At 45.4% G+C, this 138,460-nt stretch overlaps 3 protein-coding genes across 4 annotated transcripts; all 3 read right to left on the bottom strand.

Moving 5' to 3' along the window:
• Positions 1-31,025: 31,025 nt before the first annotated feature.
• Positions 31,026-70,192, bottom strand: OTOP1 (otopetrin 1). The gene is made up of 8 exons (XM_038744930.1): positions 69,751-70,192; positions 65,724-65,790; positions 56,434-56,515; positions 56,116-56,349; positions 53,083-53,141; positions 45,503-45,633; positions 43,554-44,506; positions 31,026-31,196 (listed from the first exon to the last, which is right to left on the bottom strand). Exons 1-8 carry the CDS (start codon positions 70,190-70,192, stop codon positions 31,026-31,028), a joined length of 2,139 nt encoding a protein of 712 aa, XP_038600858.1.
• An 8,389-nt stretch (positions 70,193-78,581) lies between these two features.
• On the bottom strand, positions 78,582-94,564 carry TMEM128 (transmembrane protein 128). Of its 2 annotated transcripts, XM_038745193.1 has the most exons (5): positions 94,449-94,557; positions 91,124-91,265; positions 87,268-87,426; positions 79,232-79,341; positions 78,582-79,079 (listed from the first exon to the last, which is right to left on the bottom strand). In XM_038745193.1, exons 1-4 carry the CDS (start codon positions 94,525-94,527, stop codon positions 79,242-79,244), a joined length of 480 nt encoding a protein of 159 aa, XP_038601121.1. In that variant the 5' UTR covers positions 94,528-94,557; the 3' UTR covers positions 78,582-79,079; positions 79,232-79,241. The 2 variants fall into 2 exon arrangements, with proteins under 2 accessions (XP_038601121.1, XP_038601122.1); XM_038745194.1 differs by lacking the exon at positions 79,232-79,341 and having other exon boundaries at positions 94,449-94,564.
• A 31,275-nt stretch (positions 94,565-125,839) lies between these two features.
• Positions 125,840-135,880, bottom strand: LYAR (Ly1 antibody reactive). Its single transcript, XM_038745143.1, has 8 exons — positions 135,706-135,880; positions 135,462-135,576; positions 133,157-133,264; positions 132,790-132,873; positions 128,717-129,134; positions 128,492-128,578; positions 126,974-127,059; positions 125,840-126,232 (listed from the first exon to the last, which is right to left on the bottom strand). Exons 1-8 carry the CDS (start codon positions 135,825-135,827, stop codon positions 126,098-126,100), a joined length of 1,155 nt encoding a protein of 384 aa, XP_038601071.1. The 5' UTR covers positions 135,828-135,880; the 3' UTR covers positions 125,840-126,097.
• Between the last annotated feature and the right edge of the window lie 2,580 nt (positions 135,881-138,460).

Raw genomic sequence — 138,460 nt, 5'->3', positions numbered from 1 at the left:
AAGGAGAGAGAGAGAGAAAAAGAGAGAGAGAGAGAAAAGGAGAGAGAGAGAACAGGAGAGAGAGAGAACAGGAGAGAGAGAGAACAGGAGAGAGAGAGAACAGGAGAGAGAGAGAACAGGAGAGAGAGAGAACAGGAGAGAGAGAGAGAGAGAGAGAAAAGAAGAGAGAGAGAGAAAGGGAGAGAGAGAGAGAAAAGGAGAGAGAGAGAGAGAAAAGGAGAGAGAGAAAGGAGAGAGAGAAAAAAAAGGAGAGAGAGAGAGAAAAGGAGAGAGAGAGAGAAAAGGAGAGAGGGAGAGAGAGAAAAGGAGAGAGGGAGAGAGAGAAAAGGAGAGAGGTAGAGAGAGAAAAGGAGAGAGGGAGAGAGAGAGAGAAAAGGAGAGAGGGAGAGAGAGAGAGAAAAGGAGAGAAGGAGAGAGAGAGAGAAAAGGAGAGAGGGAGAGAGAGAGAGAAAAGGAGAGAGGGAGAGAGAGAGAACAGGAGAGAGGGAGAGAGAGAGAACAGGAGAGAGTGAGAGAGAGAGAACAGGAGAGAGTGAGAGAGAGAGAGAAAAGGAGAGAGGGAGAGAGAGAGAGAAAAGGAGAGAGGGAGAGAGAGAGAAAAGGAGAGAGGGAGAGAGAGAAAAGGAGAGAGGGAGAGAGAGAAAAGGAGAGAGGGAGAGAGAGAGAAAGGGAGAGAGGGAGAGAGAAGGGAGAGAGAAAGGAGAGAGGGAGAGAGAAAGGAGAGAGGGGAGAAAGGAGAGAGAGAGGGGAAAAAGGAGAGAGGAAAAAAGGGGGGAGAGGGGAAGAGAGGGAGGGAGAGAGAGAGAAAGAGAAAAGGAGAGAGAGAAAGAGAAAAGGGGAGAGAGAGAGAAAAGGGGAGAGAGAGAGAAAAGGAGAGAGATGAGAGAGAGAAAAGGGGAGAGAGAGAAAAGGGGAGAGAGAGAGAAAAGGGGAGAGAGAGAGAAAAGGGGAGAGAGAGAGAAAAGGGGAGAGAGAGAGAAAAGGGGAGAGAGAGAAAAGGGGAGAGAGAGAAAAGGGGAGAGAGAGAGAAAAGGGGAGAGGGAGAGAGAGAGACAAGGAGAGAGGGAGAGAGAGACAAGGAGAGAGGGAGAGAGAGACAAGGAGAGAGGGAGAGAGAGACAAGGAGAGAGGGAGAGAGAGACAAGGAGAGAGGGAGAGAGAGAGAGAAAAGGAGAGAGAGAGAGAGAGAGAGAGAGAGAAAAGGAGAGAGAGAGAGAGAGAGAGAAAAGGAGAGAGGGAGAGAGAGAAAAGGAGAGGGAGAGACAGAGAAAAGGAGAGGGAGAGACAGAGAAAAGGAGAGAGGGAGAGAGAGAAAAGGAGAGAGGGAGAGAGAGAAAAGGAGAGAGGGAGAGAGAGAAAAGGAGAGAGGGAGAGAGAGAGAGAAAAGGAGAGAGGGAGAGAGAGAAAAGGAGAGAGGGAGAGAGAGAAAAGGAGAGAGGGAGAGAGAGAAAAGGAGAGAGGGAGAGAGAGAAAAGGAGAGAGGGAGAGAGAGAAAAGGAGAGAGGGAGAGAGAGAGAGAAAAGGAGAGAGGGAGAGAGAGAAAAGGAGAGAGGGAGAGAGAGAAAAGGAGAGAGGGAGAGAGAGAGAGAAAAGGAGAGAGGGAGAGAGAGAGAGAAAAGGAGAGAGGGAGAGAGAGAGAGAAAAGGAGAGAGGGAGAGAGAGAGAGAAAAGGGGAGAGAGAGAGAAAAGGGGAGAGAGAGAGAAAAGGGGAGAGAGAGAGAAAAGGGGAGAGAGAGAGAGAAAAGGGGAGAGAGAGAGAAAAGGGGAGAGAGAGAGAAAAGGGGAGAGAGAGAGAAAAGGGGAGAGAGAGAGAAAAGGGGAGAGAGAGAGAAAAGGGGAGAGAGAGAGAAAAGGGGAGAGAGAGAGAAAAGGGGAGAGAGAGAGAAAAGGGGAGAGAGAGAGAAAAGGGGAGAGAGAGAGAAAAGGGGAGAGAGAGAGAAAAGGGGAGAGAGAGAGAAAAGGGGAGAGGGAGAGAAAAGGGGAGAGAGAGAGAAAAGGGGAGAGGGAGAGAAAAGGGGAGAGGGAGAGAGAGAGACGGAGAGAGAGAGACAAGGAGAGAGGGAGAGAGAGACAAGGAGAGAGGGAGAGAGAGAGACAAGGAGAGAGGGAGAGAGAGACAAGGAGAGAGGGAGAGAGAGACAAGAGGAGATGGAGAGAGAGAGACAAGGAGAGAGGGAGAGAGAGAGAAAAGGAGAGAGGGAGAGAGAGAGAAAAGGAGAGAGGGAGAGAGAGAGAAAAGGAGAGAGGGAGAGAGAGAGAAAAGGAGAGAGGGAGAGAGAGAGAAAAGGAGAGAGGGAGAGAGAGAGAAAAGGAGAGAGGGAGAGAGAGAGAAAAGGAGAGAGGGAGAGAAAAGGAGAGAGGGAGAGAGAGAAAAGGAGAGAGGGAGAGAGAGAAAAGGAGAGAGGGAGAGAGAGAAAAGGAGAGAGGGAGAGAGAGAAAAGGAGAGAGGGAGAGAGAGAAAAGGAGAGAGGGAGAGACAGAAAAGGAGAGAGGGAGAGAGAAAAGGAGAGAGGGAGAGAGAGAGAGAAAAGGAGAGAGGGAGAGAGAAGGGAGAGAGAAAGGTGAGAGGGAGAGAGAGAGAAAAGGAGAGAGGGAGAGAAAAGGAGAGAGGGAGAGAGAAGGGAGAGAGAAAGGAGAGAGGGAGAGAGAAAGGAGAGAGGGAGAGAGAAAGGAGAGAGAGGGGAGAAAGGAGAGAGAGTGGGGGAAAAGGAGAGAGAAAAAAGGGGGGAGAGGGGGAGGGAGGGAGGGAGGGAGAGAGAGAGAGAGAAAAGGAGAGAGGGAGAGAGAGAAAGGAGAGAGGGAGAGAGAGAGAGAAAAGGAGAGAGGGAGAGAGAGAAAAGGAGAGAGGGAGAGAGAGAGAAAAGGAGAGAGGGAGAGAGAGAAAAGGAGAGAGGGAGAGAGAGAGAAAAGGAGAGAGGGAGAGAGAGAGAAAAGGAGAGAGGGAGAGAGAGAGAAAAGGAGAGAGGGAGAGAGAGAAAAGGAGAGAGGGAGAGAGAGAAAAGGAGAGAGGGAGAGAGAAGGGAGAGAGAAAGGTGAGAGGGAGAGAGAGAGAAAAGGAGAGAGGGAGAGAGAGAAAAGGAGAGAGGGAGAGAGAAGGGAGAGAGAAAGGAGAGAGGGAGAGAGAAAAGAGAGAGGGAGAGAGAAAGGAGAGAGAGGGGAGAAAGGAGAGAGAGTGGGGGAAAAGGAGAGAGAAAAAAGGGGGGAGAGGGGGAGAGAGGGAGGGAGGGAGAGAGAGAAAGAGAAAAGGAGAGAGAGAAAGAGAAAAGGGGAGAGTGAGAGAAAGGGGGACAGAGAGAGAAAAGGAGAGAGAGAGAGAGAGAGAAAAGGGGAGAGAGAGAGAAAAGGGGAGAGAGAGAGAAAAGGGGAGAGAGAGACAAGGAGAGAGAGAGAGACAAGGAGAGAGAGAGAGACAAGGAGAGAGGGAGAGACAAGGAGAGAGGGAGAGAGAGACAAGGAGAGAGGGAGAGAGACAAGGAGAGAGGGAGAGAGAGACAAGGAGGGGAGAGAGAGACAAGGAGAGAGGGGAGAGAGAGACAAGGAGAGAGGGAGAGAGAGAGAGAAAAGGAGAGAGGGAGAGAGAGAAAATGAGAGAGGGAGCGAGAGAGAAAAGGAGAGAGGGGGAGAGAGAGAAAAGGAGAGAGGGAGAGAGAGAGAAAAGGAGAGAGGGAGAGAGAGAGAAAAGGAGAGAGGGAGAGAGAAAGGAGAGAGGGAGAGAGAAAGGAGAGAGGGTGAGAGAAAGGAGAGAGAGGGGAGAAAGGAGAGAGAGAGAGGGGAAAGGAGAGAGAGGGGGGGGGAGAGGAGGAGAGAGGGAGGAAGGGAGAGAGAGAGGGGGAGGGAGAGAGAGACAGAGAGAGAGAGAGAGAGGAAAAAGAGATAGAAGAAAAAGAGAGAAAAGAGCAAAAGAGCGAGCGCCCTTCTTTCTCCTCAGTGTCTCCTCCGTGTGGGCTCCACCCCGGTCCTTATCTGTCCGTGCCCGCCGCCCCAGCCGGCCTCGCCCCGCCCCCGGGCGCTCACATCTCATCGTAATCATCGTAATGGTATTTGCTAAGCGCTTACTGTGTGCCAAGCACTGTTCTAAGCGTTGGCGGAGACACAGGCTAATCAGGTTGCCCTACTTGGGGCTCACACTTTTAATCCCCATTTTACAAATAAGGTAACTGAGGCCCAAGAGAAGTGAAGTGACTTGCCCAAGGTCACGCAGCAGGGCAGGTGGCGGAGCCGGGACATCTCCCAACTAAACCCTCCCTGCTGTCAGTCGCCCTCCTGGAACACCTTCGGGGCGCCCAGCACGGGCCTAAGACCCTTGGGGGAGCACTGTCCTGAGATCCTGGGGGAGCACTGTCCTGAGACCCTGGGGGAGCACGGTATGAGAGGCAGGCCCCACCCCCACTGACTGCCCGGGCAGATTCGGTTGGGGTGACTTCTCCACAGTTAGAGAGGAAACAGAGACATTGAGAAACAGAGAAGCAGCGTGGCTCCGTGGAAAGAGGAGAGAGAAAAGGAGTCCGAGGTCATGGGTTCAAATCCGAGCTCCGCCACTTGTCAGCTGTGTGACTTTGGGCAAGTCACTTCACTTCTCCGGGCCTCAGTTCCCACATCTGTAAAATGGGGGTGAAGACTGTGAGCCCCACATGGGACAACCTCATCACCTTGTAACCGCCCCAGCGCTTAGAACAGTGCTTGGCACACAGTAAGCGCTTAATAAATGCCATCATTATTATTATTACTGTGAGAGAGAGAGAGAAGCAAGAAAGCCCCTGGCTTTAGTCCAGTTCAGGGGCTTAATCATAGCAAACCATTAGGGGCATTTATTGAGCACTTGCTGTATGCAGAGCGCTGTACTAAGTGCTTAGGAAAACAAACTATGAGTTGGTAGGCCTGAGTTAGCCTACGAGGAATTAATAGCACTTAGAACAGTGCTTTATATGTATATATGTTTGTACATATTTATTACTCTATTTATTTTACTTGTACATATCTATTCTATTTATTTTATTTTGTTAATCTGTTTGGTTTTGTTCTCTGTCTCCCCCTTCTAGACTGTGAGCCCGCTGTTGGGTAGGGACTGTCTCTATATGTTGCCAACTTGTACTTCCCAAGCACTTAGTATAGTGCTCTGCACACAATAAGTGCTCAATAAATACGATTGATTGCTTTGCACATAGTAAGCGCTTAGCAAATATTATTAATAGTCTAGATAGGGGAGACATGTTAAAATTACATATAATAGTGGTATCTGTTAAGCACTTACTATGTGCCGAGCACTGTTCTAAGCACTGGGATAGAGACAAGGTAATCAGGTTGTCCCACGTGGGGCTCACAGTCTTCGTCCCCATTTTACAGATGAGATAACTGAGGCTCAGGGAAGTTAAGTGACTTACCCAAAGTCACCCAGCTGACAGGCGGCGAAGCCGGGATTAGAACCCACGACCTCTGACTGTCAAACCCAGGCTCTCTCCATTGAGCCACGCTGCTTCTCTTAAACCCTTCATATTATTACTACGAGGAGTGAACTGAAGGGGAGACAATAATAATAATAATAAATAAAGTGCTTACCATTCATTCATTCAATCGTATTTATTGAGCGCTTACTGTGTGCAGAGCACTGTACTAAGCGCTTGGGAAGTACAAGTTTGCAACATATAGAGACGGTCCCTACCCAACAGTGGGCTCACACTAGGTGCAAAGCACAATAATAATAATAATAATAATAATAATAATAATGGCATTTGTTAAGTGCTTACTATGTGCGGAGCACTGTTCTAAGCGCTGGGGAGGGATACAAGGTCATCAAGGTTTCCCACGTGGGGCTCGCAGTCTTAACCCCCATTTTGCAGATGAGGTAACAGGCTCAGAGAAGTGAAGTGACTTGCCCAAGGTCACACAGCAGACATGTGGCAGAGTCGGGATTCGAACCCATGACCTCTGACTCCGAAGCCCGGGCTCTTTCCACTGAGCCACACTGCTTCTCTAATAATAATGATGGCATTTGTTAAGCGCTTACTATGTGCATAGCACTGTTCTAAGCGCTGGGGGGATACAAGGTGATCAGGTTGTCCCACGTGGGGCTCACAGTCTTAATCCCCGTTTTACAGATGAGGGAACTGAGGCTCAGAGAAGTTAAGTGACTTGCCCAAGGTCACACAGCAGACATGAGGCGGAGTCGGGATTCGAGCTCATAACCTCTGGCTCCAAAGCCCGTGCTCTTTCCACTGGGCCTGCGGAACGGACACAGTGCTTGTCCCACATTGGTCACAGTCTAAAAGGGAGAGAGAACCAGCCCTGAATGCCCATTTTACAGATGAGGGAAACCGAGGCGTGGAGAAGCAAAGGGACTGACCCAAGGTCACACGGCGGGGAAGTGGTGGAGTAAGGATGAGAACCCAGCTCCTCTGACACCCAAGCCTGCGCTCTCTCCACCAGACCAACGCTGCTAATCAGGTGGCTTTAAGGCTACTATAGCTTTGAGGCTAACTACAGTAGCCTCAACCGCTCAGTACATGCTCTGCACAAACTAGAGCGTCTGTAAATTTTATTTTAAAGGCTGGTGGGCCAGTGGTGAGTTAATAGAAAAATGAACTGAGCCGACTTCATTCTGATTTCCCCTTGGAACTCTGTCCCTTTTTTTGTGTGTCCCCTAGCGGGATTCATTTTTTTTTTTAATCATCATCAATCATATTTATTGAGCGCCTACTATGTGCAGAGCACTGTACTAAGCGCTTGGGAAGTACAAATTGGCAACATATGGAGACAGTCCCTACTCAACAGTGGGCTCACAGTCTAAAAGGGGGAGACAGAGAACAAAACCAAACATACTAACAAAATAAAATAAATAGATATGTACAAGCAAAATAAATAGAGTAATAAATATGTACAAACATATACATATATACAGGTGCTGTGGGGAAGGGAAGGAGGTAAGATGGGGGGATGGAGAGGGGGACGAGGGGGAGAGGAAGGAAGGGGCTCAGTCTGGGAAGGCCTCCTGGAGGAGGTGAGCTCTCAGCAGGGCCTTGAAGGGAGGAAGAGAGCTAGTTTGGCGGATGGGCAGAGGGATTGGGGGCATTCCAGGCCCGGGGGTCGATGGAGGGACGGGCGAGAACGATGGCATTTATTAAGCACTTACTGTGTTTCGTTAAGTACTTAATATGTGCCGAAAAACACTCTACTGAGCCCTGGTGTAGATATTAAGATAATCAGGTTTGACACAATCCCTGTCCCACACGGAGCCCACAGTAGGAGGGAGAAGGACTGTATCCCCATTTTACAGATGAGGGAACTTTAATAATAATAATGATGGCATTTGGTAAGCACTTACTGGGTGCAAAGTGCTGTTCTAAGCGCTGGGGAGGATAGAAGGTGATCAGGTTGTCCCACGTGGGTCTCACAGTCTTCATCCCCATTTTACGGATGAGGGAACTGAGGCACAGAGAAGTTAAGTGATTTGCCCAAAGTCACACAGCTGACAATTGGCAGAGCCGGGATTTGAACCCAAGACCTCTGACTCCCAAGCCCATGCTCTTTCCACTGAGCCACGTTGCTTCTCACAACCTTACAAGCAGCAACCTGGTTTGGTGGAAAGAGTGTAGGCTTGGGAGTCAGAGGATGTGGGTTCTAATCCCAGCTCTGCCCCTTTTCTGCTGTGTGAGCTTGGGCAAACCACTTAACTTCTCTGTGCCTCGGTTACCTTTCATTCATTCAATCGTATTCATTGAGCGCCTACTGTGTGCAGAGCACTGTACTAAGCGCTTGGGAAGTACTCATCTTGACTCAGTGGAAAGAGCATGGGCTTTGGAGTCATAGGGTCGTGGGTTCAAACCCTGGCTCTGCCCCCTGTCAGCTGTGTGACTTTGGGCAAGTCACTTAACTTCTCTGGGCCTGTTAGCCTCATCTGTAAAAAGGGGATTAAGACTGTGAGCCCCTGTGGGACAATCTGATCACCTTGTATCCCCCCAGTGCTTAGAACAGTGCTTTGCACATAGTAAGCGCTTAATAAATGCCATTAATATTATTATTATCATTATTATTCTCTGGGCCTCAGTTAGCCTCATCTGTAAAATGGGGATTAAGACTGTGAGCCCCCCGTGGGACAACCTGATCACCTTGTAACCTCCCCAGTGCTTAGAACAGTGTCTCCTCCTTCTAGACTGTGAGCCCACTGTTGGGTAGGGACCGTCTCTACATGATGCCAACTTGTACTTCCCAAGCACTTAGTACAGTGCTCTGCACACAGTAAGTGCTCAATAAATACGATGGAATGAATGAATCTGGAAAACGGGGACTCAAACTGTGAACCTCATGCGAGACAACCTTGTATCTAACCCGGTGCTTAGAAGAGTGCTTGGCACACAGTAAGCACTTAAATACCATAATTGTTATTATGATATTATTATTGTTATTTGAGGCTAACAACAATAGCCTCAATAGAAAATACCATAATTATTATTAACCACCCTTCCCTGCACTGTCCTTGCAATATTAACGCATTTAGGGTAGCCATCCTGTAAAGACCACTTATCGGGCAAGGAAAAAAATTAAAAATGAACAGTCCTTGGTCTGTACTTCAGGGAGGTACATTCTGTGACTCCCGGAGGAAATCTTGCTTGAGCCGGCGGGCTGGCCCAGATCGAGCCATGGGGAAAAGCTCACGGGTGAGGCTTAGCTGCAAAAATCAATCCCTGATCCCGCTGAGCTGAGGTGGCCCTCTCCGATCAGGGGCCGGGCTTTTTAAGGACCAGTTTCAAAAGAAGATTGTTCCTTCAAGACGCCACCGAGAGAGGTGAAAACCATCACCCCGACACAGTCTGTTTTCCTACATCACTATCGCCCCAGTGCTTGGATTCAACCCTCCCTCAACATGCCCCTAATCTATTTATATTTCTGTCTGTCTCCCCTTCTAGACTGTGAGCTCCATGTGGGCAGGGAACATGTCTACTAGCTCTGTTACATTGTATGCTGTAGAAGCAGCGTGGCTCAGTGGAAAGAACCCAGGCTTTGGAGTCATAGGTCATGGGTTCAAATCCTGGCTTCGCCAATTGTCAGCTGTGTGACTTTTTGGGCAAGTCACTTAACTTCTCTGTGCCCCAGTTACCTCATCTGTAAAATGGGGATGAAGACTGTGAGCCCCCCGTGGGACAACCTGATTACTTTGTTACCTCTCCAGCGCTTAGAACAGTGCTTTGCACATAGTAAGCGCTTAATAAATGCCATCATTATTATTATTACTCTCCCAAGTGCTTCATACAGTGCTCTGCACACAGCAAGTGCTCAATAAGTTGGGCTGATTGACTATACTGCCTTAACAGCCCCCCTGTCTCATTCAAGCAGCGTGGCTTGGTGGAAAGAGCCCGGGCTTAGGAGTCAGAGGTCATGGGTTCAAATCCCAGCTCTGCCACTTGTCAGCTGTGTGACTTTGGGCAAGTCACTTCACTTCTCTGTGCCTCAGTTACCTCATCTGTAAAATGGGGATTAAGACTGTGAGCCCCACGTGGGACAACCTGATCACCTTGTATCTACCCTGGTCCTTAGAACAGTGCTTGGCACATAGTAAGCACTTAACAAGTACCATTATTATTAATTATTATTATGCATTCATTCACACAGGTGGTAAGGGAGGAAGAAAGGAAGAGTTCTTCATATTGAAGCAAGGAGAGGAGGGAAGGGCCAGAAAGAATCTGTAAACTCATTCATTCATTCAATCGTATTTATTGAGCATTTACTGTGTGCAGAGCACTGTACTAAGCACTTGGGAAGTACAAGTTGGCAACATATAGAGATGGTCCCTACGCAACAGCGGGCTCACAGTCTAGAAGGGGGACACAGACAACAAAACATATTAACAAAATAAAATACATTGAATATGTACAAATAAAATAAATAGAGTAATAGTCACTATGCGTTGCCCCCTCGGTGGGCAGGGATTGTCCATTCATTCAATCGTATTTATTGAGCGCTCACTGTGTGCAGAGCAGTGTACTAAGCGCTTGGGAAGTACAACTTGGCAACATATAGAGACGGTCCCTATCCAACAATGGGCTCACAGTCTAGAAGACAATTATGCCTACCAACTCCATTGTATTGCACTCTACCAAGCGTTCAGTCAGTCGGTCATTTATTGATCACTTTCTGTGTGCAGAGCACTGTACTAAGCACTTGGGAGAGTACAATAGAATAACAGAAACATACAAGCACCCTGGGCATAGTGGATAGAGCAGAAGGTCATGGGTCCTAATCCCTGCTCCACCACTTGTCTGCTGTGTGACCTTAGGCAAGTCACTTCTGTCCTGTCTACTTGTTTTGTTGTCTGTCTACCCCATTCTAGACTGTGAGCCTGCTGTTGGGTAGGGATTGTTTCTATGTGTTGCCAAATTGTGCTTTCCAAGCGCTTAGTACAGTGCTCTGCACACAGTAAGTGCTCATAAATACAACTGAATGAATGAACTTCCTGGGCCTCAGTTCCCTCATCTGTAAAATGGGGATTGAGACTGTGAGCCCCACGTGGGACAGGGACTGTGTCCAACCCAATTTGCTTGTATCCACCCCAGCGCTTAGTACAGTTCCTGGCACATAGTAAGCACTTAAATACCGTAATTATTACTATTCTTTGCCCGTATTGAGCTTAAAGACTAGGAGATTGAGTTTACAGGCTAGGAGGGTGAGCTTAGAGGCTAGTGTCTCTAGGCTGCAAGCTCGTTTTGGACGGGGAACGTGTCTGCTAATTCTGTTGCATCATGTCTCCCAAGTGCTCAGTACAGTGCTCTGCACATAGTAAGTGCCTCGATAAATACCATTAGTTGATTGATTGCTGTGCACATAGGAAGCGCTCAATAGATACCACTGATGGAGTGATGTCTTTGAGCTTTCACATCACATCTCAGTGGAAAGAGCGTGGGCTTGGGAGTCAGAGGTCATGGGTTCGAATTCTGACTCAGCCACTTGTCTGCTGAGTGACTTTGGGCAAGTCACTTAACTTCTCTGTGTCTCAGTTACCTCATCTGTAAAATGGGGGTGAAGACTGTGAGCCCCCCGTGGGACAACCTGATCACCTTGTATCCCCCCAGTGCTTAGAACAGTGCTTTGCACATAATAAGCGCTTAACAAATGCCATAATCATTATTATCCACCCCCCACCACCTACTTCAGATACTAGTCACAGTTATCTACTTCTCCCCAGACCCTGCCTCCAACTTCCTATCTTTACTGCTGCAAAACAGGGGGTTTAAAAATAAAGCTTAGCATGATTATAAAGCAAACAAAAATAAAGACCAAGTGACCATAGAAATATTGCTTCCAAATTACCCAGATAAGAGAAGAGAGACGGAGCCCCCTCCTTCCTCTCCCCCTCCTCCCCCGCCTTACCTCCTTCCCCTCCCCACAGCACCTGGATATATGTATATAAGTTTGTACAGATTTATTACTCTATTTTACTTGTACATATTTATGCTATTTATTTCATTTTGTTAATATGTTTTGTTGTCTGTCTTCCCCTTCTAGACTGTGAGCCCGCTGTTGGGTAGGGACTGTCTCTATGTGTTGCCAACTTGTACTTCCCAAGCGCTTAGTACAGTGCTCTGCACACAGTAAGCACTCAATAAATACGATTGAATGAAAGCGGCGCTTACCAAGTGCCGAGCACTGGATTAAGCCGTGGGGTAGTTACAAGATAATTAGGTCAGACCCAGACCTTGTCGCACGTGGGGCTCACTGTTTAAGTGCGAGGGGAAACAGGTATTCATTTTACCAGTGAGGAAATCGAGGCCCAGAGAACCGAAACGGTTTGCCCCAGGGTGTCCCGGAAGGCAGATGGAAGAGCTTGGATTATTTTGTTAATATGTTTTGTTTTGTTTTCTGTCTCCCCCTTCTAGACTGTGAGCCCACTGTTGGGTAGGGACCGTCTCTATATGTTGCCAACTTGGACTTCCCAAGCGCTTAGTACAGTGCTCTGCACAAAGTAAGTGCTCAATAAATACGATTGAATGAATGAATGAATGAATGCTGTCGCCCCACCTGCTGCTCTGTCCTGAGGCCCAACATCCTTTCAAGAAGATGGAAAAGGGTCCTATCTGAGAGCCAGTCCCTTAAATTGGGAATTAAGACTGTGAGCCCCATGTAGGACATGGACGGTGTCCACTGATTACCTTGTATCCACCCCAGCTCCTAGTGCCGTGTCTGTCTCATAATAAAGGCTTAACAAAAAAACATTTAGGAAAAAAGTGGAATGAGTCTTCACGTTCTCTCAAAATTTGATTTGCGGTTGTGCTTCAATTGGCTTAAAAAGCACCATCATCTCCCAATCTAGTCCAAAGCACATTTCTTCAATCCTTTAAAAAAAAATGGCATTTGTTAAGTGTTTACTACGTGCCAGGCACTCTAAGCACTTGGATAGATACAACTTAATCAGGTTGGACAGAGTCCCTGTCCCACAGAGGACTCATAGTCTTAATTCCCATTTTATAGATGAGGTAACTGAGGTCCAGAGAAGTGACTTGCCCAAGGTCACACAGTAGACAAGAGGTGGAGCAGGATTAGAACCCGTGTCCTTCTGAACTCCCAGGCCCGGGTTCTATGCGCTAGGCTACGCTGCATTCGTCCCGCACCGTTTTGTCCTATGACTGATGCCCGTTGGTTAAGAGTTGACTTGGCAATATCTCGACACTCAATCAATGGTATTTATTGATCACTAACTATGTGCATAGCACCGCCCTAAGCACTTGGGAAAAGACTGTATATATGTTTGTACATATTTATTACTCTATTTATTTATTTTACTTGTACATATCTATTCTATTTATTTTATTTTGTTAGTATGTTTGGTTTTGTTCTGTCTCCCCCTTTTAGGCTGTGAGCCCACTGCTGGGTAGGGACTGTCTCTATATGTTGCCAACTTGTACTTCCCAAGCGCTTAGTACAGTGCTCTGCACACCGTAAGCGCTCAATAAATACGATTGATGATGATGATGACTTTAGAACGAAGTAAGAGTTGGCAGACACATCAAGAGGCCAAGAGGAACAGCTCACATTCACAAGAGGTTCATATTCTCTTCCTCATCAGAGCTAGGCACCCTGGACCCATTTGGGCAGAATTATTCAAATCTAAAATGACAAATGGTCTTTCAGAGCACAGTTGTCCCGTGGTTGAGAAGGAAGTCACAACAAAATTAATTCCTGTCCATCAGAAAAGCGTTTCTTTGAAAGAGAACCTGTCAGCTCATTCCATGGTACCATTTATTCCTCTAGACTATAAGCTTGCTCTTTTTTTGAGGTATTTGTGAAGCACTTACTATTTGGCAGGCCCTCTATTAAGCGCAGGGGTAGACACAAGTTGAACAGGTTGGATGCAGTCCCTGTCCCACATGGGGCTCACAGTCTAAATCCACATTTCGCAGATGAGGTTAACTGAGGCACAGAGAAGTAAAGTGACTTGCCCAAGGTCACACAACAGAGAAGTGGAGGAGCCAGGATTCAAACCCAGGTCCTTCTGATTCTCAGGCCTGTGCTCTATCCACCAGCAGGGAAAGTGTCCACTCATTCTGTTGTATTGTACTCTCCTAGGCTCTCAGTATAGTGCTCTGCCCACAGTAAGCGCTCAATAAATATCACTGATTGATTTATTCTGATCGTTCAAAGCACTTGGCCTTCATCTGACTAATGGCTTAACTTCCTTTCAGAGATTGCCTCCGGTCAGAATGCCATTTGAACCCCAAAATGGAAACCAACCCCAATCAGCAAACACCCCAACACCCACACAAAGTAAAACCATCCCTGAACTGTGCTCATTTTGATTATCTCATATCCATCCTGATGCTTGAAACAGCGTGACATAGTGAATAGAGCATGGGCCTGGGAGTAAGAAGGTCACGGGTTCTAATCCTGACTCCGCCGCTTGTCTGCTGTGTGACCTCGGGCACGTCACTTCACTTCTCCGGGCCTCAGTTACTTCATCTGTAAAATGGGGCTCGAGACTGTGAGCCCCAGGTGGGACAGGGACTGTCTCCAACCCGATTTGCTTGTACCCACCCCGGTGCTTAGTGCAGTGCCTGGTATGTCTCTTCTCTCTTCAAATGCCGGCAAGTCATTTCCAATCTATAGCGACTCCATTGACATAAACCTTCTTCAGAATATCCCATCTTCTGCCAAATTCATTCTGGTCTGTGTATCCATAGGATTTTCTTGGTAAAGATCCAGAATCGGTTTACCATTGCCTTCTTCTACACAGTATGAACTTGAATCTCTGCCGCTCTCTTTGATTGACATTTTGATCAACTGATCATCTGCCTTTGACTCTTTCCCAAGCCACTGCTGCCCAGAATGCAGTAAGCACTCAAATACCATACTACTTATTATTATTGCTTAGCACGGAGTAAGCAAGCCCGCTGTTGGGTAGGGATTGTCTCTGTACGTTGCTGATTTGTATTTCCCAAGCGCCTAGTACAGTGCTCGCCACACAGTAAGCACTCAATACAATTGAAGAAATGAATGAATGAAGACCAATTGCTAGCTAATCCACTGTGTTGAGCCTCGTTCTCCCCTCTGCCATCTGGCATGCTTCCTTCCTACATTTCTCCCCTTTAGCCTTGGGCTACTCTGCAGCCACCCCCATTCCATAGTCCTATTCCACTTCTCCTACCTTGTTCTTGGGCAACTTCCAAGAAACACCTTGGGAAGCAGAGGGGAAGCCAGGTCAAACAAAGCAGCCCGAGACAACAACAGCCACAGCTAAGACCCCCTCAGATGCCAGGATGTCTGAACTACAAGGAAGCACTCAGGAATCTGGTGGGAAGATTGGGAAAGACAGCCCCAAGAACACACGAAAAGCAGTATGGCCCAGTGGATAGAGCACGGGCCTGGGAATCAAAAGGTCATTGGTTCTAATCCCAGCTCTGTCGCTTGTCTTCTGTGTGATCTTGGGCAAGTCACTTCACTTCTCTGAGCCTCAGTTCCCTCATTTGTAAAATAGGGATTGAGACTGTGAGCCCCACATGGGACAGAGATTGTGTCCAACCCAATTTGCTTGTATCCACTTAATACAGTGCCTGGCCCACAAGCACTTAAATACCATAATTATTAATTATTATTACCCCACTGACTCCTAAAATAATCACAGAAACTGTCTGAAGACTCTCTTAACTGAGAGCTTTGATTAGTATAAGAACAGTCCATTAGAAGATTGATAAATTTAATACAAAGTTACTGCATTTTGACAGAAGTTGTGCATGCTGGCTGTGGGCAGGGAATTCATTCATTCAATTTGTACTTCCCAAGCGCTTAGTACAGTGCTCTGCACACAGTAAGCGCTCAATAAATATGATTGATGAATAGTATTTATTGAGCACTTATTGTGTACCCAGCACTAAGTGCTTGGGAGAGTACAACAATAAACAGACACATTCCCTGCCCATGTGTATCTGTTATACTGTGCTCTCCCAAGCGCTTAGTACAGTGCTCTGCACACAGTAAGCCCTCAATACAATTGAATGAATTATGGGCAGGAAACATGTCCCCTACTTCTGTTGTATTTTATTCTCCCGAGAACTTAGCACAGTGTTCTGCACATAGTAAGTGCTCAATAAATACCATTGATTGATTGCTTGATTGACTTGATAGTCACCCCATTGCACATATGTTTATATCCCTTATTTCTTAGGAGGGAATTGACCACAGGACAGAGAGCTGGACTGAGGGAGGGAGACGATGAAAATGAAGTTTTCAAATTTGGTGTAAGTTTTGGTGGTCTAGAGTGAGTGTCGTCCATCATCTGTTTGTCAAGTTGGGCTCTTGGGCGTTCTCCAGTCATATTTATTGAATGCTTACTGTGTGCACAGCACTACTAGGCACTTGGAAGAGTACAATAATAGACAAACATACTCTCTGCCCACATCGAGCTTACAGTCTAGAGGGGGGACAGACACCAATATAAATAAGATACAGATATGTACCATAATTACTGTGGGGCTGGTGGGCCACCGTGGTGAGTGGGTGATGAAATAAGGGAGCAAGTCAGGATGACGCAGAAGGGAGTGGGAGAAGAGGAAAGGAAGGCTTAGTTTGGGAAGCCCTCTTGGAGAAGATGGGCCTCCAATAAGGCTTTGAAACAGGGGAGCGTAGTTGTCTGTCAGATTCATTCAATCATAGTTATTGAGCGCTTACTGTGTGCAGAGCACTATACTAAGCACTTGGGAAGTACACGTCAGCAACATATAGAGACGGCCCCTACCCAACAGCGGGCTCAGAGTCTAGAAGGGGGAGACAGACAACAAAACCAAACAGGGAGACAGGTGTCAAAGCCGTCAGGACAAATAGAATTAAAGCTAAATGCACATCATTAGCAAAATAAATAGAATAGTAAATATGTGCAAGTAAAATAGAGTAATAAATCTGTACAAATATATATATACACAAGTGCAGGGGGGAGGGAAAGGAGGTAGGGCAGATTTGAGGAGGGAGGGCATTCTAGGCCAGAGGCAGGACATGGGCGAGGGGGTGGTGGTGAGATAGAGGCAGGGAGAAGATTACAACTAGAACAGTGCTCTGCACATAGTAAGCGCTTAATAAATGCCATGATTATTATTATTATTATTATTAACTAGAGGAATGAAGTATGTAGGCTGGGCTGGGCTGTAGAAGGAGAGTAGTGAGGTGAGGAGGGGGCAAGGTGGCGGACTGTTTTAAAGCCAATGATGAGGAGTTTGTGTTTGACGCAGAGGTGAACGAGCAACCACTGGAGTTTTTTTTTTGAGAAGCGGGGTGACATGTCCTGGATGTTTTTGCAGAAAAATGATCTGGGCAGCAGAGTGAAGTACAGACTGGAGTGGGGAGAGACAGGAGGCTGGGAGGTCAGCAAGGAGGCTGATGTGGTAATCCAGGTGGGATAGGATGAGTGATTGGATTAACGTGGCAGCAGTTTCTGGAGGGCAGGGACTGTTTCCTCTCTGTCCCTATCATTTCCTCCCACACACCTACTACAGTATTCAGTATTATTATCAGCCCAGTCTGGTGGCTAGAGCACAAGCCTGGGAGTCACAAGGACCTGGGTTCTAATCCCACCACCACCACTTGTCTCCTGGGTGACCTTGGGCAAGACACTGCTCTGCCCCTCAGTTCCCTCAGCTGTGTAATGGGAATTAAGACTGTGAGCCCTATGTGGGACAGGGATTACGTCCACCTAACTGGTATCCAGCCCAGCACTTAGAACAGTGCTTGGCACATAGTAAGCCTTTAAATACCATAATTAACTACCGCTGAGCTTAGACCAATGCCTGGCACAAAGTGCTTAAATACTGCAGTTATTACTAATGATGATGATGATAATAACATAGCTCAAAAATACTGAACATACCACTTATTTTATGGTATTTGTTAAGTGCTTATTAAGTGCTAGGCACTGTACTAAGTACTGAGGTAGATACAATCAGGTTGGACACAGTTCCTGTCCCACATGAGACGCCCAGTCTCAATACCCCATTTTACAGATGAAGGAAACTGAGGCACAGAGAATAATAGTAATAATAATGATGGCATTTATTAAATGCTTACTTTGTGCAGAGCACTGTTCTAAGCGCTGGGGAGGTTACAAGGTGATCAGGTTGTCCCACGTGGGGCTCACAGTCTTAATCCCCATTTTACAGATGAGGTAACAGGCACAGAGAAATTAAGTGACTTGCCCAAAGTCACACAGCTGACAATCGGCAGAGCCAGGGTTTGAACCCATGACCTCTGACTCCAAAGCCCGCACTCTTTCCCACTGACCACGCTGCTTCTCTAATAATAATGGCATTTGTTAAGCGCTTACTATGTGCAAAGCACTGTTCTAAGTGCTGGGGGGATACAAGGTGATCAGGTTGTCCCACGTGGGGCTCACAGTCTTAATCCCCATTTTACAGATGAGGGAATTGAGGCTCAGAGAAGTGAAGTGACTTGCCCAAAGTCACACAGCTGACAATTGGCGGAGTAGGGGTTTGAACCCATGACCTCTGACTCCAAAGCCCAGGCTCTTTTCCACTGAGCCACGCTGCTTCTCTGCTTCACAGAGAAGTGAAGCGACTTGCCCAAGGTCACACAGCAGGTCCTTCTAACTCCCAGGCCTATGCTCTACCCACTAGGCCATGCTGCTTATCAAAAGTATTATACTGATAATATGTAGTTATAATATATTAATAATAATAGTGGTGGTAGATTAAAGCACCTCCCCCTTCTAGACTGTGAGCCCGCTGTTGGGTAGGGACCGTCTCTAGACGTTGCCAACTTGTACTTCCCAAGCGCTTAGTACAGTGCTCTGCACACAGTAAGCGCTCAGTAAATATGATTGAATGAATGAAAAGTACTTAAGTGCAAAGCCCTGAGGTGGATTTAAGATAGATAGGACACAGTCCCTGCCTTTCGCAGGGCTTACACACTAATGGCAAGGAAAATCAGCACGGCTTAGTGGAAAGAGCACAGGCCTGGGAGTTGGAGGCCCTGGTACATCTGCTGTGGGACCTTGGGCAAGTCACTTCACTGTGCCTCAATCACCACATCTGAAAATGGGTATTAAGACTGTGATTCCTCACATGGAAAATATGCCATGTTCCCTGATTATCTCGTCCATCCCAGCACGTAGTACAGTGCCTGGCTCATAGTAAGTGCTTAACAAAATACCATTAAGTGGGGGGCAGAGGGGGAAGCTATCTAATCCCCATTTCACAAGTGATAATAATAATGATGTTATTTGTTAAGTGCTTCCTATGTGCAAAGCACTGTTCTAAGCACTGGGATGGTACAAAGTAATCAAGTTGGCCCACGTGGGGCTCACAATCTTAATCCCCATTTTACAGATGAGGGAAGTGAGACCCAGAGAAGTTAAGTGGCTTGCCCAAGGTCACATAGTTGACAAGCGGCAGAGCCAGGATTCAAACCCACGACTTCTGACTCCCAAGCCCCTGCTCGACACAGTAAAGTCCAAGTGGCTTGTCCAAATGCCACACACAAAGCAGGTAGGAGAGCAGGGATTAGAAAGCCCAGGATTCCTGGGTTCCCAGTCCCAGGTTCTTTCCACTAGGCCCCCCATTCATTCACTCATTCAATTGTATTGATTGAACCCTCACTATGTGCAGAGTACTGTATTAAGCACTCAGGAGAGTACAATACAACAACAGACACATTCCCTGACCACAACAAGGTTTCAGTAACCACCTGTTTTCGCCACTTTGCAGCAAGGCAGCCAGCCTTCCACCTAAATGAGCTTTGTGCTGTATCCCCCCAACTCTTGTCCCATTTTCCCAATAAGATCTGCCAAGAAAACAAGCTCCTTAAATCCAATCTCTCCTCCAGAGCAGAGAGCTGCAGAAGCCAGGCCATATCCCTAAAGCTGAAATGAGGTTTCCCACCTTGCCTCAGCCCACTGGACAGAAGACATCTTGACCCAAAAAAACAACACTTTCTTACCTTCATTCCTATCAGGCAAGCCCCTTCCTCAGTGTCCCCCCATCTCCTGAGACCACCCGGATTAACAGGAGAGTAATCCAAGCCTTCCTAACTGTCCTTCCAACCAAAGGCATCCTAAGTTTTCCCTCCTACCACATGTGGCTCATTTAAGTTACTTCAGTTACCTCAGCTGTAATCCATTTACTTCCCTTACTGCCTGTCTCCCACTCAGCTGTAATTTATTTATTTCTATTAATGTCTGTCTCCCGAGGTCTAGACTGTTGAAAATGCAAATATGCTGAGCAGGTTCTGAGAACAATCTCTAAATGCTGCAACAGGTCCAGCCTTTCCAATCCGAGAAGCAGCTTGGCCTAGCAGAGAGAGCTCCAGCCTGGGAGTCAGAAGACCTGGGTTCTAATCCTGCCTCTGCCACTTGTCTGCTGGGTCACCTCTGGGCAAATCACTTCACTTTTCTGTATCTCAGTTTCCTCATCTGAGGTGCGAGGCCTAAGTATTTGTTTTCCCTCCTTCTTAGACTGTAAGGCAGACAGGAACCTGATTATGTGAGCCCCACATGGGAAAACCTGATCACTCTGTATCCCTCCCAGCGCTTAGAACAGTGCTTTGCATATAGTAAGCGCTTAACGAATGCCAACATTATTATTATTATTATATCTACTCTGGCCTGGAACGCCCTCCCTCTTCAAATCCAACAGACAATTATCCTCCCGCCTTTCAAAGCCTTATTGAAGGCACATCTCCTCCAAGAGGCCTTTCTTTACTAAGCCCTCCTTTCTTCTTCTTCCACTCCCTTCTTCCTCTCCCTGACTAGCTCTCTTTATTCATCCCCCCTTCATAGCCCCAGAGCACTTACGTACACATCTGTAATTTATTTCTATTCTTGTCTGACTCCTCCTTTAGACTATAAGCTCATTGTGGGCAGGGAATGTGTCTGTTATTGTATTGTAATTCTCCCAAGTACTTAGTACAGTGCTCTGCACACAGTAAGCGTTCAATAAATACGACTGGCTGACTGATTGATGGACTGACTGCCTCACAGTCTTCCCTGAAGGGCCAGTTGGGTGGTGACAGACTGGCCTAGGTTGGGAAGAGCTCCTGCCATCTTGTGCCATCCCATAGGGTCATTCCTGGCATAAGGCCAATTCCATGGGGGTCATGGTAAACCATGGTAAACCAAGGTATTCCATGGAGGTCATTATTTCCATGGTTACCGGCTATGCAGACTAATAATAATAATAATAATGGCATTTATTAAGTGCTTACTATGTGCAAAGCACTGTTCTAAGTGCTGGGGAGGTTACAGGGTGATCAGGTTGTCCCACGGGGTCTCACATTCTTAATCCACATTTTCCCACAGAGGGAACTGTGGCCCAGAGAAGTTAAATGACTTTCCCAAAGTCACACAGCTGACAATTGGCGGAGCTGGGATTTGAACCCATGACTTCTGACTCCAAAGCCTGGGCTCTTTCCACTAAGCCACGCTGCTTCTCCTAATAATATTGTATTACTATGTATTATTATATATTATATATCATATGTTAATATGTTATATAATGTATTATACTATTTTATTATTATACTACTAATAATAATAATACCAATCAATCATATTCACTGAGCGCTTACTGTGTGCAGAGCACTGTACTAAGCGTTTGGGAGACTACAATTTAACACAGTTGGTACGCACATTCCTGGCCCACAGTTGTCAGTCAATCAGTAAATCAATCATATTTATTGATTGCTTAGGGTGTGTAGGGTCTGTACTAAGCGCTTGGGAGAGTACAATATAGCACAGTTGGTAGGTAGACTCCCCGCCTGCAATTATGGCATTTCTTGAGAAGTGGAGTAGATAGAGAAGCTGCATTGCCTAGTGGAAAGAGTGCCAGCCCGGGAATCAGAGGATCTGGGTTCTAATTCCAGTTCTGCCACTTGTCTACTATGTGACCTTGGGCAAATCACTTCACTTCTCTGCACTTCAGTGTCCTCATCTGTGAAAAGATTTCCGTATCAACACTCAGCCTCGGCACTTATGGTCATTCAATAATAATGATAGCATTTCTTAAGTGCTTACTATGTGCAAAGCACTGTTCTAAACGCTGGGAAGGTTACAAGGTGATCAGGTTGTCCCATGGGGGACTCACAGTCTTGGCACATTGTAAGCGCTTAACAAATGCCATCATCATTATTATGATGACTTCTAGACTGTGAGCCTGCTGTTGGGTAGGGACTGTATATGTTGCCAACTTGTACTTCCCAAGCGCTTAGTACAGTGCTCTGCACACAGTAAGCGCTCAATAAATACGATTGACTAATTGATTAATCCCCATTTTACAGATGAGGTAACTGAGGTGCAGAGAAGTTAAGTGACTTGCCCAAAGTCACACAGCTGACAAGTGGGGGGGCCGGGATTAGAACCCACGACCTCTGGCTCCAAAGAGCGGGCTCTTTCCACTGAGCCACGCTGTTTCTCAATGCAACTCATGGATTTGTTGTTGTTGTTGTTGACAACCCATAGTCCCGTCCGACCCATGGCAACGCCAGACACATCTCTTCCAGAATGCCCCATTTCCATCTGCAATCCTTCTGGTAGTGGATCCAGGGAGTTTCCTTGGAAAAATCCGAAAGTGGTTTACCACTGCCTCGTTCCGTGCAAGGTCCTGCTGAGAGCTCACCTCCTCCAGGAGGCCTTCCCAGACTGAGCCCCTTCCTTCCTCTCCCCCTCGTCCCCCCTCTCCATCCCCCCCATCTTACCTCCTTCCCTTCCCCACAGCACATGTATAGATGTTTGTACATATTTATTGCTCTATTTATTTATTTATTTATTTATTTATTTTACTTGTACATATCTATCCTATTTATTTTATTTTGTTAGTATGTTTGGTTTTGTTCTCTGTCTCCCCCTTTTAGACTGTGAGCCCACTGTTGGGTAGGGACTGTCTCTATATGTTGCCAATTTGTACTTCCCAAGAGCTTAGTACAGTGCTCTGCACATAGTAAGCTCTCAATAAATACGATTGATGATGATGATAAATTTGAGTCTCCACCCTCGACTCTCTCCCCTGCAGCTGCCTAAGCTAAGAATGGAAGCGGTAGGCCTCCGCTTGACTCTCCCTCCCATAGTCGAAACTGGTAGAGGACTGGAAACTTTCCAGATGCCACCCTGAGAGGGGCCTCAATGATTTACTAAATAATAAATACAAGAAGCGTGGCCTAGATAGAGCACAGGCCTGCATGCCAGAAGGAACTGGGTTCCAATCCTGGCTCCACCACTTGTCTGTTGTATGACTTTGGACAAGTCACTTCACTTCTCTGTGCCTCAGTTCCCTCATCTGTGAAATGGGAATTAGGGCTGTGAGCCCTATGTGGGACAGGACCTGTGACCAATCCAATTATATTGTATCTACCCCAGCACTTAGAACAGTCCCTTGGCACATTATCATCATCATCATCATCAATCGTATTTATTGAGCGCTTACTGTGTGCAGAGCACTGTACTAAGAGCTTGGGAAGTACAAGTTGGCAACATATAGAGACAGTCTCTACCCAACAGTGGGCTCACAGTCTAAAAGGGGGAGACGGAGAAAAAAACCAAACATACTAACAAAATAAAATAAATAGAATAGATATGTACAAGTAAAATAAATAAATAAATAAATAGAGTAATAAATATGTACAAGCATATATACATATATACACAATAAGTGCTTAACAAATACTGCAATTACTATTATATGCCCCCCCTTATCCTCTGCTCTTCCTCCTCTTCTCATCACCCCCACTCCCTCCCTCTGCCCTTCCCCCTTCCCCTCCCCACAGCGCTTGTGTATATTTGTACATGTTTATTACGCTATTTATTTTATTAATGATGTGCATATAGCTGTAATTCTATTTATTTTGATGGTATTGACCCCTGTCTACTTGCTTTGTTTTGCTGTCTGTCTCCCCCTTCTAAACTGTGAGCCCATTGTTGGGTAAGGACAGTCTCTATATGTTGCTGAATTGTACTTCTCAAGCGCTTAATACAGTGCTCTGCACATAGCAAGCACTCAATAAATACGATTGAATGAATGAATATTACTGTTATTATAATGGGCTTTCAATACCTGTTCTCCTTCTGTGGGACAGAGACAGTGCCTGATCCAGTTGTCTCAACCCCAGCATTTAGCACAGTGCTTGGCCCAGAGTAAGCACTGAACAACCCTGATTATTATTAGGAGTTTTATTCAACTATTCCATCCCGACGTATTCATGTTGCGTTCTTGTTCTTCCTCCTGTTGCACTATCTGGAAATAATTGCTATCTGCCTTTCTCTCTCTTAGATGCTCAGGAGGAAGAGACGACTTCTCTCACTTTGGATGTACACTCCCAAGCCTGTAAGACATTCCTTGGCATCCAGAAGATGCTCAAGTAACTATGGATTGACTGATGGTCTCACCTGGTCCAGGCCTCGCTCTATCCCGTACAGGATAGCAGAGCAGGTGGACCCCTTTTACTAAGAGAAGAGGAAGAGTCCTGAAATTCAAGGTCCCAGTTCCATCAACCAATCAATGGTATTTATTGAGTGTTTACTGTGTGCAGAGCACTGTACTAAGTGCTCAGGAGAGTACACTATAAGTTCCTGGCCACAAGGAGCTTACAGCCTAGCAGGAGGAGGTAAACTCTGGCCCCTTAATCTGGCAGGGGTGGGGTATCCTGAGGCGCTGGGCTTAGTCTAGCCTAATCCCCTCCAAACATTGTGGAATCCCACAGGATGGGGGAGGTAGGAGGGAGAGAGACAGAGACATAGAGAGACAGACAGAGTCATAGAGAGACAGAGAGAAACAGAGACAGACAGAGACATAGAGATACAGAAAGACAGAGACAGCATGAGCTACATACAGAGACAGATACATACGTACATATGTATGTACATCTTGTACATATTTACTATTCTATTTATTTTGCTAATGATGCGCATCTAGCTTTATTTCTATTTATTCTGATGACTTGATAGTTGTCCACATGTTTTGTTTTGTTGTCTGTTTCCCACTTCTAGACTGCGAGCCCACTGTTGGGTAGGGACCGTCTCTATATGTTGCCGACTTGTATTCCCAAGCACTTGGTACAGTGCTCTGCACACAGTAAGCGCTCAATAAATATGATTGAATGAATGAATGAATGTATGAAAGATACAGAGAGATAGATACAGAGAGAGACAAGGACAGAGCAAGACAGAGACAGACTGACAGAGACAGAGACAGACTGAGAGACAGATACAGAGAGAGACAGAGACATCAGATACAGAGACAGACAGATACAGAGACAGAGACAGAGACAGAGACATCAGATACAGAGACAGAGACAGACAGAGATGGACAGAGCCAGAGAACGACACAGAGAGAAGTATTTCAGGCTTGTGAGGCCAGCCTCTGTTCAGAACAGGCGATTTGGAGGATCCTATCGTGGTCATTTTCAGTCCTTGTTGGGGAAAAAATGCCTATAACTGGGTCAGAAACATTATTTTTCCAATCACAAGATAACAAAATTGAGAGATATGACATTATTTCAGCACGAGGGCCCAATAAGATGCAAAAGTAAAGATGTCCTGGGAAAAGCCAGCTACAGAAAGCGGTTCCAGTTTTCATCTGATGTTTAATGTAATGAAAGGGGAGGAGGAGGAGGACCAGGCATTACTGGGATATAGTCATTTCATCCGCCCTCCCCAGTTCCGCCTTTTATTAGTCTAAAACAGCCACCTAGTGGCATTAAAACAGATTTCTCATGTGTGTAAAGTAAGAGTGTCTAATACACAAGAGTTTCACTCAAGTTCTGTAGCGATCTGGCCTTTTTTTCGCTCATTCAGTGGTTTTTATTATGTGCATACTGTGTGCAGAGCACTGTACTAAGCACTTGGGAAAGAACAATACAACAATAAACAGTGGATAGTCCCTGCCCACAAAAGCTCCCACAGATAAGTCGTTTTCAAAAATGTTTCAGGGCATGCCCATCTCTCACTCTATTGATTAGACTTCAAAGTCTTCTGCCATAGTACTAATCCCCACTCCGCCACTTGTCAGCTGTGTGACTTTGGGCAAGTCGCTTGACTTTTCTATGCCTCAGTTGCCTCATCTGTAACATGGGGATTAAGACTGTGAGCCCCACGTGGGACAACCTGATTACCTTGTATCTCCTCCAGCGCTTAGAACAGTGATGAGCACAATAGTAGCAAAGCAGTCAATCCCCTTGTCCCCTCTTAGCTCACCTCCCTACTTTCCCACTCCAGCCCAGCCGCACTCTTGTCTCCTCTAATGCCAAGCTTCTCACTGTTCCTCCATCTCGTCTATCTCGGCGCCGACCTCTCGCCCTCATCCTGCCTCTGGCCTGGAAGCCCTCCCTCCTCATATAATAATGATAATAATAATGATAGCATTTGGTAAGCGCTTACTATGTGCAAAGCACTGTGGACTCTCCCCACCTTCAAAGCCTTATTAAAGGCCCATCTCCTCCAGGAGGCCTTCCTTGACTAAGCCCTCCTTTCTTCTTCTCCCACTCCCTTCTGCATCCCTTAGAGAAGCAGTGTGGCTTAGTGGAAAGAGCACGGGCTTGAAAGTCCGAGGTCATGGGTTCTAATCCCCACTCCGCCACTTGTCAGCTGTGTGACTTTGGGCAAGTCGCTTGACTTTTCTATGCCTCAGTTGCCTCATCTGTAACATGGGGATTAAGACTGTGAGCCCCACATGGAACAACCTGATTATCTTGTATCTCCTCCAGCGCTTAGAACAGTGATGAGCACATAATAAGTGCTTAACAAATACCATAATTACTATTATTATTTTCCTGACTTGCTCCCTTTATTCACCCCCCTTCCCAGCCCCACAGCACTTACATACATATCTGTCATTTATTTATTTATATGAACATCTGTTTGAGCCACACATGGGACAACCTGATTACCTTGTATCTCCTCCAGTGCTTAGAACAGTGATGAGCACATAATAAGTGCTTAACAAATACCATAATTACTATTATTATTTGCCTGACTTGCTCCCTTTATTCACCCCCACTCCCCAGCCCCACAGCTCTTACATACATATCTGTCATTTATTTATTTACATTAACATCTGTTTCCCCCACTAGCCTATAAGCTCATTGTGGGCAGGGAATGTATCTGTTAAACTGTACTCTCCCAAGCACTTACTACAGTGCTCTGCACACAGTAAGTGCTCAATAAATACAATTAACTGACTGATTGACTGACCAGTTCTACCTCATATTCGGACTGCGGGACGGCGACTCTGACCTGATTATCTTGCATCCACCCCAGTGCTCAGTACAAGCCACTTAACTTCTCTGTGCCTCAGTTACCTCATCTGTGAAATGGGGATGAAGACTGTGAGCCCCACGTGGGACAACCTGATTACCTTGTATCTACCCCAGAACAGTGTTTAGCACATAGTAAGCACTTAAATACCATAATTATTATTACTACAGTTCTTGACACACAGTCTCAATCCTCATTTTCCAGATGAGGTAACTGAGGCCCAGAGAAGTGAAGTGACTTGCCCAAAGTCACACAGCTGACAATCGGCAGAGCCCGGATTAGAACTCATGACCTTCTGATTCCCAACCCTGTGCTCTATTCACTACATAACGCAGCTTCCCATATAGATTTGGGAATCATCTGCAAAGAAATGGTATTTGAAGCCATGGGCACAAATGAGTTCTCCAAGGGAAATTGTAAGCTCCTTCTCTAGACTATCTCCTCCTTTAATAATAATAATAATAATGGTATTTATTAAGTGTTTACTATATGCAAAGCACTGTTCTAAGCGCTGGGGAGGTTACAAGGTGATCAGGTTGTCCCACAGGGGGCTCACAGTCAATCCCCATTTTCCAGATGAGGTAACTGAGGCACAGAGAAGTGAAGTGACTTGCCCAAAGTCACACAGCTGACAATTGGCGGCGCTGGGATTTGAACCCATGACCACTGACTCCAAAGCCCGGGCTCTTTCCACTGAGCCACGCTGCTTCTCCGTTCCTCCTCTAGGCCATAAGCTCCTCCTCTAGACTGAAAAGTCCTGTGGGCAGGGAACTTATCAACTCCGCTAATACTATGCTCTCTCAATCACTTGGTACAGTGCTCTGCACCGTAAGTGTTCGCGTGGCTTAGTAGAAAGAGAATGGGCTTGGAAGTCAGAGGTCATGGATTCTAGTCCCTGCTGTGCCACTTATGAGCTGTGTGACTGGGCAAGTCACTTAACTCCTCGGGGCCTCAGTTACCACATCTGCAAAATGGGGATTAAGACTATGAGCCCTAGTTGGGGCAACCTGATTAACTTGTATCTCCCCAGTGCTTAGAACAGTGCTTGGTGCATAGTAAGTGCTTAAAAAATACCATCATTATTATTTGTAGTAGTAGTAATAATAAATATGATTCTGATTGATTGATTATTAGGCTTACTATATGCAGAGCATTGTACTAAGTGGTTCCACCACTTGTCTGCTGTGTGAGACCTTGGGCAAGTCACTTTACTTCTCTGGGCCTCAGTACCCTCATCTGTAAAATGGGGATTGATTCTGTGAGCCCCTCTTCGGACAGAGCCTGTGTCCAACCTGATTTGCTTATATCTACCCCAGTGCTTAGCACAGTGCCTGGCACATACTAAGTGCTTAACAAATGCCACAATTATTATTATTTTTATTATTAACAAGTGCCCACTCTCAACCCTCTCCGCTACTCTCCCATCCTTCCCAGCAGTATCTTCAGATGAGATCTCTTCCCTCCTCTCAAATGCTACTCCATCCACATGTGCTTTGGATCCCATTCTCTTTCATCTTATGAAAACTCTCGCCCCTTCCCTCCTCCCCTCCTTAACTTCCATCTTCAACCGCTCACTCTCCACTGCTTCTTTCCCCTCTGCCTTCAAACATGCCCACGTCTCCCCCATCCTAAAAAAACCTTCTCTTGAGCCCACTGCCCCTTCCAGTTATCACACTATCTCCCTCCTACTCTTCCTTTCCAAATTCCTAGAACAATTCATCTACACTCGCTGCCTCAAATTCCTCAATGCCAACTCTCTCCTAGATGCCTCCAATCTGGCTTCCATCCCCTACACTCCACCAAAACTGCCCTCTCAAAGGTCACCAATTACTTCCTTCTTGCCAAATCCAATAGCTCCTATTCTATCCTAATCCTCCTCGACCTCCCAGCAGCCTTCAACACTGTGGACCACCCCCTTCTCCTCAACACACTATCCAACCTTGGCTTCACAGACTCCATCCTCTCCTGGTTCTCTTCTTATCTCTCCAGCCGTTCATTCTCAGTCTCCTTTGTGGGCTCCTCCTCCCTCTCCCATCCCCTTTCTGTAGGGGTTCCTCAAGGGTCAGTTCTCGGTCCCCTTCTGTTCTGTATCTACGCTCACTCCCTTGGTGAACTCATTCGTTCCCACGGCTTCAACTATCATCTCTACGCTGACGACACCCAAATCTACATCTCTGCTCCTGCTCATTCTTCCTCCCTCTAGGCTCGTATCTCCTCCTGCCTTCAGGACATCTCCAACTGGATGTCTGCCTGCCATCTAAGACTCAACATGTCCAAGACTGAGCTCCTTATCTTCCCTCCCAAACCCTGTCCTCTCCCAGACCTTCCCTTCACTGTAGATGGCACTACCATACTTCCTGTCTCACAAGCCCACAACCTCTGTGTCATCTTCGACTCCGCTCTCTCGCTCACCCCACACATCCAATCCGTCACCAAAAGCTGCCCGGTCTCACCTCCACAACATTGCCAAGAGCCACCCTTTCCTCTCCATCCAAACCACTACCCTGCTTGTTCAATCTCTCATCCTATCCCGACTGGATTACTGCATCAGCCTCCTCTCTGATCTCCCATCCCCCTTCTCTCCCCACTTCAGTCAATTATTCACTCTGCTGTCCATATTATCTTTCTACAGAAATGCTCTGGGCATGTTACTCCCCTCCTCAAAAATCTTCAGTGGTTGCCTGTCAGCCTACGAATCAAGCAAAGGCTCCTCACTCTCGGCTTCAAGGCTGTCCATCACCTCGCCCCCTCCTACTTCACCTCCCGTCTCTCCTTCTGCAGCCCAGCCCTCACCCTCCGCTCCTCTGCCACCGCTAACCTCCTCACCGTGCCTCGTTCTCGCCTGTTCCACCATCGACCCCCGGCCCATGTCCTTCCCTTGGCCTGGAATGGCCTCCCTCTGCCCATCCGCCAAGCTAGCTCTCTTCCTCCCTTCAAAGCCCTACTGAGAGCTCACCTCCTCCGGGAGGCCTTCCCAGACTGAGCCTCCTTTTTCCTCTCCTGTGCCCCATCACCACCCCACCCTACCTCCTTCCCGTTCCCACAGCACTTATATATATTTGTACAGATTTATTACTCTATTTATTTTACTTGTACATAATTACAACTCTATTTTATTAATGATGTGCATACAGCTATAATTCTATTTATTCTAACGGTTTTGACACCTGTCTACATATTTTGTTTTGTTGTCTGTCTCCCTCTTCTAGACTGTGAGCCCACTGTTGCGTAGGGACTGTCTCTATGTGATGCCAATTTGTACTTCCCAAGCGCTTAGTACAGTGCTCTGCACATAGTAAGCGCTCAATAAATACGATTGATTGATTGATTGATTGACGATTGAATGAATGAATGAATAAATGAATGAGTGAATGAATGAATACTTAGGTGGAAATAAGACATGGTCCCTGTCCCTTGGGGGGCTTGCAATTCTAATAAATAAATAAAAAATGGTATTTGTTACGTGCCTCACAGTTCTTGGCACATAGTAAGTGCTTAATAAATATCACAATTGTTATTATTATTTCTTTCCTTAACTGTAAAATGTGGATAAATCCTACTACTTCCTACTGCGAGCCCAAAATAGGACAGGGACTGTGTTCAACCTGATTACTTGTATCTACTCCAGTGCTTAGAACAGTGCTTGATACATATTAAGTGCTTAACAAACATGATAATAAAAATAATATAAATCAGAGGGGCAGCCCCGCACCAATGACCCCAATGAAAAAGATATCTGAGTCCATCTGAATGGAGAAAGAAAATATCTTTATTAAGACTTAGAAATAGGAACTTAAACCACAAAAACCTTGGAAATCTTGTGAATACAAATAGGCACCAGATTCAAACACAGTACATTAGATCTATTTGTATCCACACTAACCTGCCAGAAGAGAAAAGCAATAGATTTATGCAGTATCACTTACAGTTATTTTATAATCTAGAAAAATAATTCTTTTTAATGCCTATCAAAGATCAATTAGAAATACACTGAAACCATTGAAAGGGAAATTGAGCCAATAAAAGTCCGCTCTAATTCGGTTGAAAAACAAGAAAGTATAGATACTACACAAACTATAAAATCTCAATCAATTTTAACCTAAAATGTATTATTTCAGCATAATAAATCTTTCTGAAAAATGCTAGAAAATAAAATTGTCGACCCTAATTTTACTGGGCATCACAAAATCTGGGTTAGTCTCCTGTTGACTGCATTAATATTTGTACAGCCTACCAGTTCTCCAGTGCCAGCTCACGAATTTTGTTTCCCCTTCCACCCATCCGACCATTCACCGATGTACGGAGTTTATATTTTACAATAGACCTCAAAGAGTGAGGCAGCGGAATGCATCCGGTAGAAAATGGAAAACGGCATGGCCAGGTTAACAACTATTATCCAAGGTTCAAAGCCAAAAACAATCTCTTCCAATCCGTTATCGTATTCCGGGCGGCATCCAAAAGCTGGGGGAATCCAGAGCTATATGGGAAGGTAAAGGGAAATATTCACGTTACTGTCTCGTTCATACAGGACAGACTAATAATTGTGGGATTTATTAAGCGCTTACTAAGCACTGGGGTAGATACCAGATATTCAGGCCAGACACCATACTGTGCCCTCACGGGACTCACAGGGTAAGGGGGAGGGAGAACCAGTGACTCAGTGGAAAGAGCCTGGGCTTTGGAGTCAGAGGTCACGGGTTCAAATCCCGGCTCTGCCACTTGTCAGCTGTGTGACTTTGGGCAAGTCACTTCACTTCTCTGGACCTTAGTTACCTCATCTGTAAAATGGGGATTAAGACTGTGACAATCTTAATTGGACAATCTGATCACCTTGTAACCTCCCCAGAGCTTAGAATAGTGCTTTGCACATAGTAAACGCTTAACAAATACCATCATCAACATCATCATCTGTAAAATGAGGATTGAGACTGTGAGCCCCACGTGGGACAGGAACTGTGTCCAACCCTATTTGCTTTGGGCATGTCACTTCACTTCTCTGTGCCACAGTTACCTCAACTGTAAAACGGGGATGAAGACTGTGAGCCCCCCATGGGACAACCTGATCAACTTGTAACCTCCCCAGCGCTTAGAACAGTGCTTTGCACATAGTAAGCGCTTAATAAATGCCATCATTATTATTATTATTATTATTATTATTACATCCCCATTTTACAGATGAGGAAACTGAGGCCCAGAAGTTAAGTCACTTGCCCAAGGTCCCACGGGAGAAGGATATTAATTCCCCACAAGCACTGCTTCTAGACTGTGAGCCCACTGTTGGGTAGGGACTGTCTCTATATGTTGCCAACTTGTACTTCCCAGGCGCTTAGTACAGTGCTCTGCACACAGTAAGCGCTCAATAAATACGATTGATTGATTGCTCTGAGCCCATAAGCACAGCTTCTGTTCAGATAGAACTGGCCTCTGATCACGAGAACCCCTCTAACTTTTCTCTCGTCCCACAATAGAAAGCTCTTTGATGATCCCTGCTGATCTGCTTCTCATTCATTCGATCGTATTTATTAAGAATGATGGTATTTGTTAAGCACTTACTATGTGCCACACACTGTACTAAGCGCTGGGGTGGATGCAAGCAAATCAGGTTGGATTGATTGAACGTTTACTGGGGGCAGAGCACTGTGTTAAGTGCTTGGGAAAGAACACTACAGCAATAAAGAGAGACAATCCCTGTGAACAACTCAGTCTAGAGAAAGGTAAAGCGATCTATCTCACAGCTTCCGTGAGCGTGGCTTACCAGGAATAATAATAATGATAATAATAATAATGGTATTTGTTAAGCGCTTAACTACGAGCCCGGCACTGTATTGAGCGCTGGGGTAGATACAAGCAAATTGGGTTGGACACAGTCCCTGTTCCACATGGGGCTTTCAATCTTCATCCCCATTTTACTGATGAAGGAACTGAGGCCCAGAGAAGTGAAGTGATTTGCTCAAGGTCACTCAGCAGACAAGTGGCAGAGCTGGCATTAGAACCCATGACCTTCTGACTCCCTTCTAGACTGTGAGCCCGCTGTTGGGTAGGGACCGTCTCTAGATGTTGCCAACTTGCACTTCCCAAGCACTTAGTACAGTGCTCTGCACACAGTAAGCGCTCGATAAATATGATTGAATGAATGGATGACTTCTGTGAGCCCTTGCTCTATCCACTCCGCCACACTGCTTCTCCTGAGGAAGACCACGGGACTGGGAGTCAAGCCCCCTGGGTCCTAGTCCTAGCTGTGCCACCTGCCAGTTGAGTGAGCTTGGCCAATCAATCAATCGATCAATCAATCATATTTATTGAGCGCTTACTGGGTGCAGAGCACTGTGCTAAGCGCTTGGGAAGTACAAGTTGGCAACATATAGAGACAGTCCCTACCCAACAACGGGCTCACAGTCTAGAAGAGTGGGCTCACAGTCTAGAAATCACTGGTCCTTTCTGGTCCTCGAGAAGCAGCGTGGCTCAGTGGAAAGAGCCCGGGCTTTGGAGTCAGAGGTCATGGGTTCAAATCCCGGCTCCGCCACTTGTCAGCTGTCTGACTTTGGGCAAGTCGCTTCACTTCTCCGTGCCACAGTTACCTCAACTGTAAAACGGGGATGAAGACTGGGAGCCCGCCGTGGGACAACCTGATCAACCTGTAACCTCCCCAGCGCTTAGAACAGTGCTTTGCACATAGTAAGCGCTTAACAAATGCCATCATTATTATTATTACTATTACCTCATCTGTCAAATGGGATAATCATGTTTGCTTCTCAGACCTCACAGGGATGCCGTGAGGATAAAATGTGATAACTGAGTTTACTTGAAATGCACGACCCAGCCTCAGACATTGGCAGCCTCCTTACCCGCTGCTGTTCCCCCAGGCGATGCGGGAGGTGAGGGGGGCTCAGCGAAATCCTCAGTTGGCTGCAAGCTGAAGGAACGTGGTGAGGAATCATACGCTCCCAGGTGGAAAAGCAGTGTGGAAAAAGCACAGGCCTGGGAGTTAAGGGACTTTCTAATCCCGTTTCCACCACTTGTCTGCTGCATGACCTTGGGTAAGTCACTTAAATTCTCTGTCCCTCCGTTTCCTCATCTCCCCCTTCTAGACTGTGAGCCCACTGTTGGGCAGGGACTGTCTCTATATGTTGCCAACTTGTACTTCCCAAACGTTTAGTACAGTGCTCTGCACACAGTAAGCGCTCAATAAAATATGATTGATTGATTGATTGATTGATTGGTGATTCGTTCACCCTCCTACCTAGACTGTGAGCCCGTTTTGGGGTAGGGACCGTCTCTTTATGTTGCCAACTTGTACTTTCCAAGCGTTTCGTACAGTAAGCACTCAATAAATAAGATTGAATGAATGACCGACAGGGACTGTGTTCAACCTGATTATCATGTAGCGACTCCAGCACTAAGTGCTTAACAATTACCGTTATTTTCATTAATAATACCATTATTAATAATTGCTTAGTGCTTACTATGTGCCAGGCACTGTACTAAGCACTGGAGTAGATACAAGAAAATAGGGTTGGACACAGTCCCTGTCCCACGGAGGGCTCATGGGCTTAATCCCCCATTTTCCAAATGAAGTAACTGAGGCACAGAGAAGTGAAGTTACTTGCGCAACATCACACAGCAGACAAGTGGTGGGAGAGGATTAGAACCATGACCTTCTGACTCCCAGGTTCATGTGTTGCTTCCCATATCCTTATTATTACTATTATCCTAATAACAATTAACCTAATAATAATAATAATGGTATTTGTTAAGTACCTACTATGTGCAAAGCACTGTTCTAAGCACTGGGGAGGTTACAAGGTGATCAGGGTGTCCCACGGGGGGCTCACAGTTTTAATCTCCATTTAAATAATAATAACAATAATAATGTTGGCATTTATTAAGCACTTACTATGTGCAAAGCACTGTTCTAAGCGCTGGGGAGGTTACAAGATGATCAGGTTGTCCCACGGGGGGCTCACAGTCTTCATCCCCATTTTCCAGATGAGGCCCAGAGAAGTGAAGTGACTTGCCCAAAGTCACACAGCTGACAGTTGGCGGAGCTGGGATTTGAACCCATGACCTCTGACTCCAGAGCCCGGGCTCTTTCCACTGAGCCACGCTGCTTCTACACACAGCAATAAAGAGAGACAATCCCTGCCCACAACGAGCTTACAGCCTATAGAAAAGTAAAGCTGATCTATCTCACTGCGCCCGTGAGCGTGGCTTACCAGGAAGAGACGGGGCTGGGTCCTAGTCCTAGCTCTGACTGATATTTTTCCACTGTCAGAGTCTTTGTAAAAATTGCACCCTCAGCCGCAGGCAAATCAAAGGAAACTTGACCACCGAGTCCTTACAATCAATCAATCAATCAATCATATTTATTGAGTGCTTACTGTGTGCAGAGCACTGTACTAAGCGCTTGGGAAGTACAAGTTGGCAATATATACAGTCCCTACCCAACAGTGGGCTCACAGTCTAAAAGGGGGAGACAGAGAATAAAATCATACCTACTAACAAAATAAAATAAATAGAATAGATATGTACAAGTAAAATAAATAAATAAATAGAGTAATAAATATGTACAAACATATATACATATATACAGGTGCTGTGGGGAAGCGTTTAACAGATACCACAATTATTAATACAATTATTAGTACATCCGCACAGACCACCACTCTTCCTACTTCCAAAGCCTTTTTAAAATCACATCCTCAAGCAAGAGGTGCTACCCAATTAAGCCTTCATCTTCTCTCCCCCCTCCCTCTCCCTTCTGTGTCACTTACGCACTTTGAACTTTACCCTTAATTGATTTTAATGTCCGTCTCCCCCTCTAGACTGTAAACTCCTGGTGGACAGGGAACATGTCTACCGACTCTGTTGTAGCGTACTCTCCCAAGGGCTTAGTACAGTGCTCTGCCACTGACTGACTGACCGATTACTTAGAGGTTTCACTTGGAGGCCAGCAAGAGCCCACCACCAAGCCTTAGCGGTCACTGCTGCTTCTAAGGACCTGGGGTGGTGGTAGGATTACAATCAATCAATCAATCAATCAATCGTATTTATTGAGCGCTTACTATGTGCAGAGCACTGTACTAAGCGCTTGGGAAGTACAAATTGGCATCACATAGAGACAGTCCCTACCCAACAGTGGGCTCACAGTCTACAACATTCTTGATCCCCAGAGACACACTCCTGGAATTCCAAAGAAGCGCCGGAATGCTCGTGTTCACTCAGTCATTCATTCAATCGTATTTATTGAGCACTTACCGGGTGCAAAGCACTTGGGGGAGTACAATAAAACAACAAAAAGGCACATTCGCTGCCCATAATGAGCTTACAGTCTAGAGGCCAGTACTCCAAGGTCCAAACGGTATTCCCCTTCCGCACTGCAGGAAAAAATTCAGCTACCTCTCAATTGGTTTCAGCTATTTAACCCAGTCGTGGGAACAAACCTGATTAATCCAGCCTGTGTCCAATGCGGTTCCAGGTCCCACCTCCAACTTTTTGAACCACTTGGATCCCTTTCTCACTTTCCTTCTCTCTTTCTCCATCCCTACATTGATCCTTGGGGGCTTCAATATCCACATAGATGTTCCCGATGAGCCTTCCACTGTCCGCTTTCTATTGCTCCTCAATTCCAGTGACCTGTTCCACCTCACCTCACCCTCTAACTAACCTGGATATACACTCTCTATTTATTTTATTTTATTTTATTATTTTATTTTTATTTTATTTATTTTATTTGTACATATTTATTCTATTTATGTTATTTTGTTAATATGTTTTGTTGTCTGTCTCCCCCTTGTAGACTGCGAGCCCGCTGTTGGGTAGGGACCGTCTCTATATGTTGCCAACTTGGACTTCCCAAGCGCTTAGTACAGTGCTCTGCACACAGTAAGCGCTCAATAAATACGATTGAATGAATGAATGAATCATCTCCAGGCATTGTACAGTTTCTACCCTCACCAACTCTACAATCCCTCTACCTGACCAGAACTTTCTCACCTGTCTTCTCTCCCACCAACACCTCCTCTCCACAAATCTGTCCTGTTCCCCCACAGAGACCTCCAATTTTTTGACCCCACCCGATTTTCTCGAGTCATCATGCCTTCCCCTGATAATAATAATGATAATGATGGTATGTTAAGCGCTTACTATGTGTGAAGCACTGTTCTAAGCACTGGGGGGGATACAAGGTGATCAGGTTGTGCCACGTGAGGCTCACAGTCTTAATCCCCATTTTGCAGGTGAGGTAACTGAGGCACAGAGAAGTCAAGTGGTTTGCCCAAGGTCACATAGCTGACAAGTGGTGGAGTCGGAATTCGAACCCATGACCTCTGACTCCCAAGCCCGGGCTCTTTCCACTGAGCCACGCTGCTTCTCTTAATGATGGCCAAACTGATGCCCTCAACACCACCCTCTCTATTGAACCCAACTCTCTCGTTCCCCTAACCCTTTGTCGTTCTTGTACCACTAACCCACATCTAGCTTTATTTCTATTTATTCTGATGACTTGACACCTGTCCACATGTTTTGTTTTTCATTCATTCATTCAATTGTATTTATTGAGCGCTTACTGTGTGCAGAGCACTGTACTAAGCGCTTGGGAAGTACAAGTTGGCAACATATAGAGACGGTCCCTACCCAACAGTGGGCTTGTTTTGTTATCTGTCTCCCCCTTCTAGACTGTGAGCCCGCTGTCGGGTAGGGACCATCTCTAGATGTTGCCGACTTGGACTTGCCAAGCGCTTAGTACAGTGCTCTGCACACAGTAAGTGCTCAATAAATACGATTGAATGAATGAATGAACCCACGGCGATCACCTCCACAGTCTGCTTACTTTGCTCCTGTGCTTGAGGCGCAGAGCACTGCTGGTGGAAATCTAGCTATCAAGCCGACCTTGACCCCTTCAAGTTTATCCCTGGGTGCTTTAACTCTGCCCTCTCCTCTGCCCGGCAAAACTATTTCTCCATCCTTATTGACACCCATGCTCATTGCCCTCCCCCTGTCCCCCGGGCTCCCCCATCTCACGACTGGACACCTAGTTATTGAAAAAATTGAAACTGTCAAAATATCCTAAAATAGCCCTCCCTCCTCCTGCCCCTTCTTCAACTCTCCCATCCTTCCCAGGTGTATCTCAAGAGCAGATCTCCTGTCTTCTCTCAAAATTCACCCCTTCCACTTGGACATCCAACCCCTTCCCTTCACACCTTATCAAAACACTTGCCTCCATCCTTCTTCCCTCCCTGACCGTCATCTTCAATTGTTCAATTGTTCATTCTCCAGTGGCATCTTCCCCATTGCTTTTAATCCTGCCCATGTCTCCCCTATCCTCCAAAAACCCTCCTTGACCCCATAGCTCCCTCCTACCATTCCTCTCCAAACTCCTTGAGCGAGCTGTCTACACCCTCAAGTTCCTCTCCTCCAATTTTCTCCTTAATCCCCTCCGATCTGGCTTCCGTCCCCTTCGTTCCACAGAAAGGTCACAAATGATCTTCTTCTTGCCAAATCCAACAACCTCTACTCCATCCTCAACCTCCTCATCCTCACAGCCACCTTCGACACTGTCAACCACCCAATTCTCCTGGAAACATTATCCAACCTCGGCTTCGCTGACACTGTCCTCTCCTGGCTCTCCTCCTACCTCTCTGACTGCTCATTTCCAGTCTCTTTCGCAGGTTCCTCTTCTGCCTCCCATTCTCTAACTGTGGGAGTCCCTCTAAGCTCAGTTCATTCATTCATTCACTATTCAATTGTATTTATTGAGCGCTTACTGGGTGCAGAGCACTGTACTAAGCGCTTGGGAAGTACAAGTCGGCAACATATAGAGACGGTCCCTACCCAACAACGGGCTCACAGTCTAGAAGGGGGAGAAAGACAACAAAACAAAACATGTGGACAGGTGTCAAGTTGTAAGAACAAACAGAATTAAAGTTAAATGCACATCATTAACAAAATAAATAGAATAGTAAATATGTACAAGTAAAATAAATAGAGTAATAAATCTCAGTTATGGATCCCCTTCTATTCTCCATCAACACCTATTCCTTTGGAGAACTCATTCGCTTCCATGATTTCAACTCCCACCTCTATTCGGATGATTCCCAAAGCCATTTCTCCGGCTCTTCTCTCTCTCCCTCTCTGCAAGCTTGCATTTCCTCCTACCTTCAAGACATCTCTACTTGGATGTCCCGCCGACACCTCAAATATAACTCCATCCAAAACGGAACTACCTGTCTTCCCACCCAAAGCCTGTCCTCCCCTTGACTTCCCCATCACTGTAGACTTCCCCTTCTACAATGTGAGCCCACTGCTGGGTAGGGACCAACTCTAATATGCTGCCAACCTGTACTTACCAAGCGCTTAGTACAATGCTCTGCACACAGTAAGCACTCAATAAATATGATTGAATGAATGAATGTAGACAGCACCGCCATCCTTCCTGTCTCTCAAGCCCATAACCTTGGCGCTAACCTTGACTCTCTCTCTCATTCAACCCACATATTCATTCTATCATTAAATCTTGCCTGTTCAACCTTCACTAAATCTCTAAAATCCGCCCTCTCCTCTCCATCCAAACTGCTACCACCTTAATCCAAGCGCGCATCCTATCCCACCTTAATTACTATATTAGTCCCCATGCTGACCTCCCTGCCTCCTGTCTCTCCCCACTCCAGTCCATACTTCACTCTGCTGCCCAGATCATTTTTCTACAAAAACTTTCCGGACATGTTTCCCCACTCCTCAAGAACTTCCAGTGGTTGTCCATCCACCTCCACATCAAACAGAAACTTCTTACCATGGGCTTTAAAGCACTCCATCACCTTGCCCTCTCCTGCCTTACCTTGCTGCTCTCCTATTACAAACCAGCCAACATACTTCTCTCCTCCAATGCCAACCTACCTACTACTTCAATCTGATGTATCTCACCACCTATCCCTCACCCATGTCCTGTCTCTAGCCTGGAATGTTATTCCCTCCCCGCTCAAAGCTTTATTGAAAGCACATCTTCTCCAAGAGTCCTTTCCTGACTAATCCCTCATTTATAATAACAATAATAATAATAATGGCATTTGTTAAATGCTAACTATGTGCAAATCACTGTTCTGAGCACTGGGGAGGTTACAAGGTGATCAGGTTGCCCCACTGGGGGCTCACAGTTTTAATCCCCATTTTACAGATGAGGTAACTGAGGCCCAGTGAAGCGAAGTGACTTGCCCAAAGTCACACAACTGACAATTGTCAGAGCCGGGATTTGAACCCACAACCTCTGACTCCAAAGCCCGGGCTCTTTCCACTGAGCCACACTGCTTCTCTTCTCTTCTCTGCTTCTCATTTCCTTTTTTCCCATTCCCTTCTGCCTTGCTCTGATTTGCTCCCTTTATTCCCTTTATTCACCCCTCCCTCCCCCCAACAGCACTGATGTTCATATCCAGAATTTACTATGTTAATGCCTGTCTCCCCATCTAGATTGCGAGCTCATTGTGGGCAGGGAATGTGTCTACTGACTCTGCTATACCGTACTCTCCCAAGCGATTAGTACAGTGTTCTGCACACCATAAGTGCTCGATAAATGTCCTCGATTGACTGATTGATTGGCACCCAGTAAGTGTTTACAAGTACCATAATAAAAGGCACTCATTCCTAGCTCTAATGACAAAATATGCCTGGCACAAGTGCTGCTCTGAGCAATGACAGGACACCTAGTTTTGAAATTTCCCAGGAAACTCTAAATCCTAGGTTAGGTTTGTTTCTTGGGCTTTCAGACGAATGGATTTCACCTGGAGGCGAGGTATTTATCCCACTATATTATAAATATGAGTTCACTGGTAGCTCAACAAATGCCATAGATTGAGTGATTGATTTTCTTGCATCTCCCCTAGTGCTTGGCACATAGTAAATCCTTAACAAATTCCACAATTATCCTTCACTGATAGCTCAACAAATGCCATAGATTGAGTGATTGATTTTCTTGCATCTCCCCTAGTGCTTGGCACATAGTAAATCCTTAACAAATTCCACAATTATCCTTAGTCTTTTCCTTAATAGTAGTAATAGATCCCCCTCTCAGGGTCGCATCTGGGGAGTTTCTAGTACTCTGAAGCACTTCAGTACTTCAGAAACATCGTGGCTTAGTGGAAAGAGTTCCAGAATAAGGCAGGATTTTACTGGCAGTCATACTGAGTAAACTAAAAGTCAGTAATAATTGTATTTATTAAGCTCCTCCCTCCCCAGACTGAGCCCCCGCCTTACCTCCTTCCCCTCCCCACAGCACCTGTATATATGTATATATGTTTGTACGTATTTATTACTCTATTTTATTTGTGCATATTTATTCTATTTATTTTATTTTGTTAATATGGTTTGTTTTGTTGTCTGTCTCCCCCTTTTAGACTGTGAGCCCGCTGTTGGGTAGGGACCGTCTCTATGTGTTGCCGACTTGTACTTCCCAAGCGCTTAGTACAGTGCTCTGCACACAGTAAGCGCTCAATAAATACGATTGAATGAATGAATGAATGAAAGAGCACGGGCTTGGGAGACAGACGTCAGAGTTTTAATCCCCACTCCACCACTTATCAACTGTGTGCCTTTGGGCAAGTCACTTCACTTCTCTGTGCCTCACTTATCTCATCTGTAAAACAGGGATTAAGACTATGAGCCCCACGTGGGACAACCTGATTACCCAGTGCTTAGAACAGTGCTCGGCACATAGTAAGCAAATCATAAATACCATCGTTATTATTATTATTACTCTACCAGTCTCTACTATGGGAGGGAGAGTCAAGCAGAGGCATCCCCTGAAAAGCGGCGTGGCTCAGTGGAAAGAGCCCGGGCTTTGGAGTCAGAGGTCATGGGTTCGAATGCCAACTCCGCCATATGTCTGCTGTGTGACCCTGGGCAAGTCACTTAACTTCTCTGAGCCTCAGTTACCTCATCTATAAAATGGGGATTAAGACGGTGAGCCCCATGTGGGACAACTTGATCACCTTGTATCCTCCCCAGCGCTTAGAACAGTGCTCTGCACATAGTAAGCACTTAACAAATGCCATCAATATTATTATTACCCTTTCTGTTCCTAGCTTGGGCAGTGGCTACGAGTGGAAGGCAACTTGCTACAAACTCCCTTGTGCTGGGCAGCAGCGGCTTGGGAGAGTCGAGGGCGGAGATTCAAGTTTACTGCTCAGAAGGAGGCAGTGGTAAAATGCTTCTGAATTTTTATTAAGAAAACTCTCTATATCCACTACCAGAACAATTGCAGATGGAGGTGGGGCCTTCTGGGAGAGATGCGTCCAGGGCGTTGCTATGGGTCGGAGACGACTCGACGGCATAAGATAAAACAGTAGTAGATCCGTATTAGTATTATTATACTTGAGGAGAACTGAGTGAATTTGTTTTGTTCTAATTTAAAATCTACCAAAAATCTCCAGGCTTCATAAAAGGATGGCTTTTCTAAATAAGAAAGCAGCATGGAAACAGCACCGTGAAATAGAGAAGCAGCGTGGCTCAGTGGAAAGAGCCCGGGCTTGGGAGTCAAAGGTCATGGGTTCTAATCCCGGCTCCACCACTTGTCAGCTGTGTGACTTTGGGCAAGTCACTTCTCTGTGCCTCAATTACCTCATCTGTAAAATGGGGATTAAGACTGTGAGCCCCACGTGGGGCAACCTGATTACATTGTATCCTCCCCAGCACTTAGAAAAGTACTGTGCATATAGAAAGTGCTTAACAAATACCATCACTATTATTATTATTGTAAATGAAAAGCCCACACTGGTATTCAAATGTGCGCATTTTGATATTTTTGGCAAGCCCTCACTTCAAGTAACTAATATTCAGACGTGTTTATTTTTTAAAAAATGTATGTTAGTTGTCAAGCGCTTACTATATGCCAGGCATTGTATTAAGTGCTAGGGTAGATGCAAGCTAATCAGGGAGGGCACAGTCCCTGTCCCACATGGGGCTCACAGTCTTAATCCCCATATTCCAGATGAGAGAACTGAAGCCCAGAGAAGTGAAGTGACTTTGCCCATGACCACGCAGCAAACAGGTGTTGGAACGGGAATTAGAACCCAGGTCCTCCTGACTCCAGACCCATGCTCTAATAATAATAATAATAATAATAATAATAATAATAATAATAATAATAATAACTATCATGGTACTTGTTAAGCCCTTACTGTGTCTCAAGCACTGTTCTAAGCGCTGGGGTAGATACAAGTTAATCAGGTTGGGCACACGGGGCTCCCAGTCTTAATCTCTATTTTCCAGATAAAGAAACTGAAGTCCAGAGAAATGAAATGATTTATCCAACGTCACAGAGCAGACAAGTGGCGGATCTGGGAATTCTGTCTCCCAGGCCCGGGCTCTCTCCACTAGACCACACTGCTTCCCTTTTGGGATTTTTTTCGACAGCTTTACAGGTTATTCATTCATTCAATCATATTTATAATAACGATGGCATTTATTAAGCGCTTACTATGTGCAAAGCACTGATCTAAGCACTAGGGAGGTTACAAGGTGATCAGGTTGCCCCACGGGGGGCTCACAGTCTTCACCCCCATTTTACAGATGAGGTAACCGAGGCACAGAGAAGTGCCTTGCCCAAAGTCACACCTCTGACAATTGGTGGAGCAGGGATTTGAACCCATGACCTATGACTCCAAAGCCGGTGCTCTTTCCACTGAGCCTCCTGAGCGCTTACTGTAGCACTGTACTAAGCACTTGGGAAGTACTAGTCGGCACCATATAGAGACGGTCCCTACCCAAAAATGGGCTCACAGTCTAGAAGGGGGAGACAGACGACAAAACAAAGCAAGTAGACAGTAGTTATATTACTGAAGCCTCTTACCGAAATGTTACAGAGGAACAAAAATGCCGCAATGTTCCTCAGGGTGCCTTTCTTGCCGTTGGCCCGCTGGGAATTCACAACACAGCCGGAAAAGTCCGGGGTCAAAGCCGCCATGGGGCCGTTCACCCGCCCGTCACCTTTCCCGTCTCCTCGGCGGTCTTGGCTCAGGCCGGGCCTCTGAGGAGGGGGCTCTCCTGCATCTGCGGGCGCCTCCGCATCCCACTCCCCATCTCCACGGGGTCGTCCGGAGCAGGGAGAAGAAAGCGACGCGGGGTTTCCATTGGACACCGTGACTATTGGAAGAGCCCCACTGTCCCCCTCCGATTTTCCCGGCTTGCGGTGGATGGCCTCAATGATGAAAAGATTCTGGATATATTTCTCCAGGACAACCAGAATGGAATAGGGCAGACTGTACCAGGTGTAGACGGGGCGGGTCTCGGCGCAGATGACCGCCAAGATGGAGCCCCAGGAGATGAGCCAGGATCCCGAAGCCGCCCCCACCAGGAGGTGGGCGTCCAGCTGCCGAGCGGGATTCTTGGAATCGTCCGGGGACCGGGCCTCCATCCTGGAAATCCGGATGCCGGCCAGCCCGGCCCCCGCCATCAGAAGCAGCGAGGCGATCGCGTGCAAATAAAACATGATCAGGGCCGACTCGCTCTGGCTCCGGGACCGGCCGATCCGGATCAGGTAGACGACCACGATGGAGATGGTGGAGGTCAGCACGGCCAACCCGAGGGCCGGGCCGGCGATCACGCCGTGAAACTTGAACTGGACTTTCTGGGGCTGTTGGCTTTCCACTTGGCGCCCGATATTCTTCCACAGGACGTAGAGCATCGTGGAGGCCAAGATGTGGTATTCTATGTTGAAAGGGTAGAGGTAGTAAATCCCTTGAGAGAATATGGAGCAGATGGTGGCGGATGAACAGTTGCACTGGGGAGTGTGATTATCTAGAACTGAAAGAGAAGACACCTTACTCCGAGACAAGGGCTAACCGAACAGCGTCAGAGACGAAGGCAAAGTGCGTGACATTTCCCTTCGCCCATCACAAAATCGCTGATGCCCACAACGATTGAGAAGCAGCGTGCTTACTGGCCCGAGCATGGGCCTGGGAATTAGAAGGTCCTGGGTTCTGATCTCTGTAATCTCACTGTAAACGGGGAACGAGCTGGTGAGCCCCAAGTGGGACAGGGACTGGGTCCAACCCAATTTGTTAGCAATAATAATAATCAATCAATCGTATTTATTGAGCACTTACTGTGTGCAGAGCACTGTACTAAGGGCTTGGGAAGTACAAGTTGGCAACATATAGAGACAGTCCCTACCCAACAGTGGGCTCACAGTCTAGAAGGGGGAGACAGAGAACAAAACATATTAACAAAATTAAATAAATAGAATAGCTATGTACAAGTAAAATAAGTAAATAAATAAATAGAGTAATAAATATGTACAAACATATATACAGGTGCTGTGGGGAAGGGAAGGAGGTAAGACAGGGCAATGGAGAGGGGGACGAGGGAGAAAGAAAGGAGGGGGCTCAGTCTGGGAAGGCCTCCTGGAGGATGTGAGCTCTCAATAGGGCCTTGAAGGCAATAATAATAATGATGGCATTTATTAAGCGCTTACTATGTGCAAAGCACTGTTCTAAGCGCTGGGGAGGTTACAAGGTGATCAGGTTGTCCCACGGGGGGCTCACAGTCTTCATCCCCATTTTACAGATGAGGGAACTGAGGCCCAGAGAAGTGAAGTGACTTGCCCAAAGTCACACAGCTGACAATTGGCGGAGCCGGGATTTGAACCCATGACCTCTGACTCCAAAGCCTGGGCTCTTTCCACTGAGCCACGCTGCTTCCCCTAGTATCCACCCCAGCGTTTAGGACGGTGCCTGGCACCTCGTAAGCGTTTAAGAAGTGCCATTCTTATTAAGAAACGCAGCAGCTGCTCTGGCTTACCTATCGTTATGTTTCCAAACCCCAGCGTAATGAGCCTTTCCTTGTGTTCATTAAGCTGATGCTTTGACTCGGCCAACACTCCGTTAGCCCACAGGAGCAAGTTGGTAAACACCGAATGGATCACCCCAAACCTAGGAAATTAAAAGAGTCGTCCTTTAAAAGGGTGAACAGATGACAAGCCCAAGCAAAGAAAATGTCAGTGGTAAGTGATGATGACGAATGCTAACGCTAAGGGTGACTTTCAAGCAATGTTATTAAGATGCTCCCTTATGTTTCAAGTCAAACTCACCAGCATGTGAGCAGATATGTGACTGTTATATCATTACATCTTACTCTTTCAAGCCCTTAGTACAGTGCTCTGCACACAGTAAGCGCTCTATACATGAGATCACGGTCATAGGTTCACATCCCGGCTCTGCCACTTAGCTGTGTGACTTTGGGCAAGTCATTTCACTTCTCTGTGCCTCAGTTCCCTCATCTGTAAAATGAGGATTAAGACTGTGATCCCCACGTGGGACAACCGGATCAACTTGTAACCTCCCCAGTGCTTAGAACAGTGCTTTGCACATAGTAAGCGCTAACAAATGCCATCACTATGCGATCGATAGGTTAATCCATAATGCTGGAACTTTTCCCTGGTCACGAATTGCATACATCATTCTCAGTTGAAATCTGACTGACATCAATTGGCTTTGCACATGATGACAGTTAATAATAATTAATAGTTATGGTATTTGTTAAGCACTTCCTATGTGTCAAGCACTGTTCTAAGCGCTGGAGTTTATATAAGCTAATCAGGTTGTCCCACATGGGGCTCACAGTCTTACTCCCCGTTTCACAGGTGAGGTAACTGAGGAACAGAGAACTTAAGTGGCTTGCCCAAGGTCACACAGAAGATAAATGGTGGAGACGGGATTAGAACCCAAGTCCTCTGACTCCCAAACCTGGGCTCTTTCCATTAACCCTTTAGACTGTGAGCCCACTGTTGGGTAGGGACTGTCTCTATATGTTGCCAACTTGTACTTCCCAAGTGCTTAGTATAGTGCTCTGCACACAGTAAGCGCTCAATAAATACGACTGATTGATTGATTGATTAACTGCTTCTCGGTTAATTTTATTAATTAATTCAGCTGAATTTCATTAGAGCTTCGATCCATGGGCGTTCCAAATCATGGAAGAACAGGATGGAACCCACATCATCTGAGCAAAGAGCCCTCTAATATGGCACTAGTGTCATGTAATAATAATGATGGCATTTTTTAGGTGCTTACTATGTGCAAAGCACTGTTCTAACTGCTGGGGAGGTTACAAGGTGATCAGGTTGTCCCACGGGGGGCTCACAGTCTTAATCCCCATTTTACAGATGAGGGAACTGAGGCCCAGAGAAGTGAAGTGACTTACCCAAAGGCACACAGCTGACATTATTGTTATTGGTCCAGTGCTCTGCACACAGTAAGCTCTCAATAAACATGATTTAATGACTGAATGGTGCAAAAAATTGTATTTATTTTGTTAATATGTTTTGTTGTCTGTCTCCCCTTTCTAGACTGTGAGCCCACTGTTGGGTAGGGACCGTCTCTATATGTTGCCAACTTGTACTTCCCAAGCACTTTGTACAGTGCTCCGCACCCAGTAAGCGCTCAATAAACACGATTTAATGACAGTTGGCAGAGCTAGGATTTGAACCCATGACCTCTGAGTCCAAAGCCTGGGCTCTTTCCATTGAGCCACGCTGCTTCCCTACAGGTCTGTACAGTTCACAAGGAGCAGAAAACCATCTCAGAGCTGGTGTTTGGAATCACCCGGCTTTGACATCTGTTTTCAGTAGCTATTTGCTGCCTGTTTGGCAGGCTAAGAGATTTCTGGATGATATTGGCAAACATGGTACTGCTTGTTTCAGAGTGGATGGGTTTTGTTTGCTGAAAATGTCTATTTTCCTTTGGCTATTCTTTAACTCGTGGACTTTATCCAATCAGAGGGCAAATTGTAAACAAAAAAAAAAGGAAACTAATACTACCGCTACTTAGAGAACGTTCATTGATAATAATGATGGCATTTATTAAGCGCTTACTATGTGCAAAGCACTGTTCTAAGCGCTGGGGAGGTTACAAGGTGATCAGGTTGTCCCACGGGGGGCTCACAGTCTTAATCCCCATTTTCCAGATGAGGTAACTGAAGCGCAGAGAAGTTAAGTGACTTGCCCAAAGTCACACAGCTGACAAGTGGCGGAGCCGGGATTCGAACCCATGACCTCTGACTCCAAAGCCCATGCTCTTTCCACTAAGCCATGCTGCTTCTCAACCTATCATATTGATATCAAATTGATAACCTATCATACACATAAAGATACAATATAGCAGTGTTCCCTCCATACGTTTCATCTGAAAATTTGCTCAAACTAAGAAAATGTTTCCTTCGAATCTGGAGTTATGGTTAAGTTTACTATTAATAATGATAATAATACTAATAACGGTGTTTGTTAAGCACAGTTCTAAGCGCTGGGGTAGATACAAGGTAATCAGGTTGTCCCCTGTGGGGCTCACAGTCTTAATCCCCATTTTCCAGATGAGGGAACTGAGGCACAGAGAAGTTAAGTGACTTGCCCAAGGTCACACAGCAGACAAGTGGTGGAGCTGGGATTAGATCCCATGATCTCTGACTCCCAAGCCGATGGTCTTCCCACTAAGCCATTCACATGCTCAATTAATAGTATTTAGTGAGTTCCTATTGGGTGCAGAACAATTTACCAGGGGTTTGGGAGAGCACGGTAAAGGTAAAATCGAATTGTACTTTCCAAATGCTTAGTATAGTGCTCTGCACAAAGTAAGTGCTCAATAAATACAATTGAATGAATGAATGAATGAATGAATAAAACAACGTAATCCCTGCTCTCGAGGGTTTTAATTTCACCAGCCCACAATGAAGTGAATTATCCAGTGTTCTTCTGATTTCGACTGCCTTTTCATTCAGTCGTGTTTATTGAGCACTTACTGTGTGCAGAGCACTACTAAGCACTTGGAAAGTACAATACAGCGACAGACAGTTTTTGAATAATAATAATTAAGCGCTTACTGTTTACCAGGCACCGTACTAAGCGTGGGTGAATACTAACAAATAGGGTTGGACATAGTCCTTGTCCCATACAGGACTCATAATCTTAATCCCCATTTGACAGATGAGGTAACTGAGGTAGAGAAGTGAAGTGACTTGCCCAAGGTCACCCAGCAGGCAAGTGTCAGAGACAGGATTAGAACTCAGGTCCTTGCTCTAACCATTAAGCCACACTGCTTCTCCAGAGGTTGAGGTGGAGGGTGGAGAGCCTGTAAAACTGGACACAGGAGGAGGACCTGCCTTTTAAATTATCTGTCTTGAATCTGACATGTCGCACCCATAGGCACAGCCCTTGTCCCTTCCTTGTCCATTCCTGTAATAGTAATAATAATAATGATAATGGTATTTGTTAAGCGCTTACTATGTGCAAAGCACTGTTCTAAGCGCTGGGGAGGTTACAAGGTGATCAGGTTGTCCCACGGGGGGGGCTCATTCATTCACTCATTCATTCACTCAATCATATTTATTGAGCACTTGCTGTGTGCAGAGCACTGTACTACGCGCTTGGGAAGTACAAGTTGGCAACATATAGAGACGGCCCCTACCCAACAATGGGCTCACAGTCTAGAAGGGGGAGACAGATAAGAAAACAAAACATGTGGACAGGTGTCAAATCATCAGGACAAATAGAATTAAAGCTAAATGCACATCATTAACAAAATAAATAGAATAGTAAATACATACAAGTAAAATAAATAGAGTAATAAATCTGTACAAACATACATACAGGTGCTGTGGGGAGGGGAGAGAGGTAGAGCGGGGGGGATGGGGAGGGGGAGAGGAAAAAGGGGGCTCAGTCTGGGAAGGCCTCCTGGAGGAGGTGAGCTCTCTGTAGGGCTTTGAAGGGAGGAAGATTGCTAGCTTGGAGGATGTGCGGAAGGAGGGTATTCCAGGCCAGGGGGAGGACGTGGGCCGGGGGTCCACGGGGGGACAGGTGAGAATGAGGTACAGTGAAGAGGTTAACGGTGGCAGAGGAGTGGAGGGTGCGGGCTGGGCTGGAGAAGGAGAGAAGGGAGGTGAGGGAGGAGGGGGCGAAGGGATGGACAGCCTTGAAGTCACGAGTGAGGCATTTTTGCTTGAAGCATAGGTTGACAGGCAGCCACTAGAGATTTTTGAGGAGGGTACAGATGAGGTAACTGAGGCACAGAGAAGTGAAGTGGCTTACCCAAAGTCACCCAGCTGACAATGGCCCATGCACTCTCACAATGGCCCCAAAAGAAGGAAGGAAGGAAACAGAACACCTGCCTACTGGTGGGGCCTGGAGCCGGATGATAAGGCACACTGGCTCCGGCAGAAAGGCTCCAGCATCGCCGGAGGGTGGGAAGTGACTGTGTGAGCCGGACATGACACCCCTTGGACAAACTGGTGTGTGCAGGCTGCTTGGGCCTCACTAATTTGAGTGACAAAGATCCACCATGGGGGAACCGGAGACATCCCTTCTTCCAGTGGGGGCTCTTTCCCGCTACCCGTGGGGTAGAACATTCATTCATTCATTCAATCATATTTATTGAGCGCTTACTGTGTGCAGAGCACTGTACTAAACACTTGGGAAGTACAAGTTGGCAACATATAGAGACGGTCCCTACCCAACAACGGGCTCACAGTCTAGAAGGAGAAGACAGACGACAAAACAAAACATGTGGACAGGTGTCAAGTCGTCAGAACAAATAGAATTAAAGCCAAATGCTCATCATTAACAAATCACTGCCTGTTCTGACTATGAGTATACAGAAAGATCGCCATCACCTGTGCTCTTCCCACTAAGCCATTCACTTGTTCAATTAAATAGTATTTAGTGAGTACCTACCGGGTGGAGAACAGTTTACCAGGGGTCTGGGAGAGCACAGTAAGGGTAAAATCGAATTGCACTTTCATCATCAATCGTATTTATTGAGCGCTTATTATGTGCAGAGAACTGTACTAAGCGCTTGGGAAGTACAAATTGGCAACATATAGAGACAGTCCCTACCCAACAGTTGGCTCACAGTCTAAAAGGGGGAAACAAAGAACAAAACCAAACATACTAACAAAATAAAATAAATAGAATAGCTATGCACAAGTAAAATAAATAAATAAATAAATAAGTAGAGTAATAAATATGTACAAACATATATACATATATACAGGTGCTGTGGGGAAGGGAAGGAGGTAAGATGGGGGGGGATGGAGAGGGGGACGAGGGGGAGAGGAAGGAAGGGGCTCAGTCTGGGAAGGCCTCCTGGAGGAGGTGAGCTCTCAGCAGGGCCTTGAAGGGAGGAAGAGAGCTAGCTTGGCGGATGGGCAGAGGGAGGGCATTCCAGGCCCGGGGGATGACGTGGGCCGGGGGTCGATGGCGGGACAGGCGAGAACGAGGTACGGTGAGGAGATTAGCGGCAGAGGAGCCGAGGGTGCTTAGTACAGTGCTCTGTACAAAGTAAGTGCCATCCTCTCTCCTCCCCTTCCTACCTCCCACCACTACACCAATCAATCAATCAATCGTATTTATTGAGCGCTTACTGTGTGCAGAGCACTGTACTAAGCGCAGAACACCTGTGCAATGTTCTACAGCTTAGTGGAAAGAGCCCGGTTTGGGAGTCAAGGATCATGGGTTCTAATCCCAGCTCCGCCACGTGTCAGCTGTGTGACTTTAGGCAAGTCACTTCACTTCTCTGTGACTCAGTTACCTCATCTGTAAAATAGAGATTAAGACTGTGAGCCCCACGTGGGACAACTTTGTATCTATCCCAGTGTTGGAGCAGTGCTCGGCATATAGTAAGCACTTAACAAATACCATCATCACCATTATTATTAGGCCTACTGGATTCCCCTGTTCCTGGGTCACAGGGGGACATAGAGCCCCAGGGAAATGATGAATGTTTCTGAAAAATCAAAATCAGTACCTCTCCCAGCCCCTAACCACATTCCCCTTGCTACTCAAGGGGTTTTGGAGGAGCCCCAGGGAAATGATGAATGTTTCTGAAAAATCAAAATCAGTATCTCTCCCAGCCCCTAACCACATTCCCCTTGCTACTCAAGGGGTTTTGGAGGAGCCCCAGGGAAATGATGAATGTTTCTGAAAAATCAAAATCAGTATCTCTCCCAGCCCCTAACCACATTCCCCTTGCTACTCAAGGGGTTTTGGAGGAGCCCCAGGGAAATGATGAATGTTTCTGAAAAATCAAAATCAGTATCTCTCCCAGCCCCTAACCACATTCCCCTTGCTACTCAAGGGGTTTTGGAGGAGCCCCAGGGAAATGATGAATGTTTCTGAAAAATCAAAATCAGTATCTCTCCCAGCCCCTAACCACATTCCCCTTGCCACTCGAGGGGTTTTGGAGAAAGGGTGTCCCTCTCTATGCCTCTCTAGCCACCCGAGTTGGGCCATGTTCCCACAGGGCCTTGGACCGAATTTTTCTCCCTCAAAAACCTACAACACATCAGAGGGAGAGCCATCCTCTCTCCTCTCCCCAACGGAAGCTGGGGTGGTCTACACGGCGACAATAATTGGGAGGGCAGTTGACTCCAACGCCTTGGGAAGCAGAAAAGAACGGGTGACACCGTGGTGCGTACCGTTCAAAGTGGCGACAGCGACAATTGCTGGGGGTGGGAGGTGGCACCAATAGAACAGGCGTCTTCGAAGCCCAGCACGTGCAGACACCCAACAATCAAATCGTCGAGACCCTCATAGCGGGCGGGTCTGGGCTGAGGGATTCTGAGTGTCCTCTCCATTTGGCAGGAGGTCCCGGCCCGACCGATTCGAACACCATTAGACTTTTCTCACCGCGGTGAAGAGCAGGGGACGGGCTGGGCCAGAGACTCGAAGGGCGAGGTGTCAGGGTGAGGAAATTGGGTGGGGAGTGGAGAGAGATGACTCCGGGCACATCTCCTGAAGGAGATGTCCCTTTAACAGTTTTGGGAGAGGAAGAGGAGGGAGGAGAGCGGTGGCCTAGAAAACTCGAAGTGGGAAGGGGCCGCCCTTTGAGAGCTTTTGTCTTTTTTTAATTTTGATAATATTAAGCGCTTACTATGTGTGAAACACAGTTCAAAGTGCCGGGGTAGATAAAAAGGTAATCAGGTTGGATACTATCCATGTCCCACATGGGGCTCACAATCTTACTCCCCATTTTACAGATGAGGTAACTCAGTCACACTAAAACAAGTGACTGAGTTGGGATAAGAACCCAAGACCTTCAGACTCCCAGGGCAATGCTTTATCAGTGAGGCCTAGTAAATTCTATGCCAAAGGGTACCAAGAGAGTTGAAAAATTACCAAATTGCTTTTACCCCACAAAAGCACTATGGTGCAAAAGATACAAACACACACATACACACAAAAAAAAAAACCCAGCTGTCCCCCCAACCAGGAAAAGTCTTTACTACAACACCAGGAGAGGGAGAACTCAGTACAATATCATCAGTTAGTCGTCTTTTTTGTTGACCGTTTTACCCAAATTAAAAGCAATGCCGAAGCAAGGACCCATTCTCTTTACCTTTCAAGCGTTTTGAAAGATTGAATGATATCCTTGGCATGATTCCAAAGGAAATAGACCTAAAATGGAAATAGACATAGAAAAGAGTATCAGTGGGAGAGTGGCCCTACTTTCAAATCCACGCTAAGCTACAAAAATGTGACAAGAAGTAGGAGAAAACTTTCTCAGCAGTAATGATCCATGGCCTCCTGACTCTAGTCATTCATTCCTTCATTCATTCAATTGTATTTATTGAGCGCTTACTGTGTGCAGAGCACTGTACTAAGCACTTGGGAAGTACAAGTTGGCAACATATGGAGACGGTCCCTACCCAACAATGGGCTCACAGTCTAGAAGGGGGAGACTGACAACAAAACAAAACATGTAGACAGGTGTCAAAATCATCAGAACAAATAAAATCATAGCTATATGCACACCATTAACAAAATTAATAGACTAGTAAATATGTACAAGGAAAATAAATAGAGTAATAAATCTGTACAAATATATACAAGTGCTGTGGGGAGGGGAGGAAGTGAGCTCTCAGTAGGGCTTTGAAGGGAGGAAGAGAGCTAGCTTGGCAGATGTGCGGAGGGAGGGCATTCCAGGCCCGGGGGAGGACGTGGGCCGGGGGTCGACGGCGGGACAGGTGAGAACGAGGCACGGTGAGGAGATTAGCGGCAGAGGAGCGGAGGGTGCGGGCTGGGCAGTAGAAGGAGAGAAGGGAGGTGAGGTAGGAGGGGGCGAGGGGATGGACAGCCTTGAAGCCCAGGGTGAGGAGTTTCTGCCTGATGCGTAGGTTGATCGGTAGCCACTGGAGATTTTTGAGGAGGGGAGTAACATGCCCAGAGCGTTTCTGCACAAAGATGATCCGGGCAGTGGCGTGAAGTATAGATTGAAGTGGGGAGAGACAGGAGGATGGGAGATCGGAGAGGAGGCTGATGCAGTAATCCAGCCGGGGTAGGATGAGAGATTGAACCAGCAAGGTAGCGGTTTGGATGGAGAGGAAAGGGCGGATCTTGGCGATGTTGCGGAGGTGAGACCGGCAGGTTTTGGTGGTAGATTGGATGTGATCCACATCCAATGTGGTACCTACTTAGTCTGGTAGCCCCTTGTAAGTATCCCAGGGCTTAGTATAGTGCTTGGCACATAGTAAGCGTGGCTCAGTGGAAAGAGCACGGGCTTGGGAGCCAGAAGTCCTGGGTTCTAATCCCGGCACCTCCACTTGTCAGCTGTGTGACTTTGGGCAAGTCACTTAACTTCTCTGGGCCTCAGTTACCTCATCTGTAAAATGAGGATTAAGACTTTGAGTCTCATGTGGGACAACCTGATTACCTTGTATCTCCCCCAGTGCTTAGAACAGTGCTTGGTGTGTAGTAAGTGCTTAACAACTACCAAAATTATTATTATAGTAAGCTTTAACAAATACCACAATTATCTACCTCAGTACAGTGCTTGGCAAATAGTAAGCACTTAACAAATACCACAATTATCCTTTTCATTATTAAAAAACAAAGGTTTATCAAAGTTGACGGTGTGTTGTATCATTAAGTAATAATAATAACAATTTTGGTATTTGTTAAACACTTACTATGTTCCAGGCACTGTACTAAGTGCTGGAGTGGATACCAGCAAATGGGGTTGGACACAGTTCCTGTCCCAGGTAGGGCTCACTGTCTCAATCCTCATTTTACAGACGAGCGAACTGAGGCACATAAAAGTGAAGTGACTTCATTCATTCACTCAATCGTATTTATTGAGCGCTTACTGTGTGCAGAGCACTGTACTAAGCACTTGGGAAGTACAAGTCGGCAACATATAGAGACGGTCCCTACCCAAAAGGGGCTCACAGTCTAGAAGGGACTTGACCAAGGTCACACAGCAGACAAGCAACGGAGCTGGTAAACCCTCTGTGGGCAGGGATTGTCTCTCTCTGTTGCTGTATTGTACTTTCCAAGTGCTTAGTACAGTGTTCTGCACACTGTAAGCATCCAATAACTATGGCTGAAAGAATGAATGAATGAACCCATGGCCTTCTGATTCCCAGACTTCTGCTCTATCCACTATGCCATGCTGCTTCTCATATTATAATTATTCATAATAATGATATTATAGTATTAATAATATTAAGTATTAAGTTATTATATATGATATGTTATATGTTATATATTATAATAATATATAATTATATTATGTTATTGTTTATTGTCTGTTATAATATTAATATATTGTTGATATATTAATATGCGATTATTAATTGTACATATCTATTCTATTTATTTTATTTTGTTAGTATGCTTGGTTTTGTTCTCTGTCTCCCCCTTTTAGACTGTGAACCCACTGTTGGGTAGGGACCGCCTCTATATGTTGCCAACTTGTACTTCCCAAGCGCTTAGTACAGTGCTCTGCACACAGTAAGTTCTCAATAAATACGATCGATTGATTGATATTATTATTTCTAATTTATTTATTGTTTAATCATGTTATTGTTGATATATTATAATTATATTAGATACTATATAATGGTATATTAATTATTGATATCGATAATAATATTGGTGTTATATTTTTATATTATTAATTATAGCATATTAATATATTATATTTAAATAATGTAAATTTAGTAATTTATAATTAGCCAGATACTAATTATAGCACTTGGCTTTCTAGAGCGATAATCATTGTCTTTCAGTTCATTAAAATCCCGTCAGGAATGTTTGGGCAATGAACTACTCCATCTCACTGTGAGCCCACTGTTGGGTAGGGACTGTCTCTATATGTTGTCAGCTTGTACTTCCCAAGCGCTTAGTACAGTGCTCTGCACACAGTAAGCGCTCAATAAATACGATTGATTGATTGATCTCTCAAAGGGGTCACCTGGAGACCAGGATATTTAACGACTCACCCAAGGGGACAGACCCGCATTAGATACAGCCCCTATCATCCTAGGCTGTTTCGGATCAATTAATGCTCTTGTAAAGTCACGTCGCCCTGAGCAACAGTAACATGATGACAAAAGAAAGTAATAAAAAAAAGACATAGGTTCGTTTTTACCTGGAACACGGTATGTATAGCGTGTATAACCGGAAAAACACCTTCCGTGGCTGATAAGCATTCTGAAAATCCAATAAAGTAGCCAATTTTAAAGGATCCCAGAATGAGAGTAATAATGGCAAATAATGTAATGCTCCCTGAACAAGACAAAAAGAACAACGTGTTAATTGGCAGGGAAATTCCTTCAGAATTATACTCGACCAAACACGAAGAGGGATCTCCAAAGGCCATTTCCTTAGGAAAATCAAAGAAAGACATGAGAAAACCCACATATCACAATAAGGGTTTGTGAGGTCTAAAGGATTTTTGTTACCGTACTCTCGAATCTTTAAAGACATTGTACCGTTCAGGACAGGCCGAGGTAACTGAATCACATGCGACATGTGTTAACGCTCTGTAACTACATGGAAAACTTTATGACTCACAAAGGTGAACAATGAAGTTATAGTTCCCAGATCCAAGAATTCCTCAAAGAAGAGTAATGCAATCACTTGGCAGCCTGTTTCCATTGTTTGGAGGGACACACTAAGTCACTATGGAGTCCTAACAAAAATGGAATCGCCTAAGGCCTTGTTTTTTCCTTGAAAAGAACTTGGAAGATATTCAAACCACTGCAGATATTCAGCATTAAATGAAGATAGTTTGCAACGATAGATTTTCTTCTAGCTTCTGAAAAACCTCGATCGGTTTTCTGTAGGTTGGCTACTTAATTATGGTGCCAGGATCTCCAATTTTTTTCTTTAAGGATACCTCTTGAACCATCAGGAAAAGAGATCTGTTAGAGTTATTTGTACTGAGCCTTATCGTAACGTTTTGTGACAACTGAGGTGGAGGAAATATTGTCATTTTTTTTTAATGGCATTTATTAAGCGCTTACTATGTGCAAAGCACTGTTCTAAGCGCTGGGGAAGTTACAAGGCGATCAGGTTGTCCCTCAGGGGGCTCACAGTCTTAATCCCCATTTTACAGAGGAGGTAACTGAGGCCCAGAGAAGTGAAGTGACTTGCCCAAAGTCACACAGCTGACAACTGGCAGAGCTGGGATTTGAACCCATGACCTCTGACTCCAAAGCCCGGGCTCTTTCCACTGAGCCATGCTGCTTCTCTAACATTTATTCAACATTAAGGGCAGATTTGCTGGTATTACAAATCGAAGGGTCACTGAGATGGAGGAAATATTGTCATTTTATTCAACATTAAGGGCAGATTCGCTGGTATTACAAATCGAAGGGTCGCTGATCGTGTAAGCTCATACCTAGACTGCCAACTCGGTGCCTGACACTGATCTAAGCACTGGGGGAGATAATAATAATAACAATGATAATGGCATTTGTTAAGTGCTTACTATGTGCAAGGCACTGTTCTAAGCGCTGGGGGAGATAATAACAATAATAACAATAATAATGGCATTTGTTAAGTGCTTACTATGTGCAAGGCACTGTTCTAAGCGCTGGGGGAGATAATAATAATAGTAACAATAATAATGGCATTTGTTAAGTGCTTACTATGTGCAAGGTACTGTTCTAAGCGCTGGGGGAGATAATGATAATGGCATTTGTTAAGTGCTTACTATGTGCAAGGCACTGTTCTAAGCTCTGGGGGAGATAATAATAATAATAACAATAATAATGGCGTTTGTTAAGTGCTTACTATGTGCAAGGCACTGTTCTAAGCGCTGGGGGAGATAATAATAATAATAACAATAATAATGGCGTTTGTTAAGTGCTTACTATGTGCAAGGTACTGTTCTAAGCGCTGGGGGAGATAATAATAATAAAAATAACAATAATAATGGCATTTGTTAAGTGCTTACTATGTGCAAGGCACTGTTCTAAGCGCTGGGGGAGATAATAATAATAATAACAATAATAATGGCGTTTGTTAAGTGCTTACTATGTGCAAGGTCCTGTTCTAAGCGCTGGGGGAGATAATAATAATAAAAATAACAATAATAATGGCATTTGTTAAGTGCTTACTATGTGCAAGGCACTGTTCTAAGCGCTGTGGGAGACACAAGGTGATCAGGTTGTCCCACAGGGAGCTCCCAGTCTTCAACCCCATTTTACAGATGAGGTAACTGAGGCTCAGAGAAGTTAAGTGACTTGTCCAAGGTCACACAGCAGACGTGGCGGAGCGGGATTAGAACCCATGACCTCTGACTCCCAAGCCCATGCTGTATCCACTATACTCTCCCAAGCACTTAAAACAGTGCTCTGCACACAGTAAGCACTTAATATATATGATTGATTGATCGATTGATCATGTCCATTAGCAGATGACCTTAAACGATTGCTAAAAGGCAGTGATTGATGCTGTAATCAATCAATCAATCGTATTTATTGATCGTTTACTGTGTGCAGAGCACTGGACTAAGCGCTTGGGAAGTACAAGTTGGCAACATATAGAGACAGTCCCTACCCAACAAGTGGGCTCACAGTCTAGAATATGTTGCTATACCTTCTATCACGTTTAGCCAAATGTCCTCTAGATTATCATTTACAGAAGTCATTCTTAATCATTCCGAATAACCCTGGGGAAAAGAAAAACATATATCCACACTGAAAATCTTGTGGGAGTCACTTTTAAAATCCCACAGATGAACCTTTTTATAAACCTTGGTGAATAGGCCAAAGAATAATTGAAAATTGTTCAAAAAGCAGCGTGCAACTTAACCCAGAGGATTTCAAATCTTTACAGGAAGATTTTGTGAGCACTTTACTGCTTTTCGAAAAGACTAAAGTAATCCCTTGCAATGAGAAAGACTTTAAAACCGATTTTTAATTTAACAAACCTCCTCCCTGCCCCGCCTCTAGAATGTAAGCTCGTTGTGGGCAGGGAATGTGTCGATTTATTGTTGTATTGTACTCTCCCAAGCGCTCAGTACAGTGCTCTGTACTCAGTAAGTGCTCAATAAATATGATTGAATGAATGAATGAATTTAAAAGATGTAACTTGGAAAATTTTGGAATTTGGCCTTGCACTTGGAAATATCTTCTTGCCTTCACTAAAGTTGGTAAAAAATACATTGAATACAGTATATTTAGTCATGGTCATGCTTAAACTGGGCACATTATGGTTATTTCAACTAGTTACAACTACTGAAGTTTCCTTGAAGGTCTTTCATCAATATTTCATAAATATTCAGGGAGATTTAAAAAGAAAAATAAATAACAGCCCTTCCATTAATTTGAAGTAATAATATTTTTCATGTTCTTATTTAGAAGGGAAAATTGAGCTATATAGAGGAAAAACCTTACGGTGAGAAGCAGTGTGGGCCAGTGGAAAGAGCATGGGCTTTGGAGTCAGAGGTCATGGGTTCTAATCCCGCTCCGCCACATGTCTGCTGTGTGACCTTGGGCAAGTCACTTCACTTCTCTGTGCCTCAGTTACCTCATCTGTAAAATGGGGATGAAAACTGTGAGCCCCACGTGGGACAACCTGATCACCTTGTAACCTCCCCAGCACTTAGAACAGTGCTTTGCACGTAGTAAGTGCTTAACAAATACCATCATTATTATTAGATCAAATGATAATTTTTGGTTTGTTTTTGTGTTTTTTATCGTATTTGTTAAGTTTTTGCTATGAATACAACGTCAAGTGCATTGTTCCAACCACTGGAGGAGATACGAATCACTCAAGTTGGACCCAGTCCTATATAATAATAATAGTGGCATTTATTAGGTGCTTACTATTTGCCAGGCACTGTACTAAGCACTGGGGTGGATTCAAGAAAATCAAGTTGGACAGTCAATCAATCAATCAATCAATCGTATTTATTGAGCACTTACTGTGTGCAGAGCACTGTACTAAGCGCTTGGGAAGTCCAAGTTGGCAACATATAGGTCCCTACCCAACAGTGGGCTCACAGTCTAGAAGGGGGAGACAGAGAACAAAACCAAACATATTAACAAAATAAAATAAATAGAATAGCTATGTACAAGTAAAATAAATAATAAATAGAGTAATAAATCCGTACAAACATATATACATATATACAGGTGCTGTGGGGAAGGGAAGGAGGTAAGGCGGGGGGGATGGAGATTCACAGGCTCAATTCCCATTTTACAGAGGAGGTAACTGAGGCCCGGAGACGTCTAGAGGGGGTGACGGACCTTAATAGAAATAAAGAAATGACAGCTCTGCACATAAGTGGTGTGGGGCTGGGAGGGGGGATGAACAAAGGGAGCAGGTTGGGGTGAAGCAGAAGGGAGTGGGAGAAGAGGAAAGGCCGGTTTAATCAGGGAAGGCCTCCTGGAGGAGATGGGCCTTCAATAAAGCCCAATAAGCTCTTCCTACGGGCTTTGAGCGACTATTCTGTGTGTTGGGCAGTGGGGAAAGCACGCTTGGTGAATCAGACGAATGTGGCCTAGTGGAACAGTGGAAAGAGCCTGGGCTTTGGAGTCAGAGGTCATGGGTTCAAATCCCGGCTCTGCCAACTGTCAGCTGTGTGACACTGGGCAAGTCACTTCACTTCTCTGGGCCTCAGCTACCTCATCTGTAAAATGGGGATTGACTGTGAACCCCCCATGGGACAATCTGATCACCTTGTTACCTCCCCAGAGCTTAGAACAGTACTTTGGGTCGATAGAAGCAGCTTGGCTCAATGGAAAGAGCATGGGCTTGGGAGTCAGAGGTCATGAGTTCAAATCCTGGCTCCGCCAATTGTCAGCTGTGTGACTTTGGGCAAGCCACTTCACTTCTCTGTGCCTCAGTTGCCTCATCTGTAAAATGGGGATTAAGACTGTGAGCCCCACGTGGGACAACCTCATCAACTTGTATCCTCCCCAGCGCTTAAAACAGTGCTTTGAACATAGTAAGTGCTTAACAAATGCTATTATTATTATTATTATTATTATTATTACTTTGCACATAGTAAGCACTTAATAAATGCCATCCAGTGCTTAAAACAGTGCTTTGCACATAGTAAGTCACTTCACTTCTCTGTGCCTCAGTTGCCTCATCTGTTAAATGGGGATTAAGACTGTGAGCCCCACGTGGGACAACCTCATCACCTTGTATCCTCCCCAACGCTTAGAACAGTGCTTTGCACATAGTAAGCGCTTAACAAATGCTATCATTATTATTATTATTATTATTACTTTGCATATAGTAAGTGCTTAATAAATGCCATCCAGCACTTAGAACAGTGCTTTGCACATAGTAAGGGCTTAATAAATGCCATCATTATTATTCCAAGCGCTTAGTACAGTGCTCTGCACATAGTAAGTGCTCTATAAATACGACTGAATGAATGAAAGGGCAAGGGCTTGGGAAGCAGAGGACCTGGCCTCTGATCCCTGCTCCACCACTCGTCTAGGTGAAATCTTGGGCAGGTCACTTAACTCTAGTACAATGCTAAGCACTTAATACAGTGCTCTGCACACAGCAAGCGCTCAATAAATACGACTGAACTGAATGAACTTCTCTGTCCCTCAGTTTCCTCATCCTTCAAATAGGGATTCATTGCCTATTTCTCCCTGCTACTTAGATGATGAACCCCATCCGACTTGTACTTCCCAAGCGCTTAGTGCAGCGCTCTGCACACAGTAAGCACTCAATAAATACGATTGAATGAATGAATTTGAGACGAGGACTGTGTCCAACCTGATTATCTGGTATCTACCCCATCATTAGTACAGCGTTTGACACTCAATGAAGGCCACGGCTACTTTTATCAGAGATCCTAGATATTCCATTTGGAAACTCCAAGACTTTAGAGGTTGATGTGGTTCATCAGGCTCTTCAGTTGGAGACCAGGAATTCAGTACCTTCTCCTTCCTTAGGATTCAGAGCTCTGGACATTCTTTCAGGATAATGACACGGGTGGCTTTGACAAAATCACCTCGATCCCATTGCCTGCATCAATCAATCAATCAATCGTATTTATTGAGCGCTTACTGTGTGCAGAGCACTGTACTAAGCGCTTGGGAAGTACAAGTTGGCAACATATAGAGACAGTCCCTACCCAACAGTGGGCTCACAGTCTAAAAGGGGGAGACGGAGAACAAAACCAAACCTACTAACAAAATAAAATAAATAGAATAGACATGTACCAGTAAAATAAATAAATAGAGTAATAAATATGTACAAATATATATGCATATATACAGGTGCTGTGGGGAAGGGAAGGAGGTAAGATGGGGGGGATGGAGAAGGGGACGAGGGGGAGAGGAAGGAAGGGGCTCCGTCTGGGAAGGCCTCCTGGAGGAGGTGAGCTCTCAGTAGGGCCTTGAAGGGAGGAAGAGAGCTAGCTTGGCAGATGGGCAGAGGGAGGGCATTCCAGGCCAGGGGGAGGACGTGGGCCAGGGGTCGATGGCGGGACAGGCGAGAACGAGGCAAGGTGAGGAGATTAGCGGCGGAGGAGCGGAGGGTGCGGGCTGGGCTGGAGAAGGAGAGAAAGGAGGTGAGGTAGGAGGGGGCGAGGTGATGGATGGACAGCCTTGAAGCCCAGGGTGAGGAGTTTCTGCCTAATGCGCAGATTGATTGGAGATTTTTGAGGAGGGGAGAACCATCACACGAACCCGTTTCGTCTTATAAATAGGGAACGCGTGACATCAGACTCTCTTCCAGGGAGTTTGCCACCATTCCTTAGCCAAAGTTTCACAAGCCTGTCTCACAAGCCCACAACCTCGGTGTCATCCTTGACTCCGCTCTCTCATTCACCGCATTTATCCAACGGGTCTCACCTTCATTACATGGCCAAGATCCGCCCTTTCCTCTGCCTCCAAACCCCTACCATGTTAGTGCAATCTCTCATCCTATCTATCCCGACTGGATTACTGCATCAGCCTCCTTTCTGACCTCCCATTCTCCTGCCTCTCCCCACTTCAGTCTGTACTTCACTCTGTTGCCCGGATTATCTTTCTACAGAAATGCTCTGGGCATGTAACTCCCCTCCTCAAAACTCTCCAGTGGTTGCCTATTAACCTTCGAATCAAGCAAAAACTCCTCACTCTCGGCTTCAAAGCTGTCCATCCCCTCTCCCCCTCATCCCTCATCTCCCTTCTCTCTTTCTCCAGCCCAGCCCACACCCTCCGCTCCTCTGAGGCCGCTAACCTCCTCACTGGGCCTCGTTCTCGCCTGTCCCGCCGTCGACCCCCGGCCCACATCCTACCTCTGGCCTGGAATGCCCTCCCTCCTCACATCCTCCAAACAATCACTCTTCCCCCCTTCAAAGCCCTACTGAAGGTGCACCTCCTCCAAGAGGCCTTCCCAGATTAAGCCCCCTTTTCCTCAGCTCCCCCTCCCTTCCACGTCACTTCGACTCACTCCCTTTCCTCTTCCTTCCATCCCTGTCCCGCAGCACTTATGTTTACAATTCTACTTATGTAGGGATTGTCTCTATATGTTGCCAATTTGTACTTCCCAAGTGCTTAGTACAGTGCTCTGCACACAGTAAGCGCTCAATAAATACGATTGATGATGATGATGATTTATCTTGATGCCTGTTTACTTGTTTTGATGACTGTCTTCCCCACTCTAGACTGTAAACCCGGTGTAGGCAGGGATTGTCTCTTTATTACTGTATTATACTTTCCAAGCATTTAGTACGGTGCTCTGCACGCAGTAAGCCCTCAATAAATATGATTGATTGAATGAATGAAAGTTTCCCCACATCTTCCCCTCCACCACCTCTTCACAAAAGGGAACTGAGAAAACTCCGAAGAATTCACGCCCCAAAGTCCAAGCATTGTGAGTGAATTTCAAGGTGGACTTTCAGCGCTCAGTATAGTTCCTGGCACATAGTAAGGACTTAACAATTGCCACAGTTAGTAACCAAAGGTCAACTTGAGAAGCAGCATAGTCTAGTGGATAGAAAACGGGCCTGGGACTCAAAATGACCTGGGTTCTAATCCCTGCTCCGCCACTTGTCTTCTGTTGACCTGGGTCAAGTCACTCCACTTCTCTGTGCCTCAGTTACCTCATCTGTAAAGTGGGGATGAAGACTGTGAGCCCCAAGTGGGACATGGACTGTGTCTAGACTGATTAGCTTGTATCTACTCCAGCGCTTAGTACAGTGCCCGGTACTTAACAAATAGCATTAAAAAAATCATTTTAAAAATACCATTTTAAAAAAAACTTGGCCTGGACACTCAGGGACTGCCCATTGGAGATGAGCTGGTTGGGGGACACTCAGAATTGAAGGGGCTGCCCATTGGAAGTTTTTTTTTTTTAATGGTATTTGTTGAGCGCTTATTATGTGCCAGGCACTGTACTAAGTGCTGGGGTAATAATAATAATAATAATAATAATAATAATAATAATGGCATTTATTAAGTGTTTACTATGTGCACAGCACTGTTCTAAGCGCTGGATAGAAACAAGGTTGGACACGGTCCATGTCCCACATGGGGCTTACATTCTTAATCCCCATTTTACAGATGAGGTAACTGAGGCACAGAGAAAATGAAGTGACTTGCCCAAGGTCACACAGCTGATGAGTGGCAGAAGCAGGATTAGAATCCAGGTCCTTCTGACTCCGAAGCTCACACTCTATGCACTAGAGTTGTGTACCCCCAGGGACACGCTGAGTTAGAGGGGCTGCCCTTTGTAAATATGTATATATGTTTGTATGTATTTATTACTCTATTTATTTATTTTACTTGTACATATTTATTCTATTTATTTTATTTTGTTAATATGTTTTGTTTTGTTCTCTGTCTCCCCCTTCTAGACTGTGAGCCCGCTGTTGGGTAGGGACCGTCTCTAGATGTTGCCAACTTGTACTTCCCAAGCGCTTAGTACAGTGCTCTGCACACAGTAAGTGCTCAATAAATACGATTGATTGAATGAATGAATGAAAGTGAGCTGCTTGTGGGCTCCTTGTACGATAGAGGAAATTCTACAGTAGACATGATAGATTCAGAGGACCCCACTAAAGAGTCCCTTTCAAACGAATTCAACTGCAATGAAAAACAAACATTAAATACTCACTCTGTGCCAAGCACTATGTAGAGAAGCAGCATGGCCCAGTGGAAAGAGCCCGGGCTTGGAAGCCCGAGGTCAGGGGTTCTAATCCCGGCTCCGCCACATGTCTGCTGTGTGACTTTGGGCAAGTCACTTCACTTCTCTGAGCCTCAGTTACCTCATCTGTAAAATGGGGATTAAGACTGTGAGCCCCCCTTGGGACAACCTGATCACCTTGTAACCTTCCCAGTGCTTAGAACAGTGCTTGGCACATAGTAAGTGCTTAACAAATGCCATTATTATTATTATTATTATTATTATTATTATTATTATTATTATGTGCCAAGTACTAAGTGCTGGGGTAGATGCAAGGTATTCAGGTTGGATCCGTGGGGGACTCACAGTCTAAGTAGAAGGAGGAAGATTTAATCTCCACTTTGCTGATGAGGAAACTGCAGCACAGAGAAGTTAAGCGGCTTGCCCAAGGTCGCACAGCCGACAAGTGTCAGAACCGGGATTAGAACCCAGGTCCTCTGACTCTCAGGCCTGTTCCTCAATAGGTATGATTGAGTGAATGAATGAATGGATGAATGAGTGAATGTACTCTTTCCACTAAGGCAATGCCGCTTGAAAACAAACAATCAAATGAACAGCTCAACCACTATCTTTCAAAGGAAAAGTTGGACTTATATAACACATTACCGGCATAAATCCCTAAAGATACCGACATGTACCCAAAAGCCTGCCTTTTTGGCCACTGACCAGTGAACTATAAAAGAAGGAGCATGGTCTAGTGGTAAAGGGCAGGAGAGTCGGGAGACCTGGGTTCGAATCTAAATCTACCATTTGCCAGCTGTGTGACCGGGAGTAAGTCACTTTGCTTTTCTGTGCCCCAGTTTTCTGATCTGTAAAATAGAAATTCAAAACCTGTTCTCCCTGCCCCTGAAACTGTGAGTACCATGTCTTAAATTTATCATTCGTATTTATTGAATGCTTACTGTGTGCAAAGTGTCATATTCAGCACTTAGAGGGACTGTGTCTGATCTGCTTGCCCTGCGTAATAATAATACTAATGATGGCATTTCTTAAGCGCTTACTAATAATAATAATGGCATTTGTTAAGCGCTTACTATGTGCGGAGCACTGTTCTGAGCGCTGGAGGGGATACAAGGTGTTCAGGTTGTCCCATGTGGGGCTCACAGTCTTCATCCTCATTTTACAGATGAGGTAACTGAGGCCCAGAGAAGTGAAGTGACTTGCCCAAAGTCACACAGCTAAGTGGCAGGGCCGGGATTAGAACCCATGACCTGCATCTACTCCAGAGTTTGGTGTATATTAATCATTTAACGAATAACACAATTATTCTTCTTAAGAACAAATAGATTCCCACACCCCGCCCCACTCCCCAGACCCCAGATAACAATTTATTGGATTTCTTCAGAAGGAAATGATAACCGATACAGAATCAACCTGGAGAATGAAAAACCACTTCTCAGAAGTCTGAGAAAAGCCCAGCACTCCAGAGGAGCACCCAGAGGTGGCAACCAAGGGTGGCCAGTGGGCAACCTTGGGCAGCAGTAGAAAGAGCAGTAACAAGGGCAAACAGTGCTTTGCACATAGTAAGCGCTTAACAAATGCCATTATTATTATTATTATTAAGGGCAGCAGAAGAAATAGCAGTAATGGGCAGCAGTAACAACGACTGCAGCAGGAGAAATCGCAGTAACAGGGGCCGGAGTAGCAGCAGTAGAGTGTGAGCCCATTGCTGGGTAGGAAATTGTCTCTATTTGTTGCCGAATTGTACTTTCCAAGCGCTTAGTCCAGTGCTCTGCACACAGTAAGCGCTTAATAAATACAACTGAATGAATGAATGAATGAATGAATACAGCAGCGTGGGTTAGTGGAAAGAACGCAGGCTTGGGAGTTGGAGGACGTGGGTTCATTCATTCATTCATTCAATCGTATTTATTGAGCGCTTACTGTGTGCAGAGCACTGTACTAAGCCCTTGGGAACTACAAGTTGGCAACATATAGAGACAATCCCTACCCAACAACGGGCTCACAATCTAGAAGGGGGAGACAGACAACAAAACAAAACAAAACAAAACATGTGGTCAGGTGTCATCAGAATAAATAGAAGTAAAGCTAGAAGCACATCATTGACAAAATAAATAGAAAATACGTAAAAGTAAAACAGAGTAATAAATCTGTACAAACATATATACAGGTGCTGTGTGGAGGGGAAGGAGGTAGGGTGGGGGGGGTGGAGAGGGGGAGAGGAAAAAGGGGGCTCAGTGTGGGAAGGCCTCCTGGAGGAGGTGAGCTCTCAGTAGGGCTTTGAAGGGAGGAAGAGAGCTAGCTTGGCGGATGGGCAGAGGGAGGGCATTCCAGGCCCGGGGGAGGACGTGGGCCGGGGGTCGACGGCGGGACAGGCGAGAACGAGGCACCGTGAGGAGGATTAGCGGCAGAGGAGCGGAGGGTGCGGGCTGGGCTGGAGAAGGAGAGAAGGGAGGTGAGGTAGGAGGGGAGCGAGGGGATGGACAGCCTTGAAGCCCAGGGTGAGGAGTTTCTGCCTGATGTGTAGGTTGATTGGTAGCCACTGGAGATTTTTGAGGAGGGGAGTAACATGCCCAGAGCGTTTCTGCACAGTGATGATCCGGGCAGCGGCGTGAAGTATAGACTGAAGTGGGGAGAGACAGGAGGATGGGAGATCAGAGAGGAGGCTGATGCAGTAATCCAGTCGGGATAGGATGAGAGACTGAACCAGCAGGGGAGCGGTTTGGATGGAGAGGAAAGGGCGGATCTTGGCGATGTTGCGGAGGTGAGACCGGCAGGTTTTGGTGATGGATTGGATGTGAGGGGTGAATGAGAGGTCAGAGTCGAGGATGACACCAAGGTTGTGGCCTTGTGAGATGGGAAGGATGGTAGTGCTGTCTACAGTGACAGGAAAGTCAGGGAGAGGGCAGAGTTTGGGAGGGAAGATAAGGAGTTCAGTCTTGGACATATTGAGTTTTAGATGGCGGGCAGACATCCAGATGGAGATGTCCTGAAGATAGGAGGAGACCCGAGCCTGAAGGGAGGGAGAGAGAGCAGGGGTAGAGATGTAGATTTGGGTGTCATCAGTGTAGAGATGATAGGTGAAGCCGTGGGAGCGAATGAGTTCACCAAGGGAGTGAGTGTAGATAGAGAACAGAAGGGGACTGAGAACTGACCCTTGAGGAACCCCTACAGTAAGGGGATGGGAGGGGGAGGAGGGACCCGCAAAGGAGACTGAGAATGAATGGCCAGAGAGATAAGAGATAAGGGTTCTAATCCCGCCTCCGCCACCTGTCTGCTGTGTGACCTTGGGCCAGTCGCTTCACTTCCCTGGGCCTCAGTTCCCTCACCTGTCAAATGGGGATTAAGAGTGTGAGCCTCCTGTGGGGCGTCATTATTATTAGAAAGAGCAGTAACAGGGGCAGCAGGAGAAGCAGCAGTGGGAGAAAGAACAATGATGGGCACGGCAGGAGAAGCAGGAGAAAGAGCAATGTCAGGAGCACTGTGAGCAGGAGAAGCAGGAGAACGAGCAATGAAAGGGCAGCAGCAAGAGACAGAGCAGTAATGGGCACAGCAGGGGCAGCAGGGGAAAGAGCTGGGGCAGTGGGAGAGAGACCAATGAGAGGGGCAGCAGGGTCAGAAGGTCAGAGGGTTGGGGGGGTCAGAGAGTCAGAGGGGGTGAGGGGGGTCAGAGGGGGTCTGAGGGTTGGGGGGCGAGAGGATGTCAGGGGGATCAGAGGGTTGGGGTGGTCAGAAGGAGGTCCGGGGGGTCAGGGGGAATCAGAGGGTCAGCGGGGGTCAGAGGGGGCTCAGAGGGAGATCAGGGGGTCAGAGGGAAGTCAGAGGGGGCTCAGAGGGGGTCAGAGGGTCAGGGAGGTCAGATCAGAAGGGGGTCAGAGGAGTCAGAGGGTCAGGGGTGAGAGGGGGTCAGAGGTGGGTCAGAGGGGATCAGAAGAGGGTCAGAGTGGGGTCAGAGGGGGTCAGAGAGGGGTCTGAGGGTCAGGGGAGTCAGAAAGGGGTCGGGGCAGAGGGAGTCAGAGAGTAAGGGGGGGTCAGACCAGAAGGGCGTCAGAGGGTCAGGGAGGGTGAGGGGGGGTCGGAGGTGGGTCAGAGGGTCAGGGAGGTGAGAGGGGGTCAGAGGGGGTCAGAAGGTCAGTGGGGGTCGGGGGGGTCAGAGGGAGATCAGGGGGTCAGAGGGAAGTCAGAGGGGGTCAGAGGGGGTCAGAGGGTCAGGAGGGTCAGATCAGAAGGGAGTCAGAGGAGTCAGAGGGTCAGGGAAGGTGAGGGGAGTGTCAGAGGGGGTCAGAGAGGGGTCTGAGGGTCAGGGGAGTCAGGGGTTGGAGGGCAAAGAGGGTCAGAGGGTCAGGGGGGTCAGATCAGAAGGGGGTCAGAGGAGTCAGAGGGTCAGGGAGGGTGAGAGGGGGGTTGGAGGTGGGTCAGAGCGTCAGGGAGGCGAGAGGGGGTCAGAGGGGATCAGAAGAGGGTCAGAGGGGGGTGAGAGGTGGTCAGAGAGGGCTCTGAGGGTCAGGAGAGTCAGATCTCCCTTCTAGACTGTGAGCCCATTGTTGGGTAGGGACCGTCGTTGACTTGTACCTCCCAAGCGCTTAGTCCAGTGCTCTGCACACAGACAGCGCTCGATAAATGCGATTGAATGAAGGGGATGAGAGGGGGTGGGTGGGGGTTTGTGTCTCACCCCTGAGCCAGCGGGTGTCGGCGTGGGCGTCGTCTGGCGTCGAGGCCTGGTCTGCGGCCCGGTCTGCGTCCCGGTCTGAGGCCCGATCTGAGGCCTGTTCCGGGGCCCGGTCTGCGGCCCGGTCTGCGGCCCGGTCCGGGGTCCGGGCCCGGGCCCGGGCCCGGGGTCCGTGAGGGCCTGCCCAGAGGTGCCAGCCCATCCAGAGGAGCTGCAGGGCCATGAGGGCGTGCAGGGCGTGGAGCAGGTGGTGGTGCGGCAGGCTGCGGGCGTGCACGGCCCAGCCCAGCGTCAGGGACAGGCCCCAGCACAGCACGTTCAGCCCCCACTGGCGGCTCGGGGCCTCCGACGGCAGGCGGGGGGGACCCCCCGAACAACCCCTCGACGACGCCCCCGCCTCCGCATCCCCAACGCCCGGCACCGGCCTCCCTGACCCGGCCTCCATCCCCTCCCTTCTTCTCCTCCTCCTCCTCCTCCTCCTTTGGCCTCCTCTGGCTTCCTTGCCCTCCCTGTCCTGTCCTTCTTCTCCTCCTCCTCGTTGCCGCCCTCGTCCTCCTCCTCCTTCTTCTCCTCTTCCTCCTCCTCCTCCTCGTCCTCCTGGGCCCGTGCTGGTCTCCCCTGCCTCCTGACCTCCCCTCCCGTCCTTCTCCTTCTCCTCCCAGCCCCGGCCTCCCCTTCCCGTCTTCCTCCTCCTCCTCCTGGGCCTGTACTGTTCTCCCCTGGCCTCCCTCTCCTGTCCTCTGCTCCTTTCCTTCGCCTCCTCCTCCTCCTGCTCCTCTGGGGCCCGTCCTTCTCTTCCCTGGCCTCCCCGTCCAGTCTGTCTCCTGGTCTTCGTCCTCTCGCTCCTCTCCCCTGGCCTCCCCCGCGTCTGTCTCCGGCTGGTCCTCCTCCTCCTCCTCCTCCCCCCGGTCCCCGCCTCCTCCCCTTGGCCCTCCCTTATCCTCCCCCATCCCCCCCACAACCCCACCCCGGTGGTCTCCCACCAGGCCGGGCAGCAGCCGGGTCCTGCTGGAGGGCTGGGGGTGGGGGGACACACAGGCGCCCTCCTTCCCTCCCTCCCTCCCTCCTGACCCCCACCCCCAGGGAGAGGCAGCCCCTGTCCCGGCCCACGATGGACCCCACTGTCATTCAGCTGGAGAAAAAACACAGAAAGCAGAGGACAAGGGGTTGGAGGGGAGGGGGACACGGCTGGGGAGAGAAGCCCCCTGCCCACCCCCTGCCCCCCCTCTTTGACTGACCACCATCTCTTCCCCCCAGCTCAGACACCCCCTCTTTTACTAAGCTCCATCCCTTTCCCCTTTCCCCCTACACAGACACCCCCTCTTTTACTGAGCTCCTCCCCCTTCCACGGACACCCCCTCTTTTACTGAGCTCAGTCCTTCCCCACCTCCCAGCACAGACACCCCCTCTTTTACTAAACTCCATCCCTTTCCCCACCCACCCACCCCCAGCACGGACACCCCCTCATCTGTGAAATGTTTCCTCATCTGTGCAATGGGGATTGAGACTGTGAGCTCCATGTGGGACAGGGACTGCGGCCAACCTTATTACCTTGTATCTACCCCAGTGCTTAGAACAGTGCTTGACATTTAGTAAGCACTTAACAAATACCATTATTATCATTATTCATTCAGTCGTATTTATTAAGCACTTACTGTGTACAGAGCACTGTACTAAGTGCTTGGAAAAGTACAATACAACAATAAAGAGTGAGAATCCCTGCCCACAGTGAGCTCACAGTCTGGAGGAGGGGAGACAGACATCAATACAAATAAACCGACATCAATAAAAATAAATGAAATAGATACATTAGTGCTGTGAGGTGGGGAGAGGGGGGGAAGAGATAAGGGAGCAAATCAAGGTGAAGCAGAAGGGAGTGGGAGATGAGGAAAAGTGGGGCTTAGTCTGGGAAAGCCTCTTGGAGGAGATGGGCCTTCAGTAAGGCTTTGAAAGATGGGGAGAGTAATTGTGTGGCGGATGTGTGGACAGAAGGCATTCCAGGCCAGAGGTAGGATGTGGGCCGGGGGTCGACAGCGGGACAGGCGAGAACGAGGCACGGTGAGGAGGTTAGCGGCAGAGGAGTGGAGGGTGCAGGCTGGGCTGGAGAAGGAGAGAAGGGAGGTGAGGTAGGAGTGGCCGAGGGGATGGAGGGCTTTGAAGCTAATGGAGAGGAGTTTTGTTTGATGTGGAGGTGGATGGGCAACCACTGGAGATTTTTGTGGAGAAGGGTGTAGAAAGATAATCCGGGCAGTGGAGTGAAGTACGGACTGGAGTGGGGAGAGGCAGGAGGTTGGGAGGTCAGAAACGATGCTGATGCAGCAATCTAGGCAGGATAGGATGAGTGATTTTATTAATGTGGTAGCAGTTCAGATGGAGAGAAAAGGGCGGATTTTAGCGATGTTGTGAAGGTGGGACCAGCAGGATTTGGTGACAGAATGAATATGTGGCTTGAAGGAGAGAGAGGAGTCAAGGATAATGCCAAGATTACGGATTTGTGAGACGGGAAGGACGGTGGTGCCATCTACAGCGACAGGAAAGTCAGGAAGAGGAAAGGTTTGGGAGGGAAGACAAGGAGCTCAGCCTTGGACATGTTGAGTTTGAGGTGGCGGGCAGACATCCAGGTCCTGAAGGCAGGGGGAGATGTGAGTCTGGAGAGAGGGAGAGAGATCAGGGGAGGAGATGTAGATTTGGGTATTATCAGCATAGAGATGATAGCTGAAGCTGTGGGAAGCAGAATTCCCCTTGGAGAATAGGAGACCCAGACCTGAACCTTGAGGGATCCCCACAGTTAAGGGGTGGGAGGCCGAGGAGGAGTCTGCGAAGGAGACAGCACGAATGAGCTCCTTCTCTTCCCTCCCAAAGCCTGCCCTCTCCCTGACTTTCCCGTCACTGTGAACGGCACGACCATCCTTCCCGTCTCACAAGCCCACAACCTCGGTGCCATCCTCGCCTCCGCTCTCTCATTCACCCCTCACATCCAATCTGTCACCAAAACCTGCCAGTCTCAGCTCCACAACAGCGCCAAGATCCGCCCTTTCCTCTCCATCCAAACCGCACCTTGCTGGTTCAATCTCTCATCCTAACCCAACTGGATTATTGCATCAGCCTCCTCTCTGATCTCCCATCCTCCTGTCTCTCCCCGCTTCAGTCTATACTTCACTCTGCTGCCCGGATTATTTCTGTACAGAAATGCTCTGGGCATGTCACTCCCCTCCTCAAAAATCTCCAGGGCTTGCCTGTCAACCTACAAATCAAGCAAAAACTCCTCACTCTCGGCTTCAAGGCTGTCCATCCCCTCACTCCCTCCTACCTCACCTCCCTTCTCTCCTTCTCCAGCCCGCGCCCTCCACTCTTCTGCCGCCGCTCACCTCCTCACGGTGTCTCGTTCTCGCCTGCCCCGCCATCAACCCCCGGCCCACGTCCTTCCCCTGGCCTGGAATGCCCTCCGTCCACACATCCACCAAAATGGCTCTCTTCCTTCCTTCAAAGCCCTATTGAGAGCTCACCTCCTCCAGGAGGCCTTCCCGGACTGAGCCCCCCTTTTTCTCTACTCCCCTCCTCTCCCCATCACCCCCACTCCCTCCCTTTGCTCTACCCCCCTCCCCGCCCCATAGCACTTGTGTTGTTGGTATTTGTTAAGCTCTTACTATGTGCCAAGCACTGTTCTAAGTGCTGAGGTAGATACAAGTTAATCAGGTTGTCCCACATGGGGCTCAAATCTTAATCCCCATTTTACAGATGAGGTAGCTGAGGCACAGAGAAGTTAAGTGACTTACCCAAGGTCATACAGCTGATAAGCGGCGGAGCCGGGATTGGAACCTACAACCTCTGACTCCCAAGTCCGGGCTCTTTCCACGAAGCCACGTTGCTTCTCTATGTACTTGTGTATATATGTAGCGTGGCTCAGTGGAAAGAGCCCGGGCTTGGGAGTCAGAGGTCATGGGTTCGAATCCCGGCTCCACCGCTTGTCAGCTGGGTGACTTTGGGCAAGTCACTTCGCTTCTCTGTACCTCAGTTATCTCATCTGTAAAATGGGGATTAAGACCGTGAGCCCCACGTGGGACAACATAATCACCTTGTATCCCCCCCCAGTGCTTAGAACAGTGCTTCGCACATAGTAAGTGCTTAACAAATGCCATCATCATTATTATTATGTACATATTTATAATTATAATTCTATTTATTTTTATTAATGGTATGCATATATCTCTAATTCTATTTATTTATATTGATGCTACTTTTCCCTGTTCACTTGTTTTGATGCCTGTCTCCCCCCTTCTAGACTGTGAGCCTGTTGTGGGCAGGGATTGTCTTTGTTGCTGAATTGTACTTCCCAAGCGCTTAGTACAGTGCTCTGCACTCAGGAAGCGCTCAGTAAATATAATTAAATGAATGAATGAATGAATGAATGAATGAATAAAATGAACGTCCAGAGAGATAAGAGGAGAACCAGGAGAGGACAGAGTCAGTGAAGCCAAGGTTGAATAACGTTTCCAGTAGAAGGTGGTGGTCCACAGTGTCAAATAATAATAATGATGATGATGGCATTTGTAAAGTGCTTACTATGTGCAAAGCACTGTTCTAAGCGCTGGGAAAGATACAAGGTGATCAGGTTGTCCCATGTGGGGCTCACAGTTTTCATCCCCATTTTACAGATGAGGTAACTGAGGCTCAGAGAAGTGAAGTGACTTGCCCAAGGTCATACAGCAGACATGTGGCGGAGCCGGGATTCGAACCCCTGACCTCTGACTCAGGTCAGAAGCAGGGGGTGGCGGGGACAGGGGCCCCGAGGAGGGAATTAAATGTCTGGAAGAACTGGTGATGGCGAGGGGCGTGGGTGTCAAGAAGGGAAGAAAAATCGTATTGCCGGGCAGAGGAGAGGGCAGAGTTCAACTTGAAGTGGACAAAGTCAGCAGCTATTTAGATTTCCACCATCAGCGCTCTGCGGCTCCAGCACAGGACGGAAGGAGTTGGACTCTGCAGGTGATCCAGGGCTGCGGGTTAGTGGAATGAGAGCGATCAATCAATCAATCGTATTTATTGAGCACTTACTGTGCGCAGAGCACTGTACTAAGCGCTTGGGAAGTCCACGTTGGCAACATATAGAGACGGTCCCTACCCAACAGTGGGCTCACAGTCTAAAAGGGGGAGACGGAGAACCAAACCAAACATACTAACAAAATAAAACAGAATAGATATGTAGAAGTAAAATAAATAAATAAAAAATAGGGTAATAAATATGTACGAAGATATATACATATATACAGGTGCTGTGGGGAAGGGAAGGAGGTAAGATGGGGGGATGGAGAGGGGAACGAGTGATGAAGGGTTAGGAGAGCGAGAGAGTTGGGTTCATTAGAGTGGGTGGTTTTGAGAACGTCTATTTGGTCATCAAGGGTGGGTAATAATAACAATAATAATAATAATAATAATGGCATTTGTTAAGCGCTTACTACGTGCAAAGCACTGTTTTAAGCGCTGGGGAGGAGACAAGGTGATTAAGTTGTCCCACATGGGGCTCACAGTCTAAGTCCCCATTTTACAGATGAGGGAACTGAGGCTCAGAGAAGTGAAGTGACTTGCCCAAGGTCACACAGCAGACATGTGGTGGAGCCAGGATTCGAACCCCTGACCTCTGACTCCAAAGCCCGGGCTCTTTCCACTGAGCCATGCTGCTTCTACTGGGTATGGAGGCTAAGTGGGGTGTTGGATGGGGTGGAGAGATCGGAGGGCCACTGTGGGGAATAGAAAAGGTTTACGAGGAGGAGGAATATGGGAGAGGAGGCGAGTGAGAAGGCTGTGGTCACGGAGAGGGATTTCAGAGTTGGTGAGGGTCAAGATTGTTCAATGGTTAATAATAATAATAATAATAATGTTAATAATAATAATAATGGCATTTATTAAGCGCTTACTATGTTCAAAGCACTGTTCTAAGCGCTGGGGGGGATACACGGTAATCAGGTTGTCCCACGTGGGGCTCACAGTCTTCATCCCCATTTTCCAGATGAGGTACCTGAGGCCCAGAGAAGTGAAGTGACTTGCCCAAAGCCACACAGCTGCCAAGTGGCGGAGCCGGGACTTGAACCCATGACCTCTGACTCCAAAGTCCGGGCTCTTTCCGCTGAGCCACGCTGATAATGTTGGTATTTGTTCGTTCATTCATTCATTCATTCAATCGTATTTGTTGAGCGCTTGCTGTATGGAGAGCACTGTACTAAGCGCTTGGGAAGTCCAAGTCCGCAACATATGGAGACGGTCCCTACCCAACAGCGGGCTCACAGTCTAGAAGACTGTTAAGTGCTTACTAGGTGCCAAGCACTGTTCTAAGCACTGGGGTAGATGCAAGGTAATCCGGTTGTCCCATGTGGGGCTCACAGTCTTCATCCCCATTTTACAGATGAGGTAACTGAGGTACAGAGAAGTGAAGTGACTTGCCCAAGGTCACACTACTTGGGAGCCAGGATTAGAACCCATGACCTCTGACTCCCGAGCCCGTGCTCTTTCCACCCCAGCGCTTAGAACAGTGCTTGGCACCTAGTAATAATAATAATAATAATAATAATGGCATTTGTTAAGCACTTACTATGTGCAAAGCACTGTTCTAAGCGCTGGGGGGATATAACATGATCAGGTTGTCCCACGTGGGGCTCACAGTCAATCCCCATTTACAGATGAGGCAACTGAGGCTCAGAGAAGTTAAGTGACTTGCCCAAGGTCACACAGCAGACATGTGGCGGAGCCGGGATTCGAACCCATGACCTCTCACTCCAAAGCCCGGGCTCTTTCCACTGAGCCACACTGCTTCTCAAGTAAGCGCTTAGCAAATGCCATCAGTACATTAAAGTCCCCAAGGATCAAAGTGGGCATGGAGAAAGAGAGAAGGAATGTGAGAGAGGGATCAAAATGGTTAAAGAAGTTAGGCTTGGCAGTCAGAGGTCGTGGGTTCTAATCCCGGCTCCGCCACTTATCTGCTCTGTGACCTTGGGCAAGTCACTTCACTTCTCTGTGCCTCCATTACCTCATCTGTAAAATGGGGATTGAGACTGTGAGCCCCACGTGGGACATTTGCGTCCAACCTGATTTGCTTGTTTCCACCCTGATGCTTAGTACAGCGTGTGGCATATAGTAGGTGCTTAACAAATACCGCAATTATTGTTACTATTATTGTGCTACGTGCTATGTGCAGAACACCTCCTAGACACACAGAGAGTACAAGAGCAGCGTGGCTCAGTGGAAAGAGCCCAGGCTTTGGAGTCAGAGGTCAGGGGTTCAAATAATATATATAATAATAATGGCATTTATTAAACACTTACTATGCGCAAAGCACTGTTCTAAGCATTGGGGAGGTTACAAGGTGATCAGGTTGTCCCACAGAAGGCTCACAGTCAATCCCCATTTTCCAGATGAGGTAACTGAGGCACAGAGAAGTTAAGTGACTTGCCCAAAGTCACACAGCTAACAAGTGGCGGAGCCGGGATTTGATTCTACCATACTACTCTCTTCCAAGCGCCTAGTACAGTGTGGTACAGCTCGGCACGTAGTAAGCGCTCAGTAAATATATTGATTGTTCTGTCTCAAATTTTCTCACAGGCAAAATGGGGATTAAATACCTATCCTCCCTCCTGGTCTGTGAGCTCTTTGTGGGAAAGGGACTGTGCCTGACCTGATTATCTTAAATGTGCCCCAGCACTTAGCACAGTGCTTGGCACATAGTAAGTGCCTAACAGATGACGCAATTATTATTATTTTGGCTAGTTCTGTTCATCCTTGGTGGTCCGTCCCTTCTCATTCTTCCGCTCCCGTAAAACTCACGGCACCCCTTTGACGTCCTCACTCACAATGAAATGCTGGCATCCATGATCCCAAATCTAATCATATAATTCCTCATTTTGAAGATATAATAGAGAGAAACTGTAATTGCTCCAGTTGAATCTATCTTGGGTTTATTTAATGGTATAACTCCACTTTTAACTGTCAAGTAAAACTGCTTCTTTGAAGCTCAAAACGCATTTGGGTGGGTTGCTCCATGCCTCTTCTCCATGTACGTGGAGTCACCAGTTGTCATTTTTCTAATTCATTGGATGTTTAAGCCTCCATATCAGAGGCGTACATATATAATAATAATAATAATAATGGCTGTTAAGTGCTTACTATGTGCAAAGCACTGTTCTAAGTATATCTGAAGTAAACATTCATTTAAGCGACATTTTTCTAGCAGGTAGACAACACTGCACATCATTAGAGCTTACATTTTGGGCTGTTAGTACAAATAACTACCCATCTCGGAGTTCTTCTACCTTCCACCATTATTCAAAACCTCCCGTTCTTCAAACCCACCTAACCAAAGTCAGTGGCCAACTTCTCAGAGCTGGCGGTGGAATGGGAAGACTTAACACCGGCCCTTGGGTTTAAATTAGGCAACAGCCCTGGCTCACTTGCAGTAATCACATTTACTTGGAAGCGAAGATTCATTCGGTCCGGCCAGAGACGGACGCTAGCTGTTGAGTCGATTTTACCAGCTGCCATGAGTTCTGTGTATAATCTGGATTCCAAAGAACGTCCTCCACTCAACAACAGCTTTGTAATTTAAGAGCGGTTGAGGCAGGGCATTCTGATCGCAATGCAGACGTGACATCGAAACTTCAACCATGGATGGATTGCTCTCGGGGCTGCTCAAAAGGGAGGCCGGAGCCCCGGACCACGCTGAAGTGAGGCTGATGGGGAGCAGATCTTCCTCTCTCTTCTCTATCCCCGCACTGTAGGACATCCAGGACTCCACAGATTTATATTTACTCTTAACAACCTAAAAAGCTCTACAAAGATGCCCGGGTAAGGCCCAAACTCTTCATATCCATTTTATTAATGACAACGCATTAGGCCCACACACCGAAAAACCATCGCTGGCCACCTGAAAATATGAACCTTAAATTTCCCTCACAGAATATGGCCGCCGTTTGTTTCGGTCCATACCCTGAAATCGTATTTATATAAAAAGGCAAGTAGAATTAAGATATGTCACTTTTCATCCACGAAGATGAATATACTGGAATGTGGGGTCATGCAAGAAGCGTGTGTGAGCTCAACGGAGCTCGAATTTGGCTTCGGCCCGTCGACAATCTCCGCCGCTGAATTAGGCATTTTCAGTTTGGTCATTAGAGAATATTACACACTACAGCTTCCCAAAGTGCCTGCTTTAAGCTCTGCTGTAGTGCTGTTGTAACTTGCATTCGAAATCAGGAGTTTTAGATAGAATGGCGCAGTCTTCTGCTGTTTCACGTGGAAATGGGGCTCTCCATTTACCCTGGGTCAACACACTTCTGGATGTTCAGTATCTGAAAACAGAAATCAACAAAATGTTTTATCATCAGGTTACTACTCCATTTGTGGAATCCTCTGAAAATTTGTGAAACTCAAGTTTCCTCTGAAAGGAGAATGTTGTGCTTGGAATACGCATTTTAGGAGAATGAGGGGGTCGACTCGTTACCTTGAAGACATCAGCCAAAGAGTGAGACAAGCATCACCACGCCCATAAACTGAGTGAACAGTAACAGCGGAGTGAAAAAGGACCACACAGACCATAAGGCGATGTTGAAACTGAAAAGAGAAAAAGGGAAGCAAATTTGCTTGAAATCATTCATCTCGCTACTCAGTTCTAGATAATAATTATGGCATTTATTAAGCGCTTACTATGTGCAAAGCACTGTTCTAAGCGCTGGGGAGGTTACAAGGTGATCAGGTTGTCCCATGGGGTGCTCACAGTCTTCATCCCCATTTTACAGATGAGGTAACTGAGGCCCAAAGAATAATAATAATGATGGCATTTATTTAGCGCTTACTATGTCTATTCTAAGCGCTGGGGACGTTACAAGGTGATCAGGTTGTCCCACAGGGGACTCACAGTCTTCATCCCCATTTTACAGATGAGGGAACTGAGGCACAGAGAAGTGACTTGTCCAAAGTCACACAGCTGACAAGTGGCGGAGCTGGGATTTGAACCCATGACCCCTGACTCCAAAGCCCGGGCTCTTTCCACTGAGCCACGCTGCTTCTCTGATTTTCTCTACAGATTTCTCTAAAGATTTTACAAGTAAAACCAGATTTTTTTTTAAATCCATTTTTTTAATGCAATCAATGGTACTTATTGAGTCCTTACTCTGGGCAGAGGACTGCTGTACTAAGCGGTTGGGCGAATATGGTACAGTCAAGTTCATTCAATCGCATTTACTGAGTGCTTACTGTGTGCAAAGCCCTGTACTAAGCACTTGGGAGAGTGGAATATAACAACAAACGGACGCATTCCTGCCCACAACGAGCTCACGGTCTAGAGTTGGTAGACGCATTCCTCGTCCACAGAGAACTGACAGTCTGGAGGGGTGCTTAACACAGCTTGCAAAAAGTACACAGCATCATCCGTTCATTCAATCGTATTTATTGAGCGCTTACTGTGTGCAGAGCGCTGTACCAAGCGCTTGGGAAGTACAAGTTGGCAACAACTTGCGGCATCGACAAGCTTGAAAGGGCCAGTGACTTTTTATGCTTCCCTGTGTCACAAAAACGCCTGGAAAACAGCACTGCTCCCTAGTTATTCCTCACACTATCCCTACGCCTGCAAAAACCCGTAACATCTTCCACAAATTAACCCTGCTGAGCGCTTACAAGCATAAAGCACAGGCCTCGGTCCTGGGGAGAGCCCCGGGTTCTGAATTCAGACGGGATCCGGGCCCCCAAGAGACTTCCAAACTACGGAGGGGAAGGCAAGAGACGATTCAGTTGGTATACGAAGAGAACGGGCTAAATTGAGCGGGTTAAAAAACACACAAGTGAATGGGAGGGGAAAAAAAAATCCTCTGACTACTGTTCTGGTGGCTCCACGCTTTCCCACCTGAATTTTCATAGAGGCCTCAGTTTCCCAAACAGTGAAGCCACAGAGAAAGAAGTGAAAGGAGGAAGCCTGGCTCAAATGTTCCCTCCTGCTTCATCTTCCCTGTGTTCCAAGGCTCCTCCGTAGAAGAGAGGGTTTATAGCCAACGGCCCGAAAGGCTCATTAAGGGTTATCTAATTACTTAAACCTTCTCTTAAGTCCAAAGCCCTTACCCATATTTTCAGGCATATATTTGATACTTAAGGACACATTCAATGGTGAAATACGAGGAAATACCAATTTTCCATTTCCTAAAAGCCAACCCTTTCCATTTGACTGAATAATAATAATAATATTCATTCATTCATTCAATCAATCGTACTTATTGAGCGCTTACTGTGTGCAGAGCACTGTACTAAGCGCTTGGGAAGTACAAGTTGGCAACATATAGAGACGGGCCCTACCCAACAGTGGGCTCACAGTCTGGACGGGGGAGACAGAGAACAAAACCAAACATATTAACAAAATAAAATAAATAGAATAAATATGTACAAACAAAATAGAGTAATAAATACAAACCAACATATTCAATCGTATTTATTGAGCCCTTACTGTGTGCAGAGCACTGTACTAAGCGCTTGGGAAGTCAATTTGATGATGATGATCTTCATCCCCCATCTTACAGATGAGGGAACTGAGGCCCGGAGAAGTGAAGTGACTTGCCCAAAGTCACACAGCTGATAATTGGCAGAGGCGGAATTCGAGCCCATGACCTCTGACTCCAAAGCCCGTGCTCTTTCCACTGAGCCACAATGCTTAATAATCGTATTAATAATAACCACTGTAAGGATAATAATAACTTGTACTTCCCAAGCGCTTAGTCCAGTGCTCTGCACACAGTAAGCGCTCAATAAATACAATCGAATGAATGAATGAATGATGGTATTCATTAAGCACTTACTATGTGCCAAGCACTGTTCTAAGAACTGGGGTAGATATAACGATGTGCATTATAGCTATAATTTTATTTATTCTAATGGGCTTGACACCCGTCTACATGTTTTGTTTGTAGCCCGTTGTTGGGTAGGGACCGTCTCTTTATGTTGCCGACTTGTACTTCCCAAGCACTTAGTACAGTGCTCTGCACAAAGTAAGCACTCAATAAATACGATTGAATGAATGAATGATGGTATTCATTAAGCACTTACTATGTGCCAAGCACTGTTCTAAGCACTGGGGTAGATATAACGATGTGCATTATAGCTATAATTTCATTTATTCTAATGGGTTTGACACCCGTCTACATGTTTGGTTTATAGCCCGTTGTTGGGTAGGGACCGTCTCTATATGTTGCCAACTTGTACTTCCCAAGCACTTAGTACAGTGCTCTGCACAAAGTAAGCACTCAATAAATACGATCGAATGAATGAATGAATGATGGTATTCATTAAGCACTTAGTATGTGCCAAGCACTGTTCTAAGCACTGGGGTAGATATAACAATGTGCATTATAGCTATAATTCTATTTATTCTAATGGTTTTGACACCCGTCTACATGTTTTATTTGTAGCCCGTTGTTGGTTAGGGACCGTCTCTATCTGTTGCCGACTTGTACTTCCGAAGCGCTTAGTACAGTGCTCTGCACACAGTAAGCGCTCACTAAATTCGACTGAATGAATGAATGAATTTGACCAGGGTGACTCTTCAATCACATTGAGGGCTTGCTGCTGTACTAAGCGGTGATTTGCGGTTTAATGAATCAATCAATCTCTCCAATGAATCGACATCTTATCATGGCAGGAGAGCTTGCGTACGCCGGCGAAGCTTGGCGCCACGCTATACGGGGTTACCCGCAATGGAAATCAATCAATCAATCGTATTTATTGAGCGCTTACTGTGTGCAGAGCATGTACTAAGCGCTTGGGAAGTACAAGTTGGCAACATATAGAGACAGTCCCTACCCAACAGTGGGCTCACAGTCTAAAAGAAGGGTCTAAGCCGAAGCGTCAAAGTCGATTTGCCCGTGCTGAGCCGCAGCGGCACGGGAAATCAATCAATCAATCGTATTTATTGAGCGCTTACTGTGTGCAGAGCACTGTACTAAGCGCTTGGGAAGTACATGCTGGCAACATAGAGAGACGGTCCCTACCCAACGGTGGGCTAGAGCCAAAGGCTCTTTCAGGAGTCTTTCAAAAGTCAAGAGTGAAGTGATTAAACCACCGATCCGAGACAATGGCAGAGACTCGAGTTTTTACTGTGTGGAAGAAACCACGAACACCTGAAGCGGCGTGGCTCAGTGGAAAGAGCCCGGGCTTGGGAGTCAGAGGTCATGGGTTCGAATCCCGGCTCTGCTGCTTCTCTGCTGTGACTTTGGGCAAGTCACTTACCTCCTCTGGGCTTCAGTTACCACGTCTGTAAAAGGGGGATTACGACTGGGAGCCCCACGTGGGGCAACCTTGTATCCCCCCCAGCGCTTAGAACAGTGCTTGGAACTTAGTAAGCACTTAACAAAGCCATCATTTATTTTATTTTATACCAGAACGACTTGATAACAGAAGACGGGCCCTTCTGAGGCCTACCCATTCCATTCCTAGCCTGGCCAGTGGCTAGCGAAGGGCAGGCAATCTGCCCCGAGACAAAACTCATCTGTGCTGGGCAGCGGAGGCGCGGGAGAGGATCGAGGGTGGTGACTCAGTTTACCGCACGGAAGAAGGCAATGGTAAACCCCTTCTGTATTTTTACCAAAAAAAAAACCACTCTGAATACGCTACCAGAATGATTTGCAGATGGAGGTGGCACATTCTGGGAGACGTGCAGCCATGGAGTCGCGATGAGTCAGAAACGATCTGACAGCATAGGACAAGACAGTACAAGTGCTGTGGGGTTGGGGTAATAATAGTAATAATAATGGTATTTGTTAAGTGCTTACTATGTGCCAAGCACTATTTAAGGGGGACACGGCCAAGTGGGTAGGTGACGCAGGGGGGACAGTAGATAGGGAAAGTAAAGAGATGTGATTTTCGAGGGGTTTTTGAACGTCGGGAGGGAGGTGGGCTGTCAGATATGAAGGGAGAAGGAGGTTCGGGCCAGAAGATGTGGGGAAGGGGTCAGCGACAAGACGAGACGAGATCGAAGTCCAAAGAGTAGGTTGCCCTCAGAGGAGTGGAGTGGGCAGACTGGGTTATAGTAGGAGAACGGCACGGTAAGAGGAAAAGAGCTGATCAAGTGCCTTAAGGTCAACGGTAAGGCATTTCAGTTTGATGCATGGATGGATGGGCATCCGCTGGAGGTTTCTGAGAACTGAGACGATAGGGACCAAACGGCTTTGCAAAAAATGATCTGGGCAGCTGAGTGGACTGGAGTGGGGAGAGAGACAAGACCCAGGGCAGTCAGGGAGGAGCCTGATGCAGGAGGCAAGGAGCAAAATACGTGCTTGGATCAGCATGGTGGCGGTTTGGATTCATTCATTCAACAGCATTTACGGTGCAGAGCACCGTACTAAGTGCTTGGGAGCGTACAGCGAGGAAAGGGATTCTGGAGATGTTGTGAAGGTGGAACCAATAAGATTCTGCGACGGACTGAAGGTGCGGGTTGAATGAGATGAGTCAAGGATAATGTCTGTGGTTTCTGTGCTGATAGGAAAGTCAGGGGGAGGGCAGGGTTTGAGTGGAAAGGTGAGAAGTTCTGCTTTTGTACATGTTAAGTTCAAGGTGTTGGTGGGACATCCAAGTAGAGGTGTCCTGAAGGCAGGAGGAAATGTGAGACTGCAGAGAGGGAGAGAGATCATGGCTCGAGATGGAGATTTGGGTGTCGTCCGTATAGAGGTGGCAGTTTAGGCCATGGGAGCGAATGAGTTCTCCGAGGGAGTGGGTGGAGATGGCGAACAGAAGGGGACCCACAACTGAGCCTTGAGGGATCCCCACAGTTAGGGGGTGGGAGGCAGAGGAGGAGCCCGTGAAAGAGACTGAGAAGGAAGAGCCAGGAAAAGCAGGGTTAACTGTCACTGTAGGCTGCTGGAATAATCTGGGACTCCCAAATTGGGTGCTGCTCAATAAAGCATACACCTCTGTCAATCCCTCCACCCCAATGGAAGGCCTAAGGAAGCAGAATGGTTGCTTAAGCACAGAAAGGCCCAAGATTGTGTCTACAAGACACACTATTAAAGCCCAATAGCTTTTCCATGAATTTCAATCAAAAACAACTCCAAGGTAGGGTTACTTGTTCAAAAGCACATTTGGTTCCCAAAAAAAGCCAACAATTCCCTCCGAGCAACCTTGACAATATTACTCTTATTTAATGAGCGTTTTCGGAAGACAGCACAAATGATATGAGTTAAAACTTTCAATGCCCTTCAATTAGTATGGAGCGCTCCAGCTTGATAAAGTAATAAAGACAGCCCCCGCCAAGGCATTACCCAAAAGGGAGCAAACATCCTTTTGAATGTAGAAGCACGGCAGACCAACTTTGATCTTATCGACTAACTCAGACTGGTTACACCCAAAACCAATTTCACGCCACCTAAAACGGTCATTTCGAGCCCTGTGCCTTTGAGGTTTTAATTAATGCTCCCAAAAGCCTCGTGATGGAGACAGTGGAGACACTGTCTTCTCCAAGCCACAGAACGAAAAAGAGAGACAAAAAAATTATAGGCCCACGTGAAAACTTTCCTGCCGAGAGAACCAAAGCCCCGCCCATAAAGAATAAAGAATTGCGGACACTTCCCGGCAGCCGGCCGAGACCTAGCTGCTCGTCGTCATTACGGAAATACACACGACTGAAAGGACACGCCGGCGGCGGTGAAGCTGTTCGCTTTACAATCCCTCATTTATTTCAAGATGTGGATATTGAATTCCGCAGCAGAAGGGGCAGCGTGACTGCCGGCCAGGGAGACTCGGCCCCCACGGACTTCGCGGTTCTGACTGCCATTTGGGGGGACTGGAAATTCAGCCTTGGGTGAGAGGAGGAGGGCGAACACCGAGAAGGCCCGGGGCAGGAACGGCACTGGCCCCACTCACACTCTTTCCCAAGATTTTTTTTTTTGCTTCGTATTTATTGAGCGCTTACTATGTGCAGAGCACTGTACTAAGCGCTTGGGAAGTACAAATTGGCAACATATAGAGACAGTCCCTACCCAACAGCGGGCTCACGGTCTAAAAGGGGAAAGATTACGAGAGTCCTCGGACAAACCCATGGCCCAAAACTTCCCGAGGGCCCGTGTCCAGGGAACCCCTGGCTGCTCCTCCCTCCGGTCCAAGCGAACTCTCTCTGGCTCCTGAGGCTCTAAGAGACACGTAAGAATAACTGTGATCCTCGTTCAGCGCGATGTGCCAGGCGCTGTACTATGCGCTGGGGTGGACACAAGGTAACTGGGTTGGACGCAGAGCCTGTCCCACGTGGGGCTCACAGTCTTAATCCCCAATTTCCAAATGAGGGAGCTGAGGCCCAGAGAAGTGAAGGGACTTGTCAAAGGTGACACAACATTCATTCATATTTATTGAGCGCTTACTGCGTGCAGAGCACTGTACTAAGCGCTTGGGAAGTACAACAGACACCGGGCGGAGCTGGGATTAGAGCCCTCTGACGCTAAGGCCCGGGCTCTATCCACTAGACCACACTCCTTCTCTGCTTCTCTACTTCACCTTTAGGCTTACCCCCAAGAACTTCCTTACCGGGCGACAGAAATCCCCATGTGAAACTGCATTACAACAGCATTTATGGTATTTGTTAAGTGCTTACTATGTGCCAGACACTGTACTAAATGCTGACAGTAGTAATAATAATAATAGAAATAGCTAAATCAATCAATCAATCAATCGTATTTATTGAGCGCTTACTGTGTGCAGAGCACTGTACTAAGTGCTTGGGAAGTACAAGTTGGCAACATATAGAGACAGTCCCTACCCAACAGTGGGCTCACAGTCTAAAAATGTGCATTTGGCTTGAATTCTATTTGTTCTGACGACTTGACACCTGTCCACGTTTTGTTTTCTTGTCTGTCTCCCCCTCCTAGACTGTGAGCCCGCTGTTGGGCAGGGACCATCTCTATATGTTGCCAGCTTGTACTTCCCAAGCCCTTAGTACAGTGCTCTGTACACAGTAAGCGCTCAATCAATCAATCAATCGTATTTATTGAGCGCTTACTGTGTGCAGACCACTGTTCAATAAATACGACTGAATGAATAGTAATAATAAACAATAATGATACATAATAATAATTCTGGTATTTTGTAAGTGCTTGCTGGGTGCCAAACACCGTACTAGACATTGGGGGTAGACAAAAGATAATCAGGTCAGACTCAATCCCCTTCTCACATGGAGTTCACGGTGTAAGTAGGAAGAGCAGATATTGAATTCCCTTTATACAGATAAGGAAACTGAGGCACATAAGTGATTTGCCTATGGTCACAAACGCAGGCAAGTGGAGGTTAGAACCCAGGTCCTCTAATCCCCAGGGCTGTTTCTTTTCACGAGGCCACCCTTTTTCTCAAGCGCTTCTGTTTTCTTTACATTTTTACCCCGAAGAGTTTTAACCGGGCGATCCGGCGTCGTATTCAAGGTGGCTAGGAGCACACAGATAAGACGTTTTTCCAAGTTTTCCCAGTGATATTAACCAAAAACACCTGAGTCGGTCCAGAGTCCAAATGCTCTGCGGGACTCACCAGATGGCTGCAGAGATGAAAGTGGCCGTCGTAATGGGTATCAGGGCAGGATACCTGGTATCATAGTCCCCAATCCCACAGCACCACTCCAGGTATCCGATGCAGTACAACGCAATCGTCACGCTTACGGTCAACAAGACGCTGCCGACGAGAAACCAGCTGCGAGGGGAAAGAAATACACATTTCAAGAGGGCCCTGGACAGTGGCGAAAACCTCAAAACGTAATCACCGACACGATCGAAACACCCGCCTACAGTCAGCAGTCAAGGATATCCTCGACCGTGTATTCCTGGGAGCAGCAAGAGAGACACGAAAGAGACTCTGAAGGATAACTGGCACTTTTCGATATCCCTTGTGCAACGCACATGGGCGCTCAATAAATGTCACTGATCTACTGCCCGTCAACTTTAGGGGATTACATACGCAAAACGGTTCCATGCTCATCAAGTCCCTCAATGAACTTTATCTGTTTAAAACTCTTTCTAAACAGTGGTCACCAATGCTTCAGCATTTCATTTTTTTTAATGAAAAGGTTATTTACTACTGATTCTGCATGAGGTTTGCAGAAAGATCCATGTGAGAAAAGTAAGGCTGTGAATTTCTTTTACGGTGACACCAGGCTACACCACTTTAATCACCCCCTCGCCATTATAATATATATATATATGAGCCCTTTCCCTCCTCTCCCCCTCGTCCCCCTCTCCATCCCCCATCTTACCTCCTTCCCTTCCCCACAGCACCTGTATATATGTATATATGGTTGTACATATTTATTACTCTATTTATTTATTTATTTATTTTGCTTGTACATTTCTATCCTATTTATTTTATTTTGTTGGTATGTTTGGTTCTGTTCTCTGTCTCCCCCTTTTAGACTGTGAGCCCACTGTTGGGTAGGGACTGTCTCTATGTGTTGCCAATTTGTACTTCCCAAGCGCATAGTACAGTGCTCTGCACATAGTAAGCGCTCAATAAATACGATTGATTGATTGATAAAGAGCTTCGAGGTTACTACTGCCGGTGAACACAACTTCTTGTCTACAGTGGGCTCTTCTCTACAGCTGTCCGGTAAACCTGCTGTAATCTTCAACGGCTCATAACGCAAAAATATCACCCTTTTTGGAAACCCCTGCCTCTCGTCACGTAGGATGGGACAACCCTGAAGCGGTGTGAGTCAATGGAGGGAGCACAGCCTGGAAGTCTGAGGTCCTGGGTTTTAATCCTGATTCCGCCACTAGCCAGCTGCCTGACTTCGGGCAGGCCACTTAACTTCTTTGTGCCTCAGTTTCCTCACCTGTATAAAATGAGGATTCAATACCTGTTCTCCCTTCTACTTACTTACACTGTGAGTCCCGACCTGTCTTGTATCTAGCCCAGCGCTTGGAACCGTGCCTGGCACACAGTAAGTGCTTTAACATGTACCATTAAAAAAAAAACAACTTAACCACATAGTGCAAGAATGCCACGGATAGGGAGAAAGGTGAGCAACCAAAGGGCGCCACAGGGAAGACTTCTGAAAAAGGAAGGTTTACCCACGTGTGGGTGCAAGGAGGGGAAGAGGAGGAAGAGGAAAGGAAGATGGGTTGGCAGCGTGGCTCAGTGGAAAGAGCCTGGGCTTTGGAGTCAGAGGTCATGGGTTCAAATCCCAACTCCCCACTTGTCAGCTGTGTGACTTTGGGCAAGTCACTTAACTTCTCTGGGCCTCGGTTACCTCATCTGTAAAACGGGGATGAGGACTGTGAGCCCCCCGTGGGACAACCTGATCGCTTTGTAACCTCCCCAGCGATTAAAACAGTGCTTCGCACATAGTAAGTGCTCAATAAATTCCATTATTATCTTTTAGACTGTGAGCCCACTGTTGGGTAGGGACTGTCTCTATATGTTGCCAACTTGCACTTCCCAAGCGCTTAGTACAATGCTCTGCACACAGTAAGCGCTCAATAAATATGATTGATGATGATGATAGGAGAGAAATAATAATAATTATGGCATTTGTTAAGTGCTTACTATGTGCAGAGCACTGTTCTAAGCGCTGGGGGGGATACAAGGTGATCAAGTTGTCTCACGTGGGGCTCACAGTCTTAATCTCCATTTTACAGAGGAGGTAACTGAGGCTCAGAGAAGTTAAGTGACTTGCCCAAGGTCACACAGCAGACATGTGGCAGAGTTGGGATTCGAACCCATGACCTTTGACTCCAAAGCCCGTGCACTTCCCACTGAGCTACGCTGCTCCTCGAATCTTGAGAAAGAAGCCGACTACCACTTGGCTACTACCCCTGACCTATGGCAGAAAGATCTGTTTGTTCGTTTTTGTGTTTTTAAAATGACATTTATTGAGCATTTATTTTGTGCTGGGGTAGAGACAAGCTCATCAGGTTGGACACAGTCCACGTCCCACATGGGGCTCACAACCTTAATCCCTTATTTCACAGATGAGGTCGCTGAGGCCCAGAGAAGTGCCGTGACTTCCCAAGGTCAGCACGGCAGACAAGTGGCAGAGGTGGGATTAGAACCCAGGTCCTTCTGACTCCCAGGACCGGGCTCTATCCACTAGGCCACGCTGCTTCCTGACTAGGGGAAACTGATCAATCAGGCCTGGAGAAGACGAAGGTTGACGTGGAGTAGAGGCAGAAATACTGGTGGCCAGCATGCTGGGGTGGGCTCAGAGATCGATCGATCAATCAATCAATCGTATTTATTGAGCGCTTACTGTGTGCAGAGCACTGTACTAAGCGCTTGGGAAGTAGAAGTTGGCAACATATACAGTCCCTACCCAGATGGGCCTGCTGACGCGTGGCTCCAAATTAATGCACAGGATGTGCACCCTGCCTAGTTCACAATATCCCGTTATATCGTACTCTCCAAAGCGCTTAGTACAGCACTTTGCACACAGTAAGCGCTCCATAAATACCAGTGACTGATTAAGTAGGTCGGGGCAGACTGGGGTCCAAACTAGATTTTTCTTCCAAAACTAAAATGATCTTCACAGGGATTAACTTGCCAGGTGAAGACTCGATCACACTCTAGCTTAACAATCATATCAGAGAACTTGATTTAATTCATTCATTCAATCATATTTATTGAGCGCTTACTGTGTGCAGAGCACTGTACTAAGCGCTTAAGTTAACCCTACCAGTATATGGAAAAATCTGTAAAGACTGCGCATCGTCCTCAGGAAAACGCCACATTCTGTTGGGCCGTAACTCATGCGATCACTACGGGCTTTTCCTGAAGCAACGATGGCGAATTAGGGAAAATTCTGATAAAGCGAGCCTGTTTTGGATAAGCGGTCACGGAGTTGGAAGGGGCAGCGGTTGGGAGTGTAAGAGTGGCGTCAGAGTGGGCTACTACTACAGTGCAATTTGTCCTTAACAGGGTTTCTGCAGAAACACGGCCTCTACGTACCCGGGAAACTGGGTTTTCCTTCCTTTCCACTTGGCCTTTCCTCCCCTCCACACCGTTTTTCCCCGGATAACAGTAGGCTTATTGATATAGCCAGTAAATGCAAGTTCTCCTTGCAATTAAAGATGTTTACTGAGCGCTTACTGTGTGCAGAGCGCTGTACTACATGCTTGGGAGTGTAGTAAACATGATCCCTGCCCTCAAGGAGTTTACAACGTAGTGTAAGACTTAGACTTTCAATTTGCTGGCAAAGATGAAGCTATCCAAATGAACATAGTCAATGAGGACACGGATAGAAGCCTTACTTGTACACTTTATATATGTATTATATATATTTATACATATATTATATCTATTTTTACATATATTATATCTATTTATACATATATTATATATATTTATACATATATTATATATATATAATATTTATATACATTAACCTGAGTTTCCTTACCTATCTGTTAGTACGCTTTCTTTAACAGTCTTAAAAAACTCAACATAATATGTCAAAACAATGGAGGCCAAAATCCAGAAGGCAGAATGGATATTAAGTTTTGGAAGAGGCTTCTCCTTTTTCTTAACATCTGTAGGTTCTTCTGCAAAAAACAGACAAATCGAGTTTATTTCCATTAGTAAGAATCTATTCGTAGCAGCGTTCACTTCGGGCAGACACTAATACTATCCTTGGATGTTTTTAATGAGGATAATCCAGCGCGGCTCAGTGGAAAGAGCCCGGGCTTTGGAGTCAAGGGGTCATGGGTTCAAATCCCGGCTCCACCAAATGTCAGCTGTGTGACTTTGGGCAAGTCACTTCATCACTTCTCTGGGCTTCAGTTCCCTCATCTGTAAAATGGGGATGAAGACTGTGAGCCCCCCGTGGGGCAGCCTGATCGCCTTGTATCCTCCCCAGCGCTCAGAACAGCGCTTTGCACATAGTAAGCCCTTAATAAATGCCGTCATTATTATTATTCTCTGGGCCTCATTATTATTATTCTCTGGGCCTCAGTTCCCTCCTCTGTAAAATGGGGATGAAGACTGTGAGCCCCCCGTGGGACAACCTGATCACCTTGTAAACTCCCCGGTGCTCAGAGCAGTGCTTTGCACATAGTAACCGCTTAATAAATGTCATCATTATTATTGTTCTCTGTTCCTCAGTTATCTCATCTGTAAAACGGGGATGAAGACTGTGAGCCCCCCGTGGGACAACCTGATCGCCTTGTAACCTCCCCAGCGCTTAGAACAGTGCTTTGTCCATAGTAAGTGCTTCATAAATGCCATCATTATGATTATTCTCTGGGCCTCAGTTATCTCATCTGTAAAATGGGGGTGAAGACTGTGAGCCCCCCGTGGGACAACCTGATCACCTTGTAACCTCCCCAGAGCTTAGAACAGTGCTTGGCACATAGTAAGCGCTTAATAAATACCATCATTATCATCATTACTATTATTTGGGCAAGTCATTTCACTTCTCTGGGCTTCAGTTCCCTCATCTGTAAAACGGGGGTGAAGACTGTGAGCCCCCCGTGGGACAACCTGATCACCTTGTAACCTCCCCAGCGCTTAGAACAGTGCTTTGTCCATAGTAAGTGCTTCATAAATGCCATCATTATGATTATTCTCTGGGCCTCAGTTATCTCATCTGTAAAATGGGGGTGAAGACTGTGAGCCCCCCGTGGGACAACCTGATCACCTTGTAACCTCCCCAGAGCTTAGAACAGTGCTTGGCACATAGTAAGCGCTTAATAAATACCATCATTATCATCATTACTATTATTTGGGCAAGTCACTTCACTTCTCTGGGCTTCAGTTCCCTCATCTGTAAAACGGGGGTGAAGACTGTGAGCCCCCCGTGGGACAACCTGATCGCCTTGTAACCTCCCCAGCGCTTAGAACAGTGCTTTGTCCATAGTAAGTGCTTCATAAATGCCATCATTATGATTATTCTCTGGGCCTCAGTTATCTCATCTGTAAAATGGGGGTGAAGACTGTGAGCCCCCCGTGGGACAACCTGATCGCCTTGTAACCTCCCCAGAGCTTAGAACAGTGCTTGGCACATAGTAAGCGCTTAATAAATACCATCATTATCATCATTACTATTATTTGGGCAAGTCACTTCACTTCTCTGGGCTTCAGTTCCCTCATCTGTAAAATGGGGGTGAAGACTGTGAGCCCCCCGTGGGACAACCTGATCACCTTGTAACCTCCCCAGCGCTTAGAACAGTGCTTTGTCCATAGTAAGTGCTTCATAAATGCCATCATTATGATTATTCTCTGGGCCTCAGTTCCCTCATCTGTAAAATGGGGGTGAAGACTGTGAGCCCCCCGTGGGACAACCTGATCGCCTTGTAACCTCCCCAGCGCTCAGAACAGTGCTTTGCACATAGTAAGCGCTTAATAAATGCCATCATTATTATCATTACTATTATTTGGGCAAGTCACTTCACTTCTCTGTGCCTCAGTTCCCCCATCTGTAAAATGGGGATGAAGACTGTGAGCCCCCCGTGGGACAACCTGATCCCCTTGTCACCTCCCCAGCGCTTAGAGCACTGCTTTGCACATAGTAAGCGCTTAACAAATACCATCATTATTATTATTGCCTGGGCCTCAGTTCCCTCCTCTGTAAAATGGGGATGAAGACTGTGAGCCCCCCGTGGGACAACCTGATCACCTTGTATCCTCCCCAGCGCTCAGAACAGTGCTTTGCACATAGTAAGCGCTTAATAAATGCCGTCATTATTATTATTATTATTGTCTGGGCCTCAGTTCCCTCATCTGTAAAATGGGGATGAAGACTGTGAGCCCCCCCGTGGGACAACCTCATCGCCTTGTTACCTCCCCAGCGCTCAGAACAGCGCTTTGCACATAGTAGGCGCTTCATAAGTGCCATCATTACTATTATTCTCTGTGCCTCAGTCATCTCATCTGTAAAATGGGGATGAAGACTGTGAAACCCCCCCGTGGGACAACCTCATCACCTTGTTACCTCCCCAGCGCTCAGAACAGCGCTTTGCACATAGTAGGCGCTTCATAAATGCCATCATTACTATTATTCTCTGTGCCTCAGTCCCCTCATCTGTAAAATGGGGGTGAAGACTGTGAGCCCCCCGTGGGACAACCTCATCACCTTGTAACCTCCCCAGAGCTCAGAATAGCGCTTTGCACAGAGTAAGCGCTTCATAAATGCCATCATTATTATTATTCTGAGCCTCAGTTCCCTCATCTGTAAAATGGGGATGAAGACTGGGACAACCTGATCGCCTTGTAACCTCCCCAGCGCTCAGAACAGCGCTTTGCACATAGTAGGCGCTTCATAAGTGCCATCATTACTATTATTCTCTGTGCCTCAGTCATCTCATCTGTAAAATGGGGATGAAGACTGTGAAACCCCCCCGTGGGACAACCTCATCACCTTGTTACCTCCCCAGCGCTCAGAACAGCGCTTTGCACATAGTAGGCGCTTCATAAGTGCCATCATTACTATTACTCTCTGTGCCTCAGTCATCTCATCTGTAAAATGGGGATGAAGACTGTGAGCCCCCCCGTGGGACAACCTCATCACCTTGTTACCTCCCCAGCGCTCAGAACAGCGCTTTGCACAGAGTAAGCGCTTCACAAGTGCCATCATCATTATCATTATTATTATTATTGTAGGCTGTGGGCAGCGATTGTGTCTACCTGTTGTTTTTTAATAGTGGCATTGATTGAGCGCTTCCTAGGTGCCAAGCACTGCTCTAAGCGCTGGGGCGTTTCCCCCTCGCGGCCTGAGGGCGGGGCTTTACCGGCGTCCGTCCGGCGGGGCTCCCGCCCACAACGGCGCCTCACACCCTGCAGCTCCTTCTCCTCCTCGGCCGCCATCATGGCGCCCTCACGGCTCCCTCACGGCGCCCCGCCGGAAGAGAAGGCCCGCGCGCAAGCGCGCAAGCGCGGCCCCGGACAGGAAGTGACGTCGGGAGAGGGCCGGGGGGACCGGGCTCCTAAACCGGACGTGACGCCAGCAAAGGGGGCGGGGCTAGGCGCGGGACCGGAAGTGACGGCCGGGGCGGCCCACCGCGCCCCACTCATAATCATAGTGGTGGTGTTGATTAAGCGCTCACTATGTGCAAAGCGCTGTTCTGAGCGCTGGGGAGGCTACAATAATAATAATAATAATAATAATGATATTGATTAAGCGCTTACTATGTGCAAGGCGCTGTTCTGAGCGCTGGGGAGGCTACAATAATAATAATAATAATAATAATGGTATTGATTAAGCGCTTACTATGTGCAAGGCGCTGTTCTGAGCGCTGGGGTGGCTACAATAATAATAATAATAATAATAATGGTATTGATTAAGCGCTTACTATGTGCAAGGCGCTGTTCTGAGCGCTGGGGAGGCTACAATAAAATAATAATAATAATGGTATTGATTAAGCGCTTACTATGTGCAAGGCGCTGTTCTGAGCGCTGGGGAGGCTACAATAATAATAATAATAATAATAATAATAATGGTATTGATTAAGCGCTTACTATGTGCAAGGCGCTGTTCTGAGCGCTGGGGAGGCTACAATAATAATAATAATAATAATAATAATGGTATTGATTAAGCGCTTACTATGTGCAAGGCGCTGTTCTGAGCGCTGGGGAGGCTACAATAAAATAATAATAATAATGGTATTGATTAAGCGCTTACTATGTGCAAGGCGCTGTTCTGAGCGCTGGGGAGGCTACAATAATAATAATAATAATAATAATAATGGTATTGATTAAGCGCTTACTATGTGCAAGGCGCTGTTCTGAGCGCTGGGGAGGCTACAATAATAATAATAATAATAATAATAATAATGGTATTGATTAAGCGCTTACTATGTGCAAGGCGCTGTTCTGAGCGCTGGGGAGGCTACAATAATAATTATGGCATTGATTAAGCGCTTACTATGTGCAAAGCGCTGTTCTGAGCGGTGGGGAGGTTACAAGAATAATCATAATAATGATGGCATTGATTAAGCGCTTACTGTGTGCAAAGCGCTGTTCTGAGCGCTGGGGAGGTTACAATAATAATAATAATGATGGCATTTGATTGAGCTCTTACTATGTGCAAAGCGCTGTTCTGAGCGCTGGGGAGGTTACAATAATAATAATAATGGCATTTGATTAAGCCCTTACTATGTGCAAAGCGCTGTTCTGAGCGCTGGGGAGGTTACAATAATAATCATGATGGCATTGATTAAGCGCTTACTATGTGCAAAGCACTGTTCTGAGCGCTGGGGAGGTTACAATAATAATCATAATGATGGCATTTGACTAAGCGCTTACTATGCGGAAAGCGCTGCTTTGAGCGGTGGGGAGGCTACAATAATAATAATGATGGCATTGATTAAGCGCTTACTATGTGCAAAGCGCTGTTCTGAGCGCTGGGGAGGCTACAATAATAATGATAATAATAATGATGGCATTTGATTAAGCGCTTACTATGTGCAAAGCGCTGTTCTGAGCGCTGGGGAGGTCACAATAATAATAATGATGGCATTGATTAAGCCCTTACTATGTGCAAAGCGCTGTTCTGAGCGCTGGGGAGGTTACAGTAATCATAATCATAATGATGGCATTTGATTAAGCGCTTACTATGTGCAAAGCGCTGTTCTGAGCACTGGGGAGGTTACAATAATAATAATAATGATGATAATGGCATTTGATTAAGCGCTTACTATGTGCAAAGCGCTGTTCTGAACGCTGCGGAGGCTACAATAATAATGATAATAATAATGATGGCATTTGATTAAGCGCTTACTATATGCAAAGCGCTGTTCTGAGCGCTGGGGAGGTTACAGTAATAATAATAATGATGATGGCATTTGATTAAGCGCTTACTATGAGCAAAGCGCTGTTCTGAGCGCTGGGGAGGTTACAAGAATAATAATGATGGCATTGATTAAACGCTATGTGCAAAGCGCCGTTCTGAGCGCTGGGGAGGTCACAATAATAATAATGATGATGGCATTGATTAAGCGCTTACTATGTGCAAAGCGCTGTTCTGAGCGCTGGGGAGGTTACAATAATAATAATAATAATGGCATTTGATTAAGCACTTACTATGTGCAAAGCGCTGTTCTGAGCGCTGGGGAGGTTACAATAATAATCATAATAATAATGTGTTCTGAGTGCTGGGGAGGTCACAATAATAATAATAATGATGGCATTGATTAATCAATCAATCATATTTATTGAGTGCTTACTGTATGCAGAGCACTGTACTAAGCGCTTGGGAAGTCCAAGTCGGCAACATCTAGAGGCGGTCCCTACCCAACAGCGGGCTCACAGTCTAGAAGGGGGAGACAGACAACAAAACAAAACCTATTAACAAAATAAAATAAATAGAATAGATATGTACAAGTAAAATAAAGTAATAAATACGTACAAACATATACAGGTGATATACATATATACAGGTGAAGTAACTTGCCCAAGGTTCCTCTCCCCCTCGTCCCCCTCTCCATCCCCCCCATCTTACCTCCTTGCCTTCCCCACAGCACCTGTATATATGTATATATGTTTGTACATATTTATTACTCGATTTATTTTACTTGTACATATCTATTCTATTGATTTTATTTTGTTAGTATGTTTGGTTTTGTTCTCTGTCTCCCACTCTGTCTCACTCTCTGTGAGCCCACTGTTGGGTAGGGACTGTCTCTATGTGTTGCCAATTTGTACTTCCCAAGCGCTTAGTACAGTGCTCTGCACATAGTAAGCGCTCAATAAATACGATTGATTGATTGATTGATTTTAGACTGTGAGCCCACTGTTGGGTAGGGACTGTCTCTATATGTTGCCAATTTGTACTTCCCAAGCGCTTAGTACAGTGCTCTGCACACAGTAAGCGCTCAATAAATACGTTTGATGATGATGATGACGTGGGGCAAGTCACTTCTCTGGGCCTCAGTGACCTCATCTGTAAAATGGGGATTAAGACTGGGAGCGCCATGTGGGACAACCTGATTACCTTGTATCTACTCAAGTGCTTAGAACGGTTCTTGGCACATAAGCGCTTCCTATGTACAAAGCGCTGTTCTGAGCGCTGGGGAGGTTACAATAATAGAATAATAAGAATGGCATTTATTAAGCGCTTACTATGTGGCTAGTGCTGTTCTGAGCACTGGGGAGGTCACAATAATAATAATGATGGCATTGATTAAGCGCTTACTATGTACAAAGCACTGTTCTGAGCGCTGGGGAGGTTACAATAATAGTGGCATTGATTAAGCACTTACTATGTGCAAAGCGCTGTTCTGAGCACTGGGGAAGTTACAATAATAATAATGGCATTTGATTAAGCGCTTACTATGTGCAAAGCGCTGTTCTGAGCGCTGGGGAGGTTACAATAATAATAATAATAATGATGGCATTGATTAAGCGCTTACTATGTGCAAAGCACTGTTCTGAGCCCTGGGGAGGTTACAATAATAATAATAATAATGGCATTGATTAAGCGCTTACTATGTGCAAAGCGCTGTTCTGAGCGCTGGGGGGGTTACAATAATAATGATGGCATTGATTAAGCGCTTACTATGTGCAAAGCGCTGTCTGAGCAATGGGGAGGCTACAATAATAATAATAATAATAATAATGGCATTTGATTAAGCGCTTACTATGTGCAAAGCGCTGTTCTGAGCGCTGGGGAAGTTACAATGATAATAATGATGGCATTTGATTAAGCGCTTACTATGTGCAAAGCGCTGTTCTGAGCGCTGGGGAGGTTACAATAATAATAAGAATAATGATGGCATTGATTAAGCGCTCACTATGTGCAGAGCGCTGTTCTAAGCAGTGGGGAGGTTACAAGGTGATCAGGTTGTCCCACGGGGGGCTCACAGTCTTCATCCCCATTTTACAGATGGGGGAACTGAAGCACAGAGAATAAGAATAATAATAATGACATTTCTTAAGTGCTTACTCTGTGCAAAGCACTGTTCTAAGCGCTGGGGAGGTTACAAGGTGATGAGGTTGTCCCACGGGGGGCTCACAGTGTTAATCCCCCTTTTACAGATGAGATAACTGAGGCACAGAGAATAATAATAATGGCATTTATTAAGCGCTTACTATGTGCAAAGCACTGTTCTAAGCGCCGGGGAGGTTACAAGGAGATCAGGTTGTCCCACGGGGGGGTTCACAGTCTTCATCCCCATTTTCCAGATGAGGGAACTAAGGCACAGAGAATAATAATGATGGCATTTATTAAGCGCTTACTATGTGCAAAGCACTGTTCTGAGTGCTGGGGAGGTTACAAGGTGATCAGGTTGTCCCACTGGGGGCTCACATTTAATCCCCATTTTCCAGATGAGGTAACTGAGGCACAGAGAATAATAATAATAATAATAATGGTATTTCTTAAGCGCTTACTATATGCAAAGCACTGTTCTAAGCACTTGGGGAGGTTACAAGGTGATCAGGTTGTCCCACGGGGGGCTCACAGTTTTTAATCCCCATTTTACAGATGAAGGAACTGAGGCCCAGAGAAGTGAAATGACTTGCCCAAAGTCACACAGCTGACAAGTGGCGGAGCCGGGATTCGAACCCATGACCTCTGGCTCCAAAGCCCGGGCTCTTTCCACTGAGCCACGCCGCCCCAAGTCATTCATTCATTCAATCGCATTTATTGAGCGCTCATTGTGTGCAGAGCATTGTAATAAGCGCTTGGGAAGTACAAGTCGGCAACATGTAGAGATGGTCCCTACCCAACAATGGGCTCGTTCTCCGTCCATCCATCCGTCATAACGATGGCATTTATAATGATAATAATAATAATAATGGCATTTATAATAATAATAATGATGATGGCATTTGTTAAGCGCTTACTATGTGCAAAAGCACTGTTCTAAGCGCTGGGGGGGATACAAGGCGATCAGGTTGTCCCACGGGGGGCTCACAGTCTTCATCCCCATTTTCCAGATGAGTGAACTGAGGCACGGGGGGCTCACAGTCTTCATCCCCATTTTCCAGATGAGTGAACTGAGGCTCAGAGAATAATAATAATGATGACATTCCTTAAGTGCTTACTCTGTGCAAAGCACTGTTCTAAGCGCTGGGGAGGTTACAAGGTGATCAGGTTGTCCCACGGGGGGCTCACAGTCTTCATCCCCATTTTCCAGATGAGGGAACTGAGGCACGGGGGGCTCACAGTCTTCATCCCCATTTTCCAGATGAGTGAACTGAGGCTCAGAGAATAATAATAATAATAATGACATTTCTTAAGTGCTTACTCTGTGCAAAGCACTGTTCTGAGCGCTGGGGAGGTTACAAGGTGATCAGGTTGTCCCACGGGGGGCTCACAGTCTTCATCCCCATTTCACAGAGGAGGGAACTGAGGCACAGGGAAGTGAAGTGACTTAAGTGACTTGCCCAAGGTCATACTGCAGACATAGGGCGGAGTCGGGATTCGAACCCATGATCTCTGACTCCAAAGCCCCGGCTCTTTCCACTGAGCCACGCTGATTTATTGAGCGCTTACTATGTGCCAAGCACTGTCCTAAGCGCTGGGGAAGTTACAAGGTGATCAGGTTGTCCTACAGCGGGTTCACACATCCCCTTTTTCCAGAGAAGTTAAGTGACTTGCCCAGGGTCACACAGCTGATAAGGTGTGAAGTAGTGTGGCTCAGTGGAAAGAGCCCGGGTTTGGGAGTCAGAGGTCATGGGTTCAAATCCCGGCTCCGCCACTTGTCAGCTGTGTGACTTTGGGCAAGTCACTTCACTTCTCTGAGCCTCAGTTCCCTCATCTGTAAAATGGGGTTCTAATCCCATCACCACCACTTGTCAGCTGGGTGACTTTGGGGTCAGAGAAGCAGCGTGGCTCAGTGGAAAGAGCCTGGGCTTTGGAGTCAGAGGTCATGGGTTCAAATCCCGGCTCCGCCACTTGTCTGCTGTGTGACTTTGGGCAAGTCACTTCACTTCTCTGGGCCTCAGTTACCTCAACTGTAAAATGGGGGTTCATTCATTCATTCACTCGTATTTATTGAGCGCTTACTGTGTGCAGAGCACTGTACTAAGCGCTTGCACTGTTAAGACTGTGAGCCCCATGTGGCACAATTTGATCACCTTGTAAGCTCCCCAGTGCTTAGAACAGTGCTTTGCACATAGTAAGCGCATAATAAATGCAATTATTATTATTATTAAGTCACTTCACGTCCCTGGGCCTCAGTTACCTCAACTGTAAAATGGGGGTTCATTCATTCATTCACTCGTATTTATTGAGCGCTTACTGTGTGCAGAGCACTGTAGTAAGCGCTTGCACTGTTAAGACTGTGAGCCCCATGTGGCACAATTTGATCACCTTGTAAGCTCCCCAGTGCTTAGAACAGTGCTTTGCACAGAGTAAGCGCATAATAAATGCAATTATTATTATTATTAAGTCACTTCATGTCCCTGGGCCTCAGTTACCTCAACTGTAAAATGGGGGTTCATTCATTCATTCACTCGTATTTATTGAGCGCTTACTGTGTGCAGAGCGCTGTATTAAGCGCTTGCACTGTTAAGACTGTGAGCCCCATGTGGCACGATTTGATCACCTGTAAGCTCCCCAGTGCTTAGAACAGTGCTTTGCACATAGTAAGTGCATAATAAACGCCATTATTATTATTATTAAGTCACTTCACTTCTCTGGGCCTTGGTTCCCTCTTCTGTAAAATGGGGATTAAGACTGAACCCCATGTGGGACAAGCTGATCACCTTGAAACCTCCCCAGCGCTTAGAACAGTGCTTTGCACATAGTAAGTGCTTAACAAATGCCATCATTATTATTATTATTATTATCATTAACTAGCAGAGCTGGAATTATAACCCGCAACCTCTGACTCCAAAGCCCGGGCTCTTTCCACTGAGCCACTCTGCGTCCATCCCTCCATTCATTCATTCATTCAATCGTATTTATTGAGCACATACTGTGTGCAGGGCACTGTACTAAGCGCTTGGGAAGTCCAAGTTGGCACCATATAGAGACGGTCCCTACCCAACAGCGGGCTCACAGTCTAGAAGGGGGAGACAGAGAACAAAACAAAACAAGTAGACAGGTGTCAATACCGTCAAAATAGATAAATCGAATTATAGCTATATACACATTTATGAATGTGGCCCAAAAAACATGCAATGGGGAGCTCAGTCCATCGTCTTTATTGAACACTTCTTCATCCGATGGCATTTATTGGGCACTTACTATGTGCAGAGCACTGTACTAAGTGCTTAGCACTGCACCGTTGGGAGAAGCAGCATGGTGTGGATAGAGCAGGGGCCTGGGACTCAAAGGTCATGGGTTCTAATCCCGGCTCCACCACTTGTCTACTGTGTGATTTTAGGCAAGCCGCTTGACTTCTCTGTGCCTCAGTTCCCTCATTTGTAAAAGGGGGATTAAGACTGTAAGCCCCACGAGGGACATCCTCATTACCTTCTATCTACCCTAGCAGTTAGAACAGTGCTTGGCACATAGTAAGCCCTCAATAAATACCATCATTATTATTATTGTTGTTATTGTTATTATTATTATTACAGTGCCTGGCACATAGTAAGCCCTCAACAAACACCATCATTATTATTATTGTTATTATTATTATTACAGAGCCTGGCACATGGTAAGCCCTCAACAACTACCATAATTATTATTATTGTTGTCATTATTATTATTATTATTATTATTATTATTACAGTGCCTGGCACATAGTAAGCCCTCAACAAATACCATCATTATTATTATTATTATTGTTATTATTAATATTACAGTGCCTGGCACATAGTAAGCCCTCAACAAAGACCATCATTGTTATTGTTCTTATTATTATTATTATTACAGAGCCTGGCACATAGTAAGCCCTCAGCAACTACCATCATTATTATTATTATTATTATTATTGTTATTATTATTATTATTACAGTGCCTGGCACATAGTAAGCCCTCAACAAATACCATCATTATTATTGTTATTATTATTATTACAGTGCCGGGCACATAGTAAGCCCTCAACAAATACCATTATTATTATTATTATTATTGTTATTATTATTATTATTACAGTGCCTGGCACATAGTAAGCTCTCAACAAATACCATCATTATTATTGTTATTATTATTATTATTATTATTATTATTATTATTACAGTGCCTGGCACATAGTAAGCCCTCAACAAATACCATCATCATAATTATTATTGTTATTATTATTATTATTGCAGTGCCTGGCACATAGTAAGCCCTCAAAAAATACCATCAATATTATTGTTATTGTTATTATTATTATTACAGTGCCTGGCACATAGTAAGCCCGCAACAAATGCCATCATTGTTATTGTTATTATTATTGTTATTACAGTGCCTGGCACATAGTAAGCCCTCAACAAATACCATCATTATTATTATTATTGTTATTGTTATTATTAAAGTGCCTGGCACATAGTAAGCCCTCAACAAATACCATCATTATTATTGTTATTGTTATTATTATTATTATTATTACAGTGCCTGGCACATAATAAGCCCTCAAAAAATACCATCAATATTATTATTATTGTTATTATTATTATTACAGTGCCTGGCACATAGTAAGCCCTCAACAAATGCCATCATTGTCATTGTTATCATTATTGCTATTACAGTGTCTGGCACATAGTAAGCCCTCAACAAATACCATCATTATTATTATTATTGTTATCGTTATTGTTAAAGTGCCTGGCACATAGTAAGCCCTCAACAAATACCATCATTATTATTGTTATTGTTATTATTATTACATTGCCTGGCATATAGTAAGCCCTCAACAAATACCATCATTATTATTATTGTTGTTGTTATTATTATTACAGTGCCGGGCACATAGTAAGCCCTCAACAAACACCATCATTATTATTATTATTATTATTACAGTGCCTGGCACATAGTAAGCCCTGAACAATTACCATCATTACTATTGTTATTGTTATTACAGCGCTTAGAACAGTGCTTTGCACATAGTAAGCGCTTAATAAATGCCATCATCATTATTACAGAGCCTGGCACATAGTAAGCCCTCAACAAATACCATCATTATTATTGTTGTTATTATTATTATTATTATTATTATTATTACAGTCCCTGGCACATAGTAAGCCCTCAACAAATACCATCATTATTATTATTATTATTATTACAGTGCCTGGCACATAGTAAGCCCTCAGCAAATACCATCATTATTATTATTATTATTACAATGCCTGGCACATAGTAAGCCCTCAGCAAATACCATTATTATTATTACAGTGCCTGGCACATAGTAAGCCCTCAGCAAATACCATCATCATTATTATTATTATTATTACAGTGCCTGGCACATAGTAAGCCCTCAGCAAATACCATCATTATTATTATTATTATTATTACAGTGCCTGGCACATAGTAAGCCCTCAGCAATTTCCATCATCATTATTATTATTATTATTACAGTGCCTGGCACATAGTAAGCCCTCAGCAAATACCATCATTATTATTATGATTATTACAGTGCCTGGCACATAGTAAGCCCTTAGCAAATACCATCATTATTATTATAATTATTACAGTGCCTGGCACATAGTAAGCCCTCAGCAAATACCATCATTATTATTATTATTATTACAGTGCCTGGCACATAGTAAGCCCTCAGCAAATACCATCATCATTATTATTATTATTATTACAGTGCCTGGCACATAGTAAGCCCTCAGCAAATACCATCATTATTATTATTATTATTACAGTGCCTGGCACATAGTAAGCCCTCAGCAAATACCATCAGTATTATTATTATTATTACAGTGCCTGGCACATAGTAAGCCCTCAGCAAATACCATCATTATTATTATTATTATTACAATGCCTGGCACATAGTAAGCCCTCAGCAAATACCATCATTATTATTATTATTATTACAATGCCTGGCACATAGTAAGCCCTCAGCAAATACCATCATCATTATTATTATTATTATTACAGTGCCTGGCACATAGTAAGCCCTCAGCAAATACCATCATTATTATTATTATTATTACAATGCCTGGCACATAGTAAGCCCTCAGCAAATACCATTATTATTATTACAGTGCCTGGCACATAGTAAGCCCTCAGCAAATACCATCATTATTATTATTATTATTACAATGCCTGGCACATAGTAAGCCCTCAGCAAATACCATCATCATTATTATTATTATTATTACAGTGCCTGGCACATAGTAAGCCCTCAGCAAATACCATCATTATTATTATTATTATTACAATGCCTGGCACATAGTAAGCCCTCAGCAAATACCATTATTATTATTACAGTGCCTGGCACATAGTAAGCCCTCAGCAAATTCCATCATCATTATTATTATTATTATTACAGTGCCTGGCACATAGTAAGCCCTTAGCAAATACCATCATTATTATTATGATTATTACAGTGCCAGGCACATAGTAAGCCCTCAGCAAATACCATCATTATTATTATCATTATTACAGTGCCTGGCACATAGTAAGCCCTCAGCAAATACCATTATTATTATTATTATTACTACAGTGCCTGGCACATAGTAAGCCCTCAGCAAATACCATCATTATTATTATTATTACAGTGCCTGGCACATAGTAAGCCCTTAGCAAATACCATCATTATTATTATAATTATTACAGTGCCGGGCACATAGTAAGCCCTCAGCAAATACCATCATCATTATTATTATTATTATTATTATTACAGTGCCTGGCACATAGTAAGCCCTCAGCAAATACCATCATTATTATTATCATTATTACAGTGCCTGGCACATAGTAAGCCCTCAGCAAATACCATCATTATTATTATTATTACAGTGCCTGGCACCTAGTAAGCCCTTAGCAAATACCATCATTATTATTATAATTATTACAGTGCCGGGCACATAGTAAGCCCTCAGCAAATACCATCATTATTATTATCATTATTACAGTGCCTGGCACATAGTAAGCCCTCAGCAAATACCATCATTATTACTATTATTACAGTGCCTGGCACCTAGTAAGCCCTTAGCAAATACCATCATTATTATTATGATTATTACAGTGCCAGGCACATAGTAAGCCCTCAGCAAATACCATCATTATTATTATCATTATTACAGTGCCTGGCACATAGTAAGCCCTCAGCAAATACCATTATTATTATTATTATTACTACAGTGCCTGGCACATAGTAAGCCCTCAGCAAATACCATCATTATTATTATTATTACAGTGCCTGGCACATAGTAAGCCCTTAGCAAATACCATCATTATTATTATAATTATTACAGTGCCGGGCACATAGTAAGCCCTCAGCAAATACCATCATCATTATTATTATTATTATTATTACAGTGCCTGGCACATAGTAAGCCCTCAGCAAATACCATCATTATTATTATCATTATTACAGTGCCTGGCACATAGTAAGCCCTCAGCAAATACCATTATTATTATTATTATTATTATTACTACAGTGCCTGGCACATAGTAAGCCCTCAGCAAGGGGCCCTCAACATTCCCAAAGATGTCCAGGCAACTTTCTATTATCTAATGCAGTGCATGATTCTACGCCCTGCATCCCTTCAATCAATTACAAGGCCCAGTTATGTTTATTGTCCCTTTCCCAAAGGGTCAACCCTGGGTTACTCGGGAATTGGATAGGCACACGGGAATTCCGACTTGACTTCAATAGCTAGTATATCTTTAAAGCTCAAGATGGATCAGGTTTGTCCCTTCGGTTAAGTTTCCAGAAGTCTGCGTTCCGGCTGGAAGTGCTTTTGGCTCTTTCTTTTTTTAAAAAAATTTAAAATTTAAATTAAAAAAAAATTCAGTTTGACGACTGCATCGACAATGCATAAAAGGGAAGCGGGAGAAACTGGTATTAATTTTGATTTTTACCCACCTTTGGTGCTATTCCAGGTGAGGGAAATGTAAGCCTTTTCCACAAATGTGGAAACTCAGTTTTCTATTTTTTAATGTCTCTGCCTTAAACATTCGTGTTTGATCTGTTCCCCTTAAGCGCTTTGATAGTCACCACTCCTCTAGCCCCACTGCAGTTATGCACCTATCCATCTGTAATTTCTTTTAATAATTATGGTACTTGTTAAACACTATGTTTAGTAAGGGGAAGCAGCATGGCTCAGTGTTAGAACAGTGCTTTGCACATAGTAAGTGCTTAATAAATGCCATCATTATTATTATTATTATTAAAGAGCACGGACTTTGGAGTCAGAGTTCAGGGGTTCAAATCCCGACACCGCTTAATAAATGCCATCATTATTATTATTATTAAAGAGCACGGACTTTGGGGTCAGAGTTCAGGGGTTCAAATCCCGGCACTGCTTAATAAATGCCATCATTATTATTATTATTATTATTAAAGAGCACGGACTTTGGAGTCAGAGTTCAGGGGTTCAAATCCCGGCACCGCTTAATAAATGCCATCATTATTATTATTATTAAAGAGCACGGACTTTGGGGTCAGAGTTCAGGGGTTCAAATCCCGGCACCGCTTAATAAATGCCATCATTATTATTATTATTAAAGAGCACGGACTTTGAAGTCAGAGTTCAGGGGTTCAAATCCCGGCACTACTTAATAAATGCCATCATTATTATTATTATTATTATTATTATTAAAGAGCATGGACTTTGGAGTCAGAGTTCAGGGGTTCAAATCCCGGCACCGCCAATTGTCAGCTGTGTGAATTTGGGCAAGTCACTTCTCTGTGCCTCAGTTTCCTCATCTGTAAAATGGGGATGAAGACTGTGAGCCCACCGTGAGACAACCTGATCACCTTGTATCCTCCCCAGGGCTTAGAACAGCGCTTTGCACATAGTAAGTGCTTAATAAATGCCATTGCTATTAATAATAATAATAATAAATGCCATCATTATTATTGTTATTTTTAAAGAGCACGGACTTTGGAGTCAGAGTTCAGGGGTTCAAATCCCGGCACCGCCAATTGTCAGCTGTGTGAATTTGGGCAAGTCACTTCTCTGGGCCTCAGTTCCCTCATCTGTAAAATGGGGATGAAGACTGTGAGCCCCCCGTGAGACAACTTGATCACCTTGTATCCTCCCCAGCGCTTAGAACAGTGCTTTGCACATAGTAAGTGCTTAATAAATGCTATTATTATTATTAATAATAATAAATGCCATCATTATTATTATTATTTTTAAAGAACACGGACTTTGGAGTCAGAGTTCAGGGGTTCAAATCCCAGCACCGCCAATTGTCAGCTGTGTGACTTTGGGCAAGTCACTTCTCTGTGCCTCAGTTCCCTCACCTGTAAAATGGGGATGAAGACTGTGAGCCCCCTGTGAGACAACCTGATCACCTTGTAACCTCCCCAGCGCCTAGAACAGTGCTTTGCACATAGTAAGTGCTTAATAAATGCCATTATTATTATTAATAATAATAGTAATAATAGATGCCATTATTATTATTATTATTATTATTATTAAAGTGCATGGACTTTGGAGTCAGAGTTCAGGGGTTCAAATCCCAGCACCGCCGCTTGTCAGCTGTGTGACTTTGGGCAAGTCACTCCTCTGGGCCTCAGTTCCCTCATCTGTAAAATGGGGATTAAGACTGTGAGCCCCCCATGGGACAACCTGATCACCTTGTAACCTCCCCAGCGCTCAGAACAGCGCTTTGCACATAGTAAGCACTTAATAAATGCCATCATTATTACGTGCCAAGAACTGTTCCCAGCGCTTAGAACAGTGCTTTGCACATAGTAAGTGCTTAATAAATGCCATCATTATTATGTGCCAAGAACTGTTCCCAGCGCTTAGAACAGTGCTTTGCACATAGTAAGCGCTTAATAAATGCCATCATTATTACGTGCCAAGAACTGTTCTAAGGACTGAGGAAGACACCAGTTAAAAAATCGGCACACCGACTCTGTCCCACATGAGGGTCACAATCTAAATAGGAGGGAGTAGGATTTAATCTCCATTTTACAGATGAGGGAAACTGAGGCACAGAGAAGTTCAGTAACTTCTCCAAGGTCACACAGGAGACACATGGCAGAGCTGGGATTAGAACCCAGGTCCTCTGCCTCCCTCTATCAATCAATGGTATTTATTGAGTGCTTACTGTGGGCAGAGCACTGTACTAAGCGGTTGGGAGAGTACAATGCAACGGAGTTGGCAGACACGATCCTCGTCCACAGGGAACTTAAAGTTTAGAGCACTTGATACAGTGTTATTCAGACAGCAAAAACTCCGTAAATTCCACTGGGAGATTAATTCATCAGTCGTATTTATTGAGCACTTACTGTGTGCAGAGCACTGTACTAAGCACTTGGGAAGTCCAAGTTGGCAACATATAGAGACGGTCCCTACCCAACAGTGGGCTTTGAACATCCACTTTAAGTTTGAGCTGAGCCTTTCTGTTCCCACTTACAGGCAGCAAGGCCGAGTGGAAAGACCAGAAGGCTAGAGTCAGGAGATTTTATTTATTTATTTTATTTGTACATGTTTATTCTATTTATTTTATTTTGTTAATATGTTTGGTTTTGTTGTCTGTCTCCCACTTCTAGACTGTGAGCCCACTATTGGGTAGGGACCATCTCTATATGTTGCCAACTTGTACTTCCCAAGCGCTTTTTTACAGTGCTCTGCACACAGTAAGCGCTCAATAAATACGATTGGGTGAGATTGGAGTTCCAGTCCCAGCTCAGTCCCTGCCAGCTGTGTGACCTTGGGTGAGTCACTCTACCTTTCTGTGCTGTGGTTTCATCTGTAAAATACTAATAACAATAATAATGGCATTTATTAAGCACTTATTATGTGCAAAGCACTGTTCTAAGCACTGGGGAGGTTACAAGGTGATCAGGTTGTCCCGCGGGGGGCTCACAGTCTTCATCCCCATTTCCCAGATGAGGTCACTGAGGCCCAGAGAAGCGAAGTGACTTGCCCAAAGTCACACAGCTGACAACTGGCGGAGCTGGGATTTGAACCCATGACCTCTGACTCCAAAGCCCGGGCTCTTTCCACTGAGCCACGCCGCTTCTCAAATTATTTTGTTAATATGTTTTGTTTTGTTGTCTGTCTCCCCCTTCGAGACTGTGAGCCCGCTGTTGGGTAGGGACCGTCTCTATATGTTGCCAAATTGTATTTCCCAAGCGCTTAGTACAGTGCTCTGCACATAGTAAGCGCTCAATAAATCCGATTGAATGAATGAATGAATGAATGAATGAATGAAAGTCTGTTCTCCCTCCCTTCAGATTGTCAGACTGTGGGACAGCAATCCTGCCTGATCTGATTTAGAGAAGCAGCGTGGCTCAGTGGAAAGAGCCCGGGCTTGGGAGTCAGAGGTCATGAGTTCTAATCCTGGCTCCGCCACTTGTCAGCTGTGTGACCTTGGGCAAGCCACTTAATTTCTCTGAGCCTCAGTTGCCTCCTCTGTAAAATGGGGGTGAAGACTGTGGGACAACCTAATTACCTTGTATCTCGAACAGTGCTTGGCACATAGTAAACGCTTAACAAATACCATCATCATTATTATTATTATTATTAGTTATCCTGTCTCTTCCCTAGCACTTGACACATGATAAGAGTTTTGTAATCAGTCACTCAATCAGTGGTATTTATTGAGCCCTCCCTGTGTGCAGTCATGGTAGACAGAAGAAAATTATTTCAAAAGCTTTCCAGAAGTTTTGAATAGACTGTAATGAGTGGTGTAATGAGTAGTCTTCTATCAATCAATCAATCAATCAATCAATCATATTTATTGAGCGCTTACTGTGTGCAGAGCACGGTACTAAGCGCTTGGGAAGTCCAAGTTGGCAACATATAGAGACGGTCCCTACCCAACAGTGGGCTCACAGTCTAGAAGGGGGAGACAGAGAACAAAACAAAACCTATTAACAAAATAAAATAAATAGAATAGATATGTACAAGTAAAATAAATTAATAAATAGAGTAATAAATAAGTACAAACAAATATACATGTATACAGGTGCTGAGGGGAAGGGAAGGAGGTAAGGTGGGGGGATCGAGAGGGGGAGGAGGGGGAGACTTCTAGACTGTGAGCCCGCTGTTGGGTAGGGACCGTCTCTAGATGTTGCCAACTTGTACTTCCCAAGCGCTTAGTACAGTGCTCTGCATACAATAAGCGCTCAATAAATACGATTGAATGAATGGTGGCAGAGTTCTGCACCTTCAAAAATTACTTGTCTTTCAAAACTCTTTTGGAGATGCCCTTGAGAAACTCCTGACACGTATCAAAAAGACCCTATTGAGGTGCGGGTAAATGATGGCTAAAAATGCTTTCAAATCAAAATTGCCTTATTTCATACTAATCCTCTTCTTTTTCGCAACCAAAAGGTTTTGCTGCTGGAATAAAGAGATTATTTGGGAGATCCGCCTTTGTGAGCAAGTATGTTCTAGGATGAAACTGGGCCAGGTTTGCATGCTTTGCTATTTTTGATTTCTTTTAGCTGCCCTCTCTTTTCTGAGGATCAGCCAGAACAAAGAAAGTGGCCAATTTTCTTGCCCGTCTGATATCCGACTGAATGTGTCTGTTATATTGGCGCATTGTATTAATTCATTCATTCGTTCAATTGTATTTATAGAGCGCTTACTGTGTGCAGAGCGCTGTACTAAGCACTTGGGAAAGTACAGTACAGCCATAAAGAGAGACAATCCCTGCCCACAAGGAGCTCACAGTCTAGGGGAAGAGGGAGACGGACATTTATTCATTCATTAATTTTTATTGAGCGCTTACTGTGCGCAGAGCACTGTACTAAGCGCTTGGGAAGTGCAAGTCGGCAACATATAGAGACGGTCCGTACCCAACAACGGGCTCACAGTCTAGAAGGGGGAGACAGACAACAAAACAAAACATGCAGACAGGTGTCAAAATCGTCAGAATAAATAGAATTATAGCTGTATGCACATCATTAACAATAAATAGAATAGTAAATATGTACAAGTAAAATAGAGTAATAAACCTGTGCAAAGTAAACAGACATCAATATAGTAAAGTATATAACTTTATAGATAATAAGAGTAAGAATAATGGTATTTGTTAAGCGCTTACTACGTGCCTAGCACTGTTCTAAGCACTGGAGGGGGATACAAGGAAATCAGGTTGTCCCACGTGGAGCTCACAGTCTTAATTCCCATTTTCCAGGTGAGGTAACTGAGGCCCAGAGAAGTGAAGTGACTTGCCCAAGGTCATACAGCAGACAAGTGGCGGAGCCGGGATTAGAACCCACGACCTGTGACTCCCAAGCCCGGGCTCTTTCCACTAAGCCACGCTGCTTCTGTGGAGAGGGGCACTCTTCCAAGCAGTTACAATGCTTAGAACAGTGCTTTGCACATCAATCAATCAATCAATTGTATTTATTGAGCGCTTACTGTGTGCAGAGCACTGTACTAAGCGCTTGGGAAGTACAAGTTGGCAACATCTAGAGACGGTCCCTACCCAACAGTGGGTTCACAGTCTAGAAGGGGGAGACAGAGAACAAAACCAAACATACTAACAAAATAAAATAAATAGAATAGATAGGTACAAGTAAAATAAATAAATAAATAAATAGAGTAATATAGTAAATAGAGCACATAGTAAGTGCTTAATAAATACCATCATTATTACTGCAGTGCTCCGCACACAGTAAGTACTCAATAAATACGATGGCCTGACAGGCTGACTGATTAGGGAAGCAGCACGGCTCAGTGGAAAGAGCCCGGGCTTTGGAGTCAGAGGTCGTGGGTTCAAATCCCGGCTCCGCCACTTGTCAGCTGGGTGACTTTGGGCAAGTCACTTCACTTCTCTGGGCCTCAGTCCCCTCATCTGTAAAATGGGGATTATGACTGTGAGCCCCCCGTGGGACAACCTAATCACCTTGTAAACTCCCCAGTGCCTAGAACAGTGCTTTGCACATAGTAAGTGCTTAATAAATGCCATTATTATTATTATTGTTATTATTATTATTATAGATACCCTGCCTTGTCTATCTGGGTTTAGTGCCACCTCATTTTCTCTCAGCCTCTCTGGCTGGGTGTTCCCTTGGGTAGTTGACAAAAATATTTTTCTACGGCGCTGAGTACCCAAAGCACAGTGGAAAACCAACCAATTATCTGGTGAATTTAATCAATCAATCATATTTATTGAGCGCTTACTGTGTGCAGAGCACTGTACTAAGTGCTTGGATAATTTAGTCACTGGAGACTGTCAAACCTGAATAACTCACACCCCAAACTCTCTCCTTCTTCAAGTTCTAGTTCGAAAGCTCTTTGTGGGCAGGGAATGTGTCTACCAGTGTGTCAGGGAAGCAGCGTGGCTCAGTGGAAAAGAGCCTGGGTTTTGGAGTCAGAGGTCATGGGTTCAAATCCCGCCTCCGCCAGCTGTCAGCTGTGTGACTTTGGGCAAGTCACTTCACTTCTCTGGGCCTCAGTTCCCTCATCTGTAAAATGGGGATGAAGACTGTGAGCCCCCGTGGGACAACCTGATCACCTTGTAACCTCCCCAGCGCTTAGAATAGTGCTCTGCATATAGTAAGCGCTTAACAAATATCATTATAAATAAATAAAATGCTTTGCACATAGTAAGCGCTTAGTAAAGGCTATCATTATTATTATTATTACTAGCGCTTAGTAAATGCTATTATTATTATTATTATTATTATTATTATTATTATTATTACTAGGCCCTGCCATTCCTCTTTGCTGAACAACTTAGTCTCCTGCCAAGCTGGTGTTGGAGAATCCAGCCTGCGCACGTTGCAACCTTCACACTGGACCCCCATCTCATCTATCACACCTCTCACCCACATCTTTCCTCTATCCTGGAAACCCCTCCCTCCTCCTATTCATTCAATCGTATTTATTGAGCGCTTACTGTGTGCAGAGCACTGTACTAAGCGCTTGGGAAGTACAAGTTATTATTACAGTGGTTATTATTAATATGATTATTAAGCATTGTGGCTCAGTGGAAAGAGGCCGGGCTTTGGAGTCAGAGGTCATGGGTTCGAACCCCAGCTCTGCCAATTATCAGCTGCGTGACTTTGGGCAAGTCACTTCACTTCTCTGTGCCTCAGTTCCCTCCTCTGTAAAATGGGGATGAAGACTGTGAGCCCCCCGTGGGACAACCTGATCACCTTGGGACCTCCCCAGCGCTTAGAACAGTGCTTTGCACATAGTAAGCACTTAAGAAATGTCATTATTATTATTATTATTCTCTGGGCCTCAGTTCCCTCCTCTGTGAAATGGGGATGAAGACTGTGAGCCCCCTGTGGGACAACCTGATCACCTTGGAACCTCCCCAGCGCTTAGAACAGTGCTTTGCACATAGTAAGCACTTAAGAAACGTCATTATTATTATTATTCTCTGTGCCTCAGTTCCCTCCTCTGTAAAATGGGTATGAAGACTGTGAGCCCCCCGTGGGACAACCTGATCACCTTGGATCCTCCCCAGCGCTTAGAACAGTGCTTTGCACATAGTAAGCACTTAAGAAATGTCATTATTATTATTATTCTCTGGGCCTCGGTTCCCTCCTCTGTAAAATGGGGATGAAGACTGTGAGTCCCCTGTGGGACAACCTGATCACCTTGGAACCTCCCCAGCGTTTAGAACAGTGCTTTGCACATAGCGCTTAATAAATGCCATTATTATTATTCTGTGCCTCAGTTCCCTCCTCTGTAAAATGGGGATGAAGACCGCTCCTATCTGACAAACAATTACCGTCCCCCACTTCAAAGCCTTAGTGAAGGCTCAAGTCTAGAATCACTACTCTATTTTATTTGTACATATTTATTCTATTTATTTTATCTGGTTAATATGTTTTGTTTTGTTCCCTGTCTCCCCCTTCTAGACAGTCTAGAATCATTACTCGATTTATTTTATTTGTACATATTTATTCGATGTATTTTATTTGGTTAATATGTTTTGTTTGGTTGTCTGTCTCCCCCTTCTAGACTGTGAGCCCGCTGTTGGGTAGGAACCGTCTCTAGATGTTGCCAGCTTGGACTTCCCAAGCGCTTAGTACAGTGCTCTGCACACAGTAAGCGCTCAATAAATACGACTGAATGAATCTCCTCCAGGAGGCCTTCCCTAAGTCCTCCTTTCCTCTTCTCCCACTCCCTTCTGCTTCACCGACTCGCTCCCTTTATTCATCCCAGACTGAGCCCCTTCCTTCCTCTCCCCCTCGTCCCCCCTCCACCCCATCTTACCTCCTTCCCTTCCCCACAGCACCTGTATATATGAATATATGTTTGTACATATTTATTACTCTATTTATTTATTTTACTTGTACGTATCTATTCTATTTATTTTATTTTGTTAATATGTTCGGTTTTGTTCTCTGTCTCCCCCTTCTAGACTGTGAGCCCACTGTTGGGTAGGGACTGTCTCTATATGTTGCCAATTTGTACTTCCCAAGTGCTTAGTACAGTGCTATGCACATAGTAAGCACTCAATAAATACGATTGATTGATTGATTCATCCCTCCTCCCGGCCCCAAGGCACTTAACGTACGTATCTAGAATTGATTTATCTATATTAATGTCTGTCTCACTGTGGGTAGGGAATGTGTCTGTTATATTGCTATATTGTACTCTCCCGGGCACTTAGTACAGTGCTCGGCACCTGATAAGTGCTCGATTGGCTGACTGAGAAGCCAAAGTGGGAAGGAAGGAAGGAAGGAAGGGCATCTGCGCTTAGTACAGTGCTCTGCACACATTAAGCGCTCAATAAATACGATTGAATGAACGGTGCCTGAAAAGTCCATCGGGATCAGCGGGAGTTGGGTGGGGGAGATTCATTCATTCATTCATTTATTCAATTGTATTTATTGAGCGCTGTGTGCAGAGCACTGTACTAAGCACTTGGAAACTACAATTCACCAATAGAGACAATCCCTGCTTTTGCAAGTCAATCCAATATCTCTTCCCTGAGGCACTTTGACATTGTCTGTATATGTTGCCAACGTGTACTTCCCAAGCGCTTAGTACGGTGCTCTGCACACAGTAAGCGCTCAATAAATACGATTGGTTGATTGATTGATTGACATTTGGGCACCTGGCATTAGCACCAGGTTATGAGAAGCAGCGTGGCTCAATGGAAAGAGACCGGGGTTTGGAGTCAGAGGTCATGGGTTCAAATCCCAGCTCCGCCAACTGTCAGCTGTGTGACCTTGGGTAAGTCACTTCACTTCTCCGTGCCTCAGTTCCTTCATCTGTAAAATGGGGATGAAGACTGTGAGCCCCACCGTGGGACAACCTGATCACCTTGTAACCACTTAGAACAGTGCTTTGCACATAGCAAGCGCTTAATAAATGCCATTATTATTATTATTACTACCATAAACTGGTAGAGAGCCATTATCCAGTCATTGTAGTACATTCCTTTTGAAGGGTTACACCCGCAGCCATTACCTGCAATCAATCAATCGTATTTATTGAGCGCTTACTGTGTGCAGAGCACTGTACTAAGCGCTTGGGAAGTACAAGTTGGCAACCTGCACCTCAGAAATCATGGGTACTTTGCAGAAACCCAAGTAAAGTCCCTTCTTCGGCGTCCTCAGCAATTGAAATAGGTAAGGAAAGTCGATGTGAACAAAATAGCTCGTCCCAGAATCCTAATCAGTCGTATTTATTGAGCACCGTACTACGACGACAAGCATCTTGCCGTTGAACAGCTTCAGCCTCCTGGCCGTGAAGTGTGAAATCGTTGCAAATCCGCTGTTTCAAATAGTTCCGTGTGAAAGGAAAGTGCCACCTGCCCCTTCCCATCCCACCTCTTCAGATAATAATAATAATAATGATAGTAAAAATAATGGCATTTGTTAAGCGCTTACTATGTGCAAGGCAAGATGCGAACCCTAAATTAATAATAATAATAATTATGGTATTCATTAAGCGCTTACTATGTTGCCAGGCACTGCACTAAGCGCTGGGATGGAGTCAAGCAAATTGGGTTGGATTATTAATTCATTCAATCAATCAATCGTATTTATTGAGCACTTACTGTGTGCAGAGCACTGTACTAAGCGCTTGGGAAGTACATGCTGGCAACATCTAGAGACGGTCCCTACCCAACAGTGGGCTCACAGTCTAGAAGGGGGAGACAGACAACAAAACCAAACATACTAATTCAATCCTATTCGTACTATCATACTGGATTCATACTATTCAGTCGTATGTATTGAGCGCTTACTATGTTGCCAGGCACTGTGCTAAGCGCTGGGATGGAGTCAAGCAAATCGGGTTGGATTATTAATTAACTCATTCATTCAATCGTATTTATTGAGCACTTACTGTGTGCAGAGCGCTGTACTAAGCGCTTGGGAAGTACAAGTTGGCAACAATACAGTAGATATTAATTCATACTAATTACTAATGCTGTATGTCCAAAAAATGGGTTTTTTGAGGGGCGGGGAGGGTGGGGAAAGAGGGATGGTTCATCAGTGAATGGCCCTGATTCAACCAATCAATCAATCGTATTTATTGAGTGCTTACTGTGTGCAGAGCACTGTACTAAGCGCTTGGGAAGTACAAGTTGGCAACATATAGAGACGGTCCCTAGCCAACAGTGGGCTCACAGTCTAGTGAGTAATAATGATGATGGCATTTATTAAGCGCTCACTATGTGCAAAGCACTGTTCTAAGCACTGGGGAGGTTACAAGGTGATCAGGATGTCCCACAGGGGGGCGCACAATCTTCATCCCCATTTTCCAGATGAGGGAACTGAGGCCCAGAGAAGTGAAGTGACTTGCCCACAGTCACATGGCTGACAAGTGGCAGGGCTGGGATTTGAACCCACGACCTCTGATTCCAAAGCCCGGGCTCTTTCCACTGAGCCACGCTGCTTCTCTGCAGCACACTGTACTAAGCACTTAAGTGGTTGGGAGAGTACAGTCAATACAACCGAGTTGGTAGGCGCAAAAGAGCCCGGGCTTTGGAGTCAGAGGTCATGGGTTCAAATCCCGGCTCCGCCACTTGTCAGCTGTGTGATTCTGGGCAAGTCACTTCACTTCTCTGGGCCTCAGTTCCCTCATCTGGAAAATGGGGATGAAGACTGTGAGCCCCACGTGGGGCAACCTGATCACCTTGTATCCGCCCCCAGCACTAAGAGCAGTGCTTGTCCCTTCTAGACTGTGAGCCCATTGTTGGGTAGGGACCGTCTATGTGTTGCCAACTTGTACTTCCTAAGCACTTAGGAAGACTGTGAGCCCCCCGTGGGACAACCTGATCACCTTGTAACCTCCCCAGTGCTTAGAACAGTGCTTTGCACATAGTAAGCGCTTAATAAATGCCATCATAATAAATAAAGGAGCTTACGGTCTAGTTCATCCGGAGAGAGCACGCACTGAACCAGACGTGTACTCGACACAAACTACAGTTCAAGTCTCCCCCGAGGGACTGTCAGCTCGTTGTGGGAAGGGAACGTATCTACCGACTCGGCTGTTCTACTGCGCTCTCCCAAGCGCTCAGTACAGTGCTCGGCACACAATAAGCGCTCAATACCACTGACTGATTGATTGAATTCTACACCTTTGGGGTTCAAATCTCTCATTTCATAAATTCATAAGGAGCTCACCTCCTCCAGGAGGCCTTCCCAGACTGAGCCCCTTCCTTCCTCTCCCCCTCGCCCCCCTCTCCATCCCCCCATCTTACCTCCCTCCCTTCCCCACAGCACCTGTATATATGTATATATGTTTGTACATATTTTTTTACTCTAATTTATTTGTACATATCTATTCTATTTATTTTATTTTGTTAGTATGTTTGGTCTCTGTCTCCCCCTTTTAGACTGTGAGCCCACTGTTGGGTAGGGACTGTCTCTATATGTTGCCAATTTGTACTTCCCAAGCGCTTAGTACAGTGCTCTGCACATAGTAAGCGCTCAATAAATACGATTGATGATGATGATGATGATAAACCATCAAACCTTTCCTCAAACAGCAGGGCTCGGGAGGACAGAACAAAGATGTCCCCAAGCCACAACACAGAACCGAAACCCCCAAATCCAAACCAGTTACAGTGAAGGAAGGAAAGACTACAGAAGTCGTTCCCAACATTAAAACTGCCACTTCGGTTTATTTTAAAAATTGGTTTCTCTGTCGACATACTTTCCCAGTAAAACGACGGGCAATATGACCTTTAGAAAGGCATTAGGGAACGCTAGAGACGGTTCTTTCGAAAGCTATTTAAAGGGCTGCGCCCCAACAAAGAGCCCCTTTTAAAAGGAGTAAGCTTAAAAACCTGCAACTTGTTTCAGTTCAACAATTCCCCTTCCTGGATGTAAAAGGGCTATAGAATAGGGATTTTTTTTCCCTTTTCAAAGCACATCTTAAGAACAGAGAAAGGAGTTACCCCTCTAACTTGCTCTTGTCCAAGTGAAATTTAGAATTCAATATAAGGTATCACATCCTGTAGCTACTAATGGGAAACATTATACGCGCTCCTCGGCCAACGGAAACTTAGAAGACTTATTCTTGTTATTTCTTCAAAGCTTAATTGGGAGAATGGGAAATGTTGACTCGATTGTGAGATCTGGTAACCTTTGAGTAGAACTTAATGTATAGAACAATATATCTTTTTTCCCCCCTTCCACTACATTTAATATTTGCTCTCTAATTTCCTTCATAAAGGCGTGTGTGTAACTGCTTAGAAAGTGTTCCAACGAAATAATGTAATGGCTCCCTGTATTCAATCTTCAACAGGACCTTCCGCTGGTTAATGTGAAGGCCTGACTCCATTGTTCTGAGGCAATGAGATTATTGCACCAGTGGAGGACAAGGAAGAAAAGAAGAAAAGGACACACTAGTAATGCATTGTGAAATGGCACTCACGCTTGCAGGAACACGGCACGAAGCAAATTGCTGATCCTCGATGCAACTATCAAAACGCCGATTTTGAACACAAATCTGGTAACTACATCAAACTACACTTTTTTCATTTAAAAAACAGAAATCAAGCTTACAAATTACATGGCAATTACAATTTGAGTGTACTCCCAGACGATCTGAGCAGAGCCAAAATCTGGGTTTTGAAGGGACAAAAAGAAAAAAATGTAATTTTTTAAATAATAATGATGTCATTTATTAAGCGCTATGTGCAAAGCACTGTTCTAAGCGCTGGGGAGGTCACAAGGTGATCAGGTTGTCTCACATGGGGCTCACAGATCTCCATTTTACAGATGAGGTAACTGAGGCACAGAGAAGTTAAATGACTTGCCCAAAGTCACACAGCTGACAATTGGCAGAGCCAGGATTTGAACCCATGACCTCTGACTCCAAAGCCCGGGCTCTTTCCACTGAGCCACGCTGCTTCAATAAAGATAATTACCTAGATTTTTTAAGATAGTTTTTTTAGATAGATTTTTAAAGTTAGTAATGACCTCTGAATGTCACCGCACAGCTGCAAAGAGCTAGTTTGAGCAATTAATCGGTGGTATTTATTAGAGAATACTACTACTACTAATTATACTTGTTCAAGGCTTGCTATGGGTCAATCGCTGTTCTAAGTGCTGGGGAAGATAGACGTTAATTAGATCAGACCCCAATCCCTACTCCACGTTTGGCTTACAGTCTACGTAGGAGGGAGAACAAATGAAGAGTCCCCATTTTACAGTTGTGGAAAGCGAAGCACAGAGAAGTTGACTTCTCTTTGACTTGACCAAGGTCACACAACAACACAGCTCTCGACTTCTCAGCTGCCTTCGACACTGTGGACCACCCCCTTCTCCTCAACACGCTTTCCAACCTTGGCTTCACAGACTCCGTCCTTTTCTGGTTCTCCTCTTATCTCTCCGGCCATTCATTCTCAGTCTCTTTTGCAGGCTCCTCCTCCCCCTCCCATCCCCTTACTGTAGGGGTTCCTCAAGGGTCAGTTCTCAGTCCCCTTCTGTTCTCAATCTACACTCACTCCCTTGGTGACCTCATTCGCTCCCATGGCTTCAACTATCATCTCTATGCTGAAGACACCCAAATCTACATCTCTGCTCCTGCTCTCTCTCCCTCCCTCCAGGCTCGCATCTCCTCCTGCCTTCAGGACATCTCCATCTGGATGTCTGCCCGCCATCTAAAACTCAACATGTCCAAGACTGAACTCCTTGTCTTCCCTCTCAAACCCTGCCCTCTCCCTGACTTTCCCGTCACTGTAAACGGCACTACCATCCTTCCTGTCTCACAAGCCCGCAACCTTGGTGTCATCCTCGATTCCGCTCTCTCGTTCACCCCTCACATCCAATCCGTCACCAAAACCTGCCGGTCTCATCTCTGCAACATGACCAAGATCCGCCATTTCCTCTCCAACCAAACTGCTACCCTGCTTGTTCAAGGTCTCATCCTATCCCGACTGGACTACTGCATCAGCCTCCTCTCCGATCTCCCATCCTCCTGTCTCTCCCCACTTCAATCCATACTTCACGCCGCTGCCCGGATTGTCTGTGCAGAAATGCTCTGGGCATGTTACTCCCCTCCTCAAAAATCTCCAGTGGCTACCAATCAACCTACGCATCAGGCAAAAACTCCTCACCAAGGCTGTCCATTCCCTCGCCCCCTCCTCCCTCACCTCCCTTCTCTCCTTCTCCAGCCCAGCCCGCACCCTCCACTCCTCTGCCACTAATCACCTCACTGTACCTCGTTCTCACCTGTCCCGCCGTCGACCCCAGGCCCATGTCCTCCCCCTCGCCTGGAATGCCCTCCCTCTGCACAACCACCAAGCTAGCTCTCTTCCTCCCTTCAAAGCCCTACTGAGGGCTCACCTCCTCCAGGAGGCCTTCCCAGACTGAGCCCCCTCCTTCCTCTCCCCCTTCCCATCCCCCTCGCCTCACCTCTTTCCCCTCCCCACAGCACCTGCATATATGTATATATGTTTGTACATATTTATTATTCTATTTTATTTGTACATATTCCATTTATTTTATTAATATGTTTCGTTTTGTTCTCTGTCTCCCCCTTCTAGACTGTGAGCCCGCTGTTGGGTAGGGACCATCTCTATTTGTTGCCAACTTGTACTTCCCAAGCGCTTAGTACAGTGCTCTGCACACAGTAAGCGCTCAATAAATACGATAGAATGAATAAATGAACAAGCAAGTGGCAGGTCCGCGATTAGAACCCGGGTCCTCTGACTCTGAGGCCTGGGCTCTTTCCACTAGGAAACTGTACTTAACACTTAAAAGAGTATAATGCAAGAGTTCATTCATTCATTCATTCAATCGTATTTATTGAGCGCTTACTGTGTACTAAGCACTTGGGAAGTACAAGTCGGCAACATATAGAGACGGTCCCTACCCAACAACAGGCTCGCAGTCTAGAAGTTGATGGACAGATTCTTGCCCTCAAGGAGCTTACAATACTAGGGGGAGACAATCAATTTCAGATAGGGGAATCAATTACCCCATGGTATTTACTGAGGAGTTCCTGTGTGCAGAGCACTGTACTAAGCGCTTGGGAGAGTCCGACAAACTCGGTGGGCACCATTTGTGCCCACAAAACACCGCAGTTGATATGCTGTGGAGGTGGGGTGGATGTCAAAGCGTTTAAAGGGTACAGACAAGGAAGGGGATAGAACAAGGAAGGGATAAGAGAAGTAAGTCAAGGAAGCCTTCCAGGAGGAGACTGAATTTAGGAGGGCTTTGGACATGGCCAGAGTGATCATCTATTGGATATGGCTACTCGTTCATCTTGGCATTTTGTATTTAATTTCTCTCACAACAATCCTTTGAGGTGGGTTATCATTACGATCCTTACTTTATCGGTGAGAGACACTGAATGCTCTGTGACTTGCCAAGCGTCGCTAAGTCTGTAGCAGAGCCCTATTTTTCTAAGAACCAGCCCGTGGATTAGTTTCTTCCCTACTAATAGGCCAATTATTCGTCAGTGTGTCATTGAAAAAGGGAAAAAAATGTACTTATTGTTAAATCTGTCATGTTTCAAGTACAAAGAACTTCCTGTATGACCTTGGGTAAGTCACTTAACTTCTCTGGGCCTCAGTTCCCTCATCTGCAAAATGGGGACTCCCCCTCCTATGTTGGCATCTGATTACCTTGTATCTACCCCAGCACTATATTAAGCGCAATGAAAGCGCTTAGCAAATACCACAACTCTTATCACTATTAGTATTCGTTGCTTCATATGGGATTTTGTCTGGATATCATTAAACTGTCCACCAAACAAATCCCTCTTCTATGGGTGAGTCACACAAATTTGAATAATTATTCTGTCCCAATGCTTAAATGCTGTTAATCAACATGATACATTTCTGAAAGTATAATAATAATAATAATGATGGTATTTCATTAGTGCTTACTATGTGCCAAGCACTGTTCTAAGCCCTGGGGTAGATCCAAGGTCATCAGGTGGTCCCATGTGGGGTTTGCAGTCTTCATCCCCATTTTACAGATGAGGTAACTGAGGCCCAGAGAATAATAATGATAATAATAATAATAATAATAATAATAATAATAATAATAGCATTTGTTAAGTGCTTACTATGTGCCAAGCACTGTTCTAAACACAAGGTAATTAGCTTGTCCCACATGGGGCTCACAGTCTTAATCCCCCTTCTAGACTGTGAGCCCACTGTTGGGTAGGGACCATCTCTATATGTTGCCAACTTGTACTTCCCAAGCGCTTAGTACAGTGCTCTGCACACAGTAAGGGCTCAATAAATATGATTGAATGAATGAATGAATTAATCCCCATTTTACAGATGAGGTCACTGAGGCACAGAGAAGTGAAGTGACTTGCCCAAAGTCGCACAGCTGACAAGTGGTGGAGCCAGGATTCGAACCCATGACCTCTGACTCCCAAGCCCAGGCTCTTTCCACTGAGCCACGCTGTTAAGTGACTCGCCCTAAGTCACACAGCAGACAAGTGGCAGAGCTGAGATTAAAACCCACGACCTCTGACTCCCAAACCCATGGCTCTTTCCACTGGGCCATGCTGTTGAGTCTATCACAGTGTGGTTTTTTTTTAATCAACTTTTCGTGAATTGGAAAGAATCCATACCATGTACCTAAATATGTCATTCCTATCCCCTCCTTCCTCTCCCCCTCTTCCCCCCTCCATCCCCCCACCTTACCTCCTTCCCCTCCCCATAGCACCTGTATATATGCATATATGTTTGTACACATTTATTACTCTATTTATTCATTTTACTTGTACATATTTATTCTATTTACTTTATTTTGTTAATGTTTTGTTGTCCATCTCCCCCTTCTAGACTGTTAGCCCGCTGTTGGGTAGGGACCGTCTCTCTATGTTGCCAACTTGGACTTCCCAAGCGCTTAGTACAGTGCTCTGCACACAGTAAGCGCTCAATAAATACAATTGAATGAATGAATGAATGAATCCCCACCACCTTTGTTTGATCCCTAGACTTAAACCTCTACTTGGACTCAAATGGCTCCGGCTCCTTGGACGTTTCTGGAGCTCTTCTTCACTGGGCCCCTGAAACAGGTGAATTTGCCTTTCTGGCTGGGGCTAAAAAGCGATCATGGTGGCGGTGGGTGGGGGGTACTTACCGGCTTTCAAGTGCGGTCTCAACTTCATTCCCTCTTCAAGGTGCCAAAAGGGGAAAGACAAGGGAGAGATTATATAATGGAGGAAACCGAAGAACAGAGAAATGAAGTGACTCACCCAAGGGCACACAGCAGGCAAGTGGGGGAGTCGGAATTTGTTCCCCCCAGGTCCCCTGTACTGTCTTCTTCCCACTAGGCCATGCCGCTTCCCAGATCCTACGGCAAACACTGCCTCTTTCTATCCTGGAAACGGATTGTCCATTAAACTGTCCATCCCCAAATGTCCATTCCATCCATTCCTTCATTCATTCAATCGTATTTATTGAGCGCTTACTGTGTGCAGAGCACTGTACTAAGCACTTGGGAAGTACAACTTGGCAACATATAGAGATGGTCCCTACCCAACAACTGGCTCACAGTCTAGAAGGGGGACACAGACAACAAAACATGTAGACAGGACCCAATACTCTCCTCCATAATAGAGACCACCGCCCTCAGGACAGTACTTCATCATCATCAATCATATTTATTGAGCGCTTACTGTGTGCAGAGCACTGTACTAAGCGCTTGCTGTACTAAGTACTTCATTCCTCTTCCTCTCAAACATGCCCTCCTTCCCTTCTCCTTCAAGTCCTCAGGTGAAATTCTGGTAATGGCCAGTTATTAAATAAAAGAGTACTGAGAGCTCACCTCCTCCAAGAGACCTTCCCAGACTGAGCCCCCAATCAATCAATCGTATTTATTGAGCGCTTACTGTGTGCAGAGCACTGTACTAAGCACTTGGGAAGTACAAGTTGGCAACATAGAGAGACGGTCCCTACCCAACAGCGGGCTCACAGTCTAGAAGGGGGAGACAGAGAACAAAACAAACAATATTAACAAAATAAAATAAATAGAATAGATATGTACAAGTAAAATAGAGTAATAAATATGTACAAACATATATACATATATACAGGTGCTGTGGGGAAGGGAAGGAGGTAAGACGGGGGGATGGAGATGGGGACGAGGGGAAGAGGAAGGAAGGGGCTCCCAACTTTTTTCCTCTCCTCCTCCCCATCCCTCCCGCCCTACCGCCTTCCCCTCTCCACAGCACCTGTATATATGTTTGTACCGATTTATTACTCTATTTTACTTGTACATATTTACTATTCTATTTATTTTGTTAATGATGTGCATATAGCTATAATTCTGTTTGTTCATTCATTCATTCAATTGTATTTACTGAGCGCTTACTCTGTGCAGAGCACAGTACTAAGCGCTTGGGAAGTACAAGTTGGCAACCTATAGAGACGGTCCCTATTTGTTCTGACGATTTTGACACCTGTCTCCATGTTTTGTTTTGTTGTCTGTCTCCCCCTCCTAGGCTGTGAGCCCACTGTTGGGTAGGGGCCGTCTCTATATGTTTCCGACTTGTACTTCCCAAGCGCTTAGTACAGTGCTCTGCACACAGTAAGCGCTCAATAAATAAGATTGAATGAATGAAAAGAGTAGGTCACTAGTGCTCTGACCAATCATTCCAAACATGTGTAAAACAAAAATCTATCTATCAATATGATCTGAGCTATTTAATGTGGCAAAATCCGGCTATTCACACCCACCAACATGGAATTCTTGCTACTTGCTGAGCTTAAAAAAAAAAAAGCACTTCATAGACAGCAGGACTATAAGGAACATTTCCTAAAACTGGAAAGACTTATAAAACAGACATTTATTCACTGCTCTTCAAACATTCAGCATGGGTCCACAAGAAAATCTGTGTGGTTTTTTTTTTTTCAGAGTAGTTTGCACAACCCCAAATTTAACAGAATGGTCATTTACATTTTTTTAAATTTCTACCAAAAATATACATTTTCCTGAAAACACAAAATAGGTCTGGTTGCCAAATTTTCTAAATGCTTTACAAACAGTGAAAAGAGGAAGAGTTTTCGAAGTATAAAAAAAAAATGTTACTTCCAGAGTTTTACTTTGTCCCTTAGTATCTTAAAGCCGGGGTTTTTGCTAATCTTCTTATTAAAGATCACCAGCAGATCCTCTTTGGATTTATGCTCTTCACTGGTCACTGCTTGGTACTGGGCTAAAACCTGCATGAGAAAAATGGACGTCAAACGGGTTCATTTGGACTTGAAATTCTAGCCTTCCAACAGAGAGGTTTCTATGTCAGGTGCCTGGTGAACAATGTTACTTTACAAAATCATCATCATCATCATCAATCGTATTTATTAAGCGCTTCCTGTGTGCAGAGCACTGTACTAAGCGCTTGGGAAGTACAAGTTGGCAACATACAGAGACAGTCCCTACCCAACAGTGGGCTCACAGTCTAAAAGGGGGAGAAAATCAATCAAGTTGATGGTCTTTACTGAGCCCTGTGTGCAGAGCACTGTACTAAGCATTTGGGAGAGCACGATAAAACAGATGGCCACATACATCTAATAATAATAATGATGATGAGGATGAGGGTATTTGTTAAGCGCTTACTACGTGCCAGGCACCGCTCTAAGCGCTGGGTGGATCCGAGCAAATCGAGTTGGACGCCGTCCCTGTCCCACGTGGGGCTCACAGTCTCAATCCCCATTTTCCAGATGAGGTAATTGAGGCCCAGAGAAGTGACTTGCCCAAGGTCCCACAGCAGACAAATGGCAGAGCCGGGATTAGAACCCATGACCTTGACTGCCAGGGCCCGTGCGCTATCCACTCCGCCACGTGGCTTCTCACTGACAAACTGCACTGTCCCGCGTAGTACACCGACGTCTATCCAAACTGTCCATTTTAAACAAGGAAAATACACAACTCTTTTAAAAAAAAAGAGAAGAAAATGTCCATACCTTTTTTCTTAACTTTTTGATTGATATTTCATTGTCTGGAGCTTGTTTCAGAATGGCTGTGATAGTCCCCTGCCAGTTGAATTTACCTTCGATAAGAACAAAACGCGATATTGCATATGATGTGATACGTACAATCTCTCTCTCTCCCCCGCCTCCAACAAACCCAGTGAAACCACTACTTCGGAGGTGTAGATGAATTACCTGTATATATGTATATATATATATATATATATGTATGTACATATGTCTGTACATATTTATTACTCTATTTATTTATTTTACTTGTACATATCTGTTCTCTTTATTTTATTTTGTTAGTATCTTTGGTTTTGTTCTCTGTTTCCCCCTTCTAGACTGTGAGCCCACTGTTGGGTAGGGACCATCTCTATATGTTGCCAACTTGTACTTCCCAAGCACTTAGTACAGTGCTCTGCACACAGTAAGTGCTCAATAAATACGATTGATTGATTGATTACCGCTATGCGCCTGTCATTCCCCTCACCCCTCTGCCATCCGTTCTTGGCCTTTCCCGCGCCCCCCACAAAGCAGGATACCCGCTCACTCGGATAATAATAGTAATAATAATGATGGCATTTGTTAAGCGCTTACTATATGCAAAGCACTGTTCTAAGCGCTGGGCTCTCCGCCACACAGTGTTCTACTCCAGGAGCTCACCTCCTCCAGGAGGCCTTCCCAGACTTAGCCCCCTCCTTCCTCTCCCCATCTCCCTCTCCATCCCCCCATCTTACCTCCTTCCCTTCCCCACAGCACCTGTATATATGTATATATGTTTGTACGTATTTATTACTCTATTTATCTTACCTGTACATATTTATTCTACTTATTTTATTTTGTTAGTATGTTTGGTTTTGTTCTCTGTCTCCCCCTTCTAGACTGTGAGCCCACTGTTGGGTAGGGACTGTCTCTATATGTTACCAACTTGTACTTCCCAAGTCCTTAGTACAGCGCTCTGCATACAGTAAGCGCTCAATAAGTACGATTGATTGATTGATTGATTCTTGGTTGGTAGCTTTTCGGTTTGTGAAGCTTGGCCCCCACCGCGGCCTATATACTCTCCACAAATCCCTAAAGATGCCAAATGGAATGTACAATACGTGCCTAAAAAGCTAACTGATTTGTATATATGTTGCCAACTTGTTCTTTCTGTTGCCAACTTGTACTTCCCAAGCGCTTAGTACAGTGCTCTGCACAGAGTAAGCGCTCAATAAATACGATTGATCGATTGATTCACCCGTTCTCTCCCCCGTGCTGCCTGAGACTATATTTCTTAATAGCCCCCTCTTCATTTGCTCCCCTTAAGAGGGCTCTACTGGTGTTGAATTATAGAAAGGGGATGAATTGAGAGAACATTTTTTATTACGCAGAGAAATTCCTCTCCAATTCACTCAATCAATACTGCGCACTGAGCGCTCAATACATGTCGGACACTGTACTGAGTTCTTGGAGGACTCCGTTAAATGCTGGGGACGTGTTCCTCCCTGCTCTCAAAGAGCTTACCTTTTACTGGGGTTTCATTTTCTTCCATCTCCATCAGCACAGCGTTCTCTGGGTGTTTCATCTTTTTCTTTTTCGAAGTGGTTTCGCCTAAGGATTTAAGAACGATCAACAAAGAGCTGTCATCACGGCGGGCAAGGAATTAAAAATATTCCAGCAGATTACAACGGGAAAATGAAACAGTTCTTGCCACTGCTAAAAAAAACGAAATACAGAGTGTCACCATACTTTCGGAAGGTTTGCGCTTTCTCTTTTCAGTAGTGGTTTTTTCTTCCTCTTTGGGTTCTTCAATATGATTTCCATTTCCGTTGACATCCAATTCAAGCGTGCATCCCATCTTGTTTTTTCTCTTTCTCTTTTTCTTTGTTGCTGTGTCAATTTCGGCCGATTCTTGAATTTCAGCATCACCTTCTTCCACCTGCCCCTTTTTACGCCTTTTGGATTTTTGATCTGAATTTTCCTGCCTTTCCAACTTCAGCTCTTTCTTTTCCTTTTTTCGGTTCTGTTGTCGTTCTTCCTTTCGTTCTCTTTTATTCTTCTTTCCCTCTGGCTTATCTTTCTTTTCATCTGTTCCCGGGGGAGTGGATGGGACCTTATTTTCCACTTGACTGGATGGCTGTTTCTCTTGCTCTTTTTCATCTGGTCCCTTGTTTGGGGCAAAAAACACAAAGCTCAGTCTATTTTTAAAATACTGATAATTGAAAAAATGTGTTTTATTGTTCTATTGCACTCTCCAAACCGCTCAGTACAGAGTTCAACACACAGTAAGCGCTCAATACGTACGATTGAAATATTTAACTCATTTTTGCTTATCAACATTCATACATGTTAATCATTTCCAAATCAATTTTATTTAGATTTTTTTACACGTGAAGACCATTAACACTGACAACCTCCTGAATACAACACCGACAGACATGGACAACCTCCTGAGTACACAGAGCAACACTCAAGATACGCCAAAGTAAATTTCATCTACCGTGGCTGCCTGCTTGATTCACCCTATCAAACAGTAAATTCTGAATGCCGTACTGATGTACAACACATTCTGCTAAACGCTTCGGAGAGCCAGAGAATTAGGAGAAACACTCCCTACCTAGAAGCTGCACGCCAGTAAAGTATTCAAAAAGTACTTACTGAGAGTTGGCAGGAGAGATGGGCAAGGAAAAACGGATTTGTACATGTCAGCATTTAAACAGTACAGTAAATTGATAGGTAATTATTATATCACTCATATAATAAATAAGGCTTTTATTTGGAGCAAACAGACTGTCTACATCTACCAAGAGCTGACCTATCTAGGGGAGACTTAAGCCTACCTTTATCATATCTTTAAGTCATATTTGGTAAATTATTTATTCATATTAATGCCCGTCTCTCCTATCTAGGGGAGACTTAAGCCTATCTTTATCAAATCTTTAAGTCAAATTTTGTAAATTATTTATTCATATTAATGCCCGTCTCTCCTATCTAGGGGAGGCTCAAGCCTATCTTTATCACATCTTTAAGTCAAATTTTGTAAATTATTTATTCATATTAATGCCCGTCTCTCCTATCGAGGGGAGACTTAAGCCTATCTTTATCATATCTTTAAGTCATATTTTGTAAATTATTCATTCATATTAGTGCCCGTCTCTCCTATCTAGGGGAGACTTAAGCCTATCTTTATCATATCTTTAAGTCATATTTTGTAAATTATTTATTCATATTAATGCCCGTCTCTCCTATCGAGGGGAGGCTTAAGCCTATCTTTATCACATCTTTAAGTCAAATTTTGTAAATTATTTATTCATATTAGTGCCCGTCTCTCCTACCTAGGAGAGGCTTAAGCCTATCTTTATCACATCTTTAAGTCAAATTTTGTAAATTATTTATTCATATTAATGCCCGTCTCTCCTATCTAGGGGAGGCTTAAGCTTATCTTTATCATATCTTTAAGTCATATTTTGTAAATTATTTATTCATATTAATGCCCGTCTCTCCTATCTAGGGGAGGCTTAAGCCTATCTTTATCACATCTTTAAGTCAAATTTTGTAAATTATTTATTCATATTAATGCCCGTCTCTCCTTCTAGACTGTAAGCTCGTTATGGGCAGGGAAAGTGCCTGCTAATTCTGTTGTACTGTACTCTCCCAACTGCTTGGGAAGTGCTTAGAGAAGCAGTGTGGTTCAGTGGAAAGAGCCCAGGCTTGGGAATCAGAGGTCGTGGGTTCTAATCCCGGCTCCTCCACTTGTCAGCTGTGTGACTTTGGGCAAGTCACTTCACTTCTCTGGGCCTCAGTGACCTCATCTGTAAAAGGGGGATGAAGACTGTGAGCCCCACGTGGGAAAACCTCATCACCTTGTATCCTCCCCAGCGCTTAGAACAGTGCTGTGCACATAGAAAGATCCAAATAAAATCCTTATTTATTATATGAGTGATATAATAATTACCTATTAACTTACTGTACTGTTTAAACGCTGACATGTACAAATCCGTTTTTCCTTGCCCGTCTCTCCTGCCAACTCTCAGTAATGCTTAACAAATGCATTATTATTATTATTATTAAGTACTTACTACATAGTATGTACTCAATAAATATGATTGATTAAGCCAAAAAGAGTTCATTATTAACAACATACCAGTCTTTAGTTATTCACCTCCCTCTGGCATCTTCTAAATATCTGAATGGACCTCTTGACTTTGGTTACAACTAAGACCAGTCTATAATCCTCTAAACTGTAAGCTTGTTATGGGCAGGGAACACGTCTGCTAATTCTGCTGTAATGCTCCCTCCCAAGCACTTAGTACAGTGCTCTGCACATAGTAAATGCTCAATAAATACCACTGGTTGATAATGTCAACCCTGGAATCAAGCCAAAGTAAAAAATGGATGGTTGAAGTTAAACAGATAGGCACACATACATTATTTAGTTATGGTGCTAGATACGGTTGCTTGGCCATTAAAATATGATATGTAAACTGTTCTAGTTGTCAACAGCAACTCAAACGGGGCACCCAGGAAGAATAGGAAACACACACACACACAAAAAAAACCGGTTGCCTCCTTTACTCTGTGAGTAGGTGTAAATAACAAAGTGAAAAAAAGCACCAAACAGGAAAAAAATGGCTAGAGAAACCAGCGATAAACTCAAACACATAATAATAATGGCATTTATTAAGCGCTTACTATGTGCCAAGCACTGTTCTAAGTGCTGGGGAGGTTACAAGGTGATCAGGTTGTCCCACGGGGGGCTCAAGGTCTTCATCCCCATTTTACAGAGGAGGGAACTGAGGCCCAGAGAATAATAGTAATAATAATTACTATTTTAGACTGTGAGCCCACTGCTGGGTAGGGACTGTCTCTATATGTTGCCAATTTGTACTTCCCAAGCGCTTAGTACAGTGCTCTGCACATAGTAAGCGCTCAATAAATACGATTGATGATGATAATGACATTTCTTAAGGGCTTACTATGTGCAAAGCACTGTTCTAAGCACTGGGGAGGTTACAAGGTGATCAGGTTACATTTCGAGAGCAGCACCGAAATGTTTGAAGAATGAATCGAGTACAATCTTAAGATTGTAATAAGATTTTTACAGCTACCACAAACTTCAAAGCATGACCCTGGGAGCTGACGGATTTCCCTGAAGAATGACAAGTCCACATGACAGTTACGTTTCAGTTAGCTGCCTTAAGACAGTACAACCCAATAAAAAAAGAAATGTTGTGAAAAGCACTGTCAAGATATTTTAAAGTGAAAACATTCTGAAAAATACCACCTTATTTTAAGAAAACGGTTCACTATTTTATTCATGGAATACTTTACCCACAACCCAGTACCCGGAGCCATGAAGACTATACCACTACGGTCAGATGCTGGGATAAGCATGGGAGAGAAAGGAAATCCAATTTTATTTTGATTAAGCCACGCTAACCCCAACCCAGAAGAAGACAGGAGGAAGATTCAATGCAACGTAGTCAATACAGTGCAGTTCAAGTACCCAGGAAAAAACCTGGCTTCCCACAATAATTGGGAAGCAGAGTATTTATCGTATTTATTGAGCGCATACTATGTGCAGAGCACTGCGAGTCATTACACCGACCTAATACTGCTAATTAATCACTAAAATAAAAGGATTGCAAGCTCTCTGAACACGATTCAAGTTCCCTCCAAACGAAATTCCCCTTCCCACTGAGCAACTTCCCTCTCCACGGCACCCCTCCAATGACAAATATCTGGAATTAAACGGCAACAGGAGGAAAAGCAGTCTACCGTTTCCAGCTCCGAAATGCCATAATATCGGTTATTTGACCCACCTTACTGGTAGCCTCTGAAAAGATATTCCACACCTGCTCTTGAAGCGATTCATTATGAATTTTTAAACTGTTCTTCATCCAATTCTATGCAAAGAAGAACAAACGACAAGTGAAACGGCAGTTATTCCATCAGATATGACTGCTGAAGGCCTGTGGGCAGGGAATGTATCATCGTCATCGATCGTATTTATTGCGCGCTTACTGTGTGCAGAGCACTGGACTAAGCGCTTAGCACTGTACTGTATCTGCCAACTCCGCTATACTCTCCCAAGCGCTTAGTACAGTGCTGTGCACGCAGTAAGCGCTCGATAAATACGGCCGATGGAAGCTCTCCTTCGGCGGGGGGACAAGCCCAAAGAACACCGACCTGAAATTTGACCTTCTTCCTCGGAACATTGTCGAAACCACTGACTTGTTCTAAAATCTCCCTCACTTTGGGTGCGATGTTTGACTTTCCCATTATTTCGTGGATCTTCTACAAAAAGGGAAAAAGCAAAACAACAGGTTAGAGTCCAGCTACGATGGGCGAAGGGGTACGGCAAGAAAATCAGATGAGAAATGCCGACCGCCCCACCCAAACGGCCGATCCAAACTGTCAAACGACAACTCTTAACGGCCACACGCCTCCTTTAGCTCGGAACCAGGATTAAGCTAGAAGGGGAAACGAAGAACGGTTGGGAACCATCCGTCGGAAAAGACGGAGAGCTTTAAGGAAGTGTCTTTTCCTCACATCTCTTAGAAGGGAAACCCAAATAATAATAATAATAATAATGATGGCATCTGTCAAGCGCTTACGATGTGCCAAGCACTGTTCTAAGCGCCGGGGCGGATACAATCAATCAATCAATCAATCGTATTTATTGAGCGCTTACTATGTGCAGAGCACTGTACTAAGCGCTTGGGAAGTACAAATTGGCAACACATAGAGACAGTCCCTACCCAACAGTGGGCTCACAGTCTAAAAGGGGGAGACAGAGAACAGAACCAAACCTACCAACAAAATAAAATAAATAGGATAGAAATGGACAAGTACAATAAATAAATAAATAAATAAATAGAGTAATAAATATGTACAACCATATATACATATATACAGGTGCTGTGGGGAAGGGAAGGAGGTAAGATGGGGGGATGGAGAGGGGGACGAGGGGGAGAGGAAGGAAGGGGCTCAGCCTGGGACCTGGTGACAAGGTCACCAGGTTATCCCACATGGGACTCACAGTCTTCATCCCCATTTTACAGATGAGGGAACTGAGGCACGGAGAATTTAAGCGACTTGCCCGAAATCACAAGTGGCAGAGCCGGAATTCGAACCCATGACCTCTGACTCCCAAGCCCGGGCTCTTTCCACTGAGCCATGCTGCTTCTCTTAGAAGCAGAGACTCTACTTCTCTAAAAGTAGAGACAGTCAGTAGACTGTGCATTCAAGGTTATTAGTAATCACTTCTACTTTCAATTTCCAAGCACGCGGCTTATACTTTCCATCTTCGAGAGGCGAAGAGGGCTCGGTTGGAAAACAAAAAGAAACAAAAAAAACACTCTGGGGACAGGCCATGAGGTTCCTATTTCACGCTGATTTTCCAGCCCACCAAAATTCAATCAATCAATCAGTCGTATTTATTGAGCGCTTACTGTGTGCAGAGCACTGTACTAAGCACTTGGGAAGTACAAGTTGGCAACATAGAGAGACGGTCCCTACCCAACAGTGGGCTGCTCACAGTCTGGAATGGGGAGACAGAGAACAAAACCAAACATACTAACAAAATAAAATAAATAGAATAGATATGTACAAGTAAAATAAATAGAGTAATAAATATGTACAAACATATATACATATATACAGGTGCTGTGGGGAAGGGAAGGAGGTAACAAACCCGTCTTTGTTTAAAATGGCACAGTGCCCAAATGCTTCTTGTTCTCGAGATATCAAAATCAAGTCACCTCCTCCAGGAGGCCTTCCCAGATTGAGCCCTTTTCCTCTCCTCCTCCCCATCCCCTCCGCCCTACTTCCTTCCCCTCCCCACAGCACTTGCATATATATTTGTACAGATTTATTACTCTATTTATTTTACTTGTACATATTTATTATTCTATTTATTTGGTTAATGATGTGCCCCTAGCTTTAATTCTATTTGTTCTGACGATTTTGACACGTCTACATGTTTGGTTTTGTTGTCTGTCTCCCCCTTCTAGACCGTGAGCCCATTGTTGGGTAGGGACCGTCTCTCTATGTTGCCGACTTGTACTTCTCAAGCGCTTAGTACAGTGCTCTGCACACAGTAAGTGCTCAATAAATACGATTGAATGAATGAATGAAAGTCTGATGCTCTTGGAAGGCACTCCCAAACGATCAGATGTAATACTAATATAAAAAATAATTATGCTTTGGAGAAGCAGCATGGCTCAGTGGAAAAGGCCCGGGCTTGGGAGTCAGAGGTTGTGGGTTCTAATCCCGGCCCCGCCACTTGCCAGCTGGGTGACTTTGGGTAAGTCAATTCACTTCTCTGAGCCTCAGTTCCCTCATCTGTAAAATGGGGATTAAGACTGTAAGCCCCACGTGGGACAACCTGATCACCTTCTACCTCCCTCAGCGCTTCGAAGAGTGCTTGGCACATAGTAGGCGCTTAACAAATACCATTATTATTATTATCAAACTGGGGGATGTAATTCACCTGAATCCATTCTTGTTGCTTAACGTCGCCTTTGTTGATTTTGGCTTCGTAGGCTTTGCCGCCGTATTTCTGATCTTCACTGATGCACTTCACGTGGTTCTTGTAATCATCGCCCCTGAAAACATCAACGGACAATAATCGAAACACCCCCCGAAATGAGCGCGCTCTGCTACCTCGCTGGGCCGGGCTGGGGGGGACGACGGGGCGGAGGACGGGGAAGGGGAGCTCCTCTGACTTTACTTACCAGAAGTCCTGGCCACAGTCAATGCAAGAAAGGCATTGACAGTTTTTGCAAATATTCACGTGCTTTTCCACTTGTCCTTTCTTCACCGACTCGCCGCATGCGTTGCATGTAAAAAATACCATTTTATAAAATGCTTAAAAATATCCTCTTTCCGGAAGAAGGCACGGCTCTTGCTCTGTGGGAGGATAAAACGTGAGATTAAGTTTTATATTTATGGTCATAATAATGATCGTGGTACTTGTCAAGCACTTACCACGTGCTAAGCGCCGGGGTAGAGACAAGGTCATCAGATTGTCAATCAATCAATCAATCAATCAATCGTATTTATTGAGCGCTTACTATGTGCAGAGCACTGTACTAAGCGCTTGGGAAGTACAAATTGGTCCCACTTGGGGCTCACAGTCTTCATCTCCGTTTTACAAATGAGGCAACTGAGGCACAGAGAAGTGACTTGTCCGAAGTCACACAGCTGATCGGTGGCGGGGCCGGGATTAGAACCCACAACCTCTCACCCCCAAACCCGTGCTCTTCCCACTGAGCCACGCCGCTTCCCTAATTTCAGGGAAGTGTCGACAGGAGCACATTTGCCGCATTTCGGAAAAAGGAAGAACACGACAAACGTAGGAGAAGGGTAATTGTGGCATTAGGCTGTGAGTCCCAAGTGGGACAGGGTATTTGTTAAGCGCTTACTCTGTGCAAAGCACTGTTCTAAGCGCTGGGGAGGTTACAAGGTGATCAGGTTGTCATCATCATCATCATCAATCGTATTTATGGAGCGCTTACTGTGTGCAGAGCACTGTACTAAGCGCTTGGGAAGTACAAATTGGCAACATATAGAGACAGTCCCTGCCCAACAGTGGGCTCACAGTCTAGGAGGGGGAGACAGAGAACAAAACCAAACATACTAACAAAATAAAATAAATAGAATAGATATGTACAAGTAAAATAGAGTAATAAATATGTACAAACATATATACATCATCATCAATCGTATTTATTGAGCGCTTACTGTGTGCAGAGCACTGTACTAAGCGCTTGGGAAGTACAAATTGGCAACATATAGAGACAGTCCCTGCCCAACAGTGGGCTGCTCACAGTCTAAAAGGGGGAGACAGAGAACAAAACCAAACATACTAACAAAATAAAATAAATAGAATAGATATGTACAAGTAAAATAAATAGAGTAATAAATATGTACAAACATATATACATCATCATCATCATCAATCGTATTTATTGAGCGCTTACTGTGTGCAGAGCACTGTACTAAGCGCTTGGGAAGTACAAATTGGCAACATATAGAGACAGTCCCTGCCCAACAGTGGGCTCACAGTCTAAAAGGGGGAGACAGAGAACAAAACCAAACAGACTGACAAAATAAAATAAATAGAATAGATATGGACAAGTAAAATAGAGTAATAAATATGTACAAACATATATACATCATCATCATCATCAATCGTATTTATTGAGCGCTTACTGTGTGCAGAGCACTGTACTAAGCGCTTGGGAAGTACAAATTGGCAACATATAGAGACAGTCCCTGCCCAACAGTGGGCTCACAGTCTAAAAGGAGGAGACAGAGAACAAAACCAAACATACCAACAAAATAAAATAAATAGAATAGAATAGAATAGGTTGTCCCACGGGGGGCTCACAGTCTTAATCCCCATTTTACAGATGAGGTCACTGAGGCCCAGAAAAGTTAAGTGACTTGCCCAAGGTCACACAGCAGACAAGTGGTGGAGCCGGGATTTGAACCCACGACCTCTGACTCCCAAGCCCGGGCTCTTACCACTGAGCCACGCTGATGTACTGCTGCTGCTACTACTACTACTACTACTAATAGTAATGATAATGATGGTATTTGTTAAGCACTTACTATGTGCCAAGCACTGTTCTAAGCGCTGGGGTAGATAGAAGGTGATCAAGCTGTCCCACGGTGGGCTCACAGCAGTGTGGCTCCGTGGAAAGAGCCCGGGCTTTGGAGTCAGAGGTCATGGGTTCAAATCCCAGCCCCACCAATTGTCAGCTTTGTGACTTTGGGCAAGTCATTTCACTTCTCTGGGCCTCAGTTCCCTCCTCTGTAAAATGGGGATGAAGACAGTGAGCCCCCCCATGGGACAGCCTGATCCCCCTGTAACCTCCCCAGCGCTTAGAACTGTGCTTTGCACATAGTAAGCACTTAATAAATGCCATTATTATCATTATTATTATTATTTGGGCAAGTCATTTCCCTTCTCTGGGCCTCAGTTCCCTCCTCTGTAAAATGGGGATGAAGACAGTGAGCCCCCCATGGGACAGCCTGGTCACCCTGTAACCACCCCGGCGCTTAGAACAGTGCTTTGCACATAGTAAGCGCTTAATAAATGCCATTATTATTATTATTATTATTTGGGCAAGTCACTTCCCTTCTCTGGGCCTCAGTTCCCTCCTCTGTAAAATGGGGATGAAGACAGTGAGCCCCCCATGGGACAGCCTGATCCCCCTGCAACCTCCCCGGCGCTTAGAACAGCGCTTTGCACATAGTAAGCGCTTAATAAATGCCATTATTATCATTATTATTATTATTTGGGCAAGTCACTTCCCTTCTCTGGGCCTCAGTTCCCTCCTCTGTAAAATGGGGATGAAGACAGTGAGCCCCCCCATGGGACAGCCTGATCCCCCTGTAACCTCCCCAGCGCTTAGAACAGCGCTTTGCACATAGTAAGCTCTTAATAAATGCCATCATTATTATTATTATTATTATTTGGGC

This window comes from Tachyglossus aculeatus, chromosome 4 (genome assembly GCF_015852505.1).
Source record: "Tachyglossus aculeatus isolate mTacAcu1 chromosome 4, mTacAcu1.pri, whole genome shotgun sequence".
Lineage (NCBI taxonomy): Eukaryota > Metazoa > Chordata > Mammalia > Monotremata > Tachyglossidae > Tachyglossus > Tachyglossus aculeatus.
The sequence above is the reverse complement of the archived record's forward strand: the minus strand, read 5'-3'. Positions and strand labels throughout refer to the sequence as shown.

Bases quoted from the DNA above. Each gene is read 5' to 3' on its own strand.
- OTOP1 (XM_038744930.1), bottom strand. From the start codon at position 70,192: ATGGAGGCCGGGTCAGGGAGGCCGGTGCCGGGCGTTGGGGATGCGGAG. The intron at 56,350-56,433 runs GTACGGTAACAA...GATTTTCCTAAG, and splicing joins ATGTCTTTAAAGATTCGAGA to GAAATGGCCTTTGGAGATCC. The intron at 44,507-45,502 runs GTAAGCCAGAGC...CTTCTCTTTCAG, and splicing joins GTTTGGAAACATAACGATAG to TTCTAGATAATCACACTCCC.
- TMEM128 (XM_038745193.1), bottom strand. From the start codon at position 94,527: ATGATGGCGGCCGAGGAGGAGAAGGAGCTGCAGGGTGTGAGGCGCCGT. The intron at 87,427-91,123 runs GTAAGGAAACTC...TTCCCCTCGCAG, and splicing joins GAAAGCGTACTAACAGATAG to CTGGTTTCTCGTCGGCAGCG. The intron at 79,342-87,267 runs GTGAGTCCCGCA...TTCTCTTTTCAG, and splicing joins TTCATCTCTGCAGCCATCTG to TTTCAACATCGCCTTATGGT.
- LYAR (XM_038745143.1), bottom strand. From the start codon at position 135,827: ATGGTATTTTTTACATGCAACGCATGCGGCGAGTCGGTGAAGAAAGGA. The intron at 133,265-135,461 runs GTGAATTACATC...CCCTTTTTGTAG, and splicing joins AGCAACAAGAATGGATTCAG to AAGATCCACGAAATAATGGG. The intron at 126,233-126,973 runs GTATGGACATTT...TTTCTCATGCAG, and splicing joins TCAAAAAGTTAAGAAAAAAG to GTTTTAGCCCAGTACCAAGC.